The sequence below is a fragment of the Pituophis catenifer genome, unplaced genomic scaffold, assembly GCF_029215685.1.
Source record: "Pituophis catenifer annectens isolate HBS135680 unplaced genomic scaffold, rPitCat1.0.hap2 SCAF_2, whole genome shotgun sequence".
Lineage (NCBI taxonomy): Eukaryota > Metazoa > Chordata > Lepidosauria > Squamata > Colubridae > Pituophis > Pituophis catenifer.
In genome coordinates, this window is record NW_027256882.1 from 293,997,951 (window position 1) to 294,119,846 (window position 121,896).

General features: G+C 44.9%; 2 protein-coding genes across 2 annotated transcripts; both read right to left on the reverse strand.

The window, feature by feature from the left end:
* Positions 1-43,122: 43,122 nt before the first annotated feature.
* Positions 43,123-87,629, reverse strand: LOC139310425 (maestro heat-like repeat-containing protein family member 7). The gene is made up of 28 exons (XM_070934580.1): positions 87,538-87,629; positions 84,337-84,439; positions 82,846-82,989; positions 66,488-66,908; positions 65,465-65,601; positions 64,010-64,105; positions 62,903-63,019; positions 62,171-62,320; positions 61,347-61,466; positions 60,740-60,819; positions 59,294-59,429; positions 58,247-58,342; positions 57,752-57,856; positions 56,891-57,026; positions 56,128-56,246; positions 55,812-55,961; positions 54,736-54,890; positions 52,214-52,361; positions 50,082-50,233; positions 49,513-49,650; positions 48,553-48,667; positions 47,804-47,947; positions 47,064-47,240; positions 45,872-46,021; positions 45,452-45,622; positions 44,419-44,521; positions 43,406-43,471; positions 43,123-43,286 (listed from the first exon to the last, which is right to left on the reverse strand). The coding sequence occupies exons 1-28, from the start codon at positions 87,627-87,629 to the stop codon at positions 43,123-43,125; spliced, it is 3,885 nt and encodes a 1,294-aa protein (XP_070790681.1).
* Positions 87,630-94,102: 6,473 nt separating this feature from the next.
* Positions 94,103-120,569, reverse strand: LOC139310426 (maestro heat-like repeat family member 5). Its single transcript, XM_070934581.1, has 25 exons — positions 120,516-120,569; positions 119,013-119,108; positions 117,919-118,035; positions 117,544-117,666; positions 117,187-117,336; positions 115,749-115,868; positions 115,142-115,221; positions 113,438-113,573; positions 112,393-112,488; positions 111,898-112,002; positions 111,085-111,220; positions 110,343-110,461; positions 110,027-110,176; positions 105,580-105,734; positions 103,093-103,240; positions 100,906-101,057; positions 100,339-100,476; positions 99,548-99,662; positions 98,787-98,930; positions 98,047-98,223; positions 96,854-97,003; positions 96,479-96,604; positions 95,401-95,503; positions 94,389-94,454; positions 94,103-94,269 (listed from the first exon to the last, which is right to left on the reverse strand). The coding sequence occupies exons 1-25, from the start codon at positions 120,567-120,569 to the stop codon at positions 94,103-94,105; spliced, it is 3,123 nt and encodes a 1,040-aa protein (XP_070790682.1).
* Between the last annotated feature and the right edge of the window lie 1,327 nt (positions 120,570-121,896).

Consider the following 121,896-nt stretch of genomic DNA (forward strand, 5'->3'; position numbering starts at 1 on the left):
GATATAGGATACATGATATAGTGGTGTAGGGTTTCCTGTATGGGCAGGGGGTTGGATTAGAAGACCTCCAAGGTTCCTTCCAACTCTCTAATTCTATTCTATTCTATTCTATTCTATTCTATTCTATTCTATTCTATTCTATTCTATTCTATTCTATTCTATTCTATTCTATTCTATTCTATTCTTATGGAGTCCTTGGCTTATAACAGTTCTTTTAGTGATGGTTCAAATTACAACAGCACTGAACGAAGTATTTTTCACACTTATGACCATTCTGGCATCTCCACGATCATATGATCAGAATTCGGACCTTTGGCAAGTGACTCACATTTATGACGAGTCACATGATCCCCTTTTACGACCTTCTGGCAAGCAAAGTCAAGGGGGAAACCCGATTCACTTAACAACCATGTTACTAATGTAATGTTGGGCTCAGTTGTGGTCGCAAATCGACGACTACTTGTATATATGATTTTGGGGGGGGGTCCAGTTTCTGCACTGCCCATCATCGCTGGGTGTTGTAGTAGTTTTGGTAAAACTCTCCAACGATATAAAAGCTGCAGTTGAAAACAAAGTTTTTGTGAAAAAAGCGAAACAGATTATTTTTATAAACAAAAAGGCAAAAGGGACCATTGCAGAGTCGAAAGGAGAGGAAGCTCCTTTGGCCCACCACCCCCCCCATGGCTTACAGGGCCCCCTTGGGCCCCCAGACCAGCTGGCAGAGTTGAGTCTTCGTGCTCCTGGGGAAGGTCAGGAGGCTGGGGGCCTGCCTCCTCTCTGGGGCTGGGCTACCTAGACGTAGAGCCATAATTCAGCCCAAGAGGCTTGGCAACTGGCATGTACTTATGACGGTTGCAGTGTCCCGAGGTCACATGACCCCCTTTTCTGACTTTCTGACCAGCAAAGATGATGAGGAAGCCAGATTCAGTTCCCAACTGTGTGACTAACGGATAGGATAGGATAGGATAGGATAGGATAGAATAGAATAGAATAGAATAGAATAGAATAGAATAGAATAGAATAGAATAGAATGAGCTGGAAGGGATCTTGAAGGTCTTCTAGTCCAGCCCCCTGGACTAGACAATGATTCATTTAACAACGGTGGCAAGAAAGGTTGTAAAATGGGGCAAAACTCACTTAAGAACTGTCTCGCTTAGCAACCTCAATTTTGGCCCAGATTGTGATGGCAAGTCAAGGGTTGCCTGCGTTTCAGTTTTCTTGCAGACCATCCAGAATCTCTTCCTTTGTGAGATGGACAATCCTTTAACTTAGATGAAGAAAGAAAGAAAGTTTGTTTTGAAAGGGGCGATTTTGGTGATTCAATGCAGCTTCTGCTTCCAGAGCTGAGTTTGCTTCAGTTGCTTTAAACACCGGCAGCTCTTTCAATTTCGAGTTTCTTGACCTCTTCAGCTTTGAACAACCTTCATGGCATCAGATCTCCCTACAGTCAGTTTTGCACCTAATTATTCCTTCTTTCTTACGGGGTTACACGGCACATCCAGGTGTCTCCTGTTTCTCCAGAGATCTGAGCTGCCATTCACTTGCTGAACGTTTTCTGGATTGGACAAAAATAGTTTCATTACTGGAAGAGACTTCAGACATGAAATAAACGCTAATAAGTCAAACAACAATATGAGATCGTGTTACGCTCAGGGTCCCAGCGTCTGTGAGAAATATACCCTATTAATAATGTCTTTGGGTATTTCGAATGCCTTCACTGAACATAGTTATCTGCTGTTTCCAGAGTCACAGCTATTGTCTTAATCAGTTGAACTTTGACCTGAGTAGAATTCTCCAATTATTTCAGAATAAGAGAGTTGGAAGGGACCTTGGAGGTCTTCTAGTCGAACCCCGAGCTCAGGCAGGTGACCCTACAGTCGTCTCAGACAAATGGTGGTCCAATCTCTTCTGAAAAGCTTCCAGTGTTGGAGTTTCAACTTCAGCTTCAACTTCTGGAGGCCAGTTGTCCCACTGGTTGAATGTTCTAACTGTCAGGAAATCTCTCCTTCATTCTAGGTTGCTTCTCTCCTTGATGAGTTTCCCTCCATTTAAGAAGAGACCAGACAGTCAGTTATCTGAAATGGTATAGGTTCTCCTACGCTTGACCAAGAGGCTGGACTAGAAGACCTCCAAGGTCCCTTCCAGTCAATTGGAGGGCTGATTTACCACCAGCTCATCAGGTACTTAGGAGCCGAGGGCTCGGCAGCACAAGGAAACAACAGCCAATCGCCGGCCATCCACACACACTCAATAGGAAGGCACCACATAAAAATGAAGCGTAGAATGGTCCATATTCCGGTAGAGAGAAGTTCCCTGAAGATGGGCTCCAGCATGAGCTCAAAAGCTGAGAAGACTGACCCAGATCGGACCTTGCAACATTATCCTGGGACTCCCAAAGCTGCTTTTTCCAGAGGCAACTGGACTTTCTGGTTTTCCTTTGAAGACATTTTGCTTCTCATCCAAGAAGCTTCTTCAGCTCTCTTGGATGGGAAGAGAAACATCTTCAAAGAAAAACCGAGAGTGTCCAGTTGCCTCTTGAAAAGGCACCTTTGGGACATCCGTGACTTGGATGGCTGAGAGTCTCCATAGACATTATCCTGGGACGCATAGATTTGCCTTCCTTCCATCAACATTAACCGTTCATTTCCTTCTCTTTGTCTTTCATTAGCACCGAGAGAGAAGGAATTAGGGAGAAATTGAAGGCAGGCTTCCTATTATGTGTCCTAAACTGATGTAGGAATTGTCCTAGGAGGCACTCCCAACATTCCTCTTCCGAGCAGTTTTTCTGAAATATCATTTGGTTTCCAAGTGGTCTCTTTTTCAGCAGATACAAGCACCCATCTGCCTTTTTCTGCTCTTCTAAGATCCTAGCATGGTCAGGAAGTCTTCAGGGTCTGAGAGACCGACAGCCAGGAAGTAGGGGAACAGGTAGATTTAAAAAAAAGAAAGAAAGAAATCCTGGAAGGAGGCAAAGAAAAACCGATCATGCTGAGAAACTGACTGGGGCATGTTCAGAAAGTCCAAACAAGGTATGCCTTGTTTGTCACGCGATCAAGATTCAGACACTTGGCCACTGATTCACATTTACAACGGTCACAGTGTCCCTGGGTCATGCTATCAACTTTCGTCACTTTCTGATAAGCCGAGTCAATGGGGAAGCTGGATTCGCTTAACGATGGTATGACTAATTTAACAAGGGCGGTGATTCAGTGGCCGGAAAGGCCGTAAAATGAGGCAAAACTCACATAACAAATACGTATGTGAAGCCGCTGAGCGAGATCATCCGTGGTTTCGGGGTGGAGTACCATCAGTACGACACCCAGCTGTACATCTCCACCCCGGATCACCCCAACGATGCCCTTGAAGTGATGTCCCGGTGCCTGGAGGCCGTGCGGATCTGGATGGGGAGGAACAGGCTCAGGCTCAACCCATCCAAGACCGAGTGGCTGTGGTTTCCGACGTCCCGATATAGTCAGTTGACGCCATCACTGACTATTGAGCCCCCACGGAGAGGGCTCGCAACTTGGGCGTCCTCCTGGATTCACGGCTGTCTTTAGAAGAGCACTTGACGGCCGTGACCGGGAGGATTTTTCATCAGGTTTGCCTGATTCGCCAGTTGCGTCCCTTTCTGGATCGGGACTCGTTACGCACGGTCACTCATGCCCTTGTCACCTCCCGCCTGGACTATTGCAACACTCTCTACATGGGGCTCCCCTTGAGGAGCACCCGGAGGCTCCAACTGGCGCAGAGTGCGGCCGCGCGGGTGGTAATGGGAGCGACATGGCGCTCCCGTGTAACACCTCTCCTGCGCGAGCTGCACTGGCTCCCGGTGGTCTTCCAGGTGCGCTTCAAGGTTTTGGTTACCACCTTTAAAGCGCTCCATGGCTCAGGACCTGGTTATCTACGGGACCACCTACTACCACCAATAGCCTCCCACTGGCCAGTACGCTCTCATAGAGAGGGACTCCTCCGGGTGCCGTCAGCCAAACAGTGTCGGCTGGCGACCCCTAGGGGGAGAGCCTTCTCTGTGGGGGCACCTACCGTCTGGAATGAGCTCCCCCCGGAGATACGGAGGATCCCGGATCTGCGCACCTTCCGCCGCGCTGTGAAGACCTTTTTATTCCATCAGGCGGGCTTGGCCTAATCTCTTCCCTTTTTAAATATGTAAATTTTAATCTGTTTTTAAATTATTGGGGTTTTTTAATCTGTCTGGGCCAAAATGATTTAATTTGATTTTATCTGGTTTTTAAATTTTTTGTATCTATGTATTTTATTGTTTGGCTATTCACCGCCCTGAGTCCTTCGGGAGTAGGGTGGTATACAAATCAAATAAACTAAACTAAACTAAACATAAACTAAACTAAGTTGAGAAACGTCGCATGCTTTCCAAAGGAGATCATGGCCCATGGGAAGACGCCTTTGGGATCCAGAGGTTTTCCTGAAGGCTTTTATTCAATGCTCCATCTATGTGGATAATAATGAGCATCTTTTTGGAGGACATTAGATCTCCCCCCATGGGAGTGCTTGGCTCTCTGCATCTGCCCTACTCTAGGCGTTCCTATTTCTGTTGGAAGACGAGCAAGAGTGGAGATGTTCCAGATATCATCGATGGTTGATGGTTGCTACCACCCTTCTCCATTAGCACCTGTGGCTCTGTGACCTTCTCGTGGAACCTTCTCCTCTCTCTGACATTAAATTGTTCTGTCTTTCTCCAGGGCCTGTTTCCACAATCTCCCTGCCAGGTCCTGTTTCCACGACGTTCCTTCATGGTCCTTCGCGATGTAAGAATTCTCTTCGCGCTTCCTCGCTTTCCCCAAAGACCAGTTGGAAGGCAGGTGAAAGTTCAAAACATCCTTAAGGGCCCATTTCATTCTGGGGCCCCCTTTTTTTGAACTATTACCATCTGGCAGACGGTACAGGACAATAAAAACAAGGACAAAGAGGCTGAAAAACTGCTTCTATCCCAGAGCAGTAACTATACAATTCTATGTAGAGTGCAATATTAATACAATATCAGGGGGTTTTCAATTCAATTGCATCCAATGTGAAAGAGGTGTGTTTTTCTTTTATTTTCATAGGGTTTTTAAAAAGTATAATATACAGTACAGTGAGGATGGCACTTAATTTCATTCTATGAGGTGCCATGACAATAAAGAAAACTATTAAACTATTAAACTATTATTGCTTGGTCTCGGAGATCCTCCTGACGACCTTGGAGTGGAGTTGACTACTAATAAGACCCGGCTCGATCAGATGGCCACACTGCCGAAAGATTTCTTCCATTGAGTCAGCTGCAGCCTGAGCCACCGAGGCTTCACGATCGCCTTGCAGATCCCGGAGACCTGAAACGAATCCAGAAAACAAAGGATTTCCGGGATCAACCGTGAGAACCAACCCTGATCAGCGAAAGAGCTTCTGGAGAAAAACTCCTTGCTTCAAGTGAGGGAACTTTGAAACTCACCCAGGAAAACTTCTTCGATTTGTTTTGAAGTCACCACATCCGGTTGCATGTATTGCGCGCAGCAGCCTAGGCGCATAAAAAGAAAACGTTGGTGGGGTTAACAGAGACGGCTAAATCGACTGATTCAGGAAAAAAACACGCAATTCATTGGTTTCCACCTGGAAGAGTCGCTTTGGGACTTTACGGGATGGTTCCAGGGATTGGGTCTGTCTAATAATAAGAAGGACTAGGGGTAGCCGTTCTTCCTATGTTTTTGTCTCCAGGCCTCACTGGAGGCCTTCAAGAAGAGATTAAAGAAGAGATTGGACAGCCACTGGTCTGAAATGGTAGAGGGGCTCCTGCTTTAGCAGGGGGTTGGACTAGAAGACCTCTAGGGTCCCTTCCAACTGTATTTGTTTTATGTTCTAGGACTGTGCAAACAACCATCATCTTGGGAAAAAACCTAAGCAGCCTTGAATCCAGTTAATACTAGAATGGGAGGCCAGCTGGAAATATTTCCAGAGAAAAAACCACTGCTGTGGGGTTGCCTATACAAGAGAGAGGGATACAGGCCAGGTAGTCCTCGACTTATAACAGTTCATTGAGTGACCATTCAAATTTACAATGGCACTGAAAAAAGTGACTTACGACTGATTCTCACACTTACAAGCGTTGCCACATCCCCCAGATCAAAATCCAGATTCTTGGCAAACCGACTCGTATTTATGACGGTTAGAGTGTCTTGGGGGTCAAAGATCACTTTTTGCGATCTTCGGAGGAGCAAAATCCGGGAGGAAGCCGGATTCACTTAACAACCATGTGACTAACTTAACAACGGCAGCGATACCCTTAAGAAAGAGGGCAGGAACTGCCTGAAAAACTGTTGCGCATGGAACTTCTGCTGGTACTGAGAGAGCAAAAACCCAAGAAGAATCCCGAGCTACTCGACGTCATTGCCAGGGTGGCGGTTGATACCCCCAGACTTATTGTCATGGGGGATTTCAACCTTCCATCTGCGGGTGAGGCGTCAGAGGTGGCTCGGGAGTTCATGGCTTCCATGACGGCCATGGACCTGACCCAGGTAGTTCAGGGCCCCACTCACATAGGGGGACACATTCTGGACTTGATTTTTATCTCTGGTCAGTGGTTGAATGATCTTGGTAGAGGGGATCTAGACATCAAACCCTTGTCATGGACAGATCATTCGCTCCTCCACCTGGACTTTCCTACCGCTTTCCCCCACCGCAGGGAGACGGAACCGACCAGATGGTTCCGTCCCAGGTGCCTGATGGACCCCGAAAGGTTCCTGACGGAGCTTGGGCCGTTTCCTGAGACTCTGACACACGACTCGACTGAAGAGCTGGTGGCCGCCTGGGAAAGGGCGGCTGCTGGAGCTTTGGACCGCGTCGTGCCTTTGCGGCCTCTGACCCGATGCCGATCTCAATTGGCTCCTTGGTTCTCTGAGGAGCCGAGAGAGATGAAGCATCGGAAAAGACGCCTAGAGAGCATTTGGAGGACTAGTCATTCTGATTCCGACCGGACACAGGTGAGGTCTTATATCAAGACCTACCTAGTGGCGATAAAAGCGGCAAAATCTAACCATTTTTCCGCTCTTATCGCATCTGCAGAGAACCACCCAGCCGCCCTGTTTAGGGTGACCCACTCCCTTCTTCGGGGGGGAGTGCAGGAAGATCCCTTGCAGGGTCGTGCTGAGGATTTTGTGCAATTCCTGCACGATAAAGTCGCTCGGATTCGGGATGGCTTGGACTCCGATTGGATGAGTCCACGGGAGGAGACGAGGGCAGGTCTTGAGAATGTTATCTGGGAGGAGTTTGAGCCTGTGGCTCCCGAGGATGTGGACAGGGTTCTGGGTAAGATTAGTGCCGCCACGTGTTTATTGGACCCGTGTCCCTCCTGGTTGGTACTGGCCTCCCGGGAGGTGACACGAGGCTGGCTCCAGGGGATTATAACTGCTTCTCTGAGCGAGGGTGCCTTTCCTGCCGCCTTGAAAGAGGCGGTAGTGAGGGAAGCCTTCCCTGGACCCGGCTGAATTATCCAACTACCGTCCAGTCTCCAACCTTCGTTTTGTGGCAAAGGTTGTTGAGAGCGTAGTGGCACGACAGCTTCCCCGGCACCTGGATGAAGCTATCTATCTGGACCCGTACCAGTTGGGCTTCAGGCAGGGGCACAGCACAGAAACGGCATTGGTCGCGTTGGTGGATGATCTCTGGAGGGCTTGGTACAGGGGTTGCTCCTCTGTCCTAGTCCTATTAGACCTCTCAGCGGCTTTTTTTTTTTTTAATTTGATTTATATGCCGCCCTTCTCCGAAGACTCAGGGCGGCTTACAATGTGCTCAGCAATAGCCTTCATCCTTTTGTATATTTATACAAAGTCAGCTTATTGCCCCCACAAACTGGGTCCTCATTTCACCTACCTTAGAAAGGATGGAAGGCTGAGTCAACCTTGAGCCTTGGCGAGATTCGAACCCTGCAGTAATTGCAGGCAGCTGGTCTTAATAAGCTTAATAACAGGGTGCCTTAAACCCCTGTATCGACCATGGTATCATGCTGCAGCGGTTGAGGGGGTTAGGAATAGGGGGCACCGTTTTGCGGTGGTTCTCCTCCTTCCCCTCCGACCGCTCGCAGTTTGTGTTGGCAGGGGGACAGAAGTCGACCTCGAGGCATCTCGCATGGGGAGTGCCGCAAGGGTCGGTCCTCTCGCCCCTCCTGTTCAACATTTATGTGAAGCCGCTGGGTGAGATCATCTGTGGTTTTGGGGTGAAGTGTCATCTGTATGCTGATGATACTCAGCTGTACATCTCCACCCCAGACCGCCCCAACGATGCCCTTGATGTGATGTCCCGCTGCCTGGAGGCCGTGCGGGCCTGGATGGGGAGGAACAGGCTCAGACTCAACCCCTCCAAGACCGAGTGGCTGTGGCTTCCGGCGCCCCGATATAGTCAGCAGGTGCCATCGCTGACTATTGGGGGTGAATCTTTGCCCCCCACAGAGAGGGCTCGCAATCTGGGTGTCCTCCTGGATGCACAGCTGTCTTTAGAAGAGCATATGATGGTCGTGGCCAGGGGGGCCTTTTATCAGGTTCGCCTGATTTGCCAGTTGCAGCCCTTTCTGGATCGGGACGCCCTGCGCACAGTCACTCACGCCCTTGTCACCTCCCGGCTGGACTATTGTAATGCTCTCTACATGGGGCTCCCCTTGAAGAGCACTCGGAGGCTCCAACTGGTCCAGAATGTGGCCGCGCGGGTGGTTATGGGTGCAACTTGTTGCGCCCACGTGACACCCCTCCTGCGCGAGCTGCACTGGCTCCCAGTGGTCTTCCGGGTGCGATTCAAGGTGTTGGTTACCAACTTTAAAGCGCTCCATGGCATAGGACCCGAGTACCATCGAGACCGACTTCTGCCACCAATAGCCTCCCACCGACCAGTTCGCTCCCACAGAGAGGGTCTCCTCAGGGTGCCATCGGCCAAGTTATGTCGGCTGGCGACACCCAGGGGGAGGGCCTTCTCTGTGGGAGCCCCAGCCCTGTGGAATGAACTGCCCCCGGAAATACATAAGATCCCCGACCTCCAGGTGTTTCGCTGCGCACTGAAGACCCTGTTGTTCCGCCAGGCCGGGCTGTTAACATAACGATTTTAAATTGGGGTATTTTAAATTTCTGGGATTTTAATTGGAGCCTAATTATTTAATGATTTTAAATTTTAATCGTTGTTTTGTTCTATGTTTTTAAATAGGCTGTACGCCGCCCTGAGTCCTTCTGGAGAAGGGCAGTATAGAAATAAAATTATTATTATTATTATTATTATTATTATTATTATTATTATTATTATTATTATTATTATTATTTATTGGTTAATCTTTAGTGAGATTCATAGCCTTTGAGGTTGGTTAATAGCTCAGCAGCTCGAGTCCTAACCAAGGACCTAGGAACTGTTAAGGTATCGTCGGAGGATGTAAGCTGTTCCGAGTAAGGTGGTTTTTTGTAGAGTCAAAATGTTCAAGTCCGGCAAATTTAGGATTTCTAAATAGCGGGGTAGCCCTTTGGGTATTGCTCCGAGGGCTCCAATTACAATCGGGACAACACACGATTTCTTTTTCCACAGTCGCTCAACTTCAATTTGTAAGTCCCGGTACTTTGTGATTTTTTCTTGCTGCTTATCTTCAATTCGTGCATCACCAGGTATTGCAATGTCAATGAACCATACTTTTTTCTTTTCAACTATTGTTATGTCAGGTGTGTTGTGGACCAAGTGCCTGTCAGTCTGAATCCTAAAGTCCCACAAGATCTTGAGTTTCTCATTCTCTAAAACTTTCTCAACCTGATGTTCCCAGTGGTTTTTGCTGTACTCAAATCCAAACTTCTGGCACAATTTCCAGTGAATGATTTTAGCAACACGGTCATGGCGTTGTAGGTAGTCAGTTTGTGAAATTTTGCTGCACCCACTGATCAGGTGGTCAACTGTCTCTTCTTTTTCATTGCAGAGGCGGCATTTGCTGTTGGTGGTAACATGTTGAATTTTTGCCTTCATACAGTTTGTGGCTAGGGCTTGTTCTTGAGCTGCCAAAATAAAGCTTTCTGTTTCTTTTTTCAGTACTCCTGATCTTAACCAGTTCCAAGTTAGTTTCTGGTCAGCTTTGCTTTCAATACTTTTCAAGTATTGGCCATGCAGAGCTTTGTGTTTCCAATTTTCAGTTCGCTGCTCAATTACTTCTTTCTTATATTCTGCTTTTGTTTTAGTTGTCTTTAAAAGGCCTCCTTTATTTACTTCCTTTATTATTATTATTATTATTATTATTATTATTATTATTATTATTATTATTATTAAATGGAGGGAAACTCATCAAGGAGAGAAGCAACCTAGAACGAAGGAGAGATTTCCTGACAGTTAGAACATTCAACCAGTGGGACAACTGGCCTCCAGAAGTCGAAGCTGAAGTTGAAACTCCAACACTGGAAGCTTTTAAGAGGAGATTGGACAACCATTTGTCTGAGATGATTGTAGGGTCACCTGCCTGAGCTTGGGGTTGGACTAGAAAACCTCCAAGGTCCCTTCCAATTCTCTTATTCTGAAATAATTGGAGAATTCTACTCAGGTCAAAGTTCAACTGATTAAGACAATAGCTGTGACTCGTGTAAACAGCAGATAATTATGTTCAGTGAAGGCATTCGAAATACCCAAAGACATTATTAATAGGGTATATCTCTCACAGACGCTGGGACCCTGAACGTAACACGATCTCATATTGTTGTTTGACTTATTAGCGTTTATTTCGTGTCTAAAGTTTCTAAATTTTTGTCCAATCCAGAAAACGTACAGCAAGTGAATAGCAGCTCACATCTCTGGAGAAACAGGAGACACCTGGATGTGCCGTGTAACCCCCATAAGAAAGAAAGAATGGTTAGGTGCAAAACTGATCGTAGGTGTCAGCTTTGGAAGCCATATTAGGCCGGAAGCTTCCATGCTGCCACCTTCTCATGGGTGGGAAAGTAGGAGGGGGGGGTTAGTAGAGGGGTTGTCTGAGGTCATAATCGCATTCTTCCTGTCGGTCAAGGTCAGGGCGATCCTGCATCTGGAGAAGGAGTGGTCGGAGTGAGGTCTCGATGGATGGTGATTGGGGCAGGTGATCGACTGAGGAGTGAGGGGATGGTTTGGGGGGTTTTGATCTACTGAGGGAAAACCTGGACCTCTCAGATTCGGGTTTTCCCAGATGGGCCAGTTTACCTATCCTAGTAAAGAGACCTTTGGGAAATGCTTGCTTGAGAGTCTTTCCTTGGAGTTGGGGGTTTTCTGGAACCCTGACTCTTTCCTGCCTGAGAAGTGGCTTGGAGTAGAAGACCTCCAAGGCAGGGGTGAAATGCTACCAGTTTGGGCAGGTGAGCCCGAACCGATAGTAATAATTGCTACCATTCGCCCAAACAGATGGTTAAAAAATGCTTTAAAAAGAACGACAATCAGCTGAACCGGGCAATATCGGAGCTTTTTTAGCATTTTTTTTACTACCAATCAGCTGTGAGAAATCAGCTGTGCCTGATTGTCTATGAGGTTCCTGCTTGTTGCAGGGGCCATTTTGTGTGAAGTCCAGCTGCTTTAGAGTCAGTTGTGCAGCTTTTGTGTTATTTTTGTGTAAAGTGTGATGGTTTGTTTTTGAGCTCTCTGTGACTCTGTGAGGTTCCTGTTTGTTGCAGGGGCCATTTTGTGTGAAGTCCAGCTGTTTTTGCATTGCGTGTGAGTCAATTGTACAGCCATGCCCACCCGGTCACATAACCACCAGGCCACGCCCACCCGGTCAACTGCCCACCAAGCCACGCCCACAGAACCGGTAGGGAAAATTTTTGAATTTCCCCACTGCTCCAACTTCCAGCTGGGTCATTCTGTGAAAAGCACCTTTGGGTTAATTTTGGAGACATGCTGCTCCTGGAAACCTCCCCTCCCTTGATCCGTTCTGGGTTCCCTGGCACTTCCGGTGGCGCAGAGGCCCTCCGTGAGGGACGGCCCACTGAACTCTCAGCCACGGAGGGTGTGGTGTGGCTTGCCAACTCCTCAGCAGATGTGGCAGGGAAATGGCCAACGTTTTACCTGCCTGGGCTTCCTTGAAAAGCAAACTTCGGGAGTGGACCAGGGTTTCCGTGCTTCGGAAGGCTTTCATTGCTGCAGAGAAAAAGCAGCAAAGGCCCAGGAGCAACGTAAGCTTCCTGCAATCAGATCAGTTGGCAACACTTGCTCCTTCACAGGGAGATACCAACCCAGAGGAATACATGGGCGGTCCTCGACTTACGACACAAGTGAGCCCAACGTTTCTGTTCTGAAGCAAGACAGTTGTTAAGTGGATTTCCCCCCATTTTACGAGCTTTCTTGCCATGGTTGTTAAGTGAACCACTGCAGTTGTTGAATTAGAAACAGTTGTTGAGGAAAGAAGGAAGGAAGGAAGGAAGGAAGGAAGGAAGGAAGGAAGGAAGGAAGGAAGGAATTAAGGAAGGGAGGGAGGGAGGGAAAGAGGGAAGGAAGGAAGGAAGGAATTAAGGAAGGGAGGAAGGGAAGGAAAGAGGGAAGGAGGGAAGGAAGAAAGGGAGGGAGGGAAGGAGGGAAAGAGGGAAGGAGGGAAGGGAGGGAGGGAGGGAAGAAGGGAAGGAGGGAAGGAGGGAAGGAGGGGAGAGGGAGGGGGAGAGGATATGGGAATGACCTTTTAAAGATATTTTAGGACTTTTCTTGTCACATTTGTTAAGTGAATCACTGCAGCTCTCAAGTTAGAAACATGGTTGTTAAGTGAATCTGGTTTCCCCACTGACTTTCCTCGTTAGAAGGTCACAAACTGTGATCGCTTGACTTTGGGACACAGCAACGGTCATAAATCTGATCCACTGGCCAAGCGTCTGATGCTGGGCTTTTTTTTTCTGGCAGCCAGCAAACACTCTGCTGCCCATTGGGAGACTAAGGAGACTATGATAGATCTATCTCGGACTTATAAGTCCTCATCAGTTAGCCACACCCTCATCCCATGTATCCTCCCTGTAAAGGTACAGTATTTGTTTGTTTTTTCCTTTCCTTTTCATAGGCTTTACGTGTATTTCTCTTTAGCCAGGTTCTTCCTACATAAACCAAGATTTTTATGGAACCCTAATTCAGTGAAATCACAATCCACTAGTTTCTAGGCTTTTTTTTTCCTGGCAGCCAGCAAACACTCTGCTGCCCATTGGGAGACTAAGGAGACTAAGATAGATCTATTTTGGACTTATAAGTCCTCATCAGTTAGCCACACCCTCATCCCATGTATCCTCCCTGTAAAGGTACAGTATTTGTTTTTTTTTTCCTTTCCTTTTCATAGGCTTTATGTGTATTTCTCTTTAGCCAGGCTCTTCCTACGTAAACCAAGATTTTTATGCAGCCCTAATTCAGTGAAATCACAATCCACTAGTTTCTAGGCTTTTTTTTTTCTGGTAGCCAGCAAACACTCTGCTGCCCATTGGGAGACTAAGGAGACTAAGATAGATCTATTTCGGACTTATAAGTCCTCATCAGTTAGCCACACCCTGTTTGTATTAAAGTGGTTCATTTGGCCATCTGTTTTCTAATCCTTTCTTCCGTTGGGGGGGGGGTGTTAATCTATCTGGATTGGCCGTCTCTTCGAAAATGGGGAAAGAATCTGATTTTCCCCCAATCTATTTTTCCACCTGCACAGAAGTGCCAAGGAGTTATGGAGGGCGCTGGCTGAAGACCCCTATGCTAACATGAAGATTATGAAGCCCCTCCTCAAAAGACTTCAGAACGAAGACCCCACCACCGAAGCTTTTGGGAGGAGAAATAGCAAATCCATCATGCCCATTGCGGTAAGCCCTCAACCGGCGGCTCTCCTTTCCTTAGATCTACAGGTGGGCCACGCCTGAGGGAAGGGGGAAGGGGCTGAGCAGAAGAGTCACCCTCGGGGGGTCTCCCCATCAAGAGCAGGCATGCCCTGGTTGGAGGGAGGCAGAGGGCAAACTGGTGGGGGCTGAAATTGGAGCAAAATTTGGCATAAGCCCCCACCCCTCAAAATGCACCACTGAAAGAAAAGGCATCTGTGGGCTTCCTCACCAGAACAGCTTTGATATTCATCCATCCATCCTTTCATCCTTCCATCCATCCATCCATTCATCCATTCATCCATCCATCCATCCATCCATCCATTCATCCATCCATCCATCGGTTCATCTATTCATTAATCCATTCATTTATTTATTCATTTATCCATCTATTCCTTTGTTCATTTATTCCTTTATTCATCCATTCACTCGTGTATTTATTGATTCCTTCCTTCATTTCTTATATCTTACAGAAATAACTAAAAAAGAGGAGGGGAAACCGGTTTGTCGTGATTTGGTTGACTTATGTCAGGAAAATATTTCAACAGGAGAGGAATTAGATGGACCGCCTTCAATGCATGGATGTCCGCAGCAAGGTGCCTAAGGGGGAAATGGAGGGTCCGGAGAGTTTCCTTTGCTACGGTCTTCTGTGGGTGACAAGCGCAGTTGATGACCGGCATGAAAACTGGCCCTGAGATGTTCTTCTGGAGGAAGCAGGGAAAGGAACGAGCAACTAAACATGGTCACTGGAGTTCTCTGAGTCTCGCAGCGATCATGACAAACACAAGAGAAGCCCCCAGAGCATAGAAGAAGAGGGTTGGAGGTCTTCTGGTCCAACCCCCTGCTCAAGCAGGAGACCCTAGACTCTGCTGGACAAATGGCTGTCTGGTTTCTCCTTGAAAAGCTCCAGTGATGGAGCAGCCACAACTTCTGGAGGCAAGTCGTTCCAAGGATTAATTGTTCTCACAGTCAGGAAATTTCTCCTTAGGTCTAGGTTGTTTCTCTCCTTCATCAGTTCCCATCTGTTTTGTCTTGTTCTGCTTTGAGATCTTCTCCAAGAGGATCTACTTGATCCTTCAGATCTTCCAGGGGTGCACCCATCTTTGTAGAAGAGACACCACTCTAGCTGAGTCCATCCTGTTCCTGAAGATTGTCTTCTTGTCCTTCTTCTGTCCTTCCCATCCTTGAAGACTTCCCAGAGAGTGAGGCCACACCTGCTACCACCTTGGAAGCCACTCACTTCCTGCCCCCCATCTCTTACCTCGAAAGGGTGCTGAAGAACATATCCCAGTCCTCAAACGCGAAAGATCTGGATGAGAGGATACGGCTGAATCATCCATTCCAGGAGAACCTCGAGAAAGTCTTGCATCATAAAGATGTTTCCAACCTCCGGGTGATACAGCAGCTGACGAAGAAGAGTAGAGATATGGAGCATTAGCCAAGCCAAGGAAGGGAACTTCCCTGAGAGCCTCTACTAAGAGATGCCACTTTCAGCCATTACAGGGAGAGAAAAAGAAAATACAGTCCTCGTCTAGTGACCCCTGAAAGTCACAATGGCACTGACAAAAGGGATACGTCCATTTTTCAGACTTTCAGACCATTGTAGCATCCTAATGGTCATGTGATCAAAATTTGGGTACTTGCCGGTCCATATTTATGACGATTGCAGTGTTTCAAGGTTACGTCATCCCTTTTGTGAGTGTGTGATAGGCCAAGTCAATGGGGAAACCAGATTCACTAATTCATCAGATTGACCACCATAAGAACTGCACTGCAGCGATTCACTTAACAACTGTGGCAAGGAAGGTTGAACAATGAGGCAAAACTTGCTTAAGAACTTTCGCTCAGCAACAGAAATTTGGGGCTCAGTTGTGGTCATATATGGAGGACAACTTTTAGACAGAAATCACTGAAAGATCAGGTTTATCCTAAATATTCGACCACGGCATTGGCTTAAGGACTGCTGAAATCACTTAGTGACCACTGGAGGTTCTATGACGGTCATATGTCGAGGACTACAGTATGGCAAAAGGTAATGTAAATGATAGTTGTAAGAATACAAAACTGCCTATAATACAAAGAGTAAAAGGAAATTGTGGTCATTGAGTCTTCCTCCCTTCCTTCCTCCCCCCCTCCCTCCCTCCCTCCCCCCCAACAACTTCTGGAGGGAAGCCCTTCCATCGATTAACAGACTAGCAGAAGACCTTGGAGACCCCCTGCTCAAGCAGCAGATCCTCTACAACAGGCACCCTCAAACTACGGCCCACGGGCAAAGAATACGGCCCGCGGAGTGGTGTGATTAAGCCCCGCTCCTTGCCCCGCCCCTAACTGCCTTATCTTCCAGGGAGCCAGCTGTAAGGCCAGCTGAGGGGTGATCTCACCAGTGCAACCTTGAGAAGCAGCTGTGGGCTTGTAAAGTACTGCTTTAAATTAAAAGTCTTTGAAAACAATTTAAACGGGGGCTTAGAAGGAGAAAGGCAAAAAAATAGATGGCTAAACTGGCCACGCCCACCCAGTTACATGACCACCTAGCCACGCCCGCCCACCCAGTCCGGTCCCCCAACAGTCTGAGGGACTGTGAATCGGCCCCCTGTTTAAATCGTTTGAGGACCCCTGCTCTACAACGTCAGACAAACGGCTGTCCAGAATATTGGGGTGCATCCCAAGGTCTCCTCACCTCCGAGAAGAAAACCTTCCTGATGGTCTTCTCTCTTAGATTGGGACGGGGCAGGTAGGTATTGGCCTCTCTGAACATCACCTTCAGTTCCTCTTTAGAGTAGCTGAATAAGTTCCCAAAAGAGCAAATATGGAGAGCTCAGACGAGATCTGCTGGTTAGGGAGAAGAAAATCACCAAGCTAGAGATATCATGATCTGAATTCAACTACTCAATGAATTACTCCATTTAGAGAATTTCTCACCCCCCCTCTCCTTCTCTCTTTTTCTTTCTCCCTCCTTCTCTACTCTTCCTCTCTCTCCCCCTCCCAGTTCTTTTCTTTCTCTCTCCCTCTCTCCTTCCCTCCCTCTCTTTCTCTGCCTCTTCTTCTTCCTCTCCCTCTCCCCTCCCCTCCCTCTCCCACCCGCTGCCACTTGTAGCCAAGCTCTTTTGACTTTTAATTTCTTTCCGGACCAGGTAGAAAATGGCTTCAAACAAGCTATCGGGTCACCAGCATATCCCAGCATCCAAGCACCCCCAAATCGTTGAATTCCTCTTGATAGCCGGCACACACGATTAAGTTTTTGATGGCTTGCACTGTATTGTTAAATCAAACAAAGGAAGAAGAGTTGGTGCCAATCATTCAGCTGATCCCCCCCGCAAAGCCCATGCTTGCACTGACACCAATCGGCCTCCCGCTGCTGTTCAGGATAGTACTTCGCGACTTGTGAAGCAACAGCTCCCCCAGGATGGGACCTCATGGGATTAAGAATTTACATCCTCCACCCAAACTCTAAGGACAGGACAGGACCTTTAGGACCTAAGAGGATTTACCCACCACCTTTAGAATAGCAAAAGACACAAGGCTCACTACTTTGCACAACCCCCCTGGAGCACCTCAAACACCAAACCCCAGAACCCTATGAAAATCCACCCACTCAATCAGCCATTTTGTCAGCCACTCGAGAAACATTGCTGTGGTTACTGCAGTTTCTGGAAACCAAATCAACAGAGACTTTCTTTCTAGCTTAACCAACGCAACGATTCACGTAACTACTGTGGCAAGAAAGGTTGCAAAATGGGACAAAGTTCACTTAATGACTATTTCATTCAGCAACAGTAATTTGGTGCTCCGTTGTGGTCATAAATCAACGTGAGGAAAACCTATAGGCATCTACTGAGCTTTACAGAAATGGAGAAAGAATCCAGATTGGGTTTAGGAGATTCCTTACCCCAAAAGGTTGGTTTGTTCTGAACTCTCAATGACTCTACTGGATCTTCTGGACCCACTCTTGCTTGCTCCCAGGAGAAAATGAAGCTGTGTTACGAGGGCCATGAGCAGGTTGGCGAACTTGTTTTGCAGAGTGTCTACTGCATCAAGATAGAAGCAAACACAGAACATTGGTGGCTTAGAAACAGGATGAAAGGAGAGTCAGCTTGTGCTCACCAGGTTACTTAGATTCATCATCATCTTCTTCTTCTTTTAACAACCCCATAATCCCTTGCGGGGTGGAGTCTGGGCAACTGAATGGAGCTGAGTGTTTACTGGCTGGATGCCCTTCTTGTCGCCAATGCAGAGTTTTGTTTGGCAGATACATTCTCATTGTGCCCAGAGAAAGAAATATCTGCCTCTACCTAGGATCGAACTCACAGCCTCCTGATTGTGAGGCGAACCAGGTTACTTAGTTTACAAAGTACAAAAGTAGAACTTCTTTGATGTGGGCCAACCAGGAGAAAAAAATGTCCATGAAAAGTGAGCTAGGAATGTCCATGTCTGAGACACGGCGCAAAATTTTGCTAGAAGTGGGATTTCTGAAACATAGATTCTACACCCTCTCCAGACTTGGAAAGGACAGTGGGGTGTAGATACCGAACAAAAGGGAGACAACGTGTAGCACAAGTGAGACAGAACTGCCAAAAACGCATTAAGAGTTGTTAACCTAATCTTGCGTAGCTTCTTCTGTGGTAATATTGAACTGCAAACAAGGGCATGCAAAACTTTTGCCAGACCAATTCTTGAATACAGCTCATCTGTCTGGAACTCGCACTGCATATCAGACATTAATACAATTGAGCGAGTCCAGAGGTATTTCACGAGAACTGTACTCCACTCCTCTGCTTGCAACAGAATACCTTATGCCACCAGGCTTGAAATTTTGGGCTTAGACAATTTAGAAATACGCCACCTTCGATCTGACCTAAGCGTAGTACACAAAATTGTCTGCTACAACGTCCTACCTGTGAATGACTACTTCAGCTTCAACTGCAACAATATACAAGAACACAATAGATAGAAACTTAAGGTAAACCACTCCAAACTCGATTGCAGAAAATACAATTTCAGTAACAGAGTGGTCAATGCCTGGAATGCACTCCCTGACTCTGTGGTTTCATCCCAAAACCCCCAAAACTTTAACCTTAGACTGTTTATTGTTGACCTCACCCAGTGGTGGGATTCAAATAATTTAACATCCGGTTCTGTGCCCTAATGATTTCTTCCAACAACCAGCTCACCAAACTGCTCAGAAAGTTAACAACCGGTTCTCCTGAAGGGGTGCGAACTGGCTGAATCCCACCACTGACCTCCCACCATTCCTAAGAGGTCTGTAAGGGGCGTGCATAAGTGCACCAACCTGCCTACCATTCCTGTCATATTATCTCCATTTGTTCATATCCATTTCCTGTACTCATAATCATGTTTATACTTATATCTCTTATCTTATACATGCTTGACAAATAATAGAATACAATAGAGTAGGGTAGAGCAGAGTAGACTAGAGTAGAGTAGAGTAGAATAGAATAGAATAGGATAGGATAGGATAGGATAGGATAGGATAGGATAGGATAGGATAGGATAGGATAGGATAGGATAGGATAGGATAGGATAGGATAGGATAGGATAGGATAGGATAGGATAGGATAGGATTTTTTTAAATAAAATAATTTTTATTGAGTATTTTAGGTTTTAAAACCAAGCACACAATAAAGTGCACAATTGGAACAGGATAAGCACTTTGTTGGAGAGCCTTATTAATCATGCATTTATAATCAGCGCAGATGCACACAGATCCATCTGGCTTGATGGGGTCACTATTGGGGTTTCCCATTTAGCATGATCTACAGGGACTAACACCCCCTGCTTGATGAGCTTGTCCAGCTCCAGGTCAATTTTTGGCTTTAGTGCAAAAGGCACTCTTCTAGCATTAAGCCTGATTGGGGCTATGTTAGGGTCTAAGTTAAAGGAGATAGGTGTCCCCACATACCTGCCCAGCTGGTCATCAAACACGTCCTGGAACTCTTGCATCAGGTTGTCCGTCAGGCTGCCGCTCGTGCTGTGGAATCCGGTGACTCCCATTCCCAGACCTTAAACCAGTCCAGGCCCAGGAGGCTCGGTAGGTGTCCGCTGACCACGGTGAGGGGTAGCTTCTTCTGGTGCTGTCCGTACTTGACCTGGAACATGCCTACTCCTTCCACGGGAATGCGGTTCCCTTGGTAATCGCGTAGCCATAGTCACTGGGGCTGTAGTTGACATCTTTTTCAAGCTGGATATGGCCGTTTTCAGGGTGGCCCAGGACATGTTCGATAGAGATGAGCCGGTATTGATCTCCATCTTACATGGGTGTCCTTCTATTTCCACCATGGTGTGTATCTTCTTCTCTAGGGCGGTACTTGCTTGACCTACTCTGGTGCTGCAGTCTCGTGGCTTTTGAAATTTGTACTCTTTTTTGGGTCGCCATATTTGTTGGCTCTTTTGTGCCCCTCTGGCTCAGATTGGCAAGGTCCATTCTTCGGCTTATGGTTGGATGGTAGACTCGCCCTGCACACCCTTGTCAGGTGCCCTTTTTTATCACAGCGTCTGCAGACGGCGTCTCTGAACTTGTAGGTCTGCCATTGGAGTGACCCTCCGCAGCTCGCGCAGTCCTCTCTCCACTCTCTCTGATCACATCTATGCCTTTCTGTTTGGAAGACGTCTTCATCAGACTCTTCTTCACTGTCGATCTGGGTTACTTCACTGTGCACCGGGACTGACTTGTGCATCGTCTGCGATGGTGCTGGTTGTTGCAGGGTGTCCGCAGCCTTAGTGGAGGATTCGTGTGCTCTTGCTTTGTCAAGAGCGATGTGTAGGGTCAGATTTGACCTGGCCAGAAGTCTTCTCTGTAGGTGAATATCTCTAACGCCGCAGATTAGTTGCTCTATGAGCGCGTCATCGAGGTCTCAGTACTCACAGTCTGCGCCCTTGCGCAGGGTGGCCATGTAAGCACTGATTGGCTCTTCTTCTCATTGCAACCGTTGCCAGAACATGTATCTCTGGACGAATTTGGAGGGTACCGGGGCGTAGTATCCCTTTAGCAAGGCTTGTAAAACCTGCCACATTACCAACTGAACCGGGGTCGGCTCAGATAGTGACTCAGCCATGTCGAAGACTTCGGGCCCACAGTGGCTCAGGAATAGAGCTCTTTCTCTGTTGTCGGAGAGGCTCTGTAGGTCGCTGGCCCCCAGAAAACACTCAAACCGAGCCATGTACGACTCCCACTTCTCTCTGGCTGGACTGAAAGGCCTTGGCAGTGCAAAAGCAGACATCCTGGTCATCTCGCTTGGCACTGAGCTCGTCCGCCTGGCTGGATTCGTTGTTGTCAGCTCTTTGTCTTGCTTCTTGTTCACCTCAATCCCATTCTCGTCGCCAATGTTAAGTTGGGCGAATGAGGAGGCAGAAGCAAGAACTTCAGTAACAACAGCTCTTTTATTCACAGTGTGAATCCAACAAAGCATATAGTAAAACAGCTCCCTTTATATACGTCTTCAGCCAGGGAGTTAGCCAATCACCAACGTGCTATTGTTCTTTTAAACTTCCCGCCAAAACTATATACATTACAGAATGGATGAGTAAAGGAAGGCATAAAGGAAGGAATAGATGAATAAATAAATAAATAAATGAATGGATACATGACTGAATGGATTAATGAATAGATGAACCGATGAATGGGTGATAGATCTGGATGGATGGATGAATGGGTAGATAGATGATAAAGATAGATGGATGAAGGTATGGATGGATGAGTGGATGAATGGGTGGATGAATGGATGGATGGATGGGTGGATTGATGGATGGATGAGTATAATAAATAAATGGATGGGTGGATGGGTGGATGGATGGATATCAAAACTGTTTTGGCAAGGAATCCCACAGATGCCTCTACTTTCAGTGGTACATTTTGGGGGGGGCCTTATGCCAAATTTTGCTTCAATTTCAGCCCCCACCAGTTTGCCCACTTCCTCCCTCCAACCAGGCATGCCTGCTCCTGATGGGGAGACCCCCGAGGGTGACTCTTCTGCTCAGCCCCTTCCCCCTTCCCTCAGGAGTGGCCCACCTCTAGATCAAAGGGAAGCAGAGCCTCCGGTTGAGGGCTTACCGCAATGGGCATGATGGATTTCCTGCATCTCCTCCCGATGGCTTCAGTGCTGGGGTCTTGATCATGAAGCGTTTTAAGGAAGGGCTTCATGAACTTCCTGTTGGAAAAGGGGTCTACAGCCAGCTCCCTCCACAGCTCCCTGGCGCTTCTGTGCAGGTGGAAGAATAGATTGGGGGGAAAATCAGATTCTTTCCCCATTTCCGAAGAGACGGCCAGTCCAGATAGCTTAACACCCCCCAATGGAATAAAGGATTAGAGAACCGATGGCCAAATGAAGTGCTTTAATGCAAGGATATATCTACAGATAGTTCTTGACTTGCAACCATTTGTCTAGTAGCCATTCAAAGGAACAACAGCATTGAAAAAAGCCACATGTACATTTTTCACCCTTTCAAGCATCAGATGCTTGGCCACTGGTTCAGGTTTATGACCGTTGCTGTGTCCTAAAGTCAAGCGATCACATTTTGCGACCTTCTGACGAGGAAAGTCAGTGGGGAAACCAGATTCACTTAACAACCATGTTTCTAACTTGAGAGCTGCAGTGATTCACTTAACAAATGTGACAAGAAAAGTCCTAAAATATCTTTTTTTTTTTTTTTGCTTTAATTTATATGCCGCCCTTCTCCGGAGACTCAGGGCGGCTTACAATGCATTAAGCAATAGCCTTCATCCTTTTGTATATTTATACAAAGTCAGCTTATTCCCCCCACAATCTGGGTCCTCATTTTACCTACCTTTGAAAGGATGGAAGGCTGAGTCAACCTTGAGCCTGGTGAGATTTGAACTTGCAGTAATCAGCCAAACACTTACAGGAGAGTTGGAGGAGAATATGCTGGAAATCAGCCAAACAAGAGTGGGAGCCCTGGAGGGGACTATGCTGGAAATCAGCCAATAAAATGCTGGAAATCAGCCAAACAAATAGGTGGAGAGTTGGAGGAGATTATGCTGGAAAATATGCTGGAAATTAGCTAATAATGGTGGTAGGCTTGGAGGAGACTATACTGGAAATTAGCCAAAAATAGTTGGTGTTTTGGAGGAGACTATGCTGGGAATCAGCCAAACATAATATGCTGGAAAACAGCCAAACAATAGAGGGAGGTATGGAAGAAAATATGCTAGAAATTAGTTTAAATAAAACATGTTTTTGTGATAAATCTGTGTAACATGGAAATTGTAATAGATGATAAGTATTTTTAAGTGTGTTTAAAATACTAAGATTCGAGGAAAAGGGTCAAGAGATTAAGAATTAGATAGAATTTTGTTTTAGAAAGTGTAATAAAAATGGAGTTGTATTGAACTTGAAATTAAGATTTGTGCTGATAAAATTGTAAGGTAAATAATTGGAATAAGAGGTTAGAATATTGTTAAAAATTATTTTGACACTGATAGTAAAAGATACAAGGTGAAGAAGAACAAGATAAAATCAGGATTGACATATAGATATAAAAATGAGTGAAAGTTAGTTTGAAAGTAAAATTGTATTGATATAATGGATTTGTTTAGGTGGAGATGCTAGATTTTATGTTAAAATTTGTTTTTTTTTATGTTTTGAATTTCTATCCGCAAAAGATGTAATGGGAAATTGAATGGAGCTTGTTAAAGGAATGTAAGCGTAGTAACCATCTATGACCGGATCGAGACTTTGTTCTTAAAAGTTATATTTTATGTTTATGTTTGGAAAAAAATAAATAAAAAATATTTACAAAAAAAAAAAAAACCCCACCTCCCATTGCCTTAAGAAAGTTCAAAACATCCTGAAGGGTCCATTTCATCCTGGGCCCCCTTTTTTTGAACTATTACCATCTGGCAGACGGTACAGGACAATAAAAACAAGGACAAATAGGCTGAATATGGAGATGGTACAAGAACTTAATAAGCAAATTGAGAGATTCCAACGATATGTGATGGAACAAGTACCCCCTAGATTAGTAACTTAATGTCACTCATTTGAACCTGGGGACCAAGTGGAAGATGGAAGGGATCTTTTATTGGTATTATGACTTCTCCACTTGCTATTAAGATTGCAGAATCAAAATCATGGATCCATCGGACACGAGTCAAGGCAGCAGCTGACACCGGCTGGAAAGTGTCCGTGGACAAACAACATCCAACATAATTGACATTTGAATGTGCTTAAAGAAAGCTTCTGTATTTTATATATAGGTTACCTTGATGTATATCTGCCGATGTAACCCGCTGTAAGCTAAAAAAAAAGAGGATGGAGCACCTGCTCTCTTGAATTAATCCGGAACTTGGATCCTGATGAAAGATTGAAGATCATTGCGGATTCATGTGGGAGGAAAATTGGATGTGGGCACTTTGAGTAATTGGGGTAGTAGCTTTATTGATTATTGTGTTTTACAGATATAAGCAATGGTTTTGTGGACAACCAGGGCCCATTTGATTTCTCAGTCGTTCCGATCCCTAATGGTCCCTACATTTCCCCAACCGGCTGCGGAGTGTGAACCTCTTACAGGTGAAAGAAGTCCCTGCTTAGGACACCCTGGAAGCTACCTTTTTTTTTTTTTTTTATTGAAAAAGTTTTCAAATACAAATTTTTCCCCCTTTTTTCCTTCCCCCCCTCCTCCCTAACCCCCCCTCGCCACCCATCCCCCCCGTGACTTCTTCACACCAAAAACCTAATTCATAACAGATTACATAATATTTTACCATCGCCTTACTCTCTCCTCTATATACTGACCCTTACTTACTAAAAATATTATTAATATTGTTGCTTTCCCCTTTTACCATACATTTCAAAAAAAAAAAGCAGTCTGCTATAACATTGTATGATAACTTCTAGTTTAGCATAATATTATTATAACTCCCAATTTAGCAATAATCTACCCTTTTTGTCCTCCCCAAAACTTATATCTATGTATTATTACAACATTTCAAAGCAACCTTCCACTTTAAGACTGTATTGTTGCAATATTTTCAGGATCAGACTCAATAATGATAATAAGAGTTAGAGGTTTAAATATATTTCTCTTTAATTATAACAGGCATTCTATATTCACTGAATATTCACAGATAGAAGCAAGGAAAATGGTGAAGGTGGCTCCTTATATATACAAGGGGTGGAGCCAAGAATGGGAGTGGTGAATTATGAATACATTAGGAACCAAAGAATAAGTTAACCCCCGATGTCCCATATATACATTATTTACACATTAGGGAATAAGGCATTTACATCTCACAAATCCCCCTCTAAATGCCGGTTCGCTATACAACACCAATTACATTCAGATTCAGGACAATATAAGACATATAATTTTGATGTTAAATATTTGTGCTGTTTAGAAGGTAAAGGCTTCGTCAATATGTCAGCTAATTGTTCAGAGGTATCACAATGCACTGCTTTGATAAATCCATCTCGAGACAATTGTCTCACATGCTTAAATTTTATATCTATATGCCTGGACCTTTGTCCAATGGCATCGGATCTGGATATTTCAATGGCTGCTTTATTATCTTCATGCATAACAAAAGGCAAAGCAGGTTTTTTCCAAACATCTGAAATCAAATCATTAAACCATACAAGGTTATTTGCAGCTTTGGACAAACAAACATATTCCGCTTCTGTGGTCGAAGTGGCTACCAGTTCTTGTTTACCAGTGTACCAGTAAACTGGACAGTCATTTAATAGAAAAATATAACCAGAAGTGCTCTTTCTGCATGATATATCTCCAGCCCAATCCGCATCTGCGTAACATGTAAGTTTTGGTTCTTTACCATTACTAGGTTCTAATACTAAGCAAAAGTCTAATGTACTTTTCAGATATCTTAGAATTCTTTTGACTGCTTCCCAATGATACATTGTTGGTTTGCTAACATATCTTGACAATAAGTTGAGTGGTAATGCAATATCTGGCCTGGTCCAATTAGATATATAAAGAAGTGAACCTATGACTGATCTATAAAATGTATTATCCTTGAATTCAGGGGAAGATTCATCAGTGTTTCTAAGGAAATCAGTTTGCATAGGAGTGTCACAGGGTTTGGCATTGTTTAAATTGCATTTGTTCAGAAGTTCAATGATTTTATCTTTCTGAGTAAGTTTGAATCCCCTTCTAGTTTTGTTAATTTGTACACCAAGGTATTTGTTTACCTTACCTAGAGATTTCAACGAGAAATGTTCGTTTAGCTTATTTACAAAGGTTTCTCTTCTCTCCTTGTGTTTTCCTATATATAAAATATCATCTACATAAATTAATACAAATTCAATATGATCATCACTCTTTTTTACAAAGAAACAGTTATCAGCAGTGGTAGCGTTGAAATCCATGGTCTTAAGTACTTTTACCAAGCAATCGTACCATCTTTTGCCAGATTGCTTTAATCCGTATAGACTCTTGTTCAATAGCCAAATTTCATTCTTATTAGTGTATTGACTGTGTGGTGCTCTTACATATATTTCCTTATCTAGTTTTGCGTGTAAATACGCAGTCTGTATGTCATATTGAAATACATCAAGATTGAGTGCAGATGCCACTACTAGAGCTGTTTTAACACTCTCTGTTCTCACTGTGGGGGAGTATGTGTCAGTGTAGTCCTCCGGATATTTTTGTGCATAACCTTGTGCAACCAATCTAGCTTTGTATAGAGTATTGCCTCCTTCTAGATTCTTAATTTTATAAATCCACCTGGTACCTATAATCGTTTTATCTTTAGGTGCAATCGCAGGTGTAAACACATTTAATCCTTGCAAACTTTCCATCTCTTTTTTCATAGCTAGTTCCCATTTTTCCTTTTCTTCACGAAGGAGTTTTAATACTTCCTCATATGTATTAGGTGTCATTTGTTCACCATCCATATGCATTATGTAATCTCTGTATTTATTTGGTACTTGATTTCTATTGTTTCTAATAGCTCTTTCGGGTTTGCTATGGTTATCATGCAAATATCTTGCTTCCTTTTTTGTTAATGTGTCTGTCTTTATTTTGTGTTGACTATTTGTCCAAGTTTTGGTTTTGTTTTTATTTTTGTTGATATTTTGATTTTCTATTGTCCCTTCCTCACAAGGTTTTGTATCTTTGCATTTATTTGGAAATATTTCATTAAGATGTAATTTAGACCAATTGGCCTGTTCATGGAACACAGCTGTTCTGGAGACTATAAATTTGTTATTATTATCAATGAATCTGTACCCTTTGGTGCCAGTTTCATATCCCATAAATCTTAATCTTCTGGATACGTTTTCTCCCTTTCTTCTCAACTGCTTAGGTATGTGTACGTCTGCAGTGACTCCAAATATGTGCATGTGTGCTAATTTGGGTTTCCTATTATACATCACCTCATATGGTGTTTTATTCACAATACTGGACCAGGTTCTATTTTGAGTGTAATTTGAATAATGTAAGGCCTCTGACCAAAATTGTTTGCCTAAACCAGCATCCTCTAATGTGCACCTAATCATGGTTTGTAGTGTGGAATTCTTTCTCTCTACAATCCCGTTTTGGAACGCAGAAAATGGACTAGACATGAAATGTAGCATTCCTCTATCCTTTAACCATTGGGAGAATTCTTTAGACATGAATTCACATCCCCTATCTGTCATAATTTGTTTTATTCTGATATTATGTTGTGTTTCTATGCGTTTGTAGAATTCCTTAAATTTCTGAAAGGTTTCATCCTTGTGTTTTAATGTGTAAACAAAACCATAGCGACTGTAATCGTCTACTATTGTTAGGAAGTAACGTTTTCTATAAGTGATTGATGGAGTTAATGGACCAACTAGGTCCATATGTACTAAGTCAAAAATTTTGTTAGTTGATCTGTTGGATTTTTTTGGTCTGGGACTAGTTTTTAGTTTAGTGGATTTACATACTGAGCATTCCAAATAATTTTCACAATTTTTTATTTTGACACCTTCTGCGTGTTCAGTCATTTTTTGTACTACAGGAAAACTTGCATGTCCTAACTTCCTATGCAAGATGTGAGCACACTCATCATGAATTGGTTTACCTATTCTTGGTTTCTTCTCATTGTGTGTATTTGCGTGATCATGAGATATTTTACATTCATCATTGTCACTGTTACTAACATTTTCATCATCTGCCTCAATACAATCTTCCATATTTGAATCAATGTTATGTAACCATCTTTCTTTTGTTATTAGATAGGGTAGGCCTCCTTTAATCATCACAGTGCCTACATTTGTTTTGTCCTTCTCTAAAGTTGCTTTCCCCTTTGAGAAAACTATATTGATGTCAGAATCTCTGCTTAGTTTTATGGCACTTAGTATGTTATGAGGTATTTCTGGAATTAACAATACCCCCTCTATTTTTCCTAGGCCAGGCAAGGTCACATTTCCTCTGCCTAATACTTGAACCTTTTCTTGATTAGCTACCTTTATTACAAATTTATCTTCTGTAAATGAAGACAATATATTTTTGTTATTAGTGGTGTGGTTGGTTGCCCCAGAATCAATAAGCCAATTATTGTTCTCATTTTGTTGTGTTTTAGTGCTGTCTTGTTTATTTAGTCCATTCAGTGAACCAGATTTTCTCTCTTTTGAATTTTCTCTACCCCCTCTACTATCTCTGTAATTTGGTGGGCTTCTATATTTATGTCTATCTGTGGAAGACTGTCTATAATTGTATTTGCTCCTATACTCTGACCTATGTCTCTCCTTTGAGATTTTGGGACAGTCTCTTCTATTGTGTTCCCTGGACCCACAATTATGGCATTTAAAAGCTTCATTGTATTTTTCCTGGAAAGCTACCTTCCTAAAAGATTTGTGTTCTGTGTGATTGCTGGAACGATTTTTTCTTGAATTGTCTTCTGCTATCAATTTGTTAGATAGACTTTCTATGGATAAATATCCTAGATTGATGGTGTCTAAGTGTGACATAAAACTATCCCATGATGAATCAAGTGAATTGATAATAACACTTTTCATTGTTTGGTCTGAAATCACTTCCCCCCTCAAATGCAGCTCAGCTCTTATTTTGTTTAGAGATATCAAATGCTCACTTATGGAAACCCCTGGTTTTACTCTGGAAGAAAAGAAATCCTTAGACATTCTTGTAGTGGTAGCTACACTATCGCTGTGAAACAGATTAAACATGCATTGAATTATTTCTGAAACAGTTAGGTTTGGTTTGATGCTATGATACATTGCAGGAGACACGCTAGATATTATTAAGAAAAATGCTCTATGATGTAAACAATCTATTTTTAAAGTCCAAGGTCTTCTTGGAGGACTAGTGATAAAGAATAGTAAATTTTCTTTCATAAAGACAACCTGAAGCTGTTGATACCATTCTTGCAAATTAATGCCATCAACTCTAAGTTTTGGGAAGTCACTGGGTAAGTTTCCCACATTATTTTGTCCATTACTTACAACCTGAGGTAGTCCGTGGTCTCGCAAGTGCAGGAAATTGCAAAACGGCATGGGGATGCTCGCAACGAGTCTGCGCGGTTCTCTGGCCAGTTCAATTCTTTCCGGACCGTCTACGTAGTTTCGCACATGCGCGTTGCTCATTTCTTCTTTGGCGTCGTCGTGGAAGGTTCTCTCCATTGCAGCTCGCTCGCTCCGCTCCTCTTCAGACGAGTCGGTTTCTGGCTCGGTTTTAGGAGTTTTGATGGCGGCGACTGCTCTTTTCTTTCTTTTGTGTGCGTTGGTACTTGATCCGGTCTGCGGTGTAGGGCGGAATCGACATGGCTCTCTGGGCTCGGGCGTCGTCGCTCTCGAAGTCAGGATGGGAGCGTGCAGGTCTTGAGGTATCGGCTTGTTCTCTAGCTTCTTCGTTGTCGCTTTGGAAATTTTTAATTTTGGCCCAAATGCAGCAAAAAGCGTCTTCATTGCTGACTTTACTTGGGATTTCGTTAAGTCGTCTTCGCTTTCTGATTCTGGTTCTTCTGAAGAGTTTGAATCTTCCTTTTCGCTTTCGTTGTCTGATAACGTTTTTCGCGCCAGAAATTTTGAACTGAGCATTTTGATTGGCTCTGCTTCGCTCACTTTGGAGGCTTGTTGGAACCAAGATGGCTGCCATTCAAAATTTCGCGCGGGATCACATCTTTTCTTTTTCATAACGACTTTCTCTGTAGTCATATCACTCACAGTTTTTTGGTCTTTGGGTTTCTCTTTAGCAATGTTTTTCTCTCTCGCTGCTCCGCTGTTTTTCAGCATTTCTTGGAGATTCGCGATGAGGCTTTCATCATTCTTCTGGCTTTTTAATAGTTTTAATATCTCTGACCTGAGTTCGTTATTTTCTATTTCGATTTCCTCCTGGTCATTATTTTCATTTATTAGTTCTTCTTCTTCAGTGGTGTATTCTTCGGATTCTCTCGAAATCGCGTTTGTGGATTCGTTGATTATTTCTTGTTCAGTTTCTATTTCTTTGCTGTAGGCCCCGGTGTTGGGCCTATCTTTCTTAGACATCTTTAAGTATTTATTGAGTCAATTAACCATCCTCTGCTACCAGCTTGTTGCAATATTTTCAGGATCAGACTCAATAATGATAATAAGAGTTAGAGGTTTAAATATATTTCTCTTTAATTATAACAGGCATTCTATATTCACTGAATATTCACAGATAGAAGCAAGGAAAATGGTGAAGGTGGCTCCTTATATATACAAGGGGTGGAGCCAAGAATGGGAGTGGTGAATTATGAATACATTAGGAACCAAAGAATAAGTTAACCCCCGATGTCCCATATATACATTATTTACACATTAGGGAATAAGGCATTTACATCTCACATGTATAATAGATCCTACTTTAACATTTATTCTTTGTGTATATTAATATAACATTTCAAAGCAGCCTTCCCCATAAATCCTAATTTAACATTTATTCAACTCTGTCCATTTCCTCCACTACCCTAAATATATCACTTAAACATCCCTTTTCTTAAGCTAATCCATCAGTAGACTAACATATTTCCACCCACTTTCCTACAAAATTACCATGCACAACAATTCTTAATATCTTCAATCCACTGCCCACTCTGCTAATATATATATATATATGCATATATTCCGTTATTTAAAAAAAAAGACAATAACTTTAAATTTATAATCATATAATATCTTCTTTGATGTCTTTCCACTAGATTGTTGAGTCCCTCATCCATAATTGGGTAACGTAGCATCCTGGTGCAACAGTTTGTTCAAAGTCTTCAGTCTTCATCTGCCCCCATCAGTAATGAATATCCTCATATATATATAAAAATAAAAACAACCACCCGAGTGACATTATGATTGTATTCCATATAGTTGTAATTGTGGCTTTCATCAGGATTATTAATTCCCATCATCGTAATGGGTAACAACCAGATCTTCTGCATGCCCCAACGTAACTCTCTTGCCTTGTAGCTCAGAATAGTTATAATATATTTATCAATACAAGAAAAAAAATCCAAAATAGATAATTCAAATCCAACAGATTAAGACTCTTTTCACATCCCAAAATTACGGCATTGCAGAGGTCTGTCACTGTCCTCAGGATGATATTAACCAATACTTCGCCTCCACTATCTTTTCACATATTCATTCATTTTTTTAAAATCACTGGCTTCACCGTTGCTTAATTTAGAAATTTCTGTTTTTATGAGACCTATTTCTTTTTTTCTTTTCTTTTTGTGGGTTTAATTTCCATCCTGTTTTCCTTTCTACAAGTTGTATATCAACTGATCGGTTTTCATTCTGCTTTATAAGCTGATCTTGTTGGATCATCACATTGAAATCAGATGCCGCTTCTCTCATATTTGTAGATAATCCAGCTGGAGTATCGAGAGAATCCAAAGACAGTTTGTCTACCGCAACCTCTGTAATTCAATGTTTTCCCTTTATTTCCAACTCCTTCTGCTTATCCTGTATTGTGCCTATAGATGTTAAGTTCATTTTCAAAATTTTTTGATAAAATTCTTCCGCTTTTTCAACAGTATCTAATTGGTATCTTTCTCCTTGATATCTCAATATTATGCCAACTGGGGCATCCCACCTAAATGGAATATTTCTGTATTTTAACTCGGTCACCAGAAAACCAAATTTCTTCCTTTCCATTAACATCTTGGGGGGAAGCTCTTTGTAGATCCATATCTTTCTTCCATACAATTGCAAAGTAGAATTGAAGGAATTTTGCACAATATTATTCCTAATTTCCTTATCTGTAAAATAAATCACCACATCTCTAGGCAATTGCCTTTGCTTTGCAATCCAGGAGTTTATTCTGTACACTCTGTCAATCCTACAAAACACTTCCTCAGGTTGAACCTTTAAAATCCCAGCCAGAATTTCAGAAGATATTTTCCTTAAATCATCTCTGTTATTTTCCTGTAAACCTCTGAGTCTGATCGCATATTCTGTAAAATTGTAATGCACCATTAAGACCTCTCTTTCAATCCGTTGTTGTAAATTTTCTGCATTACAAGACTTTTGTTCAACCTCCATTTTAGATTTTTCTTCTGAGCTATTGTCTTGAATGTTTGTCAAATCATTTTCAATTTTTTGTATTTTATTATCCAAATTGTCCTCAATTTCTTCCACTTTAGACTCTAATAAGTTAGTATTTTCATCCAACTTAGTCATAAATCCTACAAAACCATTAACCATTTTTATAATCTTTCGATCCAGAATATCAAACTTTAATTGCACTAATTCTTTAATTTCCTGCTTAAATTTTTCAAAGTTCTGATTCACAATCTCGTCCCTTCTTACAATCTCCTCCAAAAGAAATTCAATTATATTAAAATCGGTTTTCTGAGACTGGAGCTTTAAAACTTGGTCACGTAATTTGTTAATGGGGGAATCCCCCCCCATTGCTTGTTTGTCCGACTTTAATGCCATGTTTCAACACAGACAAACTATTTTTTAAAAAAAAAAAAAAAGAAAAGAGAGGCAGCAGAGAAAAAAAAAACCTCTTTCCAACCAAGATCAATATCAGATCTCCAGGAAGAGAAAAAACACAAAAGTAGAGCTTTATTTTGAAGTGTAGCCAAAAATATTTATTCAGCTACTTTGTATCTCAATAGGAAACGGAAGGACTCTCCCTTTCAGCCCCTTCTCAAGCCTCGGCAATCGCCCTTTTTAAAGATTCTTTTTTCCTTTTCCTTTTCCTTCTTCAATAATTGTTATAAAATAAGTGAGATACTTGCAATTCAGGGTCACAGGTCCAGCTCTAATCCCTTCAAATGTAACCAGGAGCATTTATTCTGCTACTTTGTAACTTAATAAGAAACGGAAGGACTTTCTCTTTTCAGCTTCCCTGCTCCAGTTTCGGCAATCGCCATTTTAAAAGGTCTTTTTTACTTTGTTGAATATCCTTTGCGAAATAAGTATTAATACTTGCAATTTAGGGTCACAGGTCCAGATCCAAATCTCATCATCTTTAGTTAATCTGTTAAATATCTTAAGAAGCTTGTCTTCGTAGCCTTGTTCTGCAAAAAGGCAGAAGTCTCCCAACGCCCGGAGCGGGCGGCGAGTGCTATAGGGAGCTTCCTCCGCCCGCCCCCAAGAGTAAAAAAAAAACCCTGGGGGCTACGGAGAGCTCTACCTACACTCACCTGCTCTATCCCACATTTCCTCCTGGAAATGGGGTTTTTCGAGCCGCCTTTGCGCTGTACAGGCGGCTCTTTACAGGCGAAGGGGCTGGCGGTCCCGAGAGACCGTCTGGTGGCTACGAAGAGCAAACCGGAAGCCACCCTGGAAGCTACCTTTTGATGCAAAAGAACAGAAAAGAGAATTTTCTTTAAATGTGTTGGTTTTGTAATTGTGGGTGTGAGTGTTGTATATCAATACTCACTGTATTCATTGTGTTTTATGTATAAGCTGTAAGGTAGAGTGTGACGTGAAAATTATAGAGGAGGGACTTCCTGCGGTGACATCAGCGTGTAAGGAGCGAGGGGAACGAGGCTCCGTCCCCGAAGCTTCAATTTTCTTGATTGGAAGCCGTTTTTGGCACTATCGACCACGGAGAGGTCGACAGAAAAAGGAGGACTCTCTAGGACCTCGGGGGCGACAGCAATCACCCTGAAGGTTCAGAGGAAACCCTCCTAATTCCAGCCAGGAAAAAAACCAGTCATTTTGGCTGGCCAGAGCGCTGTCAACCGATAAGTGTGGAAGCGAAGATTCAAGAGAAACATCGGTAAAGACTAAGTAGATTGAGATATAAAGGTATAATCATAAGGACCTAAGTACATTGGCGAGAATAGGACTCCAAAAAGCGGCGGCAAGATCGTCAAGCAAGCGGCGAGAGACAGTGATCGGAGCGAAGCTCAATACACACAATGACAACGCAGATCTGACAGGCGAAAGGAACGAGTGACAGACAAAGAGGATTATAAGTAAGCGGTGGATTATAACCTTAAAATAACACAATTTGACTTAACAGAGGAAAAAAGGATTATTTAAGAGAAAGATTGTAGAAAGTAAACCTAAAGAACTGAGACTTTTTTAAGATCGTTGTGAGCGGAAGGAAACCAACTGAACAGTAGCGAATGGCGGACTGAGGATTTGGAGAAGGAAACTTTCACTTTGTATCCAGCGACAATAGTAAATTCAACTACAGACACGAGACGTGTAGTGAGACATTAGATACATTGACGCTGTTGCCAAAGGAGATACAACCTGCTACACAGGAATATTGGAACAATTGATTTACTTGATTTACTTATGGATTTAATAGAGGATATTGAAACAGAACTGGGACAGCTGAGTGAAAAGAGGGCGAACTGAAGAACGAAGGAAGAAGGAAAGGAGAAGGAAGCAACCCCAATTGGTTTGAGAGTGATATACTTGAGAACTTTAAATATTAAACTACTAAATTTCATCTATTTTAAAACTTACTTAACTTTGCTTAAAGAATATTAATATCCAATTTGAAATTATTATAATACATAATAAGGAATTGATTTAACATTACTATTATTATTATTATTATTTTTTTCTCTTATTGTCTTACTATTTCCTACCCTATTGAAACAACTATATAGATTGCAAAATAATATATTGATTAAGTGGAATTATATTACATATTGACTAGAAAGTTAGATATTAATATAGACATTGCATTAGAGATTGTTATAGATATCATTAAGGAATAATAATTGTAATAATTAATATAGGTAGCATATATTGGTAACGGTGATACAACTCAATAGAATACTTTAGATGATTTATAGAGAACTTTAATCCCATTGATCTATTATAGAAAGGTTATATAGAGATTGTTTAATTTTAAAGTGAATTTAAGTATTGTGATTATTTAGTATTTAAGTATTAATTGCATTATACTGTTTAGGGATAAGAATAGTAGAATGAATTGTTAAAATATTGTTTTTTCTCCCTAACCCCTTCGAATTAATTATCCTGATCCTTATATAACGATATTTCACCCACCCCCAATCAATTAGTATATGAAAATTTGGGGAAAATTAATACAAAAGACAACGATGGCAACATCTTCACTAACAATAACTAAATCAGGGAAAAAATTAACAACAAACCCAATACCTACACAATCTTCACCCGCACAACAAAAAACTATAGACACGATGTTAACGACAGACAAAGAAAAAGCTGCTAGTGCACACAGCATACAGAATATACAGTCTATACTAGCTATGATTCAGGAGGGGATGAACAAAACCCAAGAAACAATTGCAAATAACCATGAAGAAACAAAAAAGAACCATGAGGAATTGAAATCAGAAGTAGGACAAATAAATGATAATATTAAAAAAATGGACGATAAGATTGAGAGAATACAACAAAACATAGTTAAAAACGAAGAACGAATCCAAAACATGGAAGCCAAAATGATTCTAACGGAGAAAAAGATGGACAATATCGAACAAAATCAAATGGAGTCAACTAGAGAACTCGAAGAGGCAATTACCCATTTAGAATTAGAAAAAGCATCATTCTTCTTACGATTTCAAAATATTGCAGAAACAAAAGGAGAAGATCTAAGAGACCTGATGACAGATATATTAGTAGAGGCTACCCAAAAGGAAAAAACCGAAATTAGTAGGGAAATTGACGAAATATATAGAGTCCATACGAACTATGCTCGTAGGAACAAACTACCTAAAGAAATACATGTTAGATTCGCACGTAAAACTGTAAAAGAAGAGATCTACACGTCCATGAGAGAGGGAAAACCCTGCTACCAAGGGAAAGAAATAATAACCTTAAAACAAGTTCCAAGAAGAATAAGAGAATACAGAAAAAACTACAGCTTTTTGACAACCCTACTGATTCAACACAAAATAATGTTCCGCTGGCTGGTGCCAGAGGGAATCTTAATATCCTGGGACGACAAAAAATATAAAATCGATACGATAGAGAAGGCACAAGAATTCTTTGATACTCACTTTATAATAGAAGAGGAACAGGAAACTAGACGTGATTCAGATAATGTAAACCAGGAATACCCCACGGGGGAAACAAAAAAAGGGAAGGAAGAGAAGGAGCCTAGGGAAAGGGAGAAGATGGAGAGAGAAGGGGCTAGGGAGAAAACGCATATGGTTACAAGAAACACAAGTAAACTTAAACTAATAAAGAAAAACTAAAGGAAATGGGACGAGAGTTGAAATTAATCTCAATTAATATAAACGGCCTTAATCTACCAACCAAAAGAACACACACTTTCAGAAAACTTCAAAAATTAGACATAGATATTATCAACCTACAAGAAGTACATATCAAAAAACAACATCAACAGTTACTAGAAAACAGAAAACTTGGAACACTATTCACCTCACTATCAGATCAAAAAAAAAGAGGTATCGCAGTATACATTAAAAGCCACATCCAGGCAAAACAAATCTACACAGATGAAGATGGCAGGATACTAATGATAGATATTAAGATGGAGACCCGAAATATGTTATTGATATCAATATATGCCCCGAATGGGAGCCAAAAAGAATACTTTAAAAAGATACACGATAAAATTAAAGAATTAGGCTACGAACATCTATGTATAATAGGGGACTATAATGCAATCGTTGATATGAAATATGACTACCAAAGTAATAAAAAAAATAACTCTAGGAAAAAGACACTACCTGATTCTTTTAAGGACATGACTCAAGAGTTACAATTGAAAGATGCCTGGAGAGAACTGAATAAAACTAAAAAACAGTATACTTATTATTCAAATCCCCATCAGTCCTGGTCCAGACTAGACATGGCCTGGATGACCGCAGAATTAAGAGAAAATATAAAAGAAATTGAAATCACACCGAATATATGGGCGGACCATAGTCCTATAACAATAGTCTGGAAAGGCCAACCAAAAAGGGGACGATGGATGATGGATAGAGAGATCATTAAAGATAAAGAATACATAGAGATGATAAAGAAAGAGATGGAGATATTTTTCCAAATAAATAACAGGGAACAAACATCATTGCAAGTCCTATGGGACACTACAAAGGCATATATAAGAGGATTAACAATCTCATTTAAGGCGAAGAAAAACAGAGAGAAACAGCAAAGAAGAAACGATTTATTGACGGAGCTCAGAAAACAGGAAGCAGAATTACAGAACAGACCTGACAAGAAAGAGATCAAGGGGAAAATAAATCTCATCAAACATGAAATAAATTTAATAACAACAACAGAAATAGCTAGGAAAATCAAAATGGCAAAACAAAACCAATTTGAATTCGCAAATAAAACAGGACGTTGGTTGGCTTATAAACTAAAGAAAGAAAAGGAAAAAAAAATAATACACCAACTACAAGACGAACAAGGGCAATTACAGCACATGGACGAAGAAAAAAAGCGAATCATAAGAAATTTTTATCAGGAACTATATGCACAGGAAGAAATTCAATTGGAAAAAGTGAAAGAATATATAAATAAATCCAACATTCAAGAAATAAAGGAAACTCAAAGAGAACTCTTGAACAAACCAATATCGATGTCAGAATTAATGGAAGCAAAGAAGAAGCTGAACAACAATAAAACACCAGGTCCAGACGGCATCCCAACGGAATTTTACAAAATTGAATACCAGCCAATAGATGATATTTTATTACAAGTCCTAAATGAAGCAATCTTAGAAGCCAAAATTCCCAAATCATGGATTGAAACAATCATCACTCTGATACCCAAAGAAGACTCAGATCTCACCCAAACCAAAAACTACAGACCTATATCACTTCTAAACGTAGACTATAAACTATTTACATCAATCATGGCCCAGAGAATGAAGAAAATTATCGTGAATTACATCCATCCTGATCAAAATGGATTCATTCCAAACAGGCAAATTAACAAGAACACAAGAACAATAATAAATATACTGGAATATTATGAGCAAAAATCGAATGAAAAGATGGCTCTACTCTTCCTTGACGCACAAAAGGCGTTCGACAATCTTAACTGGGGATTCTTAATACTACAATTAGAAAAAATGGGAACCGGCGACAAATTTTTAAATATGATTAAAACAATATACTCAGACCAAATTGCAAAAATATGGATAAACGGAGAGACAACAGACCAATTTAAAATATCTAAGGGAGTGAGACAAGGATGTCCCCTCTCTCCTATATTATATATATTAGCATTGGAACCACTGTTGAATGAAATCAGGAACGACAATGAAATAAAAGGATTAAGAACAAAAAACCAGGAGTATAAATTACAAGCATTCGCAGACGATGTAGTATTCATTTTAGAACGACCAAAACAATCAGGACTGAATTTACTAAGGAAGATAGATCAATATGGCGAAGTGGCAGGATTGAGAATTAATAGGCAAAAAACAAAACTACTAACCAAAAATTTGACAAAAACCCAGGAGAAAGAATTGGAAGAGACATTAGGAATACAAACAACAACCAAAATAAAATATCTAGGAATCAGGCTCACCAATAAGATATCATCCCTCAAAGAAGATAATTACATCAAATTGGCCAAACAAATCCAGAAGGACTTAGAGGTATGGAGTAAGTTGAAATTATCACTACTAGGCAAAATTGCTTCAATTAAAATGACAATTCTACCAAAAATACTATATCTATTTAGAACAATACCGATAAACCCAGGAAAATCATACTTCAAAGACCTTGACAAAATGATATTAAAGTATTTATGGCATGGAAAAAGAGCCAGGATTAAACTGAAACGCTTGCAGGACACTAAAGAAAGGGGTGGTCTGGGACTACCAGATTGGCAAACCTATTACATTGCAACAGCTTTAACTTGGATTAAGGATTGGATGACACTTAAAGATAAAAGAACACTAGCACTAGAAGGATTTGACCTGTCAAAAGGTTGGCACGCATTTCTATGGGAAGAAAAGCCCAGACAACATGAACACTTCAGGAGACATTATATCAGAGGAGCACTGGCAAAAATTTGGACTGAAATAAGGAGAAAACACTACGACAAAATCCCAAGATGGCTATCAACCATGGAGGCCCAAATCTACCCGAACACAATGGACACAGACAGGATGAAAACCTATGACGAATTGTTGAACACAGAGGGAGATATGAAAACAAGAGAGGAACTGAGACAACAAGGCACGGATATTGATTGGTGGCCGTATTTACAGATAAAATCAAGATATAAAAGTGATATGGAAAAATTTGGAATCCAAAAAGAAAGAAATGAATTAGATAAAATTATAATGCAATCAGATGACAAATTAATAACTAAAATATATAACTATCTATTAAAATACAAATTGGAAGAAGAAGTGGTGAAGGAAAATATGATTATTTGGGCCAAAAATTTTGGATATAATATTAACCTAGAGAATTGGGAAAAAATATGGAAAGTAAATATTAAGCTGACAATGTCCGTGCCCTACAAAGAAAATACGTACAAGATGTTTTATAGGTGGCATCTCCCCCCTGCACGGTTGGCAAGGATGTTTCCCAATACTAATCAGAACTGTTGGAAGTGTAAAATACAGAAGGGGACCTACTACCACATGTGGTGGTCATGCCCCAAAGTCAAAAAATTTTGGAAAACAATTCAAAGTCAGCTGGAAGAAATTACCGCCCAAAAAGTACCCCTCAGACCAGAAACTTATCTATTAGGTATACTGACAAAGGACTATAAAAAAGAGACACAATATTTGATAATACATATCCTAACTGCAGCTAGAATTGTCTTCGCACAAATGTGGAAATTGGAAAACACGCCACCAGAAGAAAAAATAATACAAAAAATTATGGAATGTGCAGAAATGGACAAATTGACCAAAGAAATACAAGGAAAAGAAGATACAGACTTTTACTTAATTTGGCAAGAATGGTACAAATGGTTAGATAAAAAAGACACGAAATAAGAGATTACCACCCAATACTACAAAAATAAGTAAATAACAGGAAATATCGTTATATAAACATTGATACAAGATGAAAGATAATATATATAGATATATTGATATATAATTACCGAAGTAGCTCTACTTTCAAAGTTCAAGTCATGCGACTTGATTTCATTGTATAGTTAGTTTATGTCTAGTTTGTTTTAATGTTTATGTCTATATGTGTATGTTTGTTTACAATAAAAAATTTAAAAAAAAATAAAATAAAAATAAAATAGAAGCAGATAATATGAGGAAAAAAAAAAAAAGAAAAAGAAAATTATAGAGGAGGTGCTAGTACATTATTTGGTAATAAATCCTGAAGAAATCCCCTTGTAATCCTTAGCTGGTATGTTACCAAAATTACTAGGACAACACAGGATACGAAAGGATTGTTCTAGTTATATTATCTGAAAAGGGAAAAGCTAAATATACCCGAAATCCCTAGCTATGTAACAAATACCTTTGTCAAATTGGCAGAAGACATAGCCCACACTCTGAATGTATCAAATTGTTTTGTATGTGGAGGAACTAACATGGGAGAAAAATGGCCATGGGAAGCTCAAGAATTGAACTATTCCAAAGCATTAGAAATGGAACAGAAGGGTAACCTTTCACATAATCAGGGAAAAGATGGGGACTGGACACTTACCACCAGTTTGGTAGGGAATGTATGCTTCCAAAGGAGGACTCAAACTGATGGTAAACAGGTAGGAAACCTTATATGCACAGGAAAATGGGAAAGCAAGACATGGTGGTCAGGGAGTAATGTCACAGAGGGTATTGATGAAACGGCTCTGTTTGAGGTCAACAGATTAGCCTTCTTAAGGGATCCGGATAATCATACCCTTGAATGGCTGGCTCCTGATGGCTTGTACTGGATTTGTGGTAAGATGGCATATGGGTATCTACCTAAGAATGGGTGTGGAGCTTGTGTCCTGGGAATAATTGGACCAGGATTCTTTTTGCTTCCCCTTAAAACTTGACAGGTTTTAGATGTCCCGGTGTATGATGTGGTGGGAAACTTAAGACAAAGAAGACATGTAGATACATCTGCAATAGGAAAAGTTAGGGTCGGAGGTAACCAACGTAGTTGGGGAAGTGAGGAGTGGCCTGCAGAGCGAATTATTGAGGTTTATGGACCAGCTACATGGGCAGAAGATGGCATGTATGGCTATCGGACCCCTATATACATTCTGAACCGTTTAATTCGTCTGCAAGCGGTGGTTGAAATCATCACCAACGAAACTGTAAAAGGTCTTACTCAATTAGCTAGGGAGAGTGTCAAATCAAGGACATATATTATGCAGAATAGATTAGACTTAGACTATTTGTTGGCCAAGGAAGGAGGGGTATGTGGAAAGTTTAATTTGACTAACTGCTGCATAGAAGTTGATGAAAGAGGAAAGGTTATTAAGGAGATAACAGACAAAATGGTTAAAATAGCTCATGTGCCAGTCCAGACATGGAAAGGTCTTAATTTACAGGACATGTTTTCAGGATGGTGGCCAAAGTTACCTGGCCTGCAGGCCATTTTTGGCCTGGTGGGATTAATAGCTGCAGGGTGTATTTTTCTCCCATGTCGCTTACCTCTGTTTGTTAAAACTATCTCTAAAAGTCTATCCTTGCTGGTGGAATGTAAGACAACTGCTCAGGTGATGGCTATGTGGGATTACAAACGGCTCCAGCAGGAAGAGGACCTGCAGGTGTGACTCATCTGGATAAACAGATGAGTCACAAAGGGGGGTATGAGCCAGGCTAAGATTTGGTATTGGGATAAAACTCAAATATTAGAAATCCAAATCTTTGGTCAAGACAGAAGTGCCTCTTCCGTGCCAAGGTCCTGAGATGACAAACGGTATTTGACGTAGGCACAGAATTGTAAAAGGGCAAACTGACCCTAAACAGATACATCCTGTTTTTTAATGTTTATTGCACCCCAAATGTCATGCATATCCCTGGATAAGGGGTGCTGCTTCCTTATTGCCCTTGAGGCGTCTCCAAGCCTCTTATCTCCTTTTGTTATGTCTTGAGCGCCGGAGCAGAGAACCTGAGTATGTGAGAAGAAGATTGTTATTTCGTTTCCCAGAATTAGATGAAAGGGCAGCTTCTACGTGTGAAATGCATCACTCTCTGTAATAATTTTGCCTTTAATCTGTATAAATACATGGCCAGAAGAAGCCATCGGCATTCAGACCTTTTGGACTGTTTGAACCTTGCGCAATAAACTCTTTCCTGCATTGAAGAGCTTGGCCAGGTCCGTCATTTTTCCTATAACAAGAGCAGTAACTAGACTGTAGGAAGTTAGCACTCACTCCTCTCCTAGGAAAAGAAAATATTTTAGGATATACTAAAAAGGCAGAATATTTTCCCTAAAAGAGAAACTCAGAGAACCAGAAACTCAGCCCCCCACCTTTATTAATGCGCCATTAAGGCCTGAGCCAGTCTATTCTACATAACAAAGATCCACCTCCTTCAGGCAGAGCCATTTAATTGCCCTTTATTGCACCACCCACCAAGTTTCAGCCAAACTTGGCACACAGACAACCTAAAGGGCGAAGCTATGACCAATCTGGATATTCTTTCTGGGCCCCAGGAACTTCAAAGGGCATAGAGAGGGCATAAAAAACCAAGGCACACTCAGCATCTCTGCCCTTTTCTGTTCAGGAACTCAAGCCATGTGATCCTGTCCATCATTACACCATCTTTCCAAGCAGTCTCCATATTTCCAGTGTCTTTTTCCCCACTTGGAGCTGAACCCAGAAGGAGATTTCTTCCAACAATACAATTCTACTGTAGAGTGCAATATTAATGCAATATCAGGGGTTTTCAATTCAATTGCATACAGTGTGAAGGAGGTGTGTTTTTGTTTTATTTTTATGCGGATTTTAAAAAGTATAATATACAGTGAAGATGGCACTTTAATTGTATGAGGTGCCATGACAATAAAGAGAACTATTAAACTATTAAACTATTATTGCTTGGTCTCGGAGATCCTCCTGATGGCCTTGGAGAGGAGTTGACTACTAATAAGACCCGGCTCGATCAGATGGCCACACTGCCGAAAGATTTCTTCCATTGAGTCAGCTGCAGCCTGAGCCACCGAGGCTTCACGATCGCCTTGCAGATCCCGGAGACCTGAAGCGAATCCAGAAAACAAATGATTTCCGGGATCAACCGTGAGAACCAACCCTGATCAGCAAAAGAGCTTCTGGAGAAAAACTCCTTGTTTCAAGCGAGGGAACTTTGAAACTCACCGAGGAAAACTTCTTCGATTTGTTTAGAAGTCACCACATCCGGTTGCATGTATTGCGCGCAGCAGCCTAGGCACATAAAAAGAAAACGTTGGTGGGCTTAGCAGAGACGGCTAAATCGACTGATTCAGGAAAAAAAACACGCAATTCATTGGTTTCCACTTGGAAGAGTCGCTTTGGGACCTTACGGGATGGTTCCAGGGATTGGGTCTGTCTAATAATAAGAAGGATTAGGGGTAGCCGTTCTTCGTATGTTTTTGTCTCCAGGCCTCACTGGAGGCCTTAAAGAAGAGATTGGACAGCCACTGGTCTGAAATGGTAGAGGGGCTCCTGCTTTAGCAGGGGGTTGGACTAGAAGACCTCTAGGGTCCCTTCCAACTGTATTTGTTTCATGTTCTAGGACTGTGCAAACAACCATCATCTTGGAAAACAACCTAAGCAGCCTTAAATCCAGTTAAAACTAGAATGGGAGGCCAGCTGGAAATATTTCCAGAGAAAAAACCACTGCTGTGGGGTTACCTATACAGGAGAGAGGGATACAGGCCAGGTAGTCCTCGACTTATAACAGTTCATTGAGTGACCATTCCAAGTTACAATGGCACTGAAAAAAGTGACTTACGACTGATTCTCACACTTACAAGCGTTGCCACATCCCCCAGATCAAAATCCAGATTCTTGGCAAACCGACTCGTATTTATGACGGTTAGAGTGTCTTGGGGGTCAAAGATCACTTTTTGCGATCTTCGGAGGAGCAAAATCCGGGAGGAAGCCGGATTCACTTAACAACCATGTGACTAACTTAACAACGGCAGCGATACCCTTAAGAAAGAGGGCAGGAACTGCCTGAAAAACTGTTGCGCGATCGTAGCAGTTCCGGAGAAGCCACACGGTATAAGAGCAGCTTCCAGTCTGATTAAGCGACATGGCTTAATTCGGCATAGATTCTTTTGGTGATAAGGCCGCCCGCCCGTCTTGGGTTTTCCTGCCCTCCTTCCAGAGTTGGCATTGGTGGTTACCAATTAAGAGGGCAGCTGCCTCGCGATGGGAAGAGTTCCGGCTCCTCAGGAATCCCAGCATCTGATCCAACATTGCAGGAAGGTTTTGCTTGCATTTATTCATCTGGGGAACACAAGGCAACAAACAAGCCACTCAACTAGAGAGCTTCCTTTTTTTTCTTTCTTTATTTTTTACCAAGGGGCCGCTTTCTTGGTTAGGTTTCTAGTCCTCGTGTCCTCAACAACTTACTATGACATCTTTATACTACGCTATACTTTACTATACTAATTGATATTTATGTTATTAGAGACAGCTTTATCCAAATTAAAAGCATAAAGGAAAATAAAGAAAAATAGCAGATAGTGAAAAACAGAAAATAGAAAAAGAAAAGGGAAAGAAAAATGCTAAGGAAATGGCTTCTGAACTTATAAATGCATTTATATTTTGCCCCCCTCTACGTCCTAATTTCCTTTTCCCACAAACTGCCATTTCTAATCCTCAAACCCACAAACCAGCAAGGTTTCTAGTCCTCATGGTTGCAGGGAACCTCTGCTGTTCCCGAGAGAGCAAAAACCCAAGAAGAATCCCTCTAGTCAGATGAGTCTAGTGGTTAAGGCATCAGGCAACAAACCAGGAGCCGGTGAGTTCTAGTCCCGCCTTCATCATGATAGTGAGCTGGGTGACTTTGAGAGTTCTAGTCCCGCCTTTGCCATGAAAGCTGGATGGGTGATTTTGGCTAATTACCAGGAGACGGTGAGTTCTAGTCCCCCCTTGGGCAAGCAAGCGGACTGGGTGACTTTGGGCCAATGAGCAGGGAATGGTGAGTTTTGGTCCTGCCTTAGGCATGAAAGCCAGCTGGGTGACTTTGGGAGTTCTAGTTCCTCCTTAGTCAGGATGGCCAGCTGGGTGACTTTGGTGCAGTCCCTCTCTCTCAGGGCAACCCACCTCACAGGGCTGTTGTGAAGAAAAGAAGAAGTATTAGGGATGCCCACCGTCTTGAACTATTTATAAAAATAAGAAAGGCAGGGCAAAATAAAGAAATAAATGGTTAGCATATTCTAATCTGGAAGAAAACTGGCCAGCTTGGCTCCTACTTACAACCACGTAGCAGATGTTGGAGTACATGCTATGGAGGCTGGTATACATTTCATAGTCAAACAAGTTGCTGGGAAAGCCCCCCCAGTTCATAAAGGACACGCAGGAGTCGAGGGTCTTCCTGGAGACCTGGCCGAGGGAGGAAAGGGGGAGATGCTGTCACCTACTTGGGTCCTGAAAGGTCTTCAAGGAAACAACCAAGTTCAGGGAGCACCAAGGACCCCACAACTTCAGGATTGTCTAGAATCTCTTTGCATTCTCCAGAGTGTCCACGTGGTACAACCACGTTGCTCTGAGTGAAGATGGGGGTACAGAGTGGTCTATGTGGAGGTAGCATGATCAGAGCAGGAGCTCAGGTTACGCAGCCCTTCAACTCACCTCTTTCGTCCGATCATTTGACAGCTGTATGAGTAGGGGAACAAAGCTGTTCAGGATGTTTTCAGCCATATTACTGTTCCGTATCTCCTTCAGTCCTTTCAGGAGCATGCCGAAAATGGTGATGGAGGTATTCCTCAGTTCGATGTCGTCCTATGAAGGAAGAGAGACAGGTTAGTCCCTCCAATAGCAGAATAGCCATGCAGAAGCTTCTTGAAGGAGAACACACAAGTTCAGAGCACACCTATTCCCAGTTCAATGTCCATGGAGATGATCAATCATCCAGGTCATGGTTGCCCCAAAGATGGGGACCCCAACTCCAGTATGCTGGCTGGAGAGTTCTGGGAGTTGAAGTCCTCCCCTCTTAAAGGTGCCAAGGTTGAGAAATCCTGATCTAGACCAGAGTTGTTCAATCTTAGCAGCTCCTTCTGGAGTTCTCAGGCCAGCAGAGTTGAAGCCCACACATCTTAAAGTGTCTGAGATCAAGCAACACCAATCTAGATGACCAATCTAGGGCATTTTGCTAGATAGGCTGTGTGGTGTTGTAGATTTTCTAGGCAGACACCTGGTTTGGTGAAGCTGAAGAGAGGGGCAACCTTCCTTCTCTTCCACCTCCTCTGGCACTTCTCCAGCTCTCTAGAAGGGCTCCAGGATCATCTGCACGCTTTCCCCTGTTTCAGATCAGCACAACACAGTTGCTGAACTTTCTAAGCATTTTCGGTAAAATTAGGATTCTGCAGATGGTACCCAGGCCATCCTTATGGGAGAAAGAGAGAGAGGGAGAGAGAGGGAGAGGGAGATGGAAAGGGAGGGAGGGAGGGAGGGAAGGAGGGAGGGAGAGAGAGAGAGAGAGAGAAAGAGAGAGAGAGAACAGAGAGGGGGAGAGGGATGGAGGGAGAAGGAGAGAGAGAGAAAGAGAGAGAGAGGGAGGGAGAGAGGGAGGAGGGGGAGAAAGAGAGGGAGAGAGAGAGGGAAAAGGGGGGTGGGAGGGAGGGAGGAAAGGAGGGAAGAAGGAGGGAGGGAGAGGGAAAGAGAGAGAGGGGGGAAAAGGGAGGGTGGGAGGGAGGGAGGGAAGGAGGGAGGAAGAGAGAGAAAGAGAGAGGGAGGGAGGAAGGGAGGAAGGAGGGGGAGAGAGAGATAGGGAGGGAGGGAGAGAGAGGGGAAAAACCAATTTGTCATGATTTGGTTGACTTACATCATGAAAATATTTTGGAAGGAGCGGAATGAGGTTGACTGCCTTCCATGCATGGGTTTCTATCTCGAGGTGTCTGAGGAGGAAACGCAGGGTCCTTATAGCTTCCTTCGCCACGGTCTTCTTTTCGTGACAAGCGCAGTTTAGCACTGGCATCAAGAGTGGCTCCAAGATGTTCTTCTGGAGGAAGCAGGGAAAGAAACGAGCAATTAAACACGGTCACTGGAGTTCTCTGAGTCTCGCAGCGATCATGACAAACACAAGAGAAGCCCACAGAGCAGAGAAGAAGGGGGTTGAAAAGGAACTTGGAGGTCTTCTGGTCCAACCCCTAGAGACCCTAGACTCTGCTGGACAAATGGCTGTCTGGTCTCTTCTTGAAAAGCTCCAGTGATGGAGCACCCATAACTTCTGGAGTCAAGTCCTTTCACTGGTTAATTGTTCTCGGTGTCAGGAAATTTATCCTAAGTTCTAGGTTGCTTCTCTCCTTGATTAGTTTCCATCCATTGCTTCTTGTTCTGCTTTCAGGTGTCCTCCAAGAGGACCTGGCCTCTACTTGCTCCTTCAGATCTTCCAGGGGTGCAGCCATCTTTGTAGAAGAGACATCACTCTAGCTATCCTATTTCTGCTGGTTGCCTTCTTCTTCTCCTTCTTCTATCCTTCCCAGCCTTGTAGACTTCCCAGAGAGTGAGGTCACACCTGCTACTACCTTGGAAGCCACTCCCTTCCTGTCCCCCGTCTCTTACCTCAAACGGGTGTTGGATGAGGTTCCCCAGTCCTCTAACACTGAAGATCTGAATCAGCGGATATGGCTGGCTCATCCATTCCATCAGCACCTGGAGGATGTCTTGGATGATAAAGAATTGGGAAATTTCCGGATGGTACAGCAGCTGAGGAAGAAGAGTGGAGATACAGAGCATTAGCCAAGCAAAGGAAGGGAACTTCCCTGAGAGCCTCTACTAAAGATGCCACTTTCAGCCATTACGGGGAGAGAAAAAGAAAATAAACACAGTCCTCGGTTAGTGACCGCTGAAAGTCACAACGGCACTGACAAAAGGGATACGTCCATTTTTCAGAATTATGACCATGGTAGCATCATCATGGTCATGTGATCAAAATTTGGGTACTTGCCCGTCCATATTTGAGTTGAAGACGTGGCTCTTTCGTCAACTTAACTGATCCGTTATGGGTGTACATTGTTATAATTTTAAATTGTTTTAATTGGGTTGTTGATTTTAATTTATTGTGATTTGTATTGGATATTGTTTTTGTAAGCCGCCTTGAGTCCCTCGGGAGAATGGCAGCATATAAATCGCAATAATAAATAAATAAATAAATAAATATTTATGACGGTCGCAGTGTTTCGAGCTTACGTCATCCCTTTTGTGACCGTCTGATAGGTCATGTAAAGGATAGTTGCAAGAATACAAAAAATAACCCTGGGCAGCTTTCCTGGAGCTCCAGAAGGTTGGGGTGCATCTCAAGGTCTCCTCACCTCCGAAAAGAATACCATCCCAATGGTTTTATGTCGTAAATCGGGGTGGCGCAGGTGGATGTTGGCCTGTCGGAACATGACCTTCAGCTCATGTTTTGAGTAGTTGAACAAGTTCCTAAGAGAATAAATATGGAGAGATCAGACAAGATCTGCTGGTGAGGGAGAAGAAAATCTCCAAGCTAGAGAAATCATGATCTGAATTATCGATAAATGAATTACTCAATGAATTACTCCATTTAGAGAATTTCTCACCCTCCCTCTCTCCCTCTCCCCTTCCTCTCCCTTTCTTTCTCTCTCTCCTTCTCTGACTCCCCCTCTTTCCCTCTCCCCTCTCCTCTCTACCCTCCCTCTCTCTTTCACCCTCCCTCTCTCTTTCTCCCTCTCCCCTCCCCTCCCTCTCCTCCACTCTAATCTTTCCTCTCTCTCACTTTTGCCTTCTGTGTCCCTCTCTCTCTTTCTCTCCCTCTCCCCTCTCCCCTCTCTCTCCCCTTCCCTCTCTCTCCCCTCTCCTCTCTCCCCTCCCTCTCTCTTTCACCCTCCCTCTCTCTTTCTCCCTCTCCCCTCCCCTCCCTCTCCTCCCCTCTAATCTTTCCTCTCTCACACTTTTGCCTTCTGTGTCCCTCTCCCTCTTTCTCTCCCTCTCCCCTCTCCCCTCTCTCTCCCCTTCCCTCTCTCTCCCCTCTCCTCTCTCCCCTCCCTCTCTCTTTCACCCTCCTTCTCTCTTTCTCCCTCTCCCCTCCCCTCCCTCTCCTCCCCTCTAATCTTTCCTCTCTCTCACTTTTGCCTTCTGTGTCCCTCTCCCTCTTTCTCTCCCTCTCCCCTCTCCCCTCTCTCTCCCCTTCCCTCTCTCTCCCCTTCCCCCTATCTCTCTCCCTCTCCCTCTCCCTCTCCCTCTGCCTCCCCTCCCTCTCTCACCCACTGCCCCTCGTAGCCAAGGTCTCTTGACTTTTAATTTCTTACCGGACCAGGTGGAAAATGCCTTCAAACACACTATCAGGACTCATCAGCATCTCCCAGCATCGAACCATGTCTAAGTCCTTGAACTCCTCCTGATAGCCGGTGCACAAGATGAGGTGTTTGACGGCTTCGACTGCGTTGCTAAATGAAACAAAGGAAGAAGAGTTGGTGCCAATCATTCCGCTGATCCCCCTGCACTTACGACCGTTACAGTATCCCTATGGTCATGTGATCAGAAGTCAGACTCTCAGCAACTGACCCATATTTATGACGGTCGCAGTGTCACAGAGTCACGCGATCCCCTTTTGGGACCTTCTGGCAAGCAAAGTCAACCAGGAAGCCAGATTCACCTAACAACCATGGGGCTTAACCAGGGCAATGATTCACTTAACCACTCTGGCAAGAAAGGTTGCAACATGGGACAAAGTTCACTTAACGACTGTTTCACTCAGCAACAGAGTGAAGTGGGGGCCCGTTGTGGTCGTAAGTCGACCTGGGGGAAACCTGTAGGCATCTCCTGAGCTTTGCAGAAATGGAGAAAGGATCCAGATTGGGGCTAGGAGATTCCTTACCCCAGGTGGTTGGTCTCCTCTGACCCGCTCTTGCCTGCTCCCAGCAGGAAATAGATCTGCGTCACGAGCGCCAGGAGCAGGCTGGAGAACTTATTCTGGACAATGGTTGCTGCCTCAGGAAGCGAGAGGAGGAAGGCGAGCGCATTGGTGGCCTAGAAACAGGAGGAGAGGAGAGTCAGCTCGGGCTCATCAGGTTACTTAGATTCATCTTCTTCTTCTTCTTCTTCTTCTTCTTCTTCTTCTTCTTCTTCTTCTTCTTCTTCTTCTTCTTCTTCTTCTTCTTCTTCTTCTTCTTCTTCTTCTTCTTCTTCTTCTTCTTCTTTTAATAACCCCATAATCCCCTGCAGGGTGGAGTCTGGGCAACTGAATGGAGCTGGGGGTTTACTGGCTGGATGCCCTTCTTGTCGCCAATGCAGAGTTTTGTTCGGCAGATACATTTTCATTGTGCCCAGAGAAAGAAAAAAATCCTCATGTCCATGAAACCTGAACCAGGAATGTCCATGTCTGAGACACGGAGCCAAATTTTGCTAGAAGTGGGACTTCTGAAACTCCCATTCTACCCCCACTCCAGACTTTGGGAGGCCAGTGGGGTGTAGATACAGAGCAAAAGGGTAAGACAAAACGAGTAGCACAAGTGAGAGAGAACTGGGGACAAAGAGATCGGTAACCTCACGTTTCTCTGTTTGTCTTCATTCCTAAGTGGGCTCTTGACTCTCCACCTATTAGCTGATTGGAGGGGTCCTTGGTGCTGTCTGAGCGTGTTTTTTTTTGTTGCAGATGTTTCATGACCCCACTAGGTAACATCATCAGTGCTCGAAGAGTTAGGCTTAGAGGTAGGGTTAGCCTGGTTGGGTCGTGAAACATCTGCAAGAAAACCACCAAGCTCAGTAAGCACCAAGGACCCCACAGTTCTCCTCCTCCTCCTCCTCCTCCTCCTCCTCCTCCTCCTCCTCCTCCTCCTCCTCCTCCTCCTCCTCCTCCTCCTGCTGATATTACTTGGTTGGGTAATGAAATGTCTGCAAGGAAGCAGCGAAGCTCATAGAGCACCAAGGACCTCACAGTCCTCCTCCTCCCTCTTCCTCTTCTTCCCCTCCACTCCCCAAGCTCCACTCCATTCTAACCTTGATGATGTTACCTAGTTGGGTCATGAGATGGCCTAGTTGGGCCTGCAAGAAAACCACCAAGCTCAGAGGGCACCAAGGACCCCACAGTTCAAACCTGGATTACAAATATTCTCTTCTATTGGTCTTCATTAATTAAATTTCTACACCGGCCATCTGAGCAATCTGACACTGGGCAACAATGTAATAAAACAATATAACACATAATAAAAATACAGATTAAAAATATTTAAAATAAGATATGACACAAAGTAGTCGGTTGTGTTCGCCTTTGTTGGTTCCTATCATGTATTTTCTTAAATCAAACTCTTTTTTAGTTATTTCTGTAAGAAATAACTCAAGAAATGAATAAAGGAATCAATTGAATTATGAATGATTGGATGAGTAAAGGAATTAATAAATGAAGGAATGTATGAATAAATGAATAAATCAATGAATGGATACATGAATGAATGGATTAATGAATAGATGAACTGATGGATGGATTGATGGATGGGTGGATAGATGATAGAGCTGGATGGGTGGATGGATGGATGGATGGATGGATGGATGGATGGATGGATGGATGGATGGATGGATGGATGGATGGATGGGTGGATGGATGGGTGGACGGATGGATGGGTGGACGGATGGGTGGATGGGTGAATGGGTGGATGGATGAATGGTTGGATGGATGGATTGATGGATGGATGGATGGATAGATGATAGAACTGGATGGATGGATGGATGGATGGATGGATGGATGGATGGATGGACATCAAAGCTGTTCGGGCAAGGAAGCCCACAGATGCGTCTACTTTCAATGGGGCATTTTGGGGGGGGGTTTACGTCAAATTTTGCTCCAATTTCAGTCCCCACCAGTTTGCCCTCTGCCTCCCTCCAGCCAGGGCATGCCTACTCCTGATGAGGAGACCCTCGAGGGCGACTCTTCTGCTCAGCCCCTTCCCCCTTCCCTCAGGCGTGGCCCACCTGTAGATCTAAGGAAAGGAGAGCCGCCGGTTGAGGGCTTACCGCAATGGGCATGATGGATTTGCTATTTCTCCTCCCAAAAGCTTCGGTGGTGGGGTCTTCGTTCTGAAGCCTTTTAAGGAGGGGCTTCATGATCTTCATGTTAGCATAGGGGTCTGCAGCCAGTGCCCTCCATAACTCCTTGGCACTTCTGTGCAGGTGGAAAAATAGATTGGGGGGAAAATCAGATTCTTTCCCCATTTTCGAAGAGACAGCCAGTCCAGAGAGATTAACCCCCACAACGGAAGAAAGGATTAGAGAACCGATGGCCAAATGAACTGCTTTAATGCATGGAAAAAAATATATCTACAGGTAGTTCTCGACTTGCAACCGTTTGTCTAGTAGCCATTCAAAGGAGGGCCTCTGCGCCACCGGAAGTGCCAGGGAACCCAGAACTGGTCAAGGGAGGGGACGTTTCTAGGAGCAGTGTGTCTGCAGAATTAACCCAAAGGTGCTTTTCACAGAATGACCCAGTTAGAAGGGACCTTGGAGCAGTGGTGAAATTCAAAAATTTTCTCAACTGGTTCTCTGGGCGTTTCTTGGTGGTTATGTGACCAGGCAGCTGTGGCTTGGTGGTTATGTGACCGGGTGGGCGTGGCTTGGTGGTTATGTGACCGGGTGGGCGTGGCTGCACAAGCGATTCACACACAATGTAAAAGCAGCTGGACTTCACACAAAATGGCCTCTGCAACAAACAGGAACCTCACTGAGTCACTGAGAGCTCAAAAGCAAACTATCACACTTTACACAAAAGTAACACAAAAGCTACACAACTGACTCACACACAATGCAGAAGCAGCTGGACTTTACACAAAATGGCCCCTGCAACAAACAGGAACCTCACAGACAATCAGGCACAGCTGATTTTCTCACAGCTGACTGGTAGTAAAAAAATGCTGAAATTAGAAATTAAAAAAAGGTTCTGACATTGCCCAGCACAGCTGATTGTCACACAGCTGATCTTGGAACTTTTTTTTTACTTTTTAAAGCATTTTTTTACTACAGATTGGGCGAATATGTAGTAAAAAAATGCTTTAAAAAAGTAAAAAATAGTTCCACCCATCGCGCAGCACAGCTGACTGTCATACTTTTTAAAGTGTTTTTTTTTTTACTACTGGTTCGGGCAAACAGTAGCAATTATTACTATCGGTTCGGGCGAACCAGACCAAACTGGTAGGATTTCACCCCTGCCTTGGAGGTCTTGTACTCCAAACTGCTTCTCAGGCAGGAAATCTTATCCCATTTCAGACAAATGGCTGCCCAATCTCTTCTTGGAAACCTCCAGTGATGGTGCACCCACAACTTCTGGAGGCAAGTTGTTCCACTGGGTTTTTTTTTTTTTTTAATTCGATTTATATGCCGCCCTTCTCCGAAGACTCAGGACGGCTTACAATGTGCTCAGCAATAGCCTTCATCCTTTTGTATATTTATACAGCTTATTGCCCCCACAAACTGGGTCCTCATTTCATCTACCTTAGAAAGGATGGAAGGCTGAGTCAACCTTGAGCCTTGGCGAGATTCGAACCCTGCAGTAATTGCAGGCAGCTGGTCTTAATAAGCTTAATAACAGGGTGCCTTAAACCCCTGTACTACCAAGGCTCTTAACAATGGTTAATTGTTTGCACTGTTAAGAAAGTTCTGCATATAGTAGGTTGCTTCTGCCTTTGATTCGTGTCCATCCTTTGCTTCTTGTCCTGCCCTCAGGTGGTTTGGAAAATAGGTTGACCCCCTCCTCCTTGTGGCAGCCCCTCAGATGTCAGAACGCTGCTATCCTGTCCCCCCTCAATCCTTCCTTTCATTGAACTAGAGAGACCCAATTCCTGCAACTCTTCTTCATAAGTTTTAGGCTCCGGTTCACTAATCATCTTCGTTGCTCTTCTCTGCACTCTTTCCGAGTCTCTGCATTGTTTCTACAGTGTGGCGACCAAGAAAGTTGAAAAACCAAGGAGGTCCAGCTGCCTTTTGGAAAAGCACCTTTGGGACAACCATGACCTGGATGGTGGAGACAACCAGCCTAGGAAGCCCTCAGAATTCAGATCGACTGCACAGCCAACCAGCGACTGCACTGGCCCTCAACCAACCCACTGCAACCTCCCCCCCAATCAGCACCCCAAGACCCACCCCAAGTCCTTCATTTGTGAGCCACACCTGACCCATCAGAAGACCCTCACCTCATGCAACCCTCATCTGATGTGTCCTCCCCATCACAAGACCCTCACCTGACGTGATCCACAACTGACCAATGACCAGACCCTCACCTGATGTGACTTCTCCATCATAAGACCTACTGACCACACAAAGCCCTTACAAGCAGAAGAACATCAACACTGGCGTTCCCTAAACTCCGCTGAAGATGTTACCTGGCCTGGTAACGAAACGTTCGGAAACCCACCCAGAAGCTCAGAGAACCAACCTCCACCGTCATCCTCTACCCGAGCTATAGGTATTCGCCCCATCGCAAATGGTTGAGAATCTCTGTGGCATATAAGAAAGCAGGAGGCACATCTCCTTGAGGTTCTTCTTACCCATCGCAGGCCACGGAGCACTCGAGGAGAATATCCACGACCCTGTTCACCCGTTTGGACGCCAGATGACACACTGCCTTGAGAGTTTGTTCTTTGGTGGCAGGGTCCGAGATCTTCGGGAGACGCATGTAGATCTCCTTGAGGATCATGGGCAGCTATGGCAAAAGAGAGATCCAAGGGATGAGACCGTCTGCGAGCGTCATAATATGGAACACGTTTGCTAAACCCCTGAATTTCCCATGACCCTGAGGATGCTTAAGAGCCTCAAGAGGTCGTCCAAACCCTGCTTGGCCTTTGTTTTTTAATGTCAACTGGAATGGATCCAGGAACAGATGAGGAACATCCAAACAGACTGATCTCGAACTCAGGACCACCCCAGCCACTAGCAAGGAACCCTGCGGTCCATAGTTCAAATGTTGGGTAGCCGCTAATTCCCCACTTCTGTGCTTTTTCTGGTCTCTTGGACTACCACCTCCATTATCCCCGGTCAAGTCCAGATAGGATGCCTGAAGGCAACTTTTTGATTGATTGATTGATTAATTGATTGATTTAACCCCATCTTTATTACTTTCACGGATAATTTGAAGCGGAGAAGATATCCAGCTTGTACCTTCTCCCTCCTCTTTCCCCCACAATCACCCCCCTGTGAGGTGAGTTGGGCTGAGAGAGAGAGAGAGAGAGAGAGAGAGAGAGAGAGAGAGAGAGAGAGAGAGAGAGAGAGAGAGAGAGAGAGAGAGACTGGCCCAAAGTCACCTGTGTGGCTTTCATGGCTACGACAGGACTTGACCTTCTCCTGCCTTCTAGCCTGGTGCCTTAACCACTGCCAAACTGGCTCTCCAACTGTTATTTCTCATGAAAACAATAGGGCTATTTGTTTTGCCCTTACCTTCTTCTGCAAGGTTTGGCAAACTTTCTCAACAGCCCTAAGATCACCTGGTGGTCTCCCATCCAGCCCTAGCCTTCTTCAATCCAGCCAAAGTGTTGTCACCAAGCCAACAAGGTCTCACCCATTCTCATCTTTCTTTTCTCCAAAATCTCCTCTATCCCTTTTGCTCCAAACCCTGCCATTTTCTTACCTCCTCCATCTCCATCCCGCATTCCTCCAAGAACGAATTGAGCAGGAGTCCTGCAGAGTGTGAAATGTTCTTGTCTGGGTCTGTCAGAGCCTCCAGGGCTTTTAAGATCAGGTCGTTTATTTGTGACGGGCTCAGATGCTCGCCAAAGGCCTATCGGAGAGAAGAAAAGGAGACCATGAAGAGATGCATCAGGGTTTTGACTCCCTCCTTCTCTCGACAAGCCAGAGACTTTGACCCAGATTTGGGGACAGCACCCCACGTAGAGAGGCAGGCCTTATTCCGTGTCACCCATCAGGTAAACTAAACTAAAACGTACCTTAGCCATTTTGGAGACGTTATTATAAAATATGGTTGGGCCCGAAAGGAAGAAGTCTTCCCTCAGCCAATTGACGATGTTCCCCTTCTTGTTCTTGGCCTTCTTGTCCATTTCTTTGGCTGTGGAGGGAGGAAAAGAAGAGAAGGTCAGATTTTGGCATTCGGAGCTTCTGAAGATCCTTCGTCTGATGGCCGCTTTAGTCGTTCCAACAGAAGAGAAGATCTGCAGCTCAGGGCTGACCTGAGGGGTCCCTGGTGCTCTCTGGGCTCGGTGGTTTCTTGCAGACATTTCATTGCCCAACTAGGGAAGATCATCAGTGATGATGACCATCAGCCCTGAGAGGGCAAAACTCTCAGTGAAAAGCTCTTTCCCTTCTAGTACTGATGACGTTAGCTAGTTGGGTCATGAAATGTTCACAAGAAAACAACAAAGCTCAGAGAGCACCAAGGACTCCAGTCCTCCTCCTCCTCCTCCTCCTCCTCCTCCTCCTCCTCCTCCTCCTCCTCCTCTTCCCTCCCTCCCTCGCTCCCTCGCTCCCTCCCTCTCTCTTCCTCTCCCTCCCTCCTTCTCTCCCTAGCTGAAACACTTCACGTGAGAAACTCAGCCTTCAAATGACCCCTGGCCCTGAGAGGTGCCAATATCAGCTGCCAATTCCAGGCATCTCTGCCCAGCCCAATGACCAGCAGGCTGTGACACCCAGTGCTCTCCTGGGCAGGGCGCATCCCTGGGGCTCCTGGCAGCCCTTGGAGTCCAACTTTCTCACCCAGTTTGCTCATGATGAGGTGGTGGAGGTGGTAGGCGGCCTCTGCGGACATCTGGCCAACTTCTTCGCTGGTGTCGTTAATGTGCAGGCCCAGCAAAGCCACCAGCTGTCCCAGCAAAGAAAAGTCAGCTGTGGTCTAATGAAAGGAAGCAGGAAGGAGGGGAGAGATGAGAACGGGGGGCTCATGAAGGTTTCAGCCAGCTGAAATCGGAGAATATGAACCATAGCACCATAGAATCCTAGAATCGTCCATTTTAGAATCCTAGAATCACAGAATCTTAGAGACAGAGAATCTTAGAATTTTAGAATCATAGAATTATTGAATATTTGAATCTTAGAATCCTAGAATTTTCAAATCATAGAATTATTGAATATTTGAATCTTAGAATCCTAGAATTTTCAAATCATAATCACAGAATCTTTGAATCAATGAATCTTTGAATCATCAAATCTTTGAATCATAGAATCATAATCATAGAATCATAGAATCTTTGAATAATAGAATATTTGAATCTTCAAATCTTTGAGTCTTCAAATCATAGAGTCATAGAATCATAGCATCACAGAATCTTAGAATCATAACCTTTGAGTCTTCAAATCTTCAAATCTTTGAATCATAGAATTTTGAATCATAGAACCTTAGAATTATAGAATTTTAGAATCACAGAATCATAGAACCTGAGAATCCCAGAACCTCAGTTGCTGGAAGGGACTGTGGAGGTTTTCTCCTCCAACCCCTTGCTCAAGCGGGACTCCTTATATCCTCCTGGTCACATCCCAAAGATGCTTTTTCCAAAAGGACTTTCTTCTTTTTTTCCCTTTATTTCTCACTTCTCACTCTCATCCCAAACGGTGACTTACGTCGAAATTGACGTTTTCAGAAACGAACTTCAGGAGGTGCCTGGTGCTCTTGATGGCCCTCTCTCTCTCGTGACTCTTGGGAGTTTCAATCCAGGGATTCGTGTGCTGCCAGGAAAAACAAAGGAGGAGGAGGAAAGGAAGAATTTGTGATTCACACTTGGAAGAGCCGCAGAATTTGCCAGGACTGGGGAGAAAATTTAAGGAACTAAACAAATTTGAGACGGTGATCAATTTAAGTCTATTCTCGGCTCAAAACTAGAGTAGGAGTTGAAGATTTCTGGAATACAGCTAGTCTTACAACAGTTCATTTATAGTTGTGGTGGCACAGTGGTTAGAATGCAGTATTGCAGGATAATTCTGCCTACTGCCAGCACTTCAGCAGTTCGATCCTGACCGGCTCCAGCCTTCCGTCCAGAATCCGTGACAGAATTGCCAAATCCAGCCTAACCATCTGGCTGACCGTGCGACCAACCCCAAGAAAGAATCACTCTTTACCGTCAAGATCTCCTGCAGGGAATCCAGATTGGGAGCCTCGGACAGCAAGCCGGTGAGCATGGTGTTGCAGGCGTTTGCCGTCTGGTGATAAAAGTCCTAAAAGAAGAACAAGAATGTCCGAAGGAAGAAGTGGTGTAAAGGAAGAACAGCGCCTAAAAGAGGAAGAAATCCAGGGGTGGGGAACTTATGGCCCTTTTAGTACGACTGGTGGACTGCAACTCCCAACAATCCTGAGCCAGCCATGGACTTCTGGGAGTTGAAGTCCACAAGTCTGCAGTAAATGGAGTGGCCCACCTTGCAGGGCTGATTTTTCTTCCAGAGTTGGAGGAAATTCTTTCTCGGCTGAACACGAGGAACAAAAGGACTTCCTTCCTGTTATCGTTCAGAACAGACCGACTAAAAGGTTGAATGTCTTCCTTAACAGTTTTGGGATATTCAAATACAGGCAGTCCTGAACCTACGACCACAATTGCACCCTAATTTCCATTGCTAAGCGAGACATTAGTGAAGTGAATTTTTCCCTCGTTTTATGACCTTTCTTGCCACTGACTGTTGTTGTTAAGTTAGCCACATGGTTCTTAAGTGAATCGGGCTTCCCCCTTGACTGGTGCGACTGTTGTAAATCTGAACCAGTTGTTAAGCGTCTGAATTCTGAGACTACCTAGGAATCACAGCTAGTGAATGCAGAACATGGTTGTTCTGCCCCACCGTGGCCCTTCTTTTGTTCGGGGGCAAAGGCGGGAGATGGGAATTGGTCTTGAGAAGACACTTCAACCAGAACACAAAAGAGAAGTGGAGGAAGAGAGAAAAAATGGCGAGGAAAACCATATGGAGATGCTTAGGACTTAATAATAGATAGTCCTATGTTCCAGTAACGTATAATGAGAAGTGGACGCATACTTTCAGGACCAAAGATGAAGGGACAGGCCAAGGTGCCATTGGGATTGAAGGATGGATCTAGAGTTTTTGAGGAGATCTTGAATCATGTTTACCAGATCCTTGTTTCCAGGTGGATCTCAGAGGGCTTTACTCATCTGGACTGCTCACCTGAGTTTGAGTTGATTGCCCTGGGCTGTTCGCTTTCAGGGTGGTCATCTTGAAAGCCGGCAAGGAAAACACCTTCTGGATGCTTTTGCTCACCACTTTTGATCTCATCTCGGAGTTCAAGGCGGGTTTCATACGGCTGATGAAAGGCAAGAAAAGAGGAGGAGGTTGAGAAGATCATAGACTCATTGGGCTAAAAGGGACCTCGGAGGTCTTCTACTCCAACCCTTGCTTGATGGTCCTTCAACCATCCCAGTCATATGGTTGCCAACTCTTTTCTTGAAAACCTCGAGTGATGGAGCACCCCCAACTTCTGGAGGCAAATCGTTCCACCGATTGATTGTTCTCAGTGTCGGGAAATTTCTCCTGGATCTCTCTTTGATAAGCTTCCATACATCGCTTCTTATCTTGCTCTCAGGTACTCTGGAGAGGAGGTTGAGCCCCTCCTCACTGTGAGAGCCCTTCAAATATCAGAACTCTGCTACCATGCCTTCCCTGGTCCTTCTCTTCACTAGACTAGCCAGGCCCAGTTCCTGCAACCGTCCATTGTCTGTTTGGGCCTCCAATCCCCTAATTATCTTGGTTGCTCTTCTCTAAACTCTTTCTAGAGTCTCAACATCTTTTTTATATTGTGATATAATCTCTTTTTCTTTCTCTTTCTCTTTCTCTTTCTCTTTCTCTTTCTCTTTCTCTTTCTCTTTCTCTTTCTCTTTCTCTCTCTCTCTCTCTTTCATCTCTCATCTCTCTTCTCTCTAATCTACTAGACCAGACCACGAGAAACACTCCCACCAATCCTGAGAAGACAAGCCATGGATTTGAATTTAAAGTGAGAGCAAACCCCACTTCCTTCTAGCCCTGATGATGTTACCTTGTTGGGTCATGAAATGTTTGCAAGAAAACCACCACGCTAAGAGAAAACCAAGGACCCCTCACATCTAAAGAAGCATGCTCACCTAGTTTCCCATATTTCTCAACTGCCCAGATTGGCAGCGTGCAAATTCTTCACCCTTCCAAATTCTGGGGCTGACCTGCTAACTCAATGTATGCTCTACAGCAGGGGCATCAAACTCAAGGCCCTGGGATGGATGCGGCCTGCGATGTGGTCGGATCTGGTCCGTGGGGGCCATCCTGGTCTACCCAGTGCAAAGAGGAAAGATCGGGCCAGCGTGGCTTCTGACCGGTCTACCCAATGTGAAGAGGAAACATGCCAACAGTTTGGGGAGTGACATCAAGCTGGCCACACCCACCCCGTCGGCCACACCCACTCATTTGGCGACCCCCATGCACCCACCCCCAAGGTCAACCACAGCTCTGATGCGGCCCTCAATGAAATTGAGTTTGACATGCCTGCTCTAGAGCATGGGGACTTGGCATTGAAATCCCATCACTGGATCCAACTCCAAGTTCCTACCGAGCTGGTGGGAAGATGAGGGCGGAGCAGGTAGGTACCTTATGCAGGTGATGGTGACGATCGCTTGATGGAGAATTACAACGGACAAGGGTCTCGCGGGCTGATCTTCAATGACTTCCTGAAAGGAGAAAGAAACACATCTAAGAAAGCTCCTGAGATATGGCCACCATCCAGCTGCCCCTCTTCCCAGCCCTATGCTTTTTCTGGTTGACACAGGAAGTCCCCAACTTACAACCGGTCGCTTAGCCACCATTTAAAGTTTTGAGGGATCTCTCCAGGACTACTTATGACCCAGATGCAAAGTTCCAAGAGGCGTCCCTTCCTCAGGGACCATATTTTGGTCACTTGGCAACCAGTGTCCTGTGACCACGATTTAAGTCAGGGATGGATAACTGCTCTTTACGACCTATATAAAATTGGGAAGCCAGATTCACTTAACTATCATGCAAATAATTTAAGGAAAATGATTCAGCTAACAACAGTGGCAAGACAGGTCGTACAATGGGCAGAATTCACTTAACAAATGTCCCACTTAGCAACAAAAATATTTTGGGCTCAATTGATTGGTATTCAATTCGATTCAAATTCACTTTCAAAAATAAATAAGCCCAGGAGCACCTGCCTCCCTTCCCTCTCCCCACTTACAATGATGTTTATGACCAATTCCTGTTTATGGGGCAAATGGATGTCTTGCCTCCTGCTGTAGGCAACAGCTTTGGTGATCATGATGATGGACCTCATGAACGCTGTCTTCAGCCCTTCGTCCTGGGAAACACACGTGGGAATAGGGTGGGGTCAGAAAAACCAAAGGAAGGGCCTCCGGTTGAAATTCCGGCACCTTCGGAAGTGAGCTCCACAGCCCCGTTCCTAGCTCTCTCTGTCGGGGGCTTCATTCGAAGCCATAGCCACCCTGTAGGGGTGGTGAAGCAAAGGGGGACCACCTTGCAGGTTGAGGGGAGCTGCATCTCCCCTCCCTGACTCGGAAAAACCTCTCATCTGAAGACTAGGAGTAGCGGCATTCAAAAATGGCTGCCATGAAGCCGGGGAACATCCAGAAACCATCAGTTTGTGCAGGAAAAGAGATATGGTGAATGATGTGTTGTCTGGGTGAGATATAAATATATATATATATTGGATATATAAAAATGACTTGAGGAGTGGAGGATCCCTGAAGCAACTAACTGATTTGATTGAACATTGATGAGGGCTGGCTGAGTGAGTTGCCTCACACAACATCACAGAGTTGTTGTTGTGTGGAAAGGAAGAAAGCGTATAATGCACATGTGCTGCCTTGAGTATAATAAATGCAGCATGACCATGGATCCTCCTCCTCCTCCTCCTCTCCCACAACATGCTAGTAGGGTCATGAAATGTCTTTAATAAAGCAATCAAGCTAAGGACTCCGGATTATAATTGTTCTCGTAATTAAACTCAGCATTAAGAGAAATATAGGGTGGAAACCAGCCGACCTTGTTCCTGGTGGAATACTGGTCGAGTATTTCTGAAATAATGTTGTCCATGAGAGGCACCATGTCTTCTACTTGCGCTCCCAGGACTGCCTGGCCGTAGCAGAGGATTAGTGTGGTCCGAATCCGTCTCTCGGAGAGAGTCTGTGACTCCTGTCAGTACAAAGACGAGGGGGTCAAGCTATTTCCCAGAGCACCAGAAGACAAGAGAAGAAGCAATGGATGGAAAGTGACCAATCTGAGGAGACCAGACAGCCTGGTGCATAAGTCTTTCCAAGCACGTTGGACTTTCCTTCCCAGAATCCCCCAGGCTCCTTCTGAACTTCTCTTCAGACCTTGCAACCCCATCCCTGGTCTTACCTCACTGGTGGCTTCCAGCGCAAAAGGTGCCTTGGGCTGCCTGAAATGTCCAGCCTCTTTCAGGACCTCCAGAATCTCAGGCAGGTGGCAAAAGGCAACCATTCGAATGGTTTCCGAGATTCCCTAGGCAAAGCGATGTTGTAAATTAGGACATTTGCACATTTTCTTTCTCTTTCTCTTCCGCTTTCTCCTCCCCTTCTCCACCTCCTGTTCCTCCTCCTCCTCCTCTCTGCAAACCCCAGGCCCTTCTAGCACTGATGAAATTACCTAGCTGGGTAATGAAATGTCTGCAAGAAAACATCCAAGCTCAGAGAGCACCAGGGACCCCACAAAGAAGGAGGTCTCAGCCCCCACAGGCATCCCACTCCCACTCACCTCTCGGTCTGTTTCTTCCTGGAACGAAAAATTTAGAAGGCTTTTGAGCTGTTCCATCACCAGGTCCTTCTGTCTTGAGTTTCGCAGTTTAACACCATAATATTTGTATAGGTTAATCTGAAGGTGGGAAAAAGTGTCCATGAGTCTTAGGGAGCTCCACCAATCGGCCAGGAAAAGGAAATATAGGACAAATTATGATCAAAAATGGACTCCCTGTAGCCAAGCACAAGGAAAGTGGTCCCGGGTGACATGATCGGGGAGATGGGCAGCATATAAATCTAATAAGTTAATAATTGCCATTTTGACTTTCTTCTTCTTTTTAGCTACTTTAAACCCCCCCCACATCCCTATGGGTGCCCTTGCTGATTCTCTGTTTGTGGGTCCTGATATGCTTTATGGTTTCTGTGGAGATCGTGCAGCTTCATCTTTTTAAATGCATTAGCTCTCCGTGGTGGCTTGGCCAACTAACCATGGCCTACTTGCCTTGGCCAACTCACCAGGGAACAAGAGTTACACTAATAGCAGGCTTCCAATATCTCAGGGGCTGCCACAAAGAGTGGGGGTCAGCCAATTCTCCAAAGCACCCGAAGGCAAGACAAGAAACAATGGGTGGAAACTTGTCAAGGAGAGAACCAATCTAGAACTAAGGAGAAACTTCCAAACAGTGAGAACAATTAACCAGTGGAACAGTTTGCCTCCAGAAGTTGTGGCTGCTGCATCACTGGAGGTTTTAAGAAGAGATTGGACAACCATTTGCCTGAAATGGTAAAGGGTTTCCTCCTTGAGTAGGGGGTTGGACTAAAAGACCTCCAAGGCCCCTTCCAAGTCTGTAATTCTATTATTCATTTGTCTGTCTAATATCGAAGAAACGGTGGAGCAGAAGCGTCAAAGAAAGGATGCCAAAGGAAGGACAAAATGAGACACAAACGACAAACATTAAAATGATTTTTAACATTATTGGAGAGAACGGAATTGTTGAATTAACCTCAGCGAGTCTGCTGTGGCTCGTGGGCATCCACGGTGAGTTGGCCACGGCAAGTCATCCTCTTCTGACGTTGCATCTAAGACAACTGCGGCCCTAAAAGTGTAAAACCTCCGCATATTTACCTTGTCTTTAGACAAGACCTGGGACGTGCTTTGCTCCTGGTCGATGGGCGGCAATGGGCTTGTTTTCCTCCTGGGCAGTTTGTGGTCTGAAGGAATCTGCTTTGCCAACAACAACAAGAACAACAAAAAAGAAGTTGTGAGAAAGTGAAGGAGCAGAGGAAGGAACAGCTTTCTGTGTGTTTCCAAGGGGAGGGTTGGTTTCCCTTCTGCGTCTGGATGCATATTATAATGAATTTGGCTTTTCTAGCTGGGACAGACACGAAGCACGTAACAAGGACCATCCGGATTGTATCAGCTGGAGCTGAGGCAGCTTTTGAGATGAACGGTTGGAAAATCTCTGCCACAAATTGTGAGAACTTGATTTATCACCATTTATTGTTGTGGCCCTCCAGCAGCCGAATCAGAGGAGGAGGAGGAGGAGGAGGCGTGGGAGTCAGGGCCAGGATCAAGGCAACCTGACAGCTCCGAGGGGGAAGAGGGAATGGGGCTGGCAGAGAGAGAGACAGAGGAGGAGCCTGGGCCATCCGTCAGCCCTCAGATGGTGAGTCAACAGACCGCAGGTCTGGAGGTGGATGAGGAAGAGGAGGAACATCTGGGTCCAGTGCCTGACGCGTGGATACACAGAAGGCAGAGGAGAGGAGAGCAGTGGAAATCTATGGGCCGGTCCTTGGGACAGAAGAGCCACCACGGCTAGCGAAGCCCCTCCCTAGCTCTGGGGATAAAAGGCAGGGGGCGGAGATGAATAGATGTGGCAGACAACGATTCTTCTCCCTGCCGGATGGACTTCTTAGCCTGCAGTGAGAGAGAAACTTTTTGTCGGGGCTGCTGGCTCTCCTCATAAAGGAATCTTTGAGTTCACTTCAGAGGGTTTGTCGTGTTTGGGTCAGAACATTTATTTACTGACTGTTCGAAGTTATAACGAATAGTTTACAACTGAAAAAAAGGGACTTTGTTTTTCACACCTGTTGTTGCTGCCCAGCATTCAGTGCCAGACAGTGCAACAGGGCGGATGGTGGTCTTGTAGATCTTAGATTTGAGATGGGTGGCCATTCGTCTGTCCAGTAACACACTGGTGAGTTCTCGTATCAAGGCTGCATTCTCCTTCGCTCGCACTTCGCCATTGATGTCACCATTGACATTGGAGGTGGGATCCCAGATACCAAAAAATGTCCACCTTCTTTAGGTTTTCTCCATTGATTTGAAGCGTTCCAGGGGTGGTGACAGTCCCTAAGTACCCAGTTGTCTTGATGTTGAGGTGGAGTCCGAAATGGTTGAGGCGATCATTCCATGGTCGTTCCATGATCCTTCCAGCAAGGACCCCATAGTTCAGCAAATTCTCCATAACTACATTTGTCTCCTTTTGGGATAAATGATCTCCACCGAGGCAGCCCTGGCTTCTGGACCCTCTCCACGATGGACCTCAGGGCCCACCGCAACACAAACCCAGCTGCTTACCTGGAAAGGACGAAGATGGTCCAAGATGGTCTCTAATATTTCTCTCTCATCCATCAGATCCAAGATTTCTTTGACGGGTCTGCCTTTCAATGGCTTCCTGCTCTCCCATAAGTTTCTGAAGCACTCGTCCGAGAGTTCTGAGAAGAAGAGACAGACAGAGATTGATGGGCAATTCGACAGGACAAGCCTTCTCAAAGCAGAGAGAGAAAAAGTGTGCATAGTGGATCACCAGGCTGAGCCTGAGGGAGGAGTCAAACGCGTCATACGTCTCGAGTCCCTGATCTTCATGTCCTTAGACAACCATCTTATATATGGAATTGGAATTTTTTATTGCTTTGAAATTTCATGATGTCGTAATGTTATAATTTAGATCTAGCCTTTGAAAAAGGCTAAGAGGGAGGGGTCTTTCCTCACCTCTGAGGGCAAGATGTTCCCTAATACAGTGGCAGCGGTAGAGAAGACCCTCTTCCTAGATCCCACCAGTCAAAACTCTTTGACTGATGGAGTCTGCACCATAACGTCCCTGCCTAATGAAGGACGATTGCAGGATTTGGATTTGGGGAGTCTAGGAAAAGGAAGGAAGGGTGTACTAGTGACATGAGAGCAGTCTTCCAGTGTTTGACGGGCTGCCACACAGAGGAGGGGGTCAACTTATTTTCCAGAGCACCAGAAGGCAGGAAGAGAAACAATGGATGGAAGCTACTCAAGGAGAGAAGCAACCTGGAATTAAGGAGACACTTCCAAACAGTGAGGACAATCAACCAATGGAATGGCTTCCCACCAGAAATCGTGGGTGCTTCATCACTGGAGCCTTTGAAGAAGAGACTGGGTAGCCATTTGTCTGGGATTGTATAGCATCTCCTGCTTGAGCAGGAGGTTGGATTGGAAGACCTCCAAGGTCCCTTCTGGCTCTGTTCTGATTGATTGATGGATTGATTGATGGATGGATTGATTGTGTGGGGTGGGCTGATGTGAAAGGACAAGGCTGATTCCATAGGTAGCCCAGCCCTGTGTTGTCTATACCTGGATACGAAGGCAGGACAGCATCTGGAGAGCGTTTTCTTCCTGGAGCCCTTTCCCTCTCGGGCCTCCTTGGCAAGGGAGGGGGCTCTTTCTGGCCAGCCTTGATCTCCCCCTGAGGAGCCCTCGGAGGGGTCCTGGCAGTTGTCCTTCGCACTAAATCGGGCAGCCCCAGTGCTGGAGGCTGCATCTTCTTCCTGATGTCCACTGGAGCTGACTTCACAAGGAGGGGTAAGACCTGCGTGGTTCTTTGAGTGGCCGAAGAAGTGGACGGGTGGGCTTCTTGGTTGTTCCACTGCCGTGGGTCATTACTGCTGATTTGTGGATGGGTCTCCTTGCTGTCCTTCTTCTGCAAGAAGGGCAACTTCTTCAGCATGTGGTCCATTCTCTCGTGAAGAGGGAGTTCTTGAACTGGAGGGAGATCCTGTCAATAAAGGAGAAGTTTTGTAACTCCAGGTTGAAAGGAGGGGTCCTTGGTGCTCCTATCTATCTATCTATCTATCTATCTATCTATCTATCTATCTATCTATCTTATTTATTTATCACATGTTCTTCCTGTGTCAACAAGCTCAGACTGCCCAAGGAGCTGCTGATCTACAGAGGAATTTTGGCGTCTCTCCTTTGTGCTTCTACAACTGTCTGGTTTGACACAGCAACCAAACTAAAAGTCCACTAAAGAGAGAAGACGGCAAGGAAGTTTCAGGCAGCAGAGAGAAAGCAGAGCTGCTTAACTCGTTCTTTGCTTCGGTCTTTGCACGCAAAAAGAAACTATAGCCCAACCTACCAAAAACGTAACTGTAAAAGTCAGACTAGAAATAAAAGTTAAAATAAGCAAAAAATAAAAAAAGAGAGAGAACACCTGTCTGATGTTGAGGAATATAAGCCACCAGGACCTGAAGGATTACATCCCAGAGTTTTGAAGGAGCTGGCAGATTTTATCTCAGAACCATTGTACCATATCTTTCAAAAGTCTTGGAGCACTGGGGAACTACCAGAGGATTGGAAAAAAGCTGATGTGCTTTCCATCTCCAAAAAGGGGGGGGAAATCAGACCCAGGAAATTACAGACCAATCAGTCTAACATTCAATACCTAGGAAGATACTGGAAAAGATAATCAAAAAACAGAGGTGCCAACATCTAGAAATAAATAAAGTTCTAGCTAGAAGCCAGCATGGGTTTGTTAAAAACAGATCAAGACAAAGCAATCTTATTTCATTCTTTGACAAAGTGACTAAATAAGTAGACCAGCGAAATGCGGTGGACATACTCTACTTAGACTTCAGCAAGGCTTTTGACAAAGTAGACCACTCCGCTCTGCTCTGCTCTGGTCAACACAACTCAACTGAGCTCAACTATCCTCCTCTCCTCAACTCTCCACAGCTCCCCTCTCTTCCCTTTTGCCTTTATATCTCTGCCCCAGGGGCTGTGACATCAGCGCATTATGTTCTCAGGGGGGACAGCTGGTGTCATGACCCAAGGGGCCTCTTACTTCCCAAGATAATAGGGATGGGATATGGAGGGTCCCCTGGATAACCCCCTTGATAACATTAGCCACATTATGGGGAGCAAAGCTAGGGGTTACTATGGAATGACCCACTGTGATGGTGTCCCTCAACTTGCTAGATCTCAAAAGAACCTAACCAAGTTTAAGGCTGATCAACTTTGTTCTTTGATTGGCTAAGTCTTCCACTGAGCTTGGTTTTTTAATATTTTTTTATTATGAGATATGAGATAGGAGATATAGGATACATGATATACTGGTGTAGGGTTTCCTGCATGGGCAGGGGGTTGGATTAGAAGACCTCCAAGGTCCCTTCCAACTCTCTAATTCTATTCTATTCTATTCTATTCTATTCTATTCTATTCTATTCTATTCTATTCTATTCTATTCTATTCTATTCTATTCTTATGGAGTCCTTGGCTTATGACAGTTCTTTTAGTGATGGTTCAAATTACAACAGCACTGAACAAAGTATTTTTCACACTTATGACCATTCTGGCATCTCCACAGTCATATGATCAGAATTCGGACCTTTGGCAAGTGACTCACATTTATGACGAGTCACGTGATCCCCTTTTACGACCTTCTGGCAAGCAAAGTCAAGGGCGAAACCCGATTCACTTAACAACCATGTTACTAATGTAATGTTGGGCTCAGTTGTGGTCACAAATCGAGGACTACTTGTATATATGATTTTTGGGGGGGGGGGGTCCAGTTTCTGCACTGCCCATCATCGCTGGGGTGTTGTAGTAGTTTTGGTAAAACTCTCCAACGATATAAAAGCTGCAGTTGAAAACAAAGTTTTTGTGAAAAAACCAAAGAGTTTTTTTTTAAACAAAAAGGTAAAAGGGACCATTGCAGAGTCGAAAGGAGAGGAAGCTCCTTTGGCCCACCAACCCCTCCATGGCTTGCAGGGCCCCCTTGGGCCCCCAGACCAGCTGGCAGAGTTGAGTCTTTGTGCTCCTGGAGAAGGTCAGGAGGCTGGGGGCCTGCCTCCTCTCTGGGGCTGGGCTACCTAGACGTAGAGCCACAATTCAGCTCAAAAGGCTTGGCAACTGGCATGTACTTATGACGGTTGCAGTGTCCCAAGGTCACATGACCCCCTTTTCTGACTTTCTGACCAGCAAAGATGATGAGGAAGCCAGATTCAGTTCCCAACCGTGTGACTAACTGATAGGATAGGATAGGATAGGATAGGATAGGATAGGATAGGATAGGATAGGATAGGATAGGATAGGATAGGATAGGACAGGACAGGACAGGACAGAACAGAACAGAACAGAACAGAACAGAACAGAACAGAACAGAACGAGCTGGAAGGGATCTTGGAGGTCTTCTAGTCCAGCCCTCTGGACTAGACAACGGTTCACTTAACAACGGTGGCAAGAAAGGTTGTAAAATGGGGCAAAACTCACTTAAGAACCATCTCGCTTAGCAACCTAAATTTTGGCCTAGATTATGATGGCAAGTCAAGGGTTGCCTGCGTTTCAGTTTTATTGCAGACCATCCAGAATCTCTTCCTTTGTGAGATGGACAATCCTTTCACTTACATGAATAAAGAAAGAAAGTTTGTTTTGAAAGGGGCGATTTTGGTGATTCAATGCAGCTTCTGCTTCCAGAGCTGAGTTTGCTCCAGTTGCTTTAAACACCGGCAGCTCTTTAAATTTCGAGTTTCTTGACCTCTTCAGCTTTGAACAACCTTCATGGCATCAGATCTCCCTAACCATTCCTTCTTTGTTACCAGGTTACTCAGCACATCAAGGTGTCAGCTCTTTCTCCAGAGATCTGAGCTGCCATTCACTTGCTGTACATTTTCTGGATTGGACACAAATAGTTTCATTACTGGAAGAGACTTTAGACATGAAATAAACACTAATAAGTCAAACAACAATATGAGATCGTGTTACGTTCAGGGTCCCAGCGTCTGTGAGAGATATACCCTATTAATAATGTCCTTGGGTATTTTGAATGGTATAGGTCAATGATGGCTAACCTTTTTTTTTTTTTAAGGCCTCAACTGGGTCCTCATTTCACCTACCTTAGAAAGGATGGAAGGCTGAGTCAACCTTGAGCCTGGTGAGATTCGAACTTACAGTAATTGCAGGCAGCTGGATGTTAAATGCTGCCTTAGTAGGAGGCATTAGCCTCCTACGCCACTCAGGCTCCTCCTCCTTTATGCCATTGCGTGCCAAAAGCAGGTGGAACACAGGTGGGGTCGTGCGCGTGTGTGCCCACACCCACAATTCAATGCCCCCTGCACCCCCCACGCATGAACATGCGACCCTCCCATGCTCCCCCCACTTTTGGCACGCGACAGCAAAAAGGTTATTGGTGGGCCTGGTAGGCCTGTTTTTTTTGCCCTCCCCAGGCTCCAGAAGGTTTCTTGGAGCCTGGGGAGGGCAAAAGCAGCCTTCCCCACCCCCCCATCCCGGAGGCCGGAAACGGCCATTTTCCGACTTCTGGTGGGCCAGGAAGGCCTGAAAATCAGCCGGCTGGCACGCTCTTATGTGCTGGAGCTGAGCTAGGGCAACGTTCGCATGCCCACAGGTATGGCTCCACGTGCCACCTGTGACACGTGTGAAATTGGTTCGTCATCACGGGTATAGGTTCTCCTATACTTGACCAGGGGGCTGGACTAGAAGACCTCCAAGGTCCCTTCCAGTCAATTGGAGGGCTGATTTACCACCAGCAAATCAGGTACTTAGGAGCCGAGGGCTCGGCAGCACAAGGGAACAACAGCCAATCGCCGGCCATCCACACACACTCAATAGGAAGGCACCACATAAAAATGAAGCGTAGAATGGTCCATATTCTGGTAGAGAGAAGTTCCCTGAAGATGGGCTCCAGCATGAGCTCAAAAGCTGAGAAGACTGACCCAGATCGGACCTTGCAACATTATCCTGGGACTCCCAAAGCCGCTTTTTCCAGAGGCAACTGGACTTTCTGGTTTTCCTTGGAAGACATTTCGCTTCTCATCCAAGAAGCTTCTTCAGCTCTCTTGGATGAGAAGCGAAACGTCTTCAAAGAAAAACCGAGAGTGTCCAGTTGCCTCTTGAAAAGGCACCTTTGGGACAACCATGACTTGGGTGACTGAGAGTCTCCATAGACATTATCCTGGGACGCATAGATTTGCCTTCCTTCAATCAACATTAACCATTCATTTCCTTCTCTTTGTCTTTCATTAGCACCGAGAGAGAAGGAATTAGGGAGAAATTGAAGGCAGGCTTCCTATTATGTCTCCTAAACTGATGTAGGAATTGTCCTAGGAGGCACTCCCATCATTCCTCTTCCGAGCAGTTTTTCTGAAATATCATTTGGTTTCCAAGTGGTCTCTTTTTCAGCAGATACAAGCACCCATCTGCCTTTTTCTGCTCTTCTAAAATCCTAGCATGGTCAGGAAGTCTTCAAGGCATGAGAGACCAACAACAAAGAAGTAGGGGAAGAGGTAGATTTTAAAAAAAGAAGGAAAGAAATCCTGGAAGGAGGCAAAGAAAAACCGATCATGCTGAGAAACTGACTGGGGCATGTTCAGAAAGTCCAAACAAGGTATGCCTTGTTTGTCACGCGATCAAGATTCAGACACTTGGCCACTGATTCACATTTACAACGGTCACAGTGTCCCTGGGTCATGCTATCAACTTTCGTCACTTTCTGATAAGCCGAGTCAATGGGGAAGCTGGATTCGCTTAACGATGGTATGACTAATTTAACAAGGGCAGTGATTCAGTGGCCGGAAAGGCCGTAAAATGAGGCAAAACTCACATAACAAATATCTGACTTAGCCACAGAAATGTTTGGCTCCATTGTGGTCGTAGGTTGAGGACCACCTGGGTTACGTATCAGGCAGTACTCGACTTACAACCATTCATTTAGTGACGCTTTGAAGTGAAGACAATAAAAACAGTGGCTGATGACCATTTTGAAATATCCCCACGGTCAGATGATCAAAACTCAAGATGCTTGTACTTATGACGGTTGGCATGGACTTATGACGGTTGCAGTGTCCCGGGGTCACGTGATCCCTTTCTGCGACCGTCTGACCAGCAAAGCCAATTCACTTAACAACCTTGTTGCTGATTTAACAACTGCAGCAATTCATTTAACAACGGTGCCAAGAATGGTTCGTAAAATGGGACAAAACTCACTTAAAAACGTCTCACTTAGCAACAGGAATTTTGGGCTCAATTGTGGTCATTTTAATTCTAGTCTTAGAAACAATTTCCCCTAGGAGAGGCAGACGAATATATGATTATTTACAACCTCTGTACTTTTGAACAACTCCCTTAATCCATTCAAAGGTCATTAAATCGATCACGGACGCAGGATGACCTGGTTTATGACCGGTGCAACTTACAACCTATGAGGCTGGGCTCATTCAGGGCTGAAAGTTGAAAGGACTGCCAGGAACAGATATGAGGAGGGGACCAGTGCTCGGCCACCTTCTGCCTTAACAAACTAAGTTGAGAAACGTCGCATGCTTTCCAAAGGAGATCAGGGCCCATGGGAAGACGCCTGTGGGATCCAGAGGTTTTCCTGAAGGCTTTTATTCAATGCTCCATCTATGTGGATAATAATGAGCATCTTTTTGGAGGACATTAGATCTCCCCCCACGGAGTGTTCAGCTCTCTGCATCTGCCCTACTCTAGGCGTTCCTATTTCTGTTGGAAGATGAGCAAGAGTGGAGATGTTCCAGATATGGTCAGTTGTTGATGGTTGCTATCTTCCTTCTCCAATAGCACCTGTGGCTCTGTGACCTTCTCATGGAAGCTTCTCCTCTCTCTGACATTAAATTGTTCTGTCTTTCTCCAGGGCCTGTTTCCACAATCTCCCTGCCAGGTCCTGTTTCCATGACGTTCCTTCGTGGTCCTTCACGATGTAAGAATTCTCTTCGTGCTTCCTCGCTTTCCCCATAGACCAGCTGGAAGGCAGGTGCCCAGAGGGTCATTGGTTGCCCCCTCCCCACTTTGGAAGAGCTTTATAGCTCCCACTGCTTTAAAAAAGTTCAAAACATCCTTAAGGGTCCATTTCATCCTGGGGCCCCCTTTTTTTGAACTATTACCATCTGGCAGACGGTACAGGACAATAAAAACAAGGACAAATAGGCTGAAAAACTGCTTCTATCCCAGAGCAGTAACTATACTGTAGGAAGTTAGCACTCACTCCTCTCCTAGGAAAAGAAAATAATTTAGGATATACTAAAAAGGCAGAATATTTTCCCTAAAAGAGAAACTCAGAGAACCAGAAACTCAGCCCCCCACCTTTATTAATGGGCCACTAAGGCCTGAGCCAGTCTATTCTACATAACAAAGATCCACCTCCTTCAGGCAGAGCCATTTAATTGCCCTTTATTGCACCACCCACCAAATTTCAGCCAAACTTGGCACACAGACAACCTAAAGGGCGAAGCTATGACCAATCAGGATATTCTTCCTGGGCCCCAGGAACTTCAAAGCCAGAGAGGGCATAAAAAACCAAGGCACACTCAGCATCTCTGCCCTTTTCTGTTCGGGAACTCAAGCCATGTGATCCTGTCCATCATTAAACCATCTTTCCAAGCAGTCTCCATGTCTCCAGTGTCTTTTTCCCCACTTGGAGCTGAACCCACAAGGAGATTTCTTCCAACAATACAATTCTACTGTAGAGTGCAATATTAATGCAATATCAGGGGTTTTCAATTCAATTGCATCCAATGTGAAGGAGGTGTGTTTTTGTTTTATTTTAATAAGGTTTTTAAAAAGTATAATATACAGTGAAGATGGCACTTTAATTGTATGAGGTGCCATGATAATAAAGAAAACTATGAAACTATTAAACTATTATTGCTTGGTCTCGGAGATCCTCCTGATGACCTTGGAGAGGAGTTGACTACTAACAAGACCCGGCTCGATCAGATGGCCACACTGCCGAAAGATTTCTTCCATTGAGTCAGCTGCAGCCTGAGCCACCGAGGCTTCACGATCGCCTTGCAGATCCCGGAGACCTGAAACGAATCCAGAAAACAAAGGATTTCCAGGATCAACTGTGAGGACCAACCCTGATCAGCGAAAGAGCTTCTGGAGAAAAACTCCTTGTTTCAAGCGAGGGAACTTTGAAACTCACCGAGGAAAACTTCTTCGATTTGTTTTGAAGTCACCACATCCGGTTGCATGTATTGCGCGCAGCAGCCTAGGCGCATAAAAAGAAAACGTTGGTGGGCTTAGCAGAGACGGCTAAATCGACTGATTCAGGAAAAAAACACGCAATTCATTGGTTTCCACTTGGAAGAGTCGCTTTGGGACTTTACGGGATGGTTCCAGGGATTGGGTCTGTCTAATAAAAAGAAGGACGAGGGGTAGCCGTTCTTCCTATGTTTTTGTCTCCAGGCCTCACTGGAGGCTTTAAAGAAGAGATTAAAGAAGAGATTAAAGAAGAGATTGGACAGCCACTGGTCTGAAATGGAAGAGGCTCTCCTGCTTTAGCAGGGGGTTGGGCTAGAAGACCTCTAGGGTCCCTTCCAACTCTATTATTTTATGTTCTAGGACTGTGCAAACAACCATCATCTTGGGAAACAACCTAAGCAGCCTTGAATCCAGTCAAAACTAGAATGGGAGGCCAGCTGGAAATATTTCCAGAGGGAAAAAACACTGCTGTGGGGTTGCCTATACAAGAGAGAAGGATACAGGCCAGGTAGTCCTCGACTTATAACAGTTCATTTAGGGACCATTCAAAGTTACAATAGCACTGAAAAAAGTGACTTATGACTGATTCTCACACTTACAAGTGTTGCCACATCCTCCAGATCAAAATCCAGATTCTTGGCAAACCGACTCGTATTTATGACGGTTAGAGTGTCTTGGGGGTCAAAGATCACTTTTTGCGATCTTCGGAGAGCAAAATCCGGGAGGAAGCCAGATTCACTTAACAACCATGTGACTAACTTAACAACGGCAGCCATACCCTTAAGAAAGAGGGCAGGAACTGCCTGAAAAACTGTTGCGCATGGAACTTCTGCTGGTACTGAGAGAGCAAAAACCCAAGAAGAATCCCGAGCTACTCGACGTCATTGCCAGGGTGGCGGTTGATACCCCCAGACTTATTGTCATGGGGGATTTCAACCTTCCATCTGCGGGTGAGGCGTCAGAGGTGGCTCGGGAGTTCATGGCTTCCATGACGGCCATGGACCTGACCCAGGTAGTTCAGGGCCCCACTCACATAGGGGGACACACTCTGGACTTGATTTTTATCTCTGGTCAGTGGTTGAATGATCTTGGTAGAGGGGATCTAGACATCAAACCCTTGTCATGGACAGATCATTCGCTCCTCCACCTGGACTTTCCTACCGCTTTCCCCCACCGCAGGGAGACGGAACCGACCAAATGGTTCCGTCCCAGGCGCCTGATGGACCCCGAAAGGTTCCTGACGGAGCTTGGGCCGTTTCCTGAGACTCTGACACACGACTCGACTGAAGAGCTGGTGGCCGCCTGGGAGAGTGCAGCCACCGGAGCTTTGGACCGCGTCGTGCCTTTGCGGCCTCTGACCCGATACCAATCTCAATTAGCTCCTTGGTTCTCTGAGGAGCTGAGAGAGATGAAGCATCGGAAAAGACGCCTAGAGAGCATTTGGAGGACTAGTCAATCCGATTCCGACCGGACACAGGTGAGGTCTTATATCAAGACCTACCTAGTGGCGATAAAAGCGGCAAAATCTAACCATTTTTCCGCTCTTATCGCATCTGCAGAGAACCGCCCAGCCGCCCTGTTTAGGGTGACCCACTCCCTTCTTCGGGGGGGGAGTGCGGGAAGATCCCTTGCAGGGTCGTGCTGAGGATTTTGTGCAATTCCTGCACGATAAAGTCGCTCGGATTCGGGATGGCTTGGACTCCGATTGGATGAGTCCACGGGAGGAGACGAGGGCAGGTCTTGAGAATGTTATCTGGGAGGAGTTTGAGCCTGTGGCTCCCGAGGATGTGGACAGGGTTCTCGGTAAGATTAGTGCCGCCACGTGTTTATTGGACCCGTGTCCCTCCTGGTTGGTACTGGCCTCCCGGGAGGTGACACGAGGCTGGCTCCAGGGGATTATAACTGCTTCTCTGAGCGAGGGTGCCTTTCCTGCCGCCTTGAAAGAGGCGGTAGTGAGGGAAGCCTTCCCTGGACCCGGCTGAATTATCCAACTACCGTCCAGTCTCCAACCTTCGTTTTGTGGCAAAGGTTGTTGAGAGCGTAGTGGCACGACAGCTTCCCCGGCACCTGGATGAAGCTATCTATCTGGACCCGTACCAGTTGGGCTTCAGGCAGGGGTACAGCACAGAAACGGCATTGGTCGCGTTGGTGGATGATCTCTGGAGGGCTCGGTACAGGGGTTGCTCCTCTGTCCTAGTCCTATTAGACCTCTCAGCGGCTTTTTTTTTTTTTTAATTTGATTTATATGCCGCCCTTCTCCGAAGACTCAGGGCGGCTTACAATGTGCTCAGCAATAGCCTTCATCCTTTTGTATATTTATACAAAGTCAGCTTATTGCCCCCACAAACTGGGTCCTCATTTCACCTACCTTAGAAAGGATGGAAGGCGGAGTCAACCTTGAGCCTTGGCGAGATTCGAACCCTGCAGTAATTGCAGGCAGCTGGTCTTAATAAGCTTAATAACAGGGTGCCTTAAACCCCTGTATCGACCATGGTATCATGCTGCAGCGGTTGAGGGGGTTAGGAATAGGGGGCACCGTTTTGCGGTGGTTCTCCTCTTTCCTCTCCGACCGCTCGCAGTTTGTGTTGGCAGGGGGACAGAAGTCGACCTCGAGGCATCTCGCATGGGGAGTGCCGCAAGGGTCGGTCCTCTCGCCCCTCCTGTTCAACATTTATGTGAAGCCGCTGGGTGAGATCATCCGTGGTTTTGGGGTGAAGTGTCATCTGTATGCTGATGATACTCAGCTGTACATCTCCACCCCAGACCGCCCCAACGATGCCCTTGATGTGATGTCCCACTGCCTGGAGGCCGTGCGGGCCTGGATGGGGAGGAACAGGCTCAGACTCAACCCCTCCAAGACCGAGTGGCTGTGGCTTCCGGTGCCCCGATATAGTCAGCAGGTGCCATCGCTGACTATTGGGGGTGAATCTTTGCCCCCCACAAAGAGGGCTCGCAATCTGGGTGTCCTCCTGGATGCACAGCTGTCTTTAGAAGAGCATATGACGGCCGTGGCCAGGGGGGCCTTTTATCAGGTTCGCCTGATTCGCCAGTTGCAGCCCTTTCTGGATCGGGACGCCCTGCGCACAGTCACTCACGCCCTTGTCACCTCCCGGCTGGACTATTGTAATGCTCTCTACATGGGGCTCCCCTTGAAGAGCACTCGGAGGCTCCAACTGGTCCAGAATGCGGCCGCGCGGGTGGTTATGGGTGCAACTTGTTGCGCCCACGTGACACCCCTCCTGCGCGAGCTGCACTGGCTCCCAGTGGTCTTCCGGGTGCGATTCAAGGTGTTGGTTACCACCTTTAAAGCGCTCCATGGCATAGGACCCGGGTACCTTCGAGACCGACTTCTGCCACCAATAGCCTCCCACCGACCAGTCCGCTCCCACAGAGAGGGTCTCCTCAGGGTGCCATCGGCCAAGTCATGTCGGCTGGCGACACCCAGGGGGAGGGCCTTCTCTGTGGGAGCCCCAGCCCTGTGGAATGAACTGCCCCCGGAAATACGTAAGATCTCCGACCTCCGGGTGTTCCGCTGCGCACTGAAGACCCTGTTGTTCCGCCAGGCCGGGCTGTTAACATAACGATTTTAAATTGGGGTATTTTAAATTTCTGGGATTTTAATTGGAGCCTAATTATTTAATGATTTTAAATTTTAATCGTTGTTTTGTTCTATGTTTTTAAATAGGCTGTACGCCGCCCTGAGTCCTTCGGGAGAAGGGCGGTATAGAAATAAAATTATTATTATTATTATTATTATTATTATTATTATTATTATTATTATTATTATTATTATTATTATTATTATTTATTGGTTAATCTTTAGTGAGATTCATAGCCTTTGAGGCTGGTTAATAGCTCAGCAGCTCGAGTCCTAACCAAGGACCTAGGAACTGTTAAGGTATTGTCGGAGGATGTAAGCTGTTCCGAGTAAGGTGGTTTTTTGTAGAGTCAAAATGTTCAAGTCCGGCAAATTTAGGATTTCTAAATAGCGGGGTAGCCCTTTGGGTATTGCTCCGAGGGCTCCAATTACAATCGGGACAGCACACAATTTCTTTTTCCACAGTCGCTCAACTTCAATTTGTAAGTCCCGGTATTATTATTATTATTATTATTATTATTATTATTATTATTATTATTATTAAATGGAGGGAAACTCATCAAGGAGAGAAGCAACCTAGAACGAAGGAGAGATTTCCTGACAGTTAGAACATTCAACCAGTGGGACAACTGGCCTCCAGAGGTCGCAGCTGAAGTTGAAACTCCAACACTGGAAGCTTTTAAGAAGAGATTGGACCACCATTTGTCTGAGATGATTGTAGGGTCACCTGCCTGAGCTCGGGGTTGGACTAGAAGACCTCCAAGGTCCCTTCCAACTCTCTTATTCTGAAATAATTGGAGAATTCTACTCAGTTCAAAGTTCAACTGATTAAGACAATAGCTGTGACTCAAGGAAAGAGCAGATAAGTATGTTCAGTGAGGGCCTTCAAAATACCCAAAGACATTATTAATAGGGTATATCTCTCACAGACGCTGGGACCCTGAACGTAACACGATCTCATATTGTTGTTTGACTTATTAGCCTTTATTTCGTGTTTAAAGTTTCTAAATTTTTGTCCAATCCAGAAAACGTACAGCAAGTGAATGGCAGCTCAGATCTCTGGAGAAACAGCAGACACCTGGATGTGCCGTGTAACCCCCATAAGAAAGAAGGAATGGTTAGGTGCAAAACTGATCGTAGGTGTCAGCTTTGGAAGCCATATTAGGCCGGAAGCTTCCATGCTGCCACCTTCTCATGGGTGGGAAAGTAGGAGTTGTGGGGGGGGGTAGTAGAGGGGTTGTCTGAGGTCATAATCGCATTCTTCCTGTCGGTCAAGGTCAGGGCGATCCTGCATCTGGAGGAGGAGTGGTCGGAGTGAGGTCTCGAGACGGGACGGATGGTGATTGGGGCATGGGATCGACTGAGGAGTGAGGGGATGGTTTGGGGGGGTTTTGATTTCCTGAGGGAAAACCTGGACCTCTCAGATTCGGGTTTTCCCAGATGGGCCAGTTTACCTATCCTAGTAAAGAGACCTTTGGGAAATGCTTGCTTCAGAGTCTTTCCTTGGAGTTGGGGGTTTTCTGGAACCCTGACTATTTCCTGCCTGAGAAGTGGTTTGGAGTAGAAGACCTCCAAGGCAGGGGTGACATGCTACCAGTTTGGGCAGGTGAGCCCGAACCGATAGTAATAATTGCTACCATTCGCCCAAACAGATGGTTAAAAAATGCTTTAAAAAGAACGACAATCAGCTGAACCGGGCAATATCGGAGCTTTTTTAGCATTTTTTTACTACCAATCAGCTGTGAGAAATCAGCTGTGCCTGATTGTCTATGAGGTTCCTGCTTGTTGCAGGGGCCATTTTGTGTGAAGTCCAGCTGCTTTTGAGTCAGTTGTGCAGCTTTTGTGTTATTTTTGTGTAAAGTGTGATAGTTTGTTTTTGAGCTCTCTGTGACTCTGTGAGGTTCCTGTTTGTTGCAGGGGCCATTTTGTGTGAAGTCAAGCAGCTTTTACATTGTGTGTGAGTCAATTGTACAGCCACGCCCACCCAGTCACATAACCACCAAGCCACGCCCACCTGGTCAACTGCCCACCAAGCCACGCCCACCCGGTCAACTGCCCACCAAGCCACGCCCACAGAACCGGTAGGGAAAATTTTTGAATTTCCCCACTGCTCCAACTTCCAGCTGGGTCATTCTGTGAAAAGCACCTTTGGGTTAATTTTGGAGACACGCTGCTCCTGGAAACCTCCCCCCCCTTGATCCGTTTTGGGGTCCCTGGCACTTCCTGTGGCGCAGAGGCCCTCCGTGAGGGACGGCCCACTGAACTCTCAGCCACGGAGGGTGTGGTGTGGCTTGCCAACTCCTCAGCAGATGTGGCAGGGAAATGGCCAACGTTTGACCTGCCTGGGCTTCCTTGAAAAGCAAACTTCGGGAGTGGACCAGGGTTTCCGTGCTTCGGAAGGCTTTCATTGCTGCAGAGAAAAAGCTGCAAAGGCCCAGGAGCAACGTAGGCTTCCTGCAATCAGATCAGTTGGCAACCCTTGCTCCTTCACAGGGAGATACCAACCCAGAGGAATACATGGGCGGTCCTCGACTTACGACACAAGTGAGCCCAACGTTTCTGTTCTGAAGCAAGACAGTTGTTAAGTGGATTTCCCCCCATTTTACGAGCTTTCTTGCCATGGTTGTTAAGTGAACCACTGCAGTTGTTGAATTAGAAACAGTTGTTGAGGAAAGAAGGAAGGAAGGAAGGAAGGAAGGAAGGAAGGAAGGAAGGAAGGAAGGAAGGAAGGAAGGAAGGAAGGAAGGAATTAAGGAAGGGAGGGAGGGAGGGAAAGAGGGAAGGAAGGAAGGAAGGAATTAAGGAAGGGAGGAAGGGAGGAAGGGAAGGAAAGAGGGAAGGAGGGAAGGAGGGAAGGAAGGAAGAAAGGGAGAGAGGGAGGGAAAGAGGGAAGGAGGGAAGGAAGGGAGGGAGGGAGGGAAGAAGGGAAGGAGGGAAGGAGGGAAGGAGGGGAGAGGGAGGGGGAGAGGATATGGGAATGACATTTTAAAGATATTTTAGGACTTTTCTTGTCACATCTGTTAAGTGAATCACTGCAGCTCTCAAGTTAGAAACATGGTTGTTAAGTGAATCTGGTTTCCCCACTGACTTTCCTCGTTAGAAGGTCACAAACTGTGATCGCTTGACTTTGGGACATAGCAACGGTCATAAATCTGATCCAGTAACCAAGCGTCTGATGCTGGGCTTTTTTTTTTCTGGCAGCCAGCAAACACTCTGCTGCCCATTGGGAGACTAAGCAGACTAAGATAGATCTATTTTGGACTTATAAGTCCTCATCAGTTAGCCCCTCATCCCATGTATCCTCCCTGTAAAGGTACAGTATTTGGGTTTTTTTTTCATTTCCTTTTCATAGGCTTTATGAGTATTTCTCTTTAGCCAGGCTCTTCCTACGTAAACCAAGATTTTTATGCAGCCCTAATTCAGTGAAATCACAATCCACTAGTTTCTAGGCTTTTTTTTCCTGGCAGCCAGCAAACACTCTGCTGCCCATTGGGAGACTAAGGAGACTAAGATAGATCTATTTTGGACTTATAAGTCCTCATCAGTTAGCCACACCCTGTTTGTATTAAAGTGGTTCATTTGCCCATCGGTTCTCTAATCCTTTCTTCCGTTGGGGGGGGGGGGTGTTAATCTATCTGGATTGGCCGTCTCTTCGAAAATGGGGAAAGAATCTGATTTTCCCCCAATCTATTTTTCCACCTGCACAGAAGTGCCAAGGAGTTATGGAGGGCGCTGGCTGAAGACCCTTATGCTAACATGAAGATCATGAAGCCCCTCCTCAAAAGGCTTCAGAAGGAAGACCCCTGCACCGAAGCTTTTGGGAGGAGAAATAGCAAATCCATCATGCCCATTGCGGTAAGCCCTCAACCGGCGGCTCTCCTTTCCTTAGATCTACAGGTGGGCCACGCCTGAGGGAAGGGGGAAGGGGCTGAGCAGAAGAGTCACCCTCGGGGGGTCTCCCCATCAAGAGCAGGCATGCCCTGGTTGGAGGGAGGCAGAGGGCAAACTGGTGGGGGCTGAAATTGGAGCAAAATTTGGCATAAGCCCCCACCCCTCAAAATGCACCACTGAAAGAAAAGGCATCTGTGGGCTTCCTCACCAGAACAGCTTTGATATTCATCCATCCATCCTTCCATCCATCCATCCATTCATCCATCCATCCATCCATTCATCCATCCATCCATCGGTTCATCTATTCATTAATCCATTCATTTATTTATTCATTTATCCATCTATTCCTTTGTTCATTTATTCCTTTATTCATCCATTCACTCGTGTATTTATTGATTCCTTCCTTCATTTCTTATATCTTACAGAAATAACTAAAAAAGAGGAGGGGAAACCAGTTTGTCGTGATTTGGTTGACTTATGTCAGGAAAATATTTCAACAGGAGAGGAATTAGATGGACCGCCTTCAATGCATGGATGTCCGCAGCAAGGTGCCTAAGGGGGAAATGGAGGGTCCGGAGAGTTTCCTTTGCTACGGTCTTCTGTGGGTGACAAGCGCAGTTGATGACCGGCATGAAAACTGGCCCTGAGATGTTCTTCTGGAGGAAGCAGGGAAAGGAACGAGCAACTAAACATGGTCACTGGAGTTCTCTGAGTCTCGCAGCGATCATGACAAACACAAGAGAAGCCCCCAGAGCATAGAAGAAGAGGGTTGGAGGTCTTCTAGTCCAACTCCCTGCTCAAGCAGGAGACCCTAGACTCTGCTGGACAAATGGCTGTCTGGTTTCTCCTTGAAAAGCTCCAGTGATGGAGCAGCCACAACTTCTGGAGGCAAGTCGTTCCAAGGATTAATTGTTCTCACAGTCAGGAAATTTCTCCTTAGGTCTAGGTTGTTTCTCTCCTTCATCAGTTCCCATCTGTTTCCTCTTGTTCTGCTTTGAGATCTTCTCCAAGAGGATCTACTTGATCCTTCAGATCTTCCAGGGGTGCATCCATCTTTGTAGAAGAGACACCACTCTAGCTGAGTCCATCCTGTTCCTGATGATTGTCTTCTTCTCCTTCTTCTGTCCTTCCCATCCTTGAAGACTTCCCAGAGAGTGAGGCCACACCTGCTACCACCTTGGAAGCCACTCACTTCCTGCCCCCCATCTCTTACCTCGAAGGGGTGCTGAAGAATATATCCCAGTCCTCTCACGCTAAAGATCTGGATGAGAGGATACGGCTGAATCATCCATTCCAGGAGAACCTCGAGAATGTCTTGCGTCATAAAGAAGTTTCCAACCTCCGGGTGATACAGCAGCTGAGGAAGAAGAGTGGAGATACGGAGCATTAGCCAAGCCAAGGAAGGGAACTTCCCTGAGAGCCTCTACTAAGAGATGCCACTTTCAGCCATTACAGGGAGAGAAAAAGAAAATACAGTCCTCGTCTAGTGACCCCTGAAAGTCACAATGGCACTGACAAAAGGGACATGCCCATTTTTCAGACTTAGGACCATTGTAGCATCCTAATGGTCATGTGTTCAAAATTTGGGTACTTGCCGGTCCATATTTATGACGGTCGTAGTGTTTCCAGGTTACGTCATCCCCTTTTGTGACTGTCTGATAGGCCAAGTCAATGGGGAAACCAGATTCACTAATTCATCAGATTGACTACCGTAAGAACTGCACTGCAGCGATTCACTTAACAACTGTGGCAAGGAAGGTCGAACAATGAGGCAAAACTTGCTTAAGAACTTTCGCTCAGCAACAGAAATTTGGGGCTCAGTTGTGGTCGTATATGGAGGACAACTTTTAGACAGAAATCACTGAAAGATCAGGTTTATCCTAAATATTCGACCACGGCATTGGCTTAAGGACTGCTGAAATCACTTAGTGACCACTGGAGGTTCTATGACGGTCATATGTCGAGGACTACAGTATGGCAAAAGGTAATGTAAATGATAGTTGTAAGAATACAAAACTGCCTATAATACAAAGAGTAAAAGGAAATTGTGGTCATTGAGTCTTCCTTCCTTCCTTCCTTCCTTCCTTCCTTCCTTCCTTCCTTCCTTCCTTCTTTCCTTCCTCCCTCCTTCCCTCCCTTCTTTTCCCTGCCTCCCTCCCTCCCCCCCCCAACAACTTCTGGAGGGAAGCCCTCCCACCGATTAACAGACTAGCAGAAGACCTTGGAGACCCCCTGCTCAAGCAGCAGACCCTCTACAACAGGCACCCTCAAACTATGGCCCACGGGCAAAGAATACGGCCCGCGGAGTGGTGTGATTAAGCCCCGCCCCTTGCCCCGCCCCTCACTGCCTTATCTTCCAGCGAGCCAGCTGTAAGGCCAGCTGAGGGCCAGCTGAGGGCTGATCTCACCAGTGCAGCCTTGAGAAGCAGCTGTGGGCTTGTAAAGTACTGCTTTAAATTAAAAGTCTTTGAAAACAATTTAAACGGGGGCTTAGAAGGAGAAAGGCAAAAAAATAGATGGTTAAACTGGCCACGCCCACCCAGTCACATGACCACCTAGTCACGCCCGCCCACCCAGTCCGGTCCCCCAACAGTCTGAGGGACTGTGAATCGGCCCCCTGTTTAAAACGTTTGAGGACCCCTGCTCTACAACGTCAGACAAACGGCTGTCCAGAATATTGGGGTGCATCCCAAGGTCTCCTCACCTCCGAGAAGAAAACCTTCCCGATGGTCTTCTCTCTTAGATCGGGACGGGGCAGGTAGATATTGGCCTCTCTGAACATCACCTTCAGCTCCTCTTTAGAGTAGCTGAATAAATTCCCAAAAGAGCAAATACGGAGAGCTCAGACGAGATCTGCTGGTTAGGGAGAAGAAAATCACCAAGCTAGAGATATCATGATCTGAATTCAACTACTCAATGAATTACTCCATTTAGAGAATTTCTCACCCCCCCTCTCCTTCTCTCTTTTTCTTTCTCCCTCCTTCTCTACTCTTCCTCTCTCTCCCCCTCCCAGTTCTTTTCTTTCTCTCTCCCTCTCTCCTTCCCTCCCTCTCTTTCTCTGCCTCTTCTTCTTCCTCTCCCTCTCCCCTCCCCTCCCCTCCCTCTCCCACCCGCTGCCACTTGTAGCCAAGCTCTTTTGACTTTTAATTTCTTTCCGGACCAGGTAGAAAATGGCTTCAAACAAGCTATCGGGTCACCAGCATATCCCAGCATCCAAGCACCCCCAAATCGTTGAATTCCTCTTGATAGCCGGCACACACGATTAAGTTTTTGATGGCTTGCACTGTATTGTTAAATCAAACAAAGGAAGAAGAGTTGGTGCCAATCATTCAGCTGATCCCCCACGCAAAGCCCATGCTTGCACTGACACCAATCGGCCTCCCGCTGCTGTTCAGGATAGTACTTCGCGACTTGTGAAGCAACAGCTCCCCCACGATGGGACCTCATGGGATTAAGAATTTACATCCCCCACCCAAACTCTAAGGACAGGACAGGACCTTTAGGACCTAAGAGGATTTACCCACCACCTTTAGAATAGCAAAAGACACAAGGCTCACTACTTTGCACAACCCCCCTGGAGCACCTCAAACACCAAACCCCAGAACCCTATGAAAATCCACCCACTCAATCAGCCATTTTGTCAGCCACTCGAGAAACATTGCTGTGGTTACTGCAGTTTCTGGAAACCAAATCAACAGAGACTTTCTTTCTAGCTTAACCAATGCAACGATTCACGTAACTACTGTGGCAAGAAAGGTTGCAAAATGGGACAAAGTTCACTTAATGACTATTTCATTCAGCAACAGTAATTTGGTGCTCCGTTGTGGTCATAAATCAACGTGAGGAAAACCTATAGGCATCTACTGAGCTTTACAGAAATGGAGAAAGAATCCAGATTGGGCCTAGGAGATTCCTTACCCCAAAAGGTTGGTTTGTTCTGAACTCTCAATGACTCTACTGGATCTTCTGGACCCACTCTTGCTTGCTCCCAGGAGAAAATGAAGCTGTGTTACGAGGGCCATGAGCAGGTTGGTGAACTTGTTTTGCAGAGTGTCTACTGCATCAAGATAGAAGCAAACACAGAACATTGGTGGCTTAGAAACAGGATGAAAGGAGAGTCAGCTTGTGCTCACCAGGTTACTTAGATTCATCATCATCATCTTCTTCTTTTAACAACCCCATAATCCCTTGCGGGGTGGAGTCTGGGCAACTGAATGGAGCTGAGTGTTTACTGGCTGGATGCCCTTCTTGTCGCCAATGCAGAGTTTTGTTTGGCAGATACATTCTCATTGTGCCCAGAGAAAGAAATATCTGCCTCTACCTAGGATCGAACTCACAGCCTCCTGATTGTGAGGCGAACCAGGTTACTTAGTTTACAAAGTACAAAAGTAGAACTTCTTTGATATGGGCCAACCAGGAGAAAAAAATGCCCATGAAAAGTGAGCCAGGAATGTCCATGTCTGAGACACGGCGCAAAATTTTGCTAGAAGTGGGATTTCTGAAACATAGATTCTACACCCTCTCCAGACTTGGAAAGGACAGTGGGTTGTAGATACCGAACAAAAGGGAGACAACGTGTAGCACAAGTGAGACAGAACTGCCAAAAACGCATTAAGAGTTGTTAACCTAATCTTGCGTAGCTTCTTCTGTGGTAATATTGAACTGCAAACAAGGGCATGCAAAACTTTTGCCAGACCAATTCTTGAATACAGCTCATCTGTCTGGAACTCGCACTGCATAACAGACATTAATACAATTGAGCGAGTCCAGAGGTATTTCACGAGAACTGTACTCCACTCCTCTGCTTGCAACAGAATACCTTATGCCACCAGGCTTGAAATTTTGGGCTTAGACAATTTAGAAATACGCCACCTTCGATCTGACCTAAGCGTAGTACACAAAATTGTCTGCTACAACGTCCTACCTGTGAATGACTACTTCAGCTTCAACTGCAACAATATACAAGAACACAATAGATAGAAACTTAAGGTAAACCACTCCAAACTCGATTGCAGAAAATACAATTTCAGTAACAGAGTGGTCAATGCCTGGAATGCACTCCCTGACTCTGTGGTTTCATCCCAAAACCCCCAAAACTTTAACCTTAGACTGTTTATTGTTGACCTCACCCAGTGGTGGGATTCAAATAATTTAACAACCGGTTCTGTGCCCTAATGATTTCTTCGAACAACCAGCTCACCAAACTGCTCAGAAAGTTAACAACCGGTTCTCCCGAAGTGGTGCGAACTGGCTGAATCCCACCACTGACCTCCCACCATTCCTAAGAGGTCTGTAAGGGGCGTGCATAAGTGCACCAACCTGCCTACCATTCCTGTCGTATTATCTCCATTTGTTCATATCCATTTCCTGTACTCATAATCATGTTTATACTTATATCTCTTATCTTATACATGCTTGACAAATAATAGAATACAATACAGTAGGGTAGAGCAGAGTAGAATAGAGTAGAGTAGAGTAGAGTAGAGTAGAGTAGAGTAGGATAGGATAGGATAGGATAGGATAGGATAGGATAGGATAGGATAGGATAGGATAGGATAGGATAGGATAGGATAGGATTTTTTTAAATAAAATAATTTTTATTGAGTATTTTAGGTTTTAAAACCAAGCACACAATAAAGTGCACGATTGGAACAGGATAAGCACTTTGTTGGAGAGCCTTATTAATCATGCATTTATAATCAGTGCAGATGCACACAGTTCCATCTGGCTTGATGGGGTCACTATTGGGGTGTCCCATTTAGCATGATCTACAGGGACTAACACCCCCTGCTTGATGAGCTTGTCCAGCTCCAGGTCAATTTTTGGCTTTAGTGCAAAAATAGCATTAAGCCTGATTGGGGCTATGTTAGGGTCTAAGTTAAAGGAGATAGGTGTCCCCACGTACCTGCCCAGCTGGTCATCAAACACGTCCTGGAACTCTTGCATCAGGTTGTCCGTCAGGCTGCCGCTCGTGCTGTGGAATCCGGTGACTCCCATTCCCAGACCTTAAACCAGTCCAGGCCCAGGAGGCTCGGTAGGTGTCCGCTGACCACGGTGAGGGGTAGCTTCTTCTGGTGCTGTCCGTACTTGACCTGGAACATGCCTACTCCTTCCACGGGAATGCGGTTCCCTTGGTAATCGCGTAGCCATAGTCACTGGGGCTGTAGTTGACATCTTTTTCAAGCTGGATATGGCCGTTTTCAGGGTGGCCCAGGACATGTTCGATAGAGATGAGCCGGTATTGATCTCCATCTTACATGGGTGTCCTTCTATTTCCACCATGGTGTGTATCTTCTTCTCTAGGGCGGTACTTGCTTGACCTACTCTGGTGCTGCAGTCTTGTGGCTTTTGAAATTTGTACTCTTTTTTGGGTCACCATATTTGTTGGCTCTTTTGTGTCCCTCTGGCTCAGATTGGCAAGGTCCATTCTTCGGCTTATGGTTGGATGGTAGACTCGCCCTGCACACCCTTGTCAGGTGCACTTTTTTATCACAGCGTCTGCAGACGGCGTCTCTGAACTTGTAGGTCTGCCATTGGTGTGACCCTCCGCAGCTCGCGCAGTCCTCTCTCCACTCTCTCTGATCACATCTATGCCTTTCTGTTTGGAAGACGTCTTCATCAGACTCTTCTTCACTGTCGATCTGGGTTACTTCACTGTGCACCGGGACTGACTTGTGCATCGTCTGCGATGGTTCTGGTTGTTGCAGGGTGTCCACAGCCTTAGTGGAGGATTCGTGTGCTCTTGCTTTGTCAAGAGCGATGTGTAGGGTCAGATTTGACCTGGCCAGAAGTCTTCTCTGTAGGTGAATATCTCTAACGCCGCAGATTAGTTGCTCTATGAGCGCGTCATCGAGGTCTCAGTACTCACAGTCTGCGCCCTTGCGCAGGGTGGCCATGTAAGCACTGATTGGCTCTTCTTCTCATTGCAACCGTTGCCAGAACATGTATCTCTGGACGAATTTGGAGGGTACCGGGGCGTAGTATCCCTTTAGCAAGGCTTGTAAAACCTGCCACATTACCAACTGAACCGGGGTCGGCTCAGATAGTGACTCAGCCATGTCGAAGACTTCGGGCCCACAGTGGCTCAGGAATAGAGCTCTTTCTCTGTTGTCGGAGAGGCTCTGTAGGTCGCTGGCCCCCAGAAAACACTCAAACCGAGCCATGTACGACCCCCACTTCTCTCTGGCTGGACTGAAAGGCGTTGGCAGTGCAAAAGCAGACATCCTGGTCATCTCGCTTGGCACTGAGCTCGTCCGCCTGGCTGGATTCGTTGTTGTCAGCTCTTTGTCTTGCTTCTTGTTCACCTCAATCCCATCCTCGTCGCCAATGTTAAGTTGGGCGAATGAGGAGGCAGAAGCAAGAACTTCAGTAACAACAGCTCTTTTATTCACAGTGTGAATCCAACAAAGCATATAGTAAAACAGCTCCCTTTATATACGTCTTCAGCCAGGGAGTTAGCCAATCACCAACGTGCTATTGTTCTTTTAAACTTCCCGCCAAAACTATATACATTACAGAATGGATGAGTAAAGGAAGGCATAAAGGAAGGAATAGATGAATAAATAAATAAATAAATGAATGGATACATGACTGAATGGATTAATGAATAGATGAACCGATGAATGGGTGATAGATCTGGATGGATGGATGAATGGGTAGATAGATGATAAAGATAGATGGATGAAGGTATGGATGGATGAGTGGATGAATGGGTGGATGAATGGATGGATGGATGGGTGGATTGATGGATGGATGAGTATAATAAATAAATGGATGGGTGGATGGGTGGATGGATGGATATCAAAACTGTTTTGGCAAGGAATCCCACAGATGCCTCTACTTTCAGTGGTGCATTTTGGGGGGGGCCTTATGCCAAATTTTGCTTCAATTTCAACCCCCACCAGTTTGCCCACTTCCTCCCTCCAACCAGGCATGCCTGCTCCTGATGGGGAGACCCCCGAGGGTGGCTCTTCTGCTCAGCCCCTTCCCCCTTCCCTCAGGAGTGGCCCACCTCTAGATCAAAGGGAAGCAGAGCCTCCGGTTGAGGGCTTACCGCAATGGGCATGATGGATTTCCTGCATCTCCTCCCGATGGCTTCAGTGCTGGGGTCTTGGTCATGAAGCGTTTTAAGGAAGGGCTTCATGAACTTCCTGTTGGAAAAAGGGTCTACAGCCAGCTCCCTCCACAGCTCCCTGGCGCTTCTGTGCAGGTGGAAGAATAGATTGGGGGGAAAATCAGATTCTTTCCCCATTTCCGAAGAGACGGCCAGTCCAGATAGCTTAACACCCCCCAATGGAATAAAGGATTAGAGAACCGATGGCCAAATGAACTGCTTTAATGCAAGGATATATCTACAGATAGTTCTTGACTTGCAACCATTTGTCTAGTAGCCATTCAAAGGAACAACAGCATTGAAAACAGCCACATGTACATTTTTCACCCTTTCAAGCATCAGATGCTTGGCCACTGGTTCAGGTTTATGACCGTTGCTGTGTCCTAAAGTCAAGCGATCACATTTTGCGACCTTCTGACGAGGAAAGTCAGTGGGGAAACCAGATTCACTTAACAACCATGTTTCTAACTTGAGAGCTGCAGTGATTCACTTAACAAATGTGACAAGAAAAGTCCTAAAATATCTTTTTTTTTTTTTTGCTTTAATTTATATGCCGCCCTTCTCCGGAGACTCAGGGCGGCTTACAATGCATTAAGCAATAGCCTTCATCCTTTTGTATATTTATACAAAGTCAGCTTATTCCCCCCACAATCTGGGTCCTCATTTTACCTACCTTTGAAAGGATGGAAGGCTGAGTCAACCTTGAGCCTGGTGAGATTTGAACTTGCAGTAATCAGCCAAACACTTACAGGAGAGTTGGAGGAGAATATGCTGGAAATCAGCCAAACAAGAGTGGGAGCCCTGGAGGGGACTATGCTGGAAATCAGCCAATAAAATGCTGGAAATCAGCCAAACAAATAGGTGGAGAGTTGGAGGAGATTATGCTGGAAAATATGCTGGAAATTAGCTAATAATGGTGGTAGGCTTGGAGGAGACTATACTGGAAATTAGCCAAAAATAGTTGGTGTTTTGGAGGAGACTATGCTGGGAATCAGCCAAACATAATATGCTGGAAAACAGCCAAACAATAGAGGGAGGTATGGAAGAAAATATGCTAGAAATTAGTTTAAATAAAACATGTTTTTGTGATAAATCTGTGTAACATGGAAATTGTAATAGATGATAAGTATTTTTAAGTGTGTTTAAGATACTAAGATTCGAGGAAAAGGGTCAAGAAATTAAGAATTAGATAGAATTTTGTTTTAGAAAGTGTAATAAAAATGGAGTTGTATTGAACTTGAAATTAAGATTTGTGCTGATAAAATTGTAAGGTAAATAATTGGAATAAGAGGTTAGAATATTGTTAAAAATTATTTTGACACTGATAGTAAAAGATACAAGGTGAAGAAGAACAAGATAAAATCAGGATTGACATATAGATATAAAAATGAGTGAAAGTTAGTTTGAAAGTAAAATTGTATTGATATAATGGATTTGTTTAGGTGGAGATGCTAGATTTTATGTTAAAATTTGTTTTTTTTTATGTTTTGAATTTCTATCCGCAAAAGATGTAATGGGAAATTGAATGGAGCTTGTTAAAGGAATGTAAGCGTGGTAACCATCTATGACCGGATCGAGACTTTGTTCTTAAAAGTTGTTGCACTCACTGTATTGATTGTGTTTTATGTATAAGCTGTAAGGTAGAGTGTGACGTGAAAATTATAGAGGAGGTGCTAGTACATTATTTGGTAATAAATCCTGAAGAAATCCCCTTGTAATCCTTAGCTGGTATGTTACCAAAATTACTAGGACAACACAGGATACGAAAGGATTGTTCTAGTTATATTATCTAAAAATGGAAAAGCTAAATATACCCGAAATCCCTAGCTATGTAACAAATACCTTTGTCAAATTGGCAGAAGACATAGCCCACACTCTGAATGTATCAACTTGTTTTGTATGTGGAGGAACTAACATGGGAGAAAAATGGCCATGGGAAGCTCAAGAATTGAACTATTCCAAAGCATTAGAAATGGAACAGAAGGGTAACCTTTCACATAATCAGGGAAAAGATGGGGACTGGACACCTACCACCAGTTTGGTAGGGAATGTATGCTTCCAAAGGAGGACTCAAACTGATGGTAAACAGGTAGGAAACCTTATATGCACAGGAAAATGGGAAAGCAAGACATGGTGGTCAGGGAGTAATGTCAGAGAGGGTATTGATGAAACGGCTCTGTTTGAGGTCAACAGATTAGCCTTCTTAAGAGATCCGGATAATCAGAACCTTGAATGGCTGGCTCCTGATGGATTGTACTGGATTTGTGGTAAAATGGCATATAGGTATCTACCTAAGAATGGGTGTGGAGCTTGTGTCCTGGGAATAATTGGACCAGGATTCTTTTTGCTTCCCCTTAAAACTCAACAGGTTTTAGATGTCCCGGTGTATGAGGAGGTGGGGAACTTAAGACAAAGAAGACATGTAGATACATCTGCAATAGGAAAAGTTAGGGTCGGAGGTAACCAACATAGTTGAGGAAGTGAGGAGTGGCCTGCAGAGCGAATTATTGAGGTTTATGGACCAGCTACATGGGCAGAAGATGGCATGTATGGCTATCGGACCCCTATATACATTCTGAACCGTTTAATTCGTCTGCAAGCTGTGGTTGAAATCATCACCAACAAAACTGTAAAAGGTCTTACTCAATTAGCTAGGGAGAGTGTCAAATCAAGGACATATATTATGCAGAATAGATTAGACTTAGACTATTTGTTGGCCAAGGAAGGAGGGGTATGTGGAAAGTTTAATTTGACTAACTGCTGCATAGAAGTTGATGAAAGAGGAAAGGTTATTAAGGAGATAACAGACAAAATGGTTAAAATAGCTCATGTGCCAGTCCAGACATGGAAAGGTCTTAATTTACAGGACATGTTTTCAGGATGGTGGCCAAAGTTACCTGGCCTGCAGGGCATTTTTGGCCTGGTGGGATTAATAGCTGCAGGGTGTATTTTTCTCCCATGTATTTTACCTCTGTTTGTTAAAACTATTCCTAAAAGTCTATCCTTGCTGGTGGAACGTAAGACAACTGCTCAGGTGATGGCTATGTGGGATTACAAAGGGCTCCAGCAGGAAGAGGACCTGGAGGTGTGACTCTTCTGGATAAACAGATGAGTCACAAAGGGGGGTATGAGCCAGGCTAAGATTCGGTATTGGGATAAAACTCAAATATTAGAAATCCAAATCTTTGGTCAAGACAGAAGTGCCTCTTCCGTGCCAAGGTGCTGAGATGACAAACGGTATTTGACGTAGGCACAGAATTGTAAAAGGGCAAACTGACCCTAAACAGATACATCCTGTTGTTTAATGTTTATTGCATCCCAAATGTCATGCATATCCCTGGATAAGGGGTGCTGCTTCCTTATTGCCCTTGAGGCATCTCCAAGCCTCTTATCTCCTTTTGTTATGTCTTGAGCTCCAGAGCAGAGAACCTGAATCTGTGAGAAGAAGATTGTTATTTCCTTTCCTAGAGATAGATGAAAGGGCAGTTTCTACGTGTGAAATGCATCACTCTCTGTAATACTTTTGCCTTTAAACTGTATAAATACTTGGCCAGAAGAAGCCATCGGCGTTCAGACCCTTTTCTTGTCTTTGGACTGTTTGAACCTTGCGCAATAAACTCTTTCCTGCATTGAAGAGCTTGGCCTGGTCCGTCATTTTTCCTATAACAAGAGCAGTAACTAGACTGTAGGAAGTTAGCACTCACTCCTCTCCTAGGAAAAGAAAATATTTTAGGATATACTAAAAAGGCAGAATATTTTCCCTAAAAGAGAAACTCAGAGAACCAGAAACTCAGCCCCCCACCTTTATTAATGGGCCATTAAGGCCTGAGCCAGTCTATTCTACATAACAAAGATCCACCTCCTTCAGGCAGAGCCATTTAATTGCCCTTTATTGCACCACCCACCAAGTTTCAGCCAAACTTGGCACACAGACAACCTAAAGGGCGAAGCTATGACCAATCAGGATATTCTTCCTGGGCCCCAGGAACTTCAAAGCCAGAGAGGGCATAAAAAACCAAGGCACACTCAGCTTCTCTGCCCTTTTCTGTTCGGGAACTAAAGCCATGTGATCCTGTCCACCATTAAACCATCTTTCCAAGCAGTCTCCATGTCTCCAGTGTCTTTTTCCCCACTTGGAGCTGAACCCAGGAGGATATTTCTTCCAACAATACAATTCTACTGTAGAGTGCAATATTAATGCAATATCAGGGGTTTTCAATTCAATTGCATACAGTGTGAAGGAGGTGTGTTTTTGTTTTATTTTTATGGGGATTTTAAAAAGTATAATATACAGTGAAGATGGCACTTTAATTGTATGAGGTGCCATGATAATAAAGAAAACTATGAAACTATTAAACTATGATTGCTTGGTCTCGGAGATCCTCCTGATGGCCTTGGAGAGGAGTTGACTACTAATAAGACCCGGCTCGATCAGATGGCCACACTGCCGAAAGATTTCTTCCATTGAGTCAGCTGCAGCCTGAGCCACCGAGGCTTCACGATCGCCTTGCAGATCCCGGAGACCTGAAGCGAATCCAGAAAACAAAGGATTTCCGGGATCAACCGTGAGAACCAACCCTGATCAGCAAAAGAGCTTCTGGAGAAAAACTCCTTGTTTCAAGCGAGGGAACTTTGAAACTCACCGAGGAAAACTTCTTCGATTTGTTTAGAAGTCACCACATCCGGTTGCATGTATTGCGCGCAGCAGCCTAGGCACATAAAAAGAAAACGTTGGTGGGGTTAACAGAGACGGCTAAATCAACTGATTCAAGAAAAAAACACGCAATTCATTGGTTTCCACTTGGAAGAGTCGCTTTGGGACCTTACGGGATGGTTCCAGGGATTGGGTCTGTCTAATAATAAGAAGGATTAGGGGTAGCCGTTCTTCGTATGTTTTTGTCTCCAGGCCTCACTGGAGGCCTTAAAGAAGAGATTGGACAGCCACTGGTCTGAAATGGTAGAGGGGCTCCTGCTTTAGCAGGGGGTTGGACTAGAAGACCTCTAGGGTCCCTTCCAACTGTATTTGTTTTATGTTCTAGGACTGTGCAAACAACCATCATCTTGGAAAACAACCTAAGCAGCCTTAAATCCAGTTAAAACTAGAATGGGAGGCCAGCTGGAAATATTTCCAGAGAAAAAACCACTGCTGTGGGGTTACCTATACAGGAGAGAGGGATACAGGCCAGGTAGTCCTCGACTTATAACAGTTCATTGAGTGACCATTCCAAGTTACAATGGCACTGAAAAAAGTGACTTACGACTGATTCTCACACTTACAAGCGTTGCCACATCCCCCAGATCAAAATCCAGATTCTTGGCAAACCGACTCGTATTTATGACGGTTAGAGTGTCTTGGGGGTCAAAGATCACTTTTTGCGATCTTCGGAGGAGCAAAATCCGGGAGGAAGCCGGATTCACTTAACAACCATGTGACTAACTTAACAACGGCAGCGATACCCTTAAGAAAGAGGGCAGGAACTGCCTGAAAAACTGTTGCGCGATCGTAGCAGTTCCGGAGAAGCCACACGGTATAAGAGCAGCTTCTAGTCTGATTAAGCGACATGGCTTAATTCTGCATAGATTGTTTTGGTGATAAGGCCGCCCGCCTGTCTTGGGTTTTCCTGCCCTCCTTCCAGAGTTGGCATTGGTGGTTACCAATTAAGAGGGCAGCTGCCTCGCGATGGGAAGAGTTCCGGCTCCTCAGGAATCCCAGCATCTGATCCAACATTGCAGGAAGGTTTTGCTTGCATTTATTCATCTGGGGAAAACAAGGCAACAAACAAGCCACTCAACTAGAGAGCTTCCTTTTTTTCTTTCTTTATTTTTTTACCAAGGGGCCGCTTTCTTGGTTAGGTTTCTAGTCCTCATGTCCTCAACAACTTACTATGACATTATTATACTATGCTATACGTTACTGTACTAATTGATATTTATGTTATTAGAGACAGTTTTATCCAAATTAAAAGCATAAAGGAAAATAAAGAAAAATAGCAGATAGTGAAAAACAGAAAATAGAAAAAGAAAAGGGAAAGAAAAATGCTAAGGAAATGGCTTCTGAACTTATAAATGCATTTATATTTTGCCCCCCTCTACGTCCTAATTTCCTTTTCCCACAAACTGCCATTTCTAATCCTCAAACCCACAAACCAGCAAGGTTTCTAGTCCTCATGGTTGCAGGGAACCTCTGCTGTTCCCGAGAGAGCAAAAACCCAAGAAGAATCCCTCTAGTCAGTTGAGTCTAGTGGTTAAGGCATCAGGCAACAAACCAGGAGCCGGTGAGTTCTAGTCCCGCCTTCATCATGATAGTGAGCTGGGTGACTTTGAGAGTTCTAGTCCCGCCTTTGCCATGAAAGCTGGATGGGTGATTTTGGCTAATTACCAGGAGACGGTGAGTTCTAGTCCCCCCTTGGGCAAGCAAGAAGACTGGGTGACTTTGGGCCAATGAGCAGGGAATGGTGAGTTTTGGTCCTGCCTTAGGCATGAAAGCCAGCTGGGTGACTTTGGGAGTTCTAGTTCCTCCTTAGTCAGGATGGCCAGCTGGGTGACTTTGGTGCAGTCCCTCTGTCTCAGGGCAACCCACCTCACAGGGCTGTTGTGAAGAAAAGAAGAAGTATTAGGGATGCCCACCGTCTTGAACTATTTATAAAAATAAGAAAGGCAGGGCAAAATAAAGAAATAAATGGTTAGCATATTCTAATCTGGAAGAAAACTGGCCAGCTTGGCTCCTACTTACAACCACGTAGCAGATGTTGGAGTACATGCTATGGAGGCTGGTATACATTTCATAGTCAAACAAGTTGCTGGGAAAGCCCCCCCAGTTCATAAAGGACACGCAGGAGTCGAGGGTCTTCCTGGAGACCTGGCCGAGGGAGGAAAGGGGGAGATGCTGTCACCTACTTGGGTCCTGAAAGGTCTTCAAGGAAACAACCAAGTTCAGGGAGCACCAAGGACCCCACAACTTCAGGATTGTCTAGAATCTCTTTGCATTCTCCAGAGTGTCCACGTGGTACAACCACGTTGCTCTGAGTGAAGATGGGGGTACAGAGTGGTCTATGTGGAGGTAGCATGATCAGAGCAGGAGCTCAGGTTACGCAGCCCTTCAACTCACCTCTTTCGTCCGATCATTTGACAGCTGTATGAGTAGGGGAACAAAGCTGTTCAGGATGTTTTCAGCCATATTACTGTTCCGTATCTCCTTCAGTCCTTTCAGGAGCATGCCGAAAATGGCGATGGAGGTATTCCTCAGTTCGATGTCGTCCTATGAAGGAAGAGAGACAGGTTAGTCCCTCCAATAGCAGAATAGCCATGCAGAAGCTTCTTGAAGGAGAACACACAAGTTCAGAGCACACCTATTCCCAGTTCAATGTCCATGGAGATGATCAATCATCCAGGTCATGGTTGCCCCAAAGATGGGGACCCCAACTCCAGTATGCTGGCTGGAGAGTTCTGGGAGTTGAAGTCCTCCCCTCTTAAAGGTGCCAAGGTTGAGAAATCCTGATCTAGACCAGAGTTGTTCAATCTTAGCAGCTCCTTCTGGAGTTCTCAGGCCAGCAGAGTTGAAGCCCACACATCTTAAAGTGTCTGAGATCAAGCAACACCAATCTAGATGACCAATCTAGGGCATTTTGCTAGATAGGCTGTGTGGTGTTGTAGATTTTCTAGGCAGACACCTGGTTTGGTGAAGCTGAAGAGAGGGGCAACCTTCCTTCTCTTCCACCTCCTCTGGCACTTCTCCAGCTCTCTAGAAGGGCTCCAGGATCATCTGCACGCTTTCCCCTGTTTCAGATCAGCACAACACAGTTGCTGAACTTTCTAAGCATTTTCGGTAAAATTAGGATTCTGCAGATGGTACCCAGGCCATCCTTATGGGAGAAAGAGAGAGAGGGAGAGAGAGGGAGAGGGAGATGGAAAGGGAGGGAGGGAGGGAGGGAAGGAGGGAGGGAGAGAGAGAGAGAGAGAGAAAGAGAGAGAGAGAACAGAGAGGGGGAGAGGGATGGAGGGAGAAGGAGAGAGAGAGAAAGAGAGAGAGAGGGAGGGAGAGAGGGAGGAGGGGGGAGAAAGAGAGGGAGAGAGAGAGGGAAAAGGGGGGTGGGAGGGAGGGAGGAAAGGAGGGAAGAAGGAGGGAGGGAGAGGGAAAGAGAGAGAGGGGGGAAAAGGGAGGGTGGGAGGGAGGGAGGGAAGGAGGGAGGAAGAGAGAGAAAGAGAGAGGGAGGGAGGAAGGGAGGAAGGAGGGGGAGAGAGAGATAGGGAGGGAGGGAGAGAGAGGGGAAAAACCAATTTGTCATGATTTGGTTGACTTACATCATGAAAATATTTTGGAAGGAGCGGAATGAGGTTGACTGCCTTCCATGCATGGGTTTCTATCTCGAGGTGTCTGAGGAGGAAACGCAGGGTCCTTATAGCTTCCTTCGCCACGGTCTTCTTTTCGTGACAAGCGCAGTTTAGCACTGGCATCAAGAGTGGCTCCAAGATGTTCTTCTGGAGGAAGCAGGGAAAGAAACGAGCAATTAAACACGGTCACTGGAGTTCTCTGAGTCTCGCAGCGATCATGACAAACACAAGAGAAGCCCACAGAGCAGAGAAGAAGGGGGTTGAAAAGGAACTTGGAGGTCTTCTGGTCCAACCCCTAGAGACCCTAGACTCTGCTGGACAAATGGCTGTCTGGTCTCTTCTTGAAAAGCTCCAGTGATGGAGCACCCATAACTTCTGGAGTCAAGTCCTTTCACTGGTTAATTGTTCTCGGTGTCAGGAAATTTATCCTAAGTTCTAGGTTGCTTCTCTCCTTCATTAGTTTCCATCCGTTGCTTCTTGTTCTGCTTTCAGGTGTCCTCCAAGAGGATCTGGCCTCTACTTGCTCCTTCAGATCTTCCAGGGGTGCAGCCATCTTTGTAGAAGAGACATCACTCTAGCTATCCTATTTCTGCTGGTTGCCTTCTTCTTCTCCTTCTTCTATCCTTCCCAGCCTTGTAGACTTCCCAGAGAGTGAGGTCACACCTGCTACTACCTTGGAAGCCACTCCCTTCCTGCCCCCCGTCTCTTACCTCAAACGGGTGTTGGATGAGGTTCCCCAGTCCTCTAACACTGAAGATCTGTATCAGCGGATATGGCTGGCTCATCCATTCCATCAGCACCTGGAGGATGTCTTGGATGATAAAGAATTGGGAAATTTCCGGATGGTACAGCAGCTGAGGAAGAAGAGTGGAGATACGGAGCATTAGCCAAGCAAAGGAAGGGAACTTCCCTGAGAGCCTCTACTAAAGATGCCACTTGCAGCCATTACGGGGAGAGAAAAAGAAAATAAACACAGTCCTCGGTTAGTGACCGCTGAAAGTCACAACGGCACTGACAAAAGGGATACGTCCATTTTTCAGAATTATGACGATGGTAGCATCATCATGGTCACGTGATCAAAATTTGGGTACTTGCCGGTCCATATTTGAGTTGAAGACATGGCTCTTTCGTCAACTTAACTGATCCGTTATGGGTGTACATTGTTATAATTTTAAATTGCTTTAATTGGGTTCTTGATTTTAATTTATTATGATTTGTAGTAGATATGGTTTTTGTAAGCCGCCCTGAGTCCCTCGGGAGAATGGCGGCATATAAATCGCAATAATAAATAAATAAATAAATAAATAAATAAATAAATATTTATGACGGTCGCAGTGTTTCGAGCTTACGTCATCCCTTTTGTGACCGTCTGATAGGTCATGTAAAGGATAGTTGCAAGAATACAAAAAATAACCCTGGGCAGCTTTCCTGGAGCTCCAGAAGGTTGGGGTGCACCTCAAGGTCTCCTCACCTCCGAAAAGAAAACCATCCCAATGGTTTTATGTCGTAAATCAGGGTGGCGCAGGTGGATGTTGGCCTGTCGGAACATGACCTTCAGCTCATGTTTGGAGTAGTTGAACAAGTTCCTAAGAGAATAAATATGGAGAGATCAGACAAGATCTGCTGGTGAGGGAGAAGAAAATCTCCAAGCTAGAGAAATCATGATCTGAATGATCGATAAATGGATTACTCAATGAATTATTCCATTTAGAGAATTTCTCCCTCTCCCTCTCTCCCTCTCCCCTTCCTCTCCCTTTCTTTCTCTCTCTCCTTCTCTGACTCCCCCTTCTCTCCCTCTCCCCTCTCCTCTCTCCCCTCCCTCTCTCTTTCACCCTCCCTCTCTCTTTCTCCCTCTCCCCTCCCCTCCCTCTCCTCCCCTCTAATCTTTCCTCTCTCTCACTTTTGCCTTCTGTGTCCCTCTCCCTCTTTCTCTCCCTCTCCCCTCTCCCTCTCCCCTCTCTCTCCCCTTCCCTCTCTCTCCCCTCTCTTCTCTCCCCTCCCTTTCTCTTTCACCCTCCCTCTCTCTTTCTCACTATCCCCTTCCCTCCCTCTCCTCCCCTCTAATCTTTCCTCTCTCTCACTTTAGCCTTCTGTGTCCCTCTCCCTCTTTCTCTCCCTCTCCCCTCTCCCCTCTCTCTCCCCTTCCCTCTCTCTCCCCTTCCCCTATCTCTCTCCCTCTCCCTCTCCCTCTCCCTCTGCCTCCCCTCCCTCTCTCACCCACTGCCCCTCGTAGCCAAGCTCTTTTGACTTTTAATTTCTTACCGGACCAGGTGGAAAATGCCTTCAAACACACTATCAGGACTCATCAGCATCTCCCAACATCGAACCATGTCTAAGTCCTTGAACTCCTCCTGATAGCCGGTGCACAAGATGAGGTGTTTGACGGCTTCGACTGCGTTGCTAAATGAAACAAAGGAAGAAGAGTTGGTGCCAATCATTCCGCTGATCCCCCTGCACTTACGATCGTTACAGTATCCCTATGGTCATGTGATCAGAAGTCAGACTCTCGGCAACTGACCCATATTTATGACGGTCGCAGTGTCACAGAGTCACGCGATCCCCTTTTGGGACCTCCTGACAAGCAAAGTCAACGGGGAAGCCAGATTCACTTAATGACCATGGGACTTGACCAGTGCAATGATTCACTTAACCACTCTGGCAAGAAAGGTTGCAACATGGGACAAAGTTCACTTAACGACTGTTTCACTCAGCAACAGAAATTTGGGGCCCAGTTGTGGTCGTAAGTCGACCTGGGGGAAACCTGTAGGCATCTCCTGAGCTTTGCAGAAATGGAGAAAGGATCCAGATTGGGGCTAGGAGATTCCTTACCCCAGGTGGTTGGTCTCCTCTGACCCGCTCTTGCCTGCTCCCAGCAGGAAATAGATCTGCGTCACGAGCGCCAGGAGCAGGCTGGAGAACTTATTCTGGACAATGGTGGCTGCCTCAGGAAGCGAGAGGAGGAAGGCGAGCGCATTGGTGGCCTAGAAACAGGAGGAGAGGAGAGTCAGCTCGGGCTCATCAGGTTACTTAGATTCATCATCTTCTTCTTCTTCTTCTTCTTCTTCTTCTTCTTCTTCTTCTTCTTCTTCTTCTTCTTCTTCTTCTTCTTCTTCTTCTTCTTCTTCTTCTTCTTCTAATGACCCCATAATCCCCTGCGGGGTGGAGTCTGGGCAACTGAATGGAGCTGAGGGTTTACTGGCTGGATGCCCTTCTTGTCGCCAGTGTGGAGTTTTGTTCGGCAGATACATTTTCATTGTGCCCAGAGAAAGAAAAAAATCCTCATGTCCATGAAACCTGAACCAGGAATGTCCATGTCTGAGACACGGAACAAAATTTTGCTAGAAGTGGGACTTCTGAAACTCCCATTCTACCCCCACTCCAGACTTTGGGAGGCCAGTGGGGTGTAGATACAGAGCAAAAGGGTAAGACAAAACGAGTAGCACAAGTGAGACAGAACTGGGGACAAAGAGATCGGTAACCTCACGTTTCTCTGTTTGTCTTCATTCCTAAGTGGGCTCTTGACTCTCCACCTATTAGCTGATTGGAGGGGTCCTTGGTGCTGTCTGAGCGTGTTTTTTTTTGTTGCAGATGTTTCATGACCCAACTAGGTAACATCATCAGTGCTCGAAGAGTTAGGCTTAGAGGTAGGGTTAGCCTGGTTGGGTCGTGAAACATCTGCAAGAAAACCACCAAGCTCAGTAAGCACCAAGGACCCCACAGTTCTCCTCCTCCTCCTCCTCCTCCTCCTCCTCCTCCTCCTCCTCCTCCTCCTCCTCCTCCTCCTCCTCCTCCTGCTGATATTACTTGGTTGGGTAATGAAATGTCTGCAAGGAAGCAGCGAAGCTCATAGAGCACCAAGGACCTCACAGTCCTCCTCCTCCCCTCTTCCTCTTCTTCCCCTCCACTCCCCAAGCCCCACTCCATTCCAGCCTTGATGATGTTACCTAGTTGGGTCATGAGATGCCTGCAAGAAAACCACCAAGCTCAGAGGGCACCAAGGACCCCACAGTTCAAACCTGGATTACAAATATTCTCTTCTATTGGTCTTCATTAATTAAATTTCTACACCGGCCATCTGAGCAGTCTGACACTGGGCAACAATGTAATAAAACAATATAACACATAATAAAAATACAGATTAAAAATATTTAAAATAAGATATGACACAAAGTAGTCGGTTGTGTTCGCCTTTGTTGGTTCCTATCATGTATTTTCTTAAATCAAACTCTTTTTTAGTTATTTCTGTAAGAAATAACTCAAGAAATGAATAAAGGAATCAATTGAATTATGAATGATTGGATGAGTAAAGGAATTAATAAATGAAGGAATGTATGAATAAATGAATAAATCAATGAATGGATACATGAATGAATGGATTAATGAATAGATGAACTGATGGATGGATTGATGGATGGGTGGATAGATGATAGAGCTGGATGGGTGGATGGATGGATGGATGGATGGATGGATGGATGGATGGATGGGTGGGTGGATGGATGGATGGATGGATGGATGGATGGATGGATGGGTGGGTGGGTGGGTGGGTGGATGGATGGATGGATGGGTGGATGGATGGATGGATGGATGGATGGATGGATGGATGGATGGATGGATGGGTGGATGGATGGGTGGACGGATGGGTGGATGGGTGAATGGGTGGATGGATGAATGGTTGGATGGATGGATTGATGGATGGATGGGTGGATAGATGATAGAGCTGGATGGATGGATGGATGGGTGGGTGGGTGGATGGGTGGATGAATATCAAAGTTGTTCGGGTGAGGAAGCCCACAGATGCCTCTACATTCAATGGGGCATTTTGTGGGGGCTTACGTCAAATTTTGCTCCAATTTCAGTCCCCACCAGTTTGCCCTCTGCCTCCCTCCAGCCAGGGCATGCCTGCTCCTGATGAGGAGACCCTCGAGGGCGACTCTTCTGCTCAGCCCCTTCCCCCTTCCCTCAGGCGTGGCCCACCTGTAGATCTAAGGAAAGGAGAGCCGCCGGTTGAGGGCTTACCGCAATGGGCATGATGGATTTGCTATTTCTCCTCCCAAAAGCTTCGGTGCTGGGGTCTTCGTTCTGAAGCCTTTTGAGGAGGGGCTTCATGATCTTCATGTTAGCATAGGGGTCTTCAGCCAGGGCCCTCCATAACTCCTTGGCACTTCTGTGCAGGTGGAAAAATAGATTGGGGGAAAAATCAGATTCTTTCCCCATTTTCGAAGAGACGGCCATTCCAGATAGATTAACCCCCACAACGGAAGAAAGGATTAGAGAACCGATGGCCAAATGAACTGCTTTAATGCATGGAAAAAAATATATCTACAGGTAGTTCTCGACTTGCAACCGTTTGTCTAGTAGCCATTCAAAGGAGGGCCTCTGCGCCACCGGAAGTGCCAGGGAACCCAGAACTGGTCAAGGGAGGGGACGTTTCTAGGAGCAGTGTGTCTGCAGAATTAACCCAAAGGTGCTTTTCACAGAATGACCCAGTTAGAAGGGACCTTGGAGCAGTGGTGATATTCAAAAATTTTCTCAACTGGTTCTCTGGGCGTTTCTTGGTGGTTATGTGACCAGGCAGCTGTGGCTTGGTGGTTATGTGACCGGGTGGGCGTGGCTGCACAAGCGATTCACACACAATGTAAAAGCAGCTGGACTTCACACAAAATGGCCTCTGCAACAAACAGGAACCTCACTGAGTCACTGAGAGCTCAAAAGCAAACTATCACACTTTACACAAAAGTAACACAAAAGCTACACAACTGACTCACACACAATGCAGAAGCAGCTGGACTTACACAAAATGGCCCCTGCAACAAACAGGAACCTCACAGACAATCAGGCACAGCTGATTTTCTCACAGCTGACTGGTAGTAAAAAAATGCTGAAATTAGAAATTAAAAAAAGGTTCTGACATTGCCCAGCACAGCTGATTGTCACACAGCTGATCTTGGAACTTTTTTTTTACTTTTTAAAGCATTTTTTTACTACAGATTGGGCGAATATGTAGTAAAAAAATGCTTTAAAAAAGTAAAAAAAAGTTCCACCCATCGCGCAGCATAGCTGACTGTCATACTTTTTAAAGTGTTTTTTTTTTTACTACTGGTTCGGGCAAACAGTAGCAATTATTACTATCGGTTCGGGCGAACCAGACCAAACTGGTAGGATTTCACCCCTGCCTTGGAGGTCTTGTACTCCAAACCGCTTCTCAGGCAGGAAATCTTATCCCATTTCAGACAAATGGCTGCCCAATCTCTTCTTGGAAACCTCCAGTGATGGTGCACCCACAACTTCTGGAGGCAAGTTGTTCCACTGTTTTTTTTTTTTTAATTTGATTTATATGCCGCCCTTCTCCGAAGACTCAGGGCGGCTTACAATGTGCTCAGCAATAGCCTTCATCCTTTTGTATATTTATACAGCTTATTGCCCCCACAAACTGGATCCTCATTTCATCTACCTTAGAAAGGATGGAAGGCTGAGTCAACCTTGAGCCTTGGCGAGATTCGAACCCTGCAGTAATTGCAGGCAGCTGGTATTAATAAGCTTAATAACAGGGTGCCTTAAACCCCTGTACTACCAAGGCTCTTAACAATGGTTAATTGTTTGCACTGTTAAGAAAGTTCTGCATATAGTAGGTTGCTTCTGCCTTTGATTCGTGTCCATCCTTTGCTTCTTGTCCTGCCCTCAGGTGGTTTGGAAAATAGGTTGACCCCCTCCTCCTTGTGGCAGCCCCTCAGATGTCAGAACGCTGCTATCCTCTCCCTCCTCAATCCTTCCTTTCATTGAACTAGAGAGACCCAATTCCTGCAACTCTTCTTCATATGTTTTAGGCTCCGGTTCACTAATCATCTTCGTTGCTCTTCTCTGCACTCTTTCCGAGTCTCTGCATTGTTTCTACAGTGTGGCGACCAAGAAAGTTGAAAAACCAAGGAGGTCCAGCTGCCTTTTGGAAAAGCACCTTTGGGACAACCATGACCTGGATGGTGGAGACAACCAGCCTAGGAAGCCCTCAGAATTCAGATCGACTGCACAGCCAACCAGCGACTGCACTGGCCCTCAACCAACCCACTGCAACCTCCCCCCCAATCAGCACCCCAAGACCCACCCCAAGTCCTTCATTTGTGAGCCACACCTGACCCATCAGAAGACCCTCACCTCATGCAACCCTCATCTGATGTGTCCTCCCCATCACAAGACCCTCACCTGACGTGATCCACAACTGACCAATGACCAGACCCTCACCTGATGTGACTTCTCCATCATAAGACCTACTGACCACACAAAGCCCTTACAAGCAGAAGAACATCAACACTGGTGTTCCCTAAACTCCGCTGAAGATGTTACCTGGCCTGGTAACGAAACGTTCGGAAACCCACCCAGACGCTCAGAGAACCAACCTCCACCCTCATCCTCCACCCGAGCGACAGGTATTCAACCCATCGCAAATGGTTGAGAATCTCTGTGGCATATAAGAAAGCAGGAGGCACATCTCCTTGAGGTTCTTCTTACCCATCGCAGGCCACGGAGCACTCGAGGAGAATATCCACGACCCTGTTCACCCGTTTGGACGCCAGATGACACACTGCCTTGAGAGTTTGTTCTTTGGTGGCAGGGTCCGAGATCTTCGGGAGACGCATGTAGATCTCCTTGAGGATCATGGGCAGCTATGGCAAAAGAGAGATCCGAGGGATGAGACCGTCTGCGAGCGTCATAATATGGAACACGTTTGCTAAGCCCCTGAATTTCCCATGACCCTGAGGATGCTTAAGAGCCTCAAGAGGTCGTCCAAACCCTGCTTGGCCTTTGTTTGTTTTTTTTTTTTTTTTATTGAAAAAGTTTTCAAATACAAATTTTTCCCCTTTTTTCCTTCCCCCCCTCCTCCCTAACCCCCCCTCACCACCCATCCCCCCGTGACTTCTTCACACCAAAAACCTAATTCATAACAGATTACATAATATTTTACCATCGCCTTACTCTCTCCTCTATATACTGACCCTTACTTACTAAAAATATTATTAATATTATTACTTTCCCCTTTTACCATACATTTCAAAAAAAAAAAAAAAAAAAAAAGCAGTCTGCTATAACATTGTATGATAACTTCTAGTTTAGCATAATATTATTATAACCCCCAATTTAGCAATAATCTACCCTTTTTGTCCTCCCCAAAACTTATATCTATGTATTGTTACAACATTTCAAAACAACCTTCCACTTTAAGACTGTATAATAAATCCTACTTTAACATTTATTCTTTGTGTATATTAATATAACATTTCAAAGCAGCCTTCCACATAAGTCCTAATTTAACATTTATTCAACTCTGTCCATTTCCTCCACTACCCTAAATATATCACTTAAACATCCCTTTTCTTAAGCTAATCCATCAGTAGACTAACATATTTCCACCCACTTTCCTACAAAATTACCATACACAACAATTCAATTCTTAATATCTGCCCACTCTACTAATATATATATATATATACATATATTCCGTTATTTAAAAAAAAAAGACAATAACTTTAAATTTATAATCCATATAATATCTTCTTTGATGTCTTTCCACTAGATTGTTGAGTCCCCCATCCATAATTGGGTAACATAGCATCCTGGTGCAACAGTTTGTTCAAAGTCTTCAGTCTTCATCTGCCCCCATCAGTAATAAATATCCTCATATATATATAAAAATAAAAACAACCACCCGAGTGACATTATAATTGTATTCCATAGAGTTGTAATTGTGGCTTTCATCAGGATTATTAATTCCCATCATCGTAATGGGTAACAACCAGATCTTCTGCATGCCCCAACGTAACTCTCTTGCCTTGTAGCTCAGAATAATTATAATATATTTATCAGTACAAGAAAAGAAATCCAAAATAGATAATTCAAATCCAACAGATTAAGGCTCTTTTCACATCCCAAAATTACGGCATTGCAGAGGTCTGTCACTGTCCTCAGGATGATATTAACCAATACTTCGCCTCCACTATCTTTTCACATATTCATTCATTTTTTTTAAAATCACTGGCTTCACCGTTGCTTAGTTTAGAAATTTCTGTTTTTATGAGACCTATTTCTTTTTTTCTTTTCTTTTTGTGGGTTTGATTTCCATCCTGTTTTCCTTTCTACAAGTTGTATATCAACTGATCGGTTTTCATTCTGCTTTATAAACTGATCTTGTTGGATCATCACGTTGAAATCAGATGCCGCTTCTCTCATATTTGTAGATAATCCAGCTGGAGTATCAAGAGAATCCAAAGACAGTTTGTCTACCACAACCTCTGTAATTCGATGTTTTCCCTTTATTTCCAACTCCTTCTGCTTATCCTGTATTGTGCCTATAGATGTTAAGTTCATTTTCAAAATTTTTTGATAAAATTCTTCCGCTTTTTCAACAGTATCTAATTGGTATCTTTCTCCTTGATATCTCAATATTATGCCAACTGGGGCATTCCACCTAAATGGAATATTTCTGTATTTTAACTCAGTCACCAGAAAACCAAATTTCTTCCTTTCCATTAACATCTTGGGGGGAAGCTCTTTGTAGATCCATATCTTCCTTCCATACAATTGCAAAGTAGAATTGAAGGAATTTTGCACAATTTTATTCCTAATTTCCTTGTCTGTAAAATAAATCACCACATCTCTAGGCAATTGCCTTTGCTTTGCAATCCAGGAGTTTATTCTGTACACTCTATCAATCCTACAAAACACTTCCCCAGGTTGAACCTTTAAAATCCCAGCCAGAATTTCAGAAGATATTTTCCTTAAATCATCTCTGTTATTTTCCTGTAAACCTCTGAGTCTGATCGCATATTCTGTAAAATTATAATGCATCATTAAGACCTCTCTTTCAATCCGTTGTTGTAAATTTTCTACATTACAAGACTTTTGTTCAACCTCCATTTTAGATTTTTCTTCTGAGCTATTGTCTTGAGTATTTGTCAAATCATTTTCAATTTTTTGTATTTTATTATCCAAATTGTCCTCAATTTCTTCCACTTTAGACTCTAATAAGTTAGTATTTTCATCCAACTTAGTCATAAATCCTACAAGATCATTAGCCATTTTAATAATCTTTCGATTCAAAATATCAAACTTTAATTGCACTAATTCTTTAATTTCCTGCTTAAATTTTTCAAAGTTCTGATTCACAATCTCATCCCTTCTTACAATCTCCTCCAAAAGAAATTCAATTATATTAAAATCGGTTTTCTGAGACTGGAGCTTTAAAACTTGGTCACGTAGTTTGTTAATGGGGGAATCCCCCCCCATTGCTTGTTTGTCCAACTTTAATACCATGTTTCAACACAGACAAACTATTTTTCTTAAAAAGAAAAGAGAGGCAGCAGAGAAAAAAAAAAACCTCTTTCCAACCAAGATGAATATCAAATCTCCAGGAAAAGAAAAAACACAAAAGTAGAGCTTTATTTTAAAGTGTAGCCAAAAATATTTATTCAGCTACTTTGTATCTCAATAAGAAACGGAAGGACTCTCCCTTTCAGCCCCTTCTCAAGCCTCGGCAGTCGCCCTTTTTAAAGATTCTTTTTTCCTTTTCCTTTTCCTTCTTCAATAATTGTTATAAAATAAGTGAAATACTTGCAATTCGAGGTCACAGATCCAGCTCAAATCCCTTCAAATGTAACCAGGAGCATTTATTCTGCTATTTTGTAACTTAATAAGAAACGGAAGGACTTTCTCTTTTCAGCTTCCCTGCTCCAGTTTCGGCAATCGCCATTTTAAAAGGTCTTTTTTACTTTGTTGAATATCCTTTGTAAAATAAGTATTAATACTTGCAATTTAGGGTCACAGATCCAAATCCAAATCTCATCATCTTTAGTTAATCTGTTAAATATCTTAAAAGGCTTGTCTTCGTAGCCTTGTTCTGCAAAAAGGCAGAAGTCTCCCAACGCCCGGAGCGGGCGGCGAGTGCTATAGGGAGCATTCCTCCGCCCGCCCCCAAGAGTAAAAAAAAAAAACCCCTGGGGGCTACGGAGAGCTCTACCTGCACTCACCTGCTCTATCCCACATTTCCTCCTGGAAATGGGGTTTTTCGAGCCGCCTTTGCGCTGTACAGGCGGCTCTTTACAGGCGAAGGGGCTGGCGGTCCCAAGAGACCGTCTGGTGGCTACGAAGAGCAAACCGGAAGTCCCTTGGCCTTTGTTTTTTAATGTCAACTGGAATGGATCCAGGAACAGATGAGGAACATCCAAACAGACTGATCTCGAACTCAGGACCACCCCAGCCACTAGCAAGGAACCCTGCGGTCCATAGTTCAAATGTTGGGTAGCCGCTAATTCCCCACTTCTGTGCTTTTTCTGGTCTCTTGGACTACCACCTCCATTATCCCCGGTCAAGTCCAGATAGGATGCCTGAAGGCAACTTTTTGATTGATTGATTGATTAATTGATTGATTTAACCCCATCTTTATTACTTTCACGGATAATTTGAAGCGGAGAAGATATCCAGCTTGTACCTTCTCCCTCCTCTTTCCCCCACAATCACCCCCCTGTGAGGTGAGTTGGGGAGAGAGAGAGAGAGAGAGAGAGAGAGAGAGAGAGAGAGAGAGAGAGAGAGAGGGACAGAGACAGAGACAGAGAGACAGAGAGAGACTGGCCCAAAGTCACCCGTGTGGCTTTCATGGCTACGACAGGACTTGACCTTCTCCTGCCTTCTAGCCTGGTGCCTTAACCACTGCCAAACTGGCTCTCCAACTGTTATTTCTCATGAAAACAATAGGGCTATTTGTTTTGCCCTTACCTTCTTCTGGAAGGTTTGGCCAACTTTCTCAACAGCCCTAAGATCACCTGGTGGTCTCCCATGCAGCCCTAGCCTTCTTCAATCCAGCCAAAGTGTTGTCACCAAGCCAACAAGGTCTCACCCATTCTCATCTTTCTTTTTGACAAAATCTCCTCTATCCCTTTTGCTCCAAACCCTGCCATTTTCTTACCTCCTCCATCTCCATCCCGCATTCCTCCAAGAACGAATTGAGCAGGAGTCCTGCAGAGTGTGAAATGTTCTTGTCTGGGTCTGTCAGAGCCTCCAGGGCTTTTAAGATCAGGTCGTTTATTTGTGACGGGCTCAGATGCTCGCCAAAGGCCTATCGGAGAGAAGAAAAGGAGACCATGAAGAGATGCATCAGGGTTTTGACTCCCTCCTTCTCTCGACAAGCCAGAGACTTTGACCCAGATTTGGGGACAGCACCCCACGTAGAGAGGCAGGCCTTATTCCGTGTCACCCATCAGGTAAACTAAACTAAAACGTACCTTAGCCATTTTGGAGACGTTATTATAAAATATGGTTGGGCCCGAAAGGAAGAAGTCTTCCCTCAGCCAATTGACGATGTTCCCCTTCTTGTTCTTGGCCTTCTTGTCCATTTCTTTGGCTGTGGAGGGAGGAAAAGAAGAGAAGGTCAGATTTTGGCATTCGGAGCTTCTGAAGATCCTTCGTCTGATGGCCGCTTTAGTCGTTCCAACAGAAGAGAAGATCTGCAGCTCAGGGCTGACCTGAGGGGTCCCTGGTGCTCTCTGGGCTCGGTGGTTTCTTGCAGACGTTTCATTGCCCAACTAGGGAAGATCATCAGTGATGATGACCATCAGCCCTGAGAGGGCAAAACTCTCAGTGAAAAGCTCTTTCCCTTCTAGTACTGATGACGTTAGCTAGTTGGGTCATGAAAAGTTCACAAGAAAACAACAAAGCTCAGAGAGCACCAAGGACTCCAGTCCTCCTCCTCCTCCTCCTCCTCCTCCTCCTCTTCCCTCCCTCCCTCGCTCCCTCGCTCCCTCCCTCCCTCTTCCTCTCCCTCCCTCCTTCTCTCCCTAGCTGAAACACTTCACGTGAGAAACTCAGCCTTCAAATGACCCCTGGCCCTGAGAGGTGCCAATATCAGCTGCCAATTCCAGGCATCTCTGCCCAGCCCAATGACCAGCAGGCTGTGACACCAAGGGCTCTCCTGGGCAGGGCGCATCCCTGGGGCTCCTGGCAGCCCTTGGAGTCCAACTTTCTCACCCAGTTTGCTCATGATGAGGTGGTGGAGGTGGTAGGCGGCCTCTGCGGACGTCTGGCCAACTTCTTCGCTGGTGTCGTTAATGTGCAGGCCCAGCAAAGCCACCAGCTGTCCCAGCAAAGAAAAGTCAGCTGTGGTCTAATGAAAGGAAGCAGAAAGGAGGGGAGAGATGAGAAGGGGGGGCTCATGAAGGTTTCAGCCAGCTGAAATCGGAGAATATGAACCATAGCACCATAGAATCCTAGAATCGTCCATTTTAGAATCCTAGAATCACAGAATCTTAGAGACAGAGAATCTTAGAATTTTAGAATCATAGAATTATTGAATATTTGAATCTTAGAATCCTAGAATTTTCAAATCATAATCACAGAATCTTTGAATCAATGAATCTTTGAATCATAAAATCTTTGAATCATAGAATCATAATCATAGAATCATAGAATCTTTGAATAATAGAATATTTGAATCTTCAAATCTTTGAGTCTTCAAATCATAGAGTCATAGAATCATAGCATCACAGAATCTTAGAATCATAACCTTTGAGTCTTCACATCATAGAATCTTTGAATCATAGAATTTTGAATCATAGAACCTTAGAATTATAGAATTTTAGAATCACAGAATCATAGAACCTGAGAATCCCAGAACCTCAGTTGCTGGGAGGGACTGTGGAGGTTTTCTCCTCCAACCCCTTGCTCAAGCGGGACTCCTTATATCCTCCTGGTCACATCCCAAAGATGCTTTTTCCAAAAGGACTTTCTTCTTTTTTTCCCTTTATTTCTCACTTCTCACTCTCATCCCAAACGGTGACTTACGTCGAAATTGACGTTTTCAGAAACGAACTTCAGGAGGTGCCTGGTGCTCTTGATGGCCCTCTCTCTCTCGTGACTCTTGGGAGTTTCAATCCAGGGATTCGTGTGCTGCCAGGAAAAACAAAGGAGGAGGAGGAAAGGAAGAATTTGTGATTCACACTTGGAAGAGCCGCAGAATTTGCCAGGACTGGGGAGAAAATTTAAGGAACTAAACAAATTTGAGACGGTGATCAATTTAAGTCTATTCTCGGCTCAAAACTAGAGTAGGAGTTGAAGATTTCTGGAATACAGCTAGTCTTACAACAGTTCATTTATAGTTGTGGTGGCACAGTGGTTAGAATGCAGTATTGCAGGATAATTCTGCCTACTGCCAGCACTTCAGCAGTTCGATCCTGACCGGCTCCAGCCTTCCGTCCAGAATCCGTGACAGAATTGCCAAATCCAGCCTAACCATCTGGCTGACCGTGCGACCAACCCCAAGAAAGAATCACTCTTTACCGTCAAGATCTCCTGCAGGGAATCCAGATTGGGAGCCTCGGACAGCAAGCCGGTGAGCATGGTGTTGCAGGCGTTCGCCGTCTGGTGATAAAAGTCCTAAAAGAAGAACAAGAATGTCCGAAGGAAGAAGTGGCGTAAAGGAAGGAACGGCACCTAAAAGAGGAAGAAATCCAGGGGCGGGGAACTTATGGCCTTTTTAGTACGACTGGTGGACTGCAACTCCCAACAGTCCTGAGCCAGCCATGGACTTCTGGGAGTTGAAGTCCACACACCTGCATTAAATGGAGTGGCCCACCTTGCAGGGCTGATTTTTCTTCCAGAGTTGGAGGAAATGCTTTCTCGGCTGAACACGAGGAACAAAAGGACTTCCTTCCTGTTATCGTTCAGAACAGACCGACTAAAAGGTTGAATGTCTTCCTTAACAGTTTTGGGATATTCAAATACAGGCAGTCCTGAACCTACGACCACAATTGCACCCTAATTTCCATTGCTAAGCGAGACATTAGTGAAGTGAATTTTTCCCTCGTTTTATGACCTTTCTTGCCACTGACTGTTGTTGTTAAGTTAGCCACATGGTTCTTAAGTGAATCGGGCTTCCCCCTTGACTGGTGCGACTGTTGTAAATCTGAACCAGTTGTTAAGCGTCTGAATTCTGAGACTACCTAGGAATCACAGCTAGTGAATGCAGAACATGGTTGTTCTGCCCCACCGTGGCCCTTCTTTTGTTCGGGGGCAAAGGCGGGAGATGGGAATTGGTCTTGAGAAGACACTTCAACCAGAACACAAAAGAGAAGTGGAGGAAGAGAGAAAAGATGGCGAGGAAAACCATATGGAGATGCTTAGGACTTAAGAATAGTCCTATGCTCCAGTAACGTATAATGAGAAGTGGACGCATACTTTCAGGACCAAAGATGAAGGGACAGGCCAAGGTGCCATTGGGATCGATGGATGGATCTAGAGTTTTTGAGGAGATCTTGAATCATGTTTACCAGATCCTTGTTTCCAGGTGGATCTCAGAGGGCTTTTCTCCATCTGGACTGCTCACCTGAGTTTGAGTTGATTGCCCTGGGCTGTTCGCTTTCAGGGTGGTCATCTTGAAAGCCGGCAAGGAAAACACCTTCTGGATGCTTTTGCTCACCACTTTTGATCTCATCTCAGAGTTCAAGGCGGGTTTCATACGGCTGATGAAAGACAAGAAAAAAGGAGGAGGGTGAGAAGATCATAGACTCATTGGGCTAAAAGGGACCTCGGAGGTCTTCTACTCCAACCCTTGCTTGATGGTCCTTAAACCATCCCAGTCATATGGTTGTCCACTCTTTTCTTGAAAACCTCGAGTGATGGAGCACCCCCAACTTCTGGAGGCAAACCGTTCCACCGATTGATTGTTCTCAGTGTCAGGAAATTTCTCCTGGATCTCTCTTTGATAAGCTTCCATACATCGCTTCTTATCTTGCTCTCAGGTACTCTGGAGAGGAGGTTGAGCCCCTCCTCACTGTGAGAGCCCTTCAAATATCAGAACTCTGCTACCATGCCTTCCCTGGTCCTTCTCTTCACTAGACTAGCCAGGCCCAGTTCCTGCAACCGTTCATTGTCTGTTTGGGCCTCCAATCCCCTAATTATCTTGGTTGCTCTTCTCTAAACTCTTTCTAGAGTCTCAACATCTTTTTTATATTGTGATATAATCTCTTTTTCTTTCTCTTTCTCTTTCTCTTTCTCTTTCTCTTTCTCTTTCTCTTTCTCTCTCTCTCTCTCTCTTTCATCTCTCATCTCTCTTCTCTCTAATCTACTAGACCAGACCACGAGAAACACTCCCACCAATCCTGAGAAGACAAGCCATGGATTTGAATTTAAAGTGAGAGCAAACCCCACTTCCTTCTAGCCCTGATGATGTTACCTTGTTGGGTCATGAAATGTTTGCAAGAAAACCACCACGCTAAGAGAAAACCAAGGACCCCTCACATCTAAAGAAGCACGCTCACCTAGTTTCCCATATTTCTCAACTGCCCAGATTGGCAGCGTGCAAATTCTTCACCCTTCCAAATTCTGGGGCTGACCTGCTAACTCAATGCATGCTCTACAGCAGGGGCATCAAACTCAAGGCCCTGGGATGGATGCGGCCTGCGATGTGGTCGGATCTGGTCCGTGGGGGCCATCCTGGTCTACCCAGTGCAAAGAGGAAAGATCAGGCCAGCGTGGCTTCTGACCGGTCTACCCAATGTGAAGAGGAAACATGCCAACAGTTTGGGGAGTGACATCAAGCTGGCCACACCCACCCCGTCGGCCACACCCACTCATTTGGCGACCCCCATGCACCCACCCCGAGGTCAACCACAGCCCTTATGCGGCCCTCAATGAAATTGAGTTTGACATGCCTGCTCTAGAGCATGGGGACTTGGCATTGAAATCCCATCACTGGGTCCAACTCCAAGAGCCTTGGTACTACAGTGGTTTAAAGCACCCTGTTATTAACACAGCTGCCTGCAATTTACTGCTGGTTCGAATCTCTCCAAGGCTCAAGGTTGACTCAGCCTTCCATCCTTTCTAAGGTAGGTTAAATGAGGACCCAGTTTGTGGGGGCAATAAGCTGACTTTGTATAAATATACAAAAGTATGAAGGCTATTGCTTAACGCACTGTAAGCCGCCCTGAGTCTCCGGAGAAGGGCGGCATATAAATCAAATTAAAAAAAAAAAAAAAAAAAAAAGTTCCTACTGAGCTGGTGGGAAGATGAGGGCGGAGCAGGTAGGTACCTTATGCAGGTGATGGTGACGATTGCTTGATGGAGATTTACGACGGACAAGGGTCTCGCGGGCTGATCTTCAATGACTTCCTGAAAGAAGAAAGAAACACATCTAAGAAAGCTCCTGAGATATGGCCACCATCCAGCTGCCCCTCTTCCCAGCCCTATGCTTTTTCTGGTTGACACAGGAAGTCCCCAACTTACAACCGGTCGCTTAGCCACCATTTAAAGTTTTGAGGGATCTCTCCAGGACTACTTATGACCCAGATGCAAAGTTCCAAGAGGCGTCCCTTCCTCAGGGACCATATTTTGGTCACTTGGCAACCAGTGTCCCGTGACCACAATTTAAGTCAGGGATGGGTAACTGCTCTTTATGACCTATATAAAATTGGGAAGCCAGATTCACTTAACTACCATGCAAATAATTTAAGGAAAATGATTCAGCTAACAACAGTGGCAAGACAGGTTGTACAATGGGCAGAATTCACTTAACAAATGTCCCACTTAGCAACAAAAATATTTTGGGCTCAATTGATTGGTATTCAATTCGATTCAAATTCACTTTCAAAAATAAATAAGCCCAGGAGCACCTGCCTCCCTTCCCTCTCCCCACTTACAATGATGTTTATGACCAATTCCTGTTTATGGGGCAAATGGATGTCTTGCCTCCTGCTGTAGGCAACAGCTTTGGTGATCATGATGATGGACCTCATGAACGCTGTCTTCAGCCCTTCGTCCTGGGAAACACACGTGGGAATAGGGTGGGGTCAGAAAAACCAAAGGAAGGGCCTCCGGTTGAAATTCCGGCACCTTCGGAAGTGAGCTCCACAGCCCCGTTCCTAGCTCTCTCTGTCGGGGGCTTCATTCGAAGCCATAGCCACCCTGTAGGGGTGGTGAAGCAAAGGGGGACCACCTTGCAGGTTGAGGGGAGCCGCATCTCCCCTCCCTGACTCGGAAAAACCTCTCATCTGAAGACTAGGAGTAGCGGCATTCAAAAATGGCTGCCATGAAGCCGGGGAACATCCAGAAACCATCAGTTTGTGCAGGAAAAGAGAAATGGTGAATGATGTCTTGTCTGGGTGAGATATAAATATATATATATTGGATATATAAAAATGACTTGAGGAGTGGAGGATCCCTGAAGCAACTAACTGATTTGATTGAACATTGATGAGACATTAAAATTTGACTTGGAGGCTTGGTTTCTGAACTGATGATTGTGGAGACTTAAACAGAAAGGAGTCAATGATTCAAAGCATTAAGGACCTTATACTGGATATATGAATAATAAAACAGATGATCATGTCTTTGAATATAATAATGTGAAGGGGGAAAATGTTAAACGTTTAGAATGGAAGGGTGGTAAAGCAATGTATTAATGATATGGATTAAGGAAAATGGAATGTAATAATTATGAATATATTTGTATTGAATTATATGATACTCAGATACCACACCATTCACATAATGATATGTATAAACTACACAAATATAAAAAAACTTTATTCAAAAAAAAAAAGGAAGAAAGAAAAACCAAAAGGAAGAGGACGTAATTATTTATTTAAACCTTTAGGTAGCCGATTGTCTTTGGTTGAACTCTGGGGGCTCACAATCAAAACATCACTGGGCATTCTGGGTTCTAGTCCTGCCTTAGGTATGAAAGCTGGATTGGTAACTTTGGGCCAATCACCAGGAGACTGTGAGTTCTAGTCCCACCTTAGGATGAAAGGCAGCTGAGAGACTTTGGGCCAATCACCAGGAGACTGTGAGTTCTAGTCCCGCCTTAGGCATGAGGGCCAGCTGAGTGGGTTGACTCACACAACATCACAGAGTTGTTGTGTGGAAAGGAAGAAAGCGTATAATGCACATGTGCTGCCTTGAGTATAATAAATGCAGCATGACCATAGATCCTCCTCCTCCTCCTCCTCTCCCACAACATGCTAGTTGGGTCATGAATTGCCTTTAAGAAAGCAATCAAGCTAAGGACTCCGGATTATAATTGTTCTCGTAATTAAACTCAGCATTAAGAGAAATATAGGGTGGAAACCAGCCGACCTTGTTCCTGGTGGAATACTGGTCGAGTATTTCTGAAATAATGTTGTCCATGAGAGGCACCATGTCTTCTACTTGCGCTCCCAGGACTGCCTGGCCGTAGCAGAGGATTAGTGTGGTCCGAATCCGTCTCTCGGAGAGAGTCTGTGACTCCTGTCAGTACAAAGACGAGGGGGTCAAGCTATTTCCCAGAGCACCAGAAGACAAGAGAAGAAGCAATGGATGGAAAGTGACCAATCTGAGGAGACCAGACAGCCTGGTGCATAAGTCTTTCCAAGCACGTTGGACTTTCCTTCCCAGAATCCCCCAGGCTCCTTCTGAACTTCTCTTCAGACCTTGCAACCCCATCCCTGGTCTTACCTCACTGGTGGCTTCCAGCGCAAAAGGTGCCTTGGGCTGCCTGAAATGTCCAGCCTCTTTCAGGACCTCCAGAATCTCAGGCAGGTGGCAAAAGGCAACCATTCGAATGGTTTCCGAGATTCCCTAGGCAAAGCGATGTTGTAAATTAGGACATTTGCACATTTTCTTTCTCTTTCTCTTCCGCTTTCTCCTCCCCTTCTCCACCTCCTGTTCCTCCTCCTCCTCCTCTCTGCAAACCCCAGGCCCTTCTAGCACTGATGAAATTACCTAGCTGGGTAATGAAATGTCTGCAAGAAAACATCCAAGCTCAGAGAGCACCAAGGACCCCACAAAGATGGAGGTCTCAGCCCCCACAGGCATCCCACTCCCACTCACCTCTCGGTCTGTTTCTTCCTGGAACGAAAAATTTAGAAGGCTTTTGAGCTGTTCCATCACCAGGTCCTTCTGTCTTGAGTTTCGCAGTTTAACGCCATAATATTTGTATAGGTTAATCTGAAGGTGGGAAAAAGTGTCCATGAGTCTTAGGGAGCTCCACCAATCGGCCAGGAAAAGGAAATATAGGACAAATTATGATCAAAAATGGACTCCCTGTAGCCAAGCACAAGGAAAGTGGTCCTGGGTGATCTGATCGGGGAGATGGGCAGCATATAAATCTAATAAATCAATAATTGCCATTTTGACTTTCTTCTTCTTCTTAAAAAGCTACTTTAACCCCTCTGGGTGCCCTTGCTGATTCTCTGTTTGGGGGTCCTGATATGCTTTATGGTTTCTGTGGAGATCGTGCAGCTTCATCTTTTTAAATGCATTAGCTCTCCGTGGTGGATTGGGACAACTTGCCATGGGCCTCTTGGCTTGGCCAACTCACCAGGGAACAAGAGTTACACTAATAGCAGGCTTCCAATATCTCAGGGGCTGCCACAAAGAGTGGGGGTCAGCCTATTCTCCAAAGCACCTGAAGGCAAGACAAGAAACAATGGGTGGAAACTTGTCAAGGAGAGAACCAATCTAGAACCAAGGAGAAACTTCCAAACAGTGAGAACAATTAACCAGTGGAACAGTTTGCCTCCAGAAGTTGTGGCTGCTGCATCACTGGAGGTTTTAAGAAGAGATTGGACAGCCATTTGCCTGAAATGGTAAAGGGTTTCCTCCTTGAGTAGGGGGTTGGACTAGAAGACCTCCAAGGCCCCTTCCAAGTCTGTAATTCTATTATTCATTTGTCTGTCTAATATCGAAGAAACGGTGGAATAGAAGCGTCAAAGAAAGGATGCCAAAGGAAGGACAAAATGAAACGACAAACATTAAAATGATTTTTAACATTATTGGAGAGAACGGAATTGTTGAATTAACCTCAGCGAGTTTGCTGTGGCTCATGGGCAGCCACGGTGAGTTGGCCACGGCAAGTCATCCTCTTCTGACGTTGCATCTAAGACAACTGCGGCCCTAAAAGTGTAAAACCTCCACATATTTACCTTGTCTTTAGACAAGACCTGGGACGTGCTTTGCTCCTGGTCGATGGGCGGCAATGGGCTTGTTTTCCTCCTGGGCAGTTTGTGGTCTGAAGGAATCTGCTTTGCCAACCACAACAAGAACAACAAAAAAGAAGTTGTGAGAAAGTGAAGGAGCAGAGGAAGGATCAGCTTTCTGTGTGTTTCCAAGGGGAGGGTTGGTTTCCCTTCTGCGTCCGGATGCATATTATAATTAATTCGACTTTTCTAGCTGGGACAGACACGAAGCATCTAACAAGGATCATCCGGATTGTATCAGCTGGAGCTGAGGCAGCTTTTGAGATGAACGGTTGGAAAATCTCTGCCACAAATTGTGAGAACTTGATTTATCACCATTTATTGTTGTGGCCCTCCAGCAGCCGAATCAGAGGAGGAGGAGGAGGAGGAGGCGTAGCAGTCAGGGCCAGCATCAGGGCAACCTGAGAGCTCCGAGGGGGAAGAGGGAATGGGGCTGGCAGAGAGAGAGAGAGAGAGACAGAGGAGGAGCCTGGGCCATCTGTCAGCCCTCAGATGGTGAGTCAACAGTTCCCAGGTCTGGAAGTGACTGATGAGGAAGAGGAGGAACAGCTGGGTCCAGTGCCTGACGTGTGGATGCACAGAAGGCAGAGGAGAGGAGAGCCAGTGGAAATCTATGGGCAAGAGACACCGCTGCTAACGAAGCCCTTCCTAGCTCTGGGGATAAAAGGCAGGGGGTGGGGATGAATAGATGTGGCAGACAACTATTCTTCTCCCTGCCGGACGGACTTGTTACCCTGCGGTGAGAGAGAAACTCTTTGTCGGGGCTGCTGGCTCTCCTCATAAAGGAATCTTTGAGTTCACTTCAGAGGGTTTGTGGTGTTTGGGGAGCTTAGTCAGAACATTTATTTACTGACTGTTCAAAGGTATAGCGAATAGTTTACAACTGAAAAAAATGGACTGTTTCTCACACTCAGGACCATTTCGCATTTCCGTGGCATGCAGAGAGCTTCCGGTCCCTGTTGCTGCTGCCCAGCATTCAGTGCCAGACAGTGCAACAGGGAGGATGGTTGTCTTGTAGATCTTAGATTTGAGATGGGTGGCCATTCGTCTGTCCAGTAACACACTGGTGAGATCTCATATCTAGGCTGCATTCTCCTTCGCTCGCACCTCACCATTGATGTCACCATTGACATTGGAGGTGGGATCCCAGATACCAAAAAATGTCCACCTTCTTTAGGTTTTCTCCATTGATTTGAAGCGTTCCAGGGGTGGTGACAGTCCCTAAGTACCCAGTTGTCTTGATGTTGAGGTGGAGTCCGAAATGGTTGAGGCGATCATTCCATGGTCGTTCCATGATCCTTCCAGCAAGGACCCCATAGTTCAGCAAATTCTCCAGAACTACATTTGTCTCCTTTTGGGATAAATGATCTCCACCGAGGCAGCCCTGGCTTCTGCAACCTCTCCACGATGGACCTCAGGGCCAACCGCAACACAAACCAAGCTGCTTACCTGGAAAGGACGAAGATGGTCCAAGATGGTCTCTAATATTTCTCTCTCGTCCATCAGATCCAAGATTTCTTTGACGGGTCTGCCTTTCAATGGATTCCTGCTCTCCCATAAACTTCTGAAGCACTCGTCCGAGAGTTCTGAGAAGAAGAGACAGACAGAGATTGATGGGCAATTCGACAGGACAAGCCTTCTCAAAGCAGAGAGAGAAAAAGTGTGCATAGTGGATCACCAGGCTGAGCCTGAGGGAGGAGTCAAACGCGTCATACGTCTCGAGTCCCTGATCTTCATGTCCTTAGACAACCATCTTATATATGGAATTGGAATTTTTTATTGCTTTGAAATTTCATGATGTCGTAATCTTATAATTTAGATCCAGCCTTTGAAAAAGGCTAAGGGGGAGGGTCTTTCCTCACCTCTGAGGGCAAGATGTTCCCTAATACAGTGGCAGCGGTAGAGAAGACCCTCTTCCTAGACCCCACCAGTCGAAACTCTTTGACTGATGGAGTCTGCGCCATAACGTCCCTGCCTGATGAAGGAGGATTGCAGGATTTGGATTTGGGTAGTCTAGGAAAAGGAAGGAAGGGTGTACTAGTGTCATGAGAGCAGTCTTCCAGTGTTTGACGGGCTGCCACACAGAGGAGGGGGTCAACTTATTTTCCAGAGCACCAGAAGGCAGGAAGAGAAACAACGGATGGAAGCTACTCAAGGAGAGAAGCAACCTGGAAGTAAGGAGACACTTCCAAACAGTGAGGACAATCAACCAATGGAATGGTTTCCCACCAGAAATCGTGGGTGCTTCATCACTGGAGCCTTTGAAGAAGAGACTGGGTAGCCATTTGTCTGGGATTGTATAGCATCTCCTGCTTGAGCAGGAGGTTGGATTGGAAGACCTCCAAGGTCCCTTCTGGCTCTGTTCTGATTGATGGATTGATGGATTGATGGATTGATTGTGTGGGGTGGGCTGATGTGATAGGACAAGGCTGGTTCCATAGGTAGCCCAGCCCTGTAGCGTCTATACCTGGATACGAAGGCAGGACAGCATCTGGAGAGCGCTTTCTCCCTGGAGCCCTTTCCCTCTCGGGCCTCCTTGGCAAGGGAGGGGGCTCTTTCTGGCCAGCCTTGATCTCCCCCTGAGGAGCCCTCAGAGGGGTCCTGGCAGTTGTCCTTCTCACTAAATCGGGCAGCCCCAGTGCTGGAGGCTGCATCTTCTTCCTGATGTCCACTGGAGCTGACTTCACAAGGAGGGGTAAGACCTGCGTGGTTCTTTGAGTGGCCGAAGAAGTGGACGGGTGGGCTTCTTGGTTGTTCCACTGCCGTGGGTCATTACTGCTGATTTGTGGATGGGTCTCCTTGCTGTCCTTCTTCTGCAAGAAGGGCAACT

Excerpts from the sequence above, each read along its gene's own strand:
- LOC139310425 (XM_070934580.1), bottom strand. The coding sequence starts at position 87,629 with ATGGGAGTCACCGGATTCCACAGCACGAGCGGCAGCCTGACGGACAAC. Across the intron at positions 66,909-82,845 it reads TTCTTCAGCACCCCTTCGAG|GATCTCCCTCCAGTTCAAGA; the intron begins GTAAGAGATGGG and ends CTTTATTGACAG. Across the intron at positions 59,430-60,739 it reads GTCACCATCACCTGCATAAG|CCGTATGAAACCCGCCTTGA; the intron begins GTACCTACCTGC and ends GCCTTTCATCAG.
- LOC139310426 (XM_070934581.1), bottom strand. The coding sequence starts at position 120,569 with ATGGACGAGAGAGAAATATTAGAGACCATCTTGGACCATCTTCGTCCT. Across the intron at positions 110,462-111,084 it reads CCTCATCATGAGCAAACTGG|CCAAAGAAATGGACAAGAAG; the intron begins GTGAGAAAGTTG and ends CTCCCTCCACAG. Across the intron at positions 98,224-98,786 it reads TCATCCAACACCCGTTTGAG|AAGAACATCTTGGAGCCACT; the intron begins GTAAGAGACGGG and ends TGCTTCCTCCAG.